Source organism: Bacillus rossius, chromosome 8, assembly GCF_032445375.1.
Source record: "Bacillus rossius redtenbacheri isolate Brsri chromosome 8, Brsri_v3, whole genome shotgun sequence".
Lineage (NCBI taxonomy): Eukaryota > Metazoa > Arthropoda > Insecta > Phasmatodea > Bacillidae > Bacillus > Bacillus rossius.
Window position 1 is genome coordinate 33790603 of NC_086336.1, and position 144179 is coordinate 33934781.

Below are 144179 nucleotides of genomic sequence, written 5' to 3' on the forward strand. Positions count from 1 at the left end.
TCTCTGTAACTTGAGCATTGGAATTGATACTATGATGACTGCATTTCCTAATGTAAGAAGAAAATAGTTTCAATGCAGTAAACCCCGTGAAAAAAAAAGTGTGTGCATGGAGTCTATGCGCGACACAAGTGAAACTTCTTGCATTAGATAGAGATAGAGATAAAATATTAGTATTTTTTAGTAAATAAGATATAATAATTGAGAACAGTTAGTATGCGAGTTTGATATAAAATGGTATACATATATATAAGCAAGTATGCGACCACTAAATTGTGCTGTTGCGCAAGTATGTAAGAATACTAGTGTGAAAGTGTAAAGTATGCAAGTTTACAAGTATGTAAGTGTGCAAGTATGCTGGTATCGTAAGTGTGCAAGTGTATTAAAGTATGGAAGCGTACAAGCATGCTGCGTCATTTTGTCCTCTCCCCTGCCGTCTCATCTATCGTTTCCCCCACTACGTACCTGATTATTCCCCTCCTCCCCTGGTACCCACCCAACATATCTAACTGTTAACCTCATGCGATCGGAATTTTCGTAACGCTTGGAAATTATAGCCCTCTCAGCAAAGAAGTTTTACTTAAAAAATGGGAAATGTTTTAATTTCCTAAAACAGGTATGAATCCACGTATCAAGTCAACTTTTCTGTTTCCGCCATCGCTGGCGCTAATTTCCTGACTGTGACAATGTTGTGACAACTTGTGAAAGTAGCTTAAAAATATTCCCGAGGCTTATCGCCGACGGAAATACTGCTGCAAAACATTTCGTTGATTCGCGCGTACGGGCGATGGTTCATCTGATGTGCTTGTCATAGTCGTCCTTAAGCGCACACATTAGGCAGGCTGACTAAAACACGCAGCACAACCTGGTCGTGTTATCTACACTGCTGTTATAAAAATTGAGTGCGAGTTTGTCCGTCCATTTGTACGCAACAAACTTACAAACTGATGGATCGATTTCAATTTTTTTTTAAATTTTATAAAGCTTCATTATTCCAGATGATCATGGATGATCATACATATAATATGTCCGTAAGATAAAGCAATATTTACAACTGAAACAGTTTATAAACGACCAAACTGTCTGTGTTGTAGATTACAAGTTTTGGATAATGAGGAAATGTAAAAGTTTGTTCTCTTTAACTTTTCGTCAACATTGTGCACCAAATCTTTAGAAATGACAGAAAGTCACCTACTTCGTACCTCATCATGAACATTCGGGCGGCCATCTCAAAAAGCTCTAACCCATTTCCGTACCATTCCATCAGTCATGACGTTTTCTTCATACACTTCACTGATCTTACGATGAATTCCAGCCGTTGTCACGTCTTTAACACTAAGAAAACGAATCACAGCGCTTATTTCTCAGTCGGCTGGATTCTCGATCGACGGAGGCATTTTAAATACAAACAAACGTAAAAACGGTCGAATGTTTCCGGATTGGCGTCTGTGTCTTGCCAACAGATGTAGGGCCACAACCCGCATGCGCGGAATTCCGACGGCAGCGCTGCAGCGGCATAATTTCAAAACGGTACTGTAAAATAAGCCTCTTAGTACGCGGAACTGTTGTGAATAAACGATTTAAAATGTTCTGTTAATCAGTGTCGTGTATTTATTCTCAAATTTGGCAGCTCTCAATAGTAATTACCAGTGGTAACCCATTCCCCGGCTGTCACTTTGCAAAGAGTAACAACATGTGGTGATCGTTTTCAAACACTGGCGACTAAGTGAATTTTTGTGTGAAAACACTTTCAACAGAACATCAGTGGAAGACCATTGACACTTATTTAGAGAAATTTTAAATTTTGTGGCAAGTCACATGACTAGTGACCGGAAAACTTTGCGGATTCATTTCGCGATAGGTTAAAATTCAAACGCGTATACATTTAAGCTGCTTTTGCTATTGGCTCACTGGACGACTATGGGCCGATGAGCAGGGACTTGAAAAATCGCTGTTTCAATTACCTCTACGATAGACTCCATGATCCTATATGTATTTGAGAAAATTACATACTGCTCATTGGCTAATGACTCTTGACGCCTGTTAACTGGAATGCTTCTGATTCGATACTTCCTTGGTGCAGGATTATTCATTGGCTCAGAGTCCTTAAGAGGCCACTCCAGTGTTTCAGGGGCACTACGCAAACCGCGTTAACCTCATAATATTCAATGCTGTTTTCATTTTGCTTATAACTAATTAACTAATATAGATTTCGAAATGATGCTTGCTTGATATGTAAGACAACGATGCTCTTATCAAAGCCCCTTTCTTCAAAAACGTGCATAAATTATGGTTTAATACTAATCTTTACTAATTTGAATAAGTGTATTGTCTAGGTTTGAACCATAATTTATGCACATTTTTGAAGAAAGGGGCTTTGATAAGAGCATCGTTGTCTTACATATCAAGCAAGCATCATTTCGAAATCTATAGTAGTTATTAAGTTATAAGCAAAATGATAATAGCATTGAATCTTATGAGGTTAACGCGGGTTGCGTAGTGCCCCTGAAACACTGGAGTGGCCTCTTAAGACCGACTATGGTCCAATAACTGAAGCAGCAAAAATTTTAATGCATTTAGCTTCTAGCCTATGGGGCGAAATGAAACCGCGAATTTTTCCGGTCTCTACAGATGAGAAACTCTTAACCAAAGAAGTATCGAATAACAGGCAAACCTTTTGAGATGTCTCGCATGTCAGCAGTCAATGAACTGGCGTATTTTGCCTGAGTATACAGAGGACTGTGTAGTCTATACTGAAGGTCATCGGCACTGCGATTTTTTTGCATAACACGTAATATTCGTGAGTTCAGTGACCTCCAGGAAGACTACGATCCTCTGCATACTTGGACAAACGCCACCTGTTCATTGGCTGCTGACTTGCGAGGCGTCTCAACTGGGTAACTTCTGGTATGATATTTCTTTGAGTGAGGTTCTCTAATTGTCCCATGTTCCTCCTCATGAACAATGAACCAACAGAAGAAGCGGCACAAAGGTATACTTATTTGCATGTCAGCATATCACGAAATAAATCCGCGAATATTTATTTTTCAGTGTCTGACTACCTATGCATAGGGACGGGAAAAAATCGCGGTGTCAATTACCTCGAGGATAGACGGCACAATACTATAGGAACTCGAGCAGATTACACCTGCTCATTGGCTACCGACTCGTGACAACCGTTAAACTGGGATTCTTTTGATCAGACACTTATTTTGTTGACGGTTTTCATTGACCAAGAGTCCTTCGGATAAACTGTGACCCAATTACTGAAGCAGAAAATTGGAATCCAGCGAAATGAATCCACGAATTTTTTACTGTTTCTACCCATGCATGACACACACTATTGGCGCTGTTGGTGGCAGGTAGTGAAGTTTGGTAGATGCTACCTTGTAAACGTGTAACAAATTTGTTGCGTCGTTTGGTCAGAGCGTGCGGTGATAAAGTGGTCGCCAAGAGCCACGTCTGGGCGATCTCCGGTTGTCGGTGACTGTCGGCGGGGGAGGGGAGGGTAGCGGTGTCTGCGCAGAAAGCGGGCGTGCCGGATCGATGCACAGTGTTTGCGCCCGCGTCGCTGCCACGTCTGGAAGAACACCTTTTTGTCGAGCAGGGGGAAGCGGGAGGGAACGTCCTCCAACGTCTGACCTACATTCCTTCAATTGGGCGTGATCACCTCCCCCCCCTCCCCCCCGTCGTCGTCCCCACCCCTCTACTGTGGGTTCGACCCTGCTTAGCCCTCCTCCACTCTACCAACTAATCTGTAACTTTGACCAAAAACCCACCGCGAAACTAGGTGGACAAAATAAGTACTTAGCCGCCAGGGGGCGAATTTTTTACAGATTCGATGGACAGTAGTGGCACTAGACTTTACAGAGCCCTGGTATACTTTTTTTTTGAGGCCATCCACCGAAGAATTGGTAAAATTTTATGTTTAAAAAATTGTTAACCTAACTGGAACTTAAATTTCGACGATGGTTTGGCTATTTTATCCTATGGTTTTTTGATATTTTTTCCTGATAAATTATTCTCGAGTCAGTTTTAAAAATGCTTAAGATCAAATTCCCTGTAAAATCACATTATGCTTGGCAGTAAAATCTTTGAAAGTTTTTTTCTAAATGTAAATCATGAAATAAAATATGTATTGACCAGCGCATGAAGATACATGATAATACAAATGAAAAGCGCCGTCGCGGTGCCTAGGGCGATTACCTGGGTTGCCTTGCAGTAGAGCCGCCCCTGCCAACGGACTTAATGCATATTTCTTTAGATCACGAATCAGTTATTCAACACTTTGTTCCAATAAAATTACTTATTAACAAACAAAAAACACGAAACCTTTTTTTTTAGATTCAGTACATTGTTCAAGTATACTTCGCTTTCACGCAGAAATTTAAGAGGCCGGCTATCTTCGAGTTTTCTGATTGTTCCCGAAACCCAGTACACGGCAAGACTGGAGAACCATAACAATGCTCTCACCGTGTGTGTGTCGCGGATTGATTTGTCGTCAAAGAATGGCGTCTTGTTAAGGGCCCCGCCCATCTGGGCACACATACGGTATGAAGAGCCTCAGAAGAAAAAATTATCACTTGAATTGGTGACGGCTCAATGTATCCGAATGGTGTCTGTGTACGAAAAGCATTTAAGAATACTTTGACGGCCGATGGGTTGTTTTGTTTCCATATTTTGTTTTAAAACTGTATTTATGGATCAGTGAAAATGACTGAAACGCGTGTTTTTAGAATAATCTTTAGACATGAAACATCTGTACAGAATCTTGAAAGCAAACAAGGGACTGACATTGCACCTTTATCCGCATTTGTCCGCCATATAATGTTATGGTTTCCGAACAAATCTCAAAGTTTAATTATGCACGACGAGAAGACTGCGCGTCAATTCATAGCCTTGCGCTTAGAGGCGACACCGCGCTAGTAGCACCTGCGAGCGTCGAACTTATGTTCCCGCATCACTAACACAAATACACCCTGACTAGACGGACCCATTAAAACAGAGGCCGTAATAACTTATTCTAGTAAAGGTCTGTAAGATGCTCAGTACGAGAAATAAAATAAAGTCACAGGCACGTCTTGAGTTTTGATAATAGATGGTCCTAATCTCAGGACCCAGATCCCACCATCTTAATTCATAAAATTTAAAAAATTTATATTTTTTCCCAACTGTTTAATTTTAAGGATACGTATCCTTGATATCGGATTGGAAGCGACCTGATAAATACGCGGATTATTCACGATAGGCTAGAATCCAAATATGTGGGCTTTTTTTATTGCTTCAGTGATTGGGCCACAGTTTTTCTGTAGGACTTTAAAAGACTAAAAACCTTAAACGAAAGAAATATCCAATCAAGAACATCCAAGTTACAGGTGTGTGTGGCAGTAGCCAATGAGCAGATGTAATTTTCCCGAGTACATATGGGATCATGGAGTCACTTAATCTACGAATTTTTCTGGCCTCTGCCGATCCCATTAGTCAACGGCTGTGTCACGTGTTTGTACGCACGCTATAGACGTTGGTCCGCTCTCTACTTCTATACTGACTCTATGGAGATGAAATAAGAGTCACTTTCAGACCTGATGGGTGGCTCTGTGCATACTCGTATTTGAAAATATAAACTCTTTGGCAGATCTAGGCCAGACGGATTGACAGTGCAAGGGAACCGTTAGTTCGGGAAGGTTACGGAGGGAGAGAAAATCAATAGGTTGTAAGTTGGAAAAGGTTCTTCGTTTTATTATTAAAACATTTAAAGAAAAAATCCCTTTCGGCACAGCCTACAGGCATAGGTAGATTTCATATTACCTATTTATTCTGGAAATATTTTGGAAACTTATATAAACTTATGGAAAATTTTAAGAACTTAATGTACATAACACATTTATGTTCTCCATTATTACGAAATGATCGATTAAATATTTGCTGATTTTTCCATGCAGCGAAATATTTACGAATATTTTTAACTCAATATATCCAGCATTGAATAGTTTAGAACGCAGAATTGAATAGTTAGGAAAGCAGCATTGAATAGCTTATAGCGATATTCATATTATATGCCAAATAAGATAATTATTTAATTTTCTTGACCTTCAAACACTATTATTCATCTCTTGCACTAATAACGTGGTCGTATAAAACTTTGTTTGCACCTAGGTTTAAGATAATATTAAGATGGTTTAAAATAAATACAAACAAAATTTTTAATAGAAATGTTGATTTTTTTTTAAATATTTTACCCCGTGTTTTTACGGTAATAATTCGTTTCATCAAAAATTGTTTCAGCCAAAGTTTTATATTAAGTTTATGATTCATACAATAAATTATAACGGATATGATAGCTTATCTATTAAATAAAGTTATTATTATTTACTTTTAAACTTAATTTCCACCCCTTTCAGTAATGGTTAAGGAAAAAATCTTTTAACAGTAGTTTTAGTTAATATTTAGACAGTAAAAAAATATGAATGTATCCGATAGTGTACCGGGTAGGAAAGTTTTATTTATTTTCTCATTACAACCCCCGGATTTTTAACCCCTTGAAATAATGGTATTTGTTATCAAAAATTGTTTTAGACAAATTTTTAGAAAAAAATTATAATATTTACAAACAATTAGAACAGATTTGATAGTGTGCCTACTAAGGGAGTTATAAATTGTTTTGTTATTCAACCCCTTTTTATTCCACCTCTTGCAGTCATGGTAGGTCGTATAAAAAATTAATTAAGACAAAAGTTGTAGACAATTCAAGGTTTTATGATAAATTAGAAAGAATTTGATAGTTTACATGGTAAGGAAAAAAAATATATTTTTTTAATCTACCATTGTTTTTTTGTTTTTTTAACATCCTGCAGCAATGGTTTATTTTATCAAAAATTCCTTCAGCCAAAAGATTTAGATAAAAATTATAAGGTTTAAAACCAATTTGAACAGATTAGTTAGTGTCTTTAAAAAGGGAGTTATCAATTATTCTTTGACTTCCAACCCTTTTTTTTTCACACCTTTTAGTTATGGTTGGTCGTATGAAAAATTATTTCAGAAGAAAGTTTTAGATAATATTTATACGGTTTACAAACAATTCGAACGTTTTGTCTTTCAAACCTCTCTAATGTGTTCCACCCATTGCACCTAATGTTTTTTCATACAAAAAATAATTTCGGACGTAAGTTGTAGCTTATATTTTTAGGTTTTACAATAAAAAATAACGGATTCAACAATGTACATGGTATGTAAATTATTTTTTTTAATTATACCATTTAATTTTTTAACCCCCTGCAACATTGGTTCGTCTTATCAAAAATTGTTTCAGACATAAGTTTTAAGTAAAAATTATAAGATTTACAAAAAATTTGAACGAATTTAATAGTGTACCTATTAAGGGAGTTATATGAATATTTTTTTTAACTCTATCCCTTAATTTTTCAACCCCTTGCTGCAATGGTTCGTCTAATCAAAAATGGTTTGAGTCAAAAGTTTTGGATAAAAATTATAAGATCAACACATCATTTGTACGAATTCAATGTTGTGCCTACGAAGGGAGTTATGATTTTTTTCCCTCCAACCCTAGTTTTTTCAACCTCTTGCAGTTATTGTTGCTCGTATCAAAAACTTATTCAGAAAAATATTTTGGTATTACTCCTACGAGTTATAATACATTCAAACAGACGTGATACTTTCCATACTATGGGAGTTATAGCGATTTTTCTGTTTTTTCAAAAAACCTTACCCATTTCTAATCCTTTAGTCGGATATTGGCCATTAACGAACTTGGCCGAGATTTTCCACAACTATATTTTATGTATGAGTGAAATGATTTGTGGAAAATTGCGGCAATCATAGTGTCCACAAAATTGCAATACCTATATATAAACTTTTGAGTTTATATATATAAACATTTACGTTTATATATATATATATATATATATATATATATATAAAATGTTTAGTTGGTGGTTTTGGGATCTATGGATCTTGAAACGAAACACTACATAACAATTTTTCGAAAGTCGCTTCACGTTAACGACTACAAAAGTTAGTATTTCTTTGAAATCTACCTAAAAAAAACTTCAATTTCTTGTTGAAGATCAATTCCAGACATGTCACATATATTTACTATGCGTAATGCTAAATCTAAATTGTTGATTGCAAAAGAAATATTGATGTAGGGTTTTTGCAACTTTCACAGATCACTTAAAGGCTGCAAACATTATTTTGAACTATAGTTTTATTTGTTGGACTCATTGTTCACTTATGAGAAGGGTGATATGAATAAGAAATGTGGATTTCGTTTGCTGTCACGGGATTTCTGTACTGTGATGTATAATTTTCATATCACAGAAATCATATGTTAATATTCTTGATCGTAGAATGTACACTTCTTTACTAACTTTTATATTTAGTTTAAATAAATTATAAGTTATGAACTGCATTAACAGCCATCGATGTTAAGATTCTTAAAATTTGAAAAGCATTTAACGGTACAAAAATCTGGATATTAAAAGTTGGTTTCTCTACTACGGAGAAAACAATTTTTCTGTACTTTTACAAATGATTCCTTTGGAAAATAGTTACCAAGATAGTTTGTAATAATACCACAAAAAATATATTTAACTATGTACAACACGTGGCTGTGGTTATTTCGGCATATATGCAATACGGTTTTTTGAGACCATACTGAATATTTAGTACGATAATTGGCGCTTAATTTTATATTTTAATTGATGTTCATTCAAGCAAAATTTTTTAAAACCATGTACAAGATAATTGAGTATGAAACCTTTTTACTTTATTTTGTTGCATCACGCTTACTATATGCGCAATTAATACTGGAAAGCGATTCAGGGAACGGTTTACAAATAACTTTAACTATAGTAAGTACAATTAAGAATCCGAACGCAGTATTACGGCGAACGCTATTTTTTGGCGATACCGTTGTTGTTCGTAAATGTATAATTTACAAATATCTGTAATTTTAAGGAATATTTCTGTTCCATTTACAAAAAAACTGCAGTGTACTTTAACCACAATTTGCCTATAGAAAAAGAAAGATATGTTTGGTTTCTGCTTTCATTTTTTCCTGCACTTACTTCAACCCCTTGGCATAGATGCAGCCCACGTCGGGGCACAGGCGACAGTGTTTGCCCAGGGGTTTGATGATTGAGGGGGTGAGGGGGAAGGCTGAGAGCTTTCAGAGGATTTTCTTTACGTCTGCAGACTGCCATCTGCCACGATGCCCGACCAACATGTGCACAATTCGTTTCACAGCTCTGAAATGACACTCGTTTATGTCAACATTCCGCATAAGAATATAATAACGATGGGTTGCTAACAATCCTATCACTAAGCATCACTTCCGTTCTTAAATTTGTTGGCAATTTATAAAGACATTAAAGTGTACTAAACAATACGCTAAGAAACAATAAGTGCACAGGCGGGCATAAAATGACGGAGGAAAAGTTTTATAACGCGAAATATTCGTAATTCTTACTTATTGAGGGATTTTTTTTTTACTAGTATTAGTCTTTGTTTTTTCCGGGACAGTCGAATGGCGTTCGGCACAGCGAGTGTGTTCGGAGAGCCTATCACGTCAACAAACCACAAATTATCTGTGCCCAGGGCAGCCATAGCGTCTGCTACGAGCTTGAAACAACCCGGGGGAAGGGGGAGAGAGAGAAAAAAAAACATGAGAAAGGAAATAAAATAAATAGATGAAGATACAACTCATATAATGCCGTTTAACATTTCTGCCTCGCCCATCCCTCGTCTCTCTTTTCCTCGCTCTCGCTCTCTTTAGGTGCACAAAACACCACGTATAGCTACAGTTGGTAAGTTATGGCCCATCACCAGTTCACGCACGCACCAGTGTGCTCAAGCCGCTTCTAGCGCAGACTTCAGGTTTCCATGAACGGCCGCCTCCTTGGATTTTAGTGTCAAAATTTTCCTTTTAACCTTAAAAAATCCACAAAGTCACACACTATCCCTGTTTCGAAGGAACAATTTCCGTTTTATGGGAAAATTTCCCGTTTCGGTACCCACAAATGTAGGAGGCTTGAAATATCCGCAAAGCGTCTAAAGAATACAATGAAAAAGAAAAAAAATATATATATATAAACCACCGATTCTGGATCTTGACCTATGACCCACCCTCACACGACTGAAATCTGATTCTCCGGTATAATTTGACGCATTGATTCCAATGTAACTTGAAAATTCAAATAAAATTAATTTTTATAAAAAATTCTTTAAAAGGTTTTTCAAAACTGTGAACGAGTCTTTCAGTACTCGCCAGACAATTAGTTTGGAATACTACAATAAAGATATTGTAACTTTGTACAACACATAGTTATGGTTATTTTTGCATACATATATTAAACTCATTTTTCGAGATATTACTGAGTAAGTATTTCTTACAAAAATTGGCACATAATTTTACATTTTAATTAATGTTTCATTTAAGTATAATCATTTTAAAGAATGGAAAATATAATCTAGTTTTCAACAAATTGACTATAGTTTGTTGCATCATGCTTATTATATGCGCTATACAGAGAACGGTTTACAAATAACTTTAACTTTTTGAGGTACTGAGACAACACAAAGCATAAACGCCCAGATTAGAATCCGAACCCAGTATTACTTCGAACACTAATTTGTAGTGACACAGTTGCTTTAATGTATAAGTACAAATTTACAAATAACTGTGAATTGAAAGGAATATTTATGTTCCATTTACAAAAAATATATTACAATGTAACCCTTTTGACGAGTTGTGGGATATTTTTTTTTCATAAATTACAATCATTTTTTGAAAATTTCAAATTATTATCTAATCACTTCGCTAACGAAGATACAAGAGACGTAAACCTATTTGAAATGGAATAACTTCGGCGCTGCTTCAATTGTTTTCGGGATATAACCAAATTCCGTTTTTTAATTTTCAAAAATTCGCTTTGTATAGAAAAGTTTATAATTCAGTGGAAATTTCTGAAGTTAGTAGTAACTGGCTGCTACAGTAAAGTCACAGGAATTTATAATCGAATCAATTTATGATAATGTCTACCACTGCAACGATACTGCCAACAGACAACATCATGTCATGGTCGTTGAAAATCTCTAAATGTGTGATCCTTGCCATAACGGAGGCAAATTTTAAATATCGAAAGTTAAAAAATTGTAATGGCATTAAAAAATGTTGAACTCACATGGCGTGTTTCAGTGGAATTAAAGTAGGGCTCGCGGAAGTTGGTTATTTAAAAGAGAACTGGCTGCTGTATCAAGAACTGTATCTGTGTCTTGTATCTTGTCTAAGATCAAGTGGTGGCCACATCTGCATGATTACATGGTATAGGTATGTGAAGCCTTTTATTTTACCTTAGCTAATTGTTGCGCCATATTGGTTATAAGTCCAAAACATTGGCTTAAGTATATTGTTTGCATTGTGGAAACAGTTTTAAGTGACCTTTTTTTAAAAAAATGAAAGTGACTTTTTGACGACGGAGATTCTAATTCACACTTACTAATTTTCATAAGACATTATTAAGCACAATTTCCGCAATGTTTTGGGCGGAACAATATGGCAATGGCAAAGTTAAAAAAAGTGATTACAACTACGTCATAGCATGTCGTCTCCTAACAATTCCTGACTCCGTGGTACTAATTGTCTGCGTACAATTCTGCCAGTGTTCTGTCGATAGTGTTTGTGAACAACTTCACGTTTTTTGTCAGTGTTCGTAAACGAACATTGTGAGTGGCTTTGCAAGTGACAGTTGGGGAAACGGGTACGATTTGGCGCTAATTTTCGAGGGCTGTCTAAATTTTTGACAAGCTGCGTGACACGGTCTGTATCTGCTGGGGATGAGGTGGAGAGGGGATACGGGCGAGCAGACATTACGCTCCAGGTGACCAAGACCGTCTCGAGAGGGAAGCCTAAGATGTACATCAAGTTCTGTCCCTGCCCGAACACGCCCGAATATTCACCTTTATTTATATATATTTATATTTCTCTATTTTAATGTAGCTGTACTAACCTAACTAACCGTAACCTAACCGACAACTTTTAATATTTGAATTCATTTTTCCTGCGCAAAAATAAAACGAATCCCGAGGTTGGCCGAAGGTGAATATTCGGGCAGGGACAGAGCTTGATGTACGTCTTAGGTTTCCCGTCTCGAGAACCCGCAAAGCGAGGCGCATTTCCGCATGAGCGGTCGGACCGCCCCCTCCTGCGTGGAATGTGTGTGTGTGTGTGTGTGTCGTCTGCTAGTTACGTTCAGATCCAGTTAGCTGCTCCTTTCCCGGCCTCTAGCCCATTCTCGTTCCCTCCGTCCGAGCCAACCAACATTCCACAATACTTCAGGAAACGAAGACTTTCAGGCACAACCTCAAAACAAATCTGTCCAAAGCTGGATTTTTGCTCTGTGGTGGAGTCGACTATGCTTAACAACATACCGAAATTTGACCGCTGCAGACCTTGTGCGTATCAACTAAAACGTGCAGTTAAGACCTAGATGATAGCGACTTAACAACAGTCCATTAAAATGTTTCCCATTTATGCAGTTTTTAAAATAGACTCTCCATAAACTCATAAAAATAATCTAGATACGCATTTATGTTAAAAATAATATTCCGAGTCTTAATATTAAAAATAAAATATGAATGGATTAATTTTTTTTTTATCTTTCACACCCAGATAATACAAATACGATTTTTACACAACAGTGAAGAGCCCAATGTAAAAAATTTATTCATAACTGTTTTTTCGTATTTTTTTATCTTTAATACAATGTATTTATAAAAAGTCTAGCTAATAAGTTGGCTCGCTAGAGCGGCCCGAGCGTCACAGTGTGTGTCGTAGTGCGTAGTTCTAGGTTCTCACGGCCTGCGCAACATAGCGACACTCATTACATTTAGTATTATTCATATAATTCATATGATAAAGTATATTTAAGTTAAATCTATCAAGACACGTATTTTTTTATTGATTTTCTTATATGAACGAGTCTTTAAACGATTTCTGTTAGAAATTTGTAAATCGAAAACCCTAATTGGCCTTTAGTTTTCTATCTGTTAGTATATATTTTGTTAAAAAAATGTATTATTTAAATTAAAAATTGTTAAAATAACAAATAATAATTGTTTATAATTTTATGTATCTTTTTATTTCGATCAGAACAATGCAAAATTTTAACTAATCATTTATTCTAAATCCAGTTTACTAATACATAAAAATAAAATAAAAACGATACATCCTAAAGTACCTACTAAGTCAGAGGTTACTTTTTTACTTTTATATTATCGTTGCTAAAATAAAATTATTTTATCCAAAAATAAATAAATCAAGTGTTCTATTGTCAAATATTTAGCATGAAATGTTTAGCTTTTTTTAAGTTGATGTATTTTTGTGCTGGCTAGCAGCCTTCGTTGGATCGCTAGAGCTAGCCCAGGAAACAGAGATTTCAACCGATAAAAAAATTTGCCCAAAGTTGAATTTTTTCCACAGTGATATATTCTAATATGTTTAATAACATACCGAATGTTTACCGCTGTAGACCTTGTGTGTATCACCAGTTAAATCCTAGATAACAGCGACACAGCAGTCCATTAACATGCTTCCCATTGACGCGGATTAGACTCACCATTGACTTGACAAAATAATCTAGAAAGCTATTAACACATTCATTTTGAAAATTTTTCCATATGTTTATATTAAAGGTAAGATATAAATAATGAAATAAGTTTGTTTTATCTCAGTCAAAAACATAAAAACCCGATTCAAAGTTTAAAAAAAAAAAATGGCCCGATGTAATAAACTCCTTGACAAAAGTTGTTGCATATTTCGTAAGCTCTAAAGTAACATATTTTTCAAGAGGCTAGTGTAAATTATTGCATCGCTAGAGCGTTCCGAGCGTAGCAGTGTTGTGTACACAATGCAACAGTCGTGCATACGCAAGCGCTGGGGCAACTTTCTCTCCCACAAAATTCAAGTTTTTTAGTCTCTGGAAAACTTTACCCAAACTAAAATTCATTACAGTGTAAATTCCAACGTTTTCTAGTAACATTACTTCCGCAAATCTTGTGCGTCACACCGAAAACAAGTTTTTAAATCCTAAATAATAGCTTCTCGAACGCTCCACAATATTGCATTCCATAAACGTTATTATTATAGTAGACTTTCAGTAAACCAAACTATAATTAACTACAAACATTTTTCTACATGATAAAAAAAATAGCAAGTTTCAATGTGTTTTTCTAAATATGCAGTATATTAAATAATATTAAGGGAAAAAATAATTCAAATGTATGAAGAATGAAATTATTTATCATATAAATATGAAACGTCTTTTGTGGAAATAGGTAACTTGAATAAACGGTGTTGCATATTTCTTAAGCTTTAAATTGGTATATTTGTTGAGAGAGTGGCACAATTGCTCTGACCGCAGAAGTGTTCCGTGCGTGGTAGTGTCTACCGCACTGTGGCGGTGTAGAAGTAGATCGGCCCGGGACGATTTCCGCTCCTATAGGAAACAATGATTTTTTTATGTATTGAAAATTATTACAAATCTTGAAAATTTGTACAGTCTCAGTATAAACGTTTATTAGTAACATATTAAAAGTTTACCGCCGCAAACCTTGTGCGTCACACAAAAAGTGAATTTAAGTCCTAAATGATAATTTCTTGTAATGATCCACAATAATGCATTTCGTAAATGAAATTTATATAGTATACTCTCAGTATGGTCACAAAAGTAATCGAAAAAACGTTTCCCTACATGATGATAGAAATTTTAAATTATATAGTTTTAACATCTTATAATTTATGGACAATTTAAATCATTAAAGTTAAGAAAACAACTTTTATTCGATTTTATGGAAATGCATAAATTACATAAATATTAAGAGCCCTCCGTGAAAATCGTTTAAATAAACGTTGTTGCATATTTCTTAAGCTTGAAGTCTCTCGGGCTGCGTACACACTACGCAGCTCGGGAAGCTTCAGCGGTCAGAACAATTGTACCAATATCAACAAATATACCAATTTAAGCTTGAAAAATATGCAACAATGTTTTTTGAGCATTGTTTACGTGAGTGTCTTCAGTTTTATGTAATACCTATATATTTTCATTCCTTGTACCTAAATTTGAATGAAAACCTTTTTCCTAATTTTATTGAATATATTGCATATTTAGTCAAACATATTGAACGTTTTTCAAATTTATCATTTAGAAACATTTTCTATTTAATTATTGTTTGGTTTATTGAAGATCTTTTATAATAAAAAAAATTACGGAGTGCAATATTTGGAGCGCTCAAGAAGATATTACGAAAGGACCATATAATTCAAATAGTTTGTTTATTTGATTATCTTGCTAAATTTACAGTTTTAAGTCCATTATATTTAGAATCTATTTATGTTGTTTTTAACATTAGTTAATATTGTTATTTCTTTGTAGTTATCGTCTTTGTTTTTGGTTTTGATGGTTTTTGTTTATTATTTAGGACTTAACTGCACGTTTTTAGTGTGACGCATAAGCTTTGTGGATCTAAATTTTTCACATGTTACTAGGAAACGTAGATTTTACCACTTACTACTAAATTTTCTCTTGGACAAAATTTTCCAGAGACTAAAAAAACTCGATTTCGTTTGAGCAAAACTCGCCCCAGCGCTTGTGGCTGCACCACTGTCGCAGTGCGTACACAACACTGCTACGCTAGGAACGCTCTAGCGATGCAATATATTACGCTAGTCTCTTGAAAAATATGTTACTTTAAAGCTTTAGAAATATGCAACAATTATTGTTCAATTGATTATTACGTCGGATCATTTATTTGTTTTTAATCGGGTTTATATGTCCTTGATTGAGATAAAATAGTAAGTTCATTACTTAAACGATTTATATACCAATTTTAATATTAATGTTAGCAACTTTTTCAACATAATGGCTTAATATATAACTTTTTCAACATAGAAAAGCTATTACACAAATATATGTTGAAAAAGTTACGAATAGCTTTTCTATATTATTTTGGTATGTTTATGGAAAGTTTACGTGGAAAAATTGAATAAATCGAAATCATTTTAATAGACTGTTGTATGTCACTGTGATCTAGGACTTAACTGCGCGTTTTTGGCAATACGCAAAAGGTCTATAGCTGTAAACTTTTGTTATGTTATTAAGCATAGTAAATACTACCACTATGCAAAAATTTAGCTTGGGACAAATTTTTTCAGGGTTGAAACGTTTTGTTTCCTGGGCTACAAGCTCTGAGCTTTTCTACGTTCGTCCTTGTCACTGCTGCGTGTAAAACTTTTAAAATAATCGTTCATTTACACGGAAAATGTATTTTTTTTACCAATGTTGAGGTTCTAGAATATCAGCCTTTGAAGTGTGATCAGAAAATGCTGTGAATTATTTTAAAACAAACAATGTAATAAACTCACATAAAATATGGACTAATCACCTTAAAAATACTCTCCTCGGGTAGCGATTCGCACTTATTCTAATGTTGAGTCCACGATTGTGAACCTAATGCCACGCATAGGTTCAATCATTGACAAAAACTCATAATTAAATTAATTCTTAAGTGTCCTATTGTGTTTGTGTATTAATAAAGCGCCATAAACATTAACCAAACGACCAGTCTAAAAAATTAAATCGTAAATTATTAGTTGCAGGCAACAACAAAAATATCCTGACGTTAATATAGGATTAAAGATATTATTGTTTACATTAAAAATACACATGTATTTTTACCAGAGAATGGTTTACATATAGATCCGTAATTGTCTATATAGATCCGTGTTTGCTTATTATCTAGTATCATCATGAAAATAACTTATGTTTCAGCCAGTTACGCTCAAATACCAATTCCATAATACTATGGCTTTCAAACAGAAATTCACAATACTAAGCCTTGTAAAAAATGGCTCACCATGTATCTAGCGCAAACATTTTAGATACGATTTTATATAAGAACTTATTATAAATCACGTTAGAATACAATTTCTATCCTTACAAAAGGTTCATGTTACCAGCTGCAGCGAAATCTTAGAACGACTTGCGAAACTGCGAAACACGACGTTGCTTGTACACTCAACATCTTTTGTCACGAACTGCAAACGTGACGTGGCAAAATATAACAAGCTCTACTAGCAAATCTAATTTGTTAAAGCAGGACATTCAAAATAACTCTAAAAATATTGCTTAGCTATCAATCTCAAGTTATGCAATTACCATTAAAGAGGCAAATTACTTCCAAACGTTACAACGCATGACAAATTGTGTAGTGTACATTCTAACTGCCTCAACGGACCGTGAGCGGTGACGCAACATGGTTACACAAGAAGGGGGGTGGTCCAAATCATCCGTAGTAATTTCAAATTTTAAATTTGCGTTATCATAAGTCTTCGTAGACCCAACTGAGATTAAGCAGTGCCAATAAAAACTTCTGTAGCAAAAGGCAATCTTAAACATACAAACACCTGCATCTTATAAATCATGCGTCGCTCAAATAGGCCAGTGTTCTATTTAGTGAAACTTGTAGAGAGCTTAACAGGTTAAAATACTTAAGGCTATCAAAATTGCTAGCATCCGAAACGTCCGTTTCACTGAATTACAATCCTTCATAACCAAGGTGCAAAGCAAATCAAAACCATTATCTTGCAAGTTAATTTCTAACGGCCAAACGAATCATTTCCTAACAACGTTAAAGTTACACGATTGTGAGATCAGGTACTTACAAAGTGCTGCACAGACACCTGAACCATAAAGGCTCTGACCAAGACCTAGCCCTAAGAGAACATGCTTCGTTGGAAACAACTAGCAGAAGTGCTTAAACAGTAACTAATCACGTCAATTGACCTCCGCATCAAGTGCACATGCGTGGAGGGGTAAAGAGGAAATAAGGGGAAAGGAGGGGAGGAAGTTCAAACCAAATGGGAAGGAGAAAAGCATAGTATCCACCCGGCAGCTACGTCAGGCAGCGGCGGCACATTCAAGTGTGTCATGTCTTCCCAATTACCGCCAGTTTAATTGGAAGCATTTATGGAAAGTTTTTAGGAAGGGCCTTCATTTGCTCCGTCGTGACCCTCTTTATGTCTGGAATGGTGCCTAAACGTTTTCATTATAGCACGTCCCATTTTTTGGTCTCATCGCAAACAAAATTTAATGTTAACGCGTTGTAAGGAACCCTTGATTACGTAGAGACCTGTAAAATTCGCGGATTCATTTCGCGATAGGATAGAGTCCAAATACTTTTGACATTATTTTGCTTCAGTGATCGGGCCAAAGTTTATCTGAAGGACTCTGGGCCAATTAAAAATCTTTAACAGAAGAATTAGCGAATCACGATCATTCCAGTCAACAGGTGTTACGAGTCGGTAACCAATCAGCAGATGTAATTTGCACGAGTGCATAGAGAATCATGAAGTCTATCCTTTAGGGATTTGAAATCGCGGAATTTTGCAGGTCTCTAGTTATTAGATATACGAAAATTTCGCGCATTCGTTTCATCGCAAGTTAGAATGCAAACGTTCTCACTCTCACACTCATTGGACCGCAGTTATTTGGACACGCCCCTCTACGACTGTGAGCCAACGATGCCCAGCTATGAGAGAAGTAAGCGAATCAGGCAGTGCCAATTCACCAGGATAGAAATGTTCTCGCCAAGAAATCAAGCAATGGGAAAGCAAACATGGGTTGAGCACAGCAGTGACTTTGAATTCTAAGGTGGCCAGACGAATCCGCGATGCGAGACAGACAAGTCATAACTTGTTCAAACTTGACACTGACTGTCTTGACTGATCAGGCTTTCGGGATTATTGTATTGCTGCAAAAATATGTAGCATCAGCAGTTGCTGCTATAAAAATTAATTTACTGTATTATTTATAAAACCTCGTACATTTGGTGTCAAGCTACACGATGTGATAATTTTGCACAAGAAATGTTTTCTGGTAGTCACAAAGAGAGATAGAAGTGAGTAAATTTACAATTGTAAATAGTGCTTTAGAATGGTTAATATTTGCGTAGAATAACACACACCCCGTTGGTATATGTTATATTTTTATTTATATTAGTGTAATTTTACTTGGACATTGTGGGTGTAAAACTGTCAGATAAATCATTAATTTACACACCAACTGAGTATTTTTACACCAATGTTAATTTTTTTTTAGTATATCAACCAACGTTTGGTGTAAAATTACACTTTTCAATAGTTATTGTGCAGAAGGAATGTTTAAATACAAACAAACTTTATGTTTCTTTAATCCGAATTATACGACAAAAATGTAAAAATGTGCAAAACTTACACTAATATTGTGCAGTAGGTATTCGGGTCCAGTCGTCTTGTTGTCGTCTGTTTCTAGTGTTCGCGCGTATCAGTGGCGCAGGGTTTTGTAAGTGCAAACTCGTCCACTTCGCCTTAAGGCTCGGTTTTACACAACATGATATTTTAGTAATGCGTGTAAATATATATATATATACACACACGCCTCTCTTTAATTTTCACCCACGACGGAACGGAGAAGGTGTATGCGTTTAAGGTAAGAGGTTGTTTATGTGCGCAAAAAAACGAATGTTTGTCCATTTATCTCCAAAACGGTTTGACCGATTTAGACACGGTTTTCTGTAAAAGGTTTGTGATTCATCGGCGGTCGTTCTTGGATAGGTTTTATGGTGTTAACTCGCCAGAGGGCGCTGTAATAAACATTTTTCTTCTTGCTTCTATATATGAACTGCTGAGGGTCTGATGATGGAGCAGAAGAACTTCGTCGGAAACTATGAGGAGACGCGTAGCTAGTAAACCATGTTTCAGATCTTCTTTTTTCATAAAAATCAAGTACTTAATAAAATAAAATCAATAAAAAATTTACTTTAATAAATACATACTCTTTATTATTAGTTATATAAGAACAAAAACTTGCTTCATTTAGAGCATACAACGGAAAATACCAACTGCTTGTACTGAAAAAAATGTTAATAATATCGTGATGGAGACAAATTTTAATTAACTTACTTGAATTTATTAAAAGTGAATAAAAATAATAGCCAAATAATAAAGGACTTCACATAACGTAAATTACTTTTACTGTTTCACATGCAAAGTGACCACATGAAACGCATTTCCTTATAAATGTTTGGTAGCGTAAATTTTCACCACCGCACGCATTAAGATAGTATTGGAATAGTTCTTGAATAGTGAACATGTGCAAAACTTCGTTGCGCATTTTAAATTCATTTTGTTAAACTTAGTATTTTGTTAATCAATATAAATCCTAGATATCTATTATTAAATAATCTCATTTCATATAATTACGTATTAAAAACTAAATTTTCCAGCCACCATGAGTAAATTCATGTTTAAATAAGCAAATTATGGTCACGAACAAATAAAGGAAAAGAAATTAAAAATAAGAGTTAAAAACGAAACGTAAACGAAAATCAATGTGTACTTGCATTGAATACTTTACTTAGAATGATATATTTAGGGTAATCTAGTAAAATTATAAAATATTTTTAACGAAATGTGTTTTCTACTGTATTGGTTCGGAATTTGTGAATCGACAACAGTTGTATCAGCATATCGGCTTATCGGTATATCGGCAAAGTTTTGTGAATCTGTACAGTTTTATTACTAACCGTTATAACGTTGCTCCTTCAATTATTTATTTTTACACGAAAATACAAAATAGTTGCAGTTTGCGATGTCTTAAAAGATACTGAAATTAAAACATCACTCTCAACAAAACGGTGTTGGCCGCACGGGGATATAATAAATAAAAAACGATAAAATTAAGCAGTATGTGTGTAAAATGTAGGTCTATAATATTTTGTAAGACACCAAACGTACAAATAGACATATATTTATACAGTGTCCTAAGAATTCTCTAAAAAGTTTAAAATATAAAACAAAATTAAAAATTTTGAAAAAACCCACTACCGATGTAAACGTTGTAATCATAAAAGAATTAAATACATTTTTTTGAAAATTTCCCGATTAAAATGTATTAAGTAACGAAAGATAGAAATAAAAAGTATTTTATAAAGGGTTGAATTTTTGAGAAGTCTGTCATATAAACAACTAATTATGACTTTTCTTAGTGCTTCCTACATTTATATACCTATTTGTTTATCGTAGAGATAGACACAGCAATAATTTCAAATATATGTACTACACATATTCACCTACTTATTAATATAATGAAAAACCGAATAAAATCCAACGGGGATGCCATTGCCATCTCTATTCCCAATTTAATTTAAAATATTAAAATATAGAAATGCTATTATGTGTCTCGTAGAGATGCAACAATTTATATCAATTAAAGACTACATTTATATACGTACCCAACGCAATTTCAGTTAGTCACGAACTCATAAAACTGCACAATTTTATTTCATATTGGGGCAGAATGGTAGTCCTTACGGAATTTTCTTGGGTTTTTCATTATATTAATAGGTAGGTGAATATGTGTAGTACCTATATTTGATTTATTTCTGTGTCTAAGAAAAGTCGCAGTTAGTTATTTATATGACAGATTTCGCAACAAATCAAACCTTTAAAAAAATATATTTTTGACGTGACAACGCCTAATAAATCGATCAACGCCGGCTGCAAGCACGAAAAAGTGTCCCGTTACGCACATTGTCCCATTACGCTGTGTCCCGTTACGCTCATTGTACACTTGCGCCTCATCTATCTCTCTTCCACTCGATTGGAACAACCATCGATTTGACTTTTTCGAGGCACATTTAACTTGAAACACTCCCATTCGTTTCCTACTTTTCCTATCATCGTCCTATCCTTAACAGAATAACACAGATTGGAAGAAGTTAAATAGCAAACATGTATAAAAGTTTTAGTTAAAATAATCTCTTCGTTAAAGTAATAAACATATTTGAATTAAAGAGTGCAAATAAAAGTAAATTTATAATTAAATTCTAGATTTCATTTCACTCCTTCTTTGTATCCATACAAAATAGTGATAATTCAATAAAAAATATTCAATTTTATTCATAAAAGTATGCAATCATTTCATCAATGTTTTGCTATGACGTTGTCACGTTAAACTATCGTCCGTAAACCGACTTTACAGACAACCAATTTGTTATCCTTTGTTACTTACTTCCTTTTATTCAGGGCTTTTACAAAACTTGTACTTAATATTTTTTTTTTCGATTTCAACATTGGCATTTGTCGTGAATTTTTCAAAATTTTTAATTTTGCTTTTATTGTTCTGTCGCAAATACTTTCAACATATATTCACCTAGTGTTAATATATTGGGAGTACAATTTCGTGTAGGTTTCGTAATTATTATCACTTGCGCGACTTTTCACAATTTTTATATTACACTAAGTGAATATTTGTTGCGAATATTTCTCATAGAACAACAAATGCGAGAGAGGTTTAAAGTGTAAATTTTAAAAATAGTACTTAAACAAAATTAATTACAAAAAAATTGAAGGAAAAAAAACCAACATGGAGAGTGAGAACAAGCCGTAAACCTCTTTAATTACAAGTGCATGTTTATAAAATAGTGCTTGTATACGATTTTTTTTTCTATTGTGAAGGATATTATTTAGTGTTATTAGAAGAGCAAATGATTTATGGTTTAGCTAATGATCTATGCATGGTTTAGCTAATATAAATGGATAATTAATACTTTATCGGTTTTAGTAGTGACAGAAATGTTCACACTATAATTAAGTTTCGTACAAATATCTTTATTTTTTCAATTTTTTTTCACTCCCGTTCTAAGCAAATATAGATTAATTACCTAGACAAGGTTTCCTTTACAGGGCTGGAAGATACGTAAGACCAGAAAAAGAAAAAGAAATTTTAAGTGATCAAGAAAAATATCTAGGAAGTAATGGAATTATCGTTGGAAACAATAACATACTGGACATTAAAATACGCAATACAGTGTAAAACAGGGTGCCTACCTGTTAACGAAATTCATGATAAAGTAACAAAAATTAATAACTGGCGTAAATCATGAACAAGGTCCGAAATTAACAATAACGGTGCTCGAAGTTACAAAACATAAATTTCCTGCACTTATTTTTATAATTAGAATATTTTTCAATGCCTCACTTCAGTCCACAGTTTCATATCAGATACTAATAGTTAGATAGTTTTCACTTAAATTATATAGAAACTATTTATGATTTTTTTTTGCTTTCTACCGTAATACAATTTTATTAAAAGTTCTTGAAAACGTCTTGAAGCCTGTTACCTGGTTATTTAAAGACATTCTGTATAATTATTGTAATTTTATTTACAGTTGTATATTTTTTATATGAAAAAAAGAATCTGAGTATATAAAATACTGTTTGGGTGTTAAAATATAATACTAACAATTACATGTATACATAACTTTGTAACTGTAAACAAATTTTGCCACTGCTCACTATAATTTCAGTGTTTAGTCTCACCTTTGAATATATATACTGTATAGAAGTCGCGAGTGGATAGGATTTACTCTACGTTTTTCAGAAGCGTATGATGAGCAGCTTGGGAACTTCACCGCTGCAGTGCGCTGCCGTAACGCCCTGTATCGTCTTAGTTGTTATTTACACGTTAGAGCGCAGCGCTGTCGCCCGCTGTCATTCCCCGCACCCCTCATCCATCATTCACTGCAGCTCAACGTCGTTCAACGGGAGGGGGAAGGGGTGTTTGAAGAGTTCGAGACTTGTCCGCTAGGGACCACCACAAGTCGATGCCCTAGAGATGGTGGCGATTGCGGCGGTGAATCAACCTACTACCTCAAAACCGTATTAGAAATTTTAACCTGGGCTGGCGACTTCTATACAGTATATATATTCAAAGGTCTCACGCGCCTTTGATCTAGCACACACTTTTGTTGTTGTTGGCATCAATTCGATCCGTAAAAAAAAGTAAATTCCTTCTTCTTTGTCTCGAATACTGTACAAGTTAAGTGAAAACGATCCTTAAATTGTGCCGTTATCGTTATCCAAGTCCATGTGTTTGTCACATACAATTAAATAATTAACGTTAAAGATCTGCGTTAGCACTACCTTAATATCGTTTGGTATCTAGAAATTCATTATTTAATATTTAAGTGAAGCAATGCTCTACTTGAAGATTTTTGTTTTGTTTTTTAATTTAAGTCAATAATAATATATCGGTTGCATTTTTATTTTCACTTTTAACACATCGTCTACAAAATGGATTGCATGATTGAAATTTTTCCGGGTTCAAACTCAGCACTACTGAGTACTAAATTATGTTATTTAAATATTGTGAAATATATACATTAGTGTAAATATATTTCTGGGTCATTTTTTCACATATGTTTATAATTTTTACACTTTAAGCTTGTTAGATAAATTAATATATATGATAAACATTAATTAGTTATGTCATGAATTAGCCATTACCGTTTAATTTTTTTACTGGAAAGTTAAAAGGGTATTTGCCAGCCAATTATGCAAAAAATATGCGATGGGTTTACTTTTTTTATCTTAGAGAATATAAAGTTTGTTAAAAAAAGATCTATAAGTAAATCAATGTTTCATCAAAATATGAAATAATAGGCTGCCAGGTGCCAAATATCTTTATTCTCTTGAATAGTTTAGAAACTCCAATGTTTAGGACTGGACATTGCTCATTGGCCTGATTTGTGAATAAATATCTTTGTGGTTACGTCATATGTAGAGGCGTGTGTTATTCGCGAAGAGATTTCGAGGCTAGTCTTGGGTCAATACACTGCAGGATCGTCTGTGGTTTTTTTTTTTATTAGTCGAGTTTCTCTCAGGTATACGTCTACTGTCAGCACACGAATCGCAATTGAAGGACGTGTTCGAATTCACCTGAAGTATGTAATTATACGTACTTTCCCTGAGAGTCGTATCACAAGGGTTGTGCGAACTGTAAGTGAAGCATCCCAGTATGCAAATAAACGAATATGAGTATCTGCTTGCCGCGTACTTCAAGTTGCAAAAAAAAAAATTGCATTTTTGGAAGAAAAAAATTATGTAGTATATATTTCACGTAAGTATTCAGTTATTTGAAGACTCGTAAAATCAATTTTACTTATAATTTTACTGTTGTTAGTATAATGAAAAACTATATTTTTTAACATGTTTATAATGAAGTTTCAACAAATACATACTAATCGGAATTACGAAACAAAGAATCATAAAGTAAATTTACGTAAATTTATGTGACACTAATGAAGTGTTAAAAATAACTTATTTAAGTTAAAAAAAATTTCAATAAAATTAATTTTTTAAACTACATGTCATAGATTGAACGTATCCGGATTCGTCAAGTACGCAACAAGGACAGGTTAGGTATGCAAGGACGCAAGTACATAACTGCGTACGTAATTGAATTCGGAAACGGCCTTGTGTGCATACACATTTTTTTTCACGAAAAATATTTGCCCCTGAGTCACGGGTTCCATTCCAACCTCAGGCTTGTTCGTGAGCATCGAGCTTGTATTCAAGTGCTGTTCGGACCCTGTGGAGTGAAAAGCTATATTTACATTGCTAACCTTCTGCTATTTTTGTTACAGATTTATCTGTCACTGATATTTGAGACCTTTTTTTTTTAAAAAAAATATCAATTCCACGCGCATTTATAAGAGTCCGGTAAAAAGAGAAGGGCGACTTCCATTGGAGTATCACGTGCTCACCCGGCTCTATGAAACCGACGACCAATGTGGGTTTTCGTTTTTTTTTTTTTTAATATAATTTATAAGCGATGACCTTCCTTTTTGGTGTAATAATATACTAACGTCAGTAGTGGCACTGCTGCCAAATACGTGAAATATACAATTACACCTTTAAATGTTTTACAGTGCAGCTGGTCGGGTTGCATCCCGCCATCTCTGGAGAGAAAAGAGAGAGAGAGTAGGTGTGTAGGTGTGTGTGTGGCACCTATGCTATAACCGCTTCACGAGGCTGGCAACCTTCGCACGAGTGATGGACCGAAAAAGGTAAAAATATTGGTGTTAAAAGGAGGAGTGTTGGGGGGGGGGGGGGGAAGGTAAATCCGCCCGGCTTGCCGGTGGTTTAACACCCCGACGCTCCGAGCAATCCGGCCGACGATAATTCGCCGCAGATGAACGGCCCTTTATTAATTACTCTCCCCTTCCCCCACCTCTTGCAAAGTCCTGCTGTGTACCGCCCCCCACCAACACGCGGACGCAAGACTGCGTGTGGCGCATCCTGTGTGCTGAATAACTCAGAGTATATATATAAAGAGTTCTTTTCAAGGCCATGATACACCTTACAAGTTGGAGCTGAACAACTATTTTATTTCAAATAATAGAGAAGTGTTATAATTTGGGGTTGGGGAGGTATAAGTACGTCAGAAAAATGTATGGAATTAATGTTGTTACCCAAATTTATTTCAATTAAATTCTTTTTATGACTGACAGAGAGTTTTGTAGTGGTCGTAAAAACTTTGTTTAGTTAAACGTTGTTGTAGACGTGACTGTGTCCGCAACTGTGACGTCTTGTGTTAACGCCTGATCGTCTACGAATACTACCTGCAACGCACCAAACCTGTAGTCCCTCGGTCATCGTCAACCCTGTTAGTTATACTTGCCCGCAGCTGTGGTGAGGCTAGCTTGGGATAGTCTCGGTTTTTTTCGAACCATCACGTGGCCGTCGTTTAGTGTTCCGTGTTAAATACTCTAATGTTTGCTATAAAATATTGTTCAGCTCCATCCTTAGAGGCGTAAGCTAGGCCTGATAGCTATTTACACCGTAAGTTAATTATATGTTTTCAGTTTATTTTTTTCGGTTTCCCTCACTATATAGTGCATTCCAGCTGAACAGAATACTTAAGAATTACAGCTAGACGATTTCTTTTATTCGAGGAAGAGATTAATCTAAAACAAATTGTCTTATGTTGTCAGATGAAACAGTTTAAGTTGAATTTCGTGAAAATGTTGACAGGAATTTATATGCCAGAAGTCGATTAAAAAATGCTCAGTATACCTGGAATGCTGTACAGATGAGCTTTATCCCTGTCTCGCGCACGCACGCCCTTCTTCGTCCCTCCCGCCCCTCATTCAACAAATGTCCGCTCACTTTTTGCGTAAAAACGTGGAAAACAAAAACGAAGCGAAAAACAAGTAACGCGGTATGAAATTCGCTGTTCCGCGTGGGCATGTTCACCGCCATTATTTCATCACTTTAATCACGAGGGCGAGAATCATTAGTTAGGCGAAAACTAATACAGTACTTTTTTTCTTTCTTTCACACAAAACCTTTTTTTTTATCTTTGCGTTTATTGCAAACCATAAAGCTATGTACGGCTTTAATTCAATCTGCTAACGAGTAATAAACTTCCTCTTTCTTGCTTTTGTTCTGTTCTGGTCCAGATGGCATGGTTAAATAGTTATTTGTCACAGCAAATTCTTAGTCGAAAAATAAAACAGTTTAACACAAAACGATATTAATTTTTTCCAGCCATTTGAATGTTGTTTACATAGTTCAGTGTTACTGAATATAGACCATGAAGTAATAAGTATTTTAACAACTTTTTCTCATTCTTATTTACGAGGAGGTGGTAGGGAAGTGAATAGCTGTCGTAGAAACGATTTATTTAGTAGTATGGAAGTCTATGATTCCAACAAATATTTTATTATAACTCCATCTTAAACCAAAATTTATTATATCCCAATTTCTGAATGTTCAACGCAATAATTTATCAGAGGCGAATTTTTTTTTTTTTTTTTTTTTTTTGCTACATGAAAAGTGTGAACTCCATTTTAATTATTTTTGTGTGTTTAAAATGCCGTACTTCGAAGCCTTTTTTATATTTTCATTCTATGCCTTACCATAATTGCGTGTGTATAGTAATTTATTTATTTATTTATTTCTGCAGCTCACATTTGTTTTCACATGTGTTCTTTTGTCTTCGTTGTCGTGTGATGTACTCTTGTTGGCTTACGTGCCCGAGACGATATCTTGCAGCTGTATTAAAAACGAGGCAGGCGACACGATCAAGCTAGGGCAGCGAGTACTTTTAGTCGTGATACTACCATTTTTTTTTAGTTATAAATTTAAAAAATATATAGTAATCATTGTGATCAGATAAACGTACGTAGAGTTTTTGACGTGTAAACGTCTACACTCTCTGTACACGGCATTTGGTGGGAGTAATTTCGTGAATGGAACGGAAGTTGCTTGGAACGGAAATGTGCAACCACGGTGCTGCCATCTGTGGCGGGTGACGCGAACCAAAAATCATAGTGACAAAAGGAAACGTTATAGTATTAGCTGTTTAATGAATTTTAACAAGATGGGCAATATTTTAACAAAATACATTGTCGAAAATCAGTTCCAAAGCCGGGGTTAAGTATTTCTTCAAGTCTTTTTCTCTTTTATTGGTGGTGTTTCTTTATATAGTTTAAAATGTCGATCTGCGAATGGAATTATTCAACAGTCGACAACGAATTCTAACGCCAGGTGAGGGAACTACGTGTAATTCGCGTCCAGAAATGTAGTTGAAAAACACAATTTACCACGCTCGGCATTGTTATTAATAATTATACGTTAAATGTTGTGTCCGAGTTTCGTATTATAAGTGTATTTGCAACATGATAACACATGAATGAATGTACTCGTTACCAAGGTTTGTTGTTATACACCTCTGGCTAGTACTGAAAGAATAGCTTACTTGTTTTTTGTTATTAAAATCACGGTTCGTGTTTTAACAATTGTTGGCTTCTGCGTTGAGACAACGTCCGTAGTGTTTTGACGTTTATAACTATTCAAGTTCAACCAGTGGTGCACACGTCTTCTGATTATATGTAAAGGATATCAAGAGAGGGTATAGGCTGGTATGGAATTACCTCCCCTCCCCATCCATAGGTTAAATGGGGATTCCAAACGGCAAAAAATAAAAGTTCAATAGTTTCGGACGTCTTAAAAATTCATTATCAAACTACTGTGTTTATCAGTATTTTAAGAGTTAAAAAAAACTACAATCATTACAGTAGCACTAAAAGTTAGAATGAAATACATTTTTAATTTTTTTCTTTAATTTTTTTTAATTATAGGATATTGTTGAGTTGGAAAAGGTCTGGGAGGGGGGAGGTTTAAGACCTAATACATATTCCATAGAACCGCCACTGAATCTAACGGCATTTATATTATCGAATGCTGTAGATACTATTTGGTTAGGGGACAATATATTTTAAAGTGGTAATTATAATTAATTCCTCTTCATATCAGTGTGAAATTTCTTCTACGCATAAAACTGTATAAATTAATGTTTTATTGTTATGAAATATATAATAATGCAAAAATATTATTTTTTGACTTTTACTAAAGATTACTATGAAAATCAGTTGCTAATAAAAGGTTATAATACTACAAGAAAACTATTATAAATTTGTACAACATATTGCTATGGTTTTTTTTCTCATATATGAAATACGTTGTTCGAAACAATACTGAATATTTTTGTCGCTCTTACGAAAATTAGCGTATAAGTTTAAATTTTTAACCATGTTTTATACAAGCATAAATTGTTTTTAACCATGGAATGTATAATCTAATAATCAACTACTGGACAATTCTTTTGTTTTGCTATGCTTATTAATGTGCGCAGTCAATACTGGAAAGAAATTTCCGGGAAAGGTTTACAAATAACTTCTACTAATATAAGTACTGGGACAACACAAAGTAGGTATTAATGTCCGCGCAAGGATCAGAATACATTACCACTGCAATTTTTTTTTGTGGTCATATCTGTGTTTTCATGTAAATGTAAAAATATAGGGATATCTGTAAAAATTTTTTCAGTTTCAATTACAAATCAAAAAAGGTTTAAAGTATGTACAAAATTATTAGCATTTCGGTCGCCGTTGTCGTGTTCGCTGGAAGGCACTCATAAAGAACCTTCGGGGTAGTTTGCAGCAGGACGTTATGCGGCGTGCGTTAAAGCTGTATCCATGTTGTCGTGCAGCTAGCGCAGAGTGCTGCCGGCGTCGCTCGCCGCCGCGTCGCCGTCCAGGGCGTTCAGGTCGTCGGCCTCGTCGTAGGAGAGGGAGCCTCCGGCGTCCTGCTGCTCGGGCGCCGCCTCCAGAGGGGCGGGGGCGGGGGCGGCGGGAGGGGTGACCCGCGCCAGCAGGTCGAAGCGCCCGGACGAGAGCGTGGTGGTGACGACGGCGACGTTGGTGGTCAGCGCGAGGAGCACGCCCCTGTCCGTCGTCCGGCAGATCCTGCGGGACACCCGGAGGAACACACTCTCCTTGCCGGAACAGCCCTCAGCACAGTTCCCCACGACCGCAACCCCAACACTTCCGAGTAGAGACCTGAAAAACTCGCGGGTTAATTTCGTGTCGTGCTGAAAATTCAAATAATTTTTTACCTAAGGTGCTGCTTCTTCCGTCGGTTCACTGTTAATCTGGATGACCGAGGGCCAATTAGAGACCCTTGCTCACAGAAGCGTCGAATCACAAGGCCCACCCGGTCGAGACGACTCACACAAGTCTAACAGTCAATGAACAGTTGGCATTCGCCAGGGTGTGCATGAGGATATTGGAGTCCATCCTGGAGGTCACAAAACCCGCGAATTTTTTCCGGTCTCTTACTTCCGAGGTTTACCGAACTAGGAGCCTATGTCAGGTTGGGGGTCTTTTAATCCCTACTAAAAAAATATTACAAATGCGTTGTGACAGGAAAAATTCGTGGATTCATTTCGCGATAGGTTGAAATTAAAATACAATATAACGGTGCGATATTTCTGCTATTGGCTGACGGTTTACCTGGAGGAATCTGGGCCGATGATAGACGCTCACCCAAAGAAGTGTCGAATCACGAGGAACCCAGTTGAGACGTCTCACAAGTTAGCATTCAATGAAAAAGTGAAATTTGATCTAGAATGCATACAACAATTGAGTTTATCCTAGAGGTAATTGAAACCGCGAATTTGTCTGGTCCCTACAAATGCGAAAGCGTGTTTGTCTGTTTGCCCTTTCATGCAGCAGCGAAGAACGGATCGACAATTTGTTTGTTGCATGTAGATAATTTATTGGTCGGAGAGTGACACAGACTCTATATGATAATGAAATTCTATCCCCAAGGGTGTGAAAAATGGGTAAATTCAGTTTTATAACAGAAAGTCATACGAAGAAGGTCATAGACACTCAAACAGTGAGTTTGTGTCATTTCTCTATGTCCGCCACACGGTCATATAGTAAGGTCTGGGAACGTCCTGTCCTCCTTGGCGAAACCCATCCGCTTGGTAAAGCTCGAGGCCGCTAGTGAACTAAAGGCGCTAATAACCGTTTAGTTTAGAACTTCGTCAATATATGGCGTTGCATTGACTTTGTATCGCGCTATCGTTTGGTGCGTCCGTCACGTTTTGCCCAGGTGTTACCTGCCTTCCCACAAAATTAAACTGATGATTGGTGTCCCGGTTTTGCTGATGCGTAGCCTTGATGCACCGAGATTGTGCAATCAATGAGACTTTAAAAATCAAAATTTCCCGATTCTCAAGTGTATGTCCTACAGACTTGAAACTCGGTTGTATGTCCCTTATATTAGGATGTGTTTAGCCCGGGCAACGCCTGGTACTTCAGCTAGTAAGTACCTAGTAGTTTTTTTTTATTTTTGTGTGTAACCTCTTAGCTTTCGGTATGTCAATTAGTAGAAATAATTTCGTAATTGGAACAGAAGTCGATTGGAACGGAAATGTGTAACCACGGTGCTGTCATCTGCGGAAGTATCAGAAATCTCGAAAAATGTGGCAGAGCCGCGTGATTCATCAGTATATATTACTTTCGTGAACATCGTAGAATTTACAAAGCGCATAGGTATTAAAAAATAAAACGTTATAATAATACAACTGTATTTTAATACTTTAAGTTATAAATTTTAGTCATAATAAAAGACAACTTTTATAATACGTTTCAATCTTGTCATTATAATTTGGACAACCCTTATTTAACATTGAAATGTAGAGATAGTGCAGCGTTCATTATACTGTAGAGACACAACAAGTTGTTAGCCTACATATATACGACGCCATGATAAATAAAAGTATTTCGTGATGAATTATTTTATTTCTAAATCTTAAATGTTGAATCAGCCCAATGAGGTTAATTAAGGTTTGTTTGTAGGAAGTATTTACAGACTGATTTCAGTCGTTTGGGCAAAAACAAATAACATATATATACTTAGAGTTACAATGTGTTTTGACATGTTTCAAGTAAATATTTCAGTAATGACATATGTGTATAACTTCTAACGTGTGTATCAAATTACACACTCTCTTTTTTCGGGAAGGGTAAGATAGTTTATGTTATGTAACTAAAATGTTATCTTTATTTAAAATACTCTATGAGATACAACTTATAAGTCTTTCCTATTTTTCTCGAGCGATCGACAAAATTCGGAGAACTTTGGAACTGTTCGGGTGTGACTCTTATCCCTTCGAATTGTAGGCTTGCATCCAACCCCAGAACATAGTGATCGCAGTATTGTGCAAGAGTGTACTCCAGCTCAAAACGGTAGGACGAGAAGGTGGGGGTGGGTGGTGGCACTTTTCGAAACTGCTGTAATCTTATATAAAATCCTACAGGTTATATTTCTTATGACTTACCACAGATAACGCTATGTCTCTTGTCTCTATGCATCCGTATTTAGTTTCTTTCAAAGTGATAAAATACCAACACCCTACCTGTTAGTAAAATTTTCAGAAATTAGTTGTTTATAATTTTTTCTTATTTTAATTCACCTTACGTATTTAGACTGACTAGGCATCGTTCAGTAAAAAAAGGCATAGGTTCATTTATTATTTCTACATTCAATTTAGTGAGAACGCATTTTCCCAAGTTATATAGCAGTTAACTTTCCCGGCAGAATTTTTTTCCACTTTTTGTGATAAAGTGCCTTTTTGTTCATCTTTTTATTACCCGCCTCTGCTCTTAAGTCGTAACGACTAACCCGGAGGACATTGAGGTCCTACATGCTTAACACGGCGTTAAGTCACGTCCATAGATGTCGTGCATTACCACATTTTACCCGGATTTTGATTACAGTACTTTCAAGTTTTTTTTATCCTACTTCCCAATTTTAGGACGTAATACTCTATGTACAGAGCTTTTAGTGATAGTAGCAAATATAACTAACAGTTAATATGAACTTTCTTTAGTTCAGTTTTTTTTTTCAGGAGAGACGATACTCAAGAATTGATTTAATACGACACACACACAAAGTTTATGAATATTAACTATTGCACAGCTTTCGTAGTGGTCACTGCGCATAACGATTCATTTTGTGAAAATACCATCGAAATCAAAAAGCAGTGTCCAAATTTATTTACAAATACGATATTCCCCCACAGCTTTTGTGTGTCACAAAAAGCATGCCAAAATCGAATTTTTGTCAGGCTAGTATCCACAAACGCATGAAAAATCAAGTCTTGTCTGGTAACACATTTCTCTTTCTCTCCTAGCCGCATGTGACTCGGTAACATGATTTTTAGATGTTTGTTATTGGATTTCAGTCATTTAAGTCTTATGAAGACAGCTTGTGAGCCAAAGACACTGTTAATTCGGTGTACACATATTTACAATTTAGTCCAACAACAAGTTCTCTAGTTATCACGTGAAAGTGCGTATATTTTTATTTAATTGGCAGAGCCTCGATTATTTCGCTTATTCATCTTATAGAAAAATATAAATTAAAGCACATATTTATCTGCTTCGCGTTGATTATTGGACTACAGTGCTCTTGTCACACATTTTAAAACCCTGAGCCTATAAACATAATCGAATGAAACCCGCCAAATGATATGACCTTGTAATCGAATGAGAAGGGACCTGAAAAAATCGTGGTTTCGATGACATTCAGTATAATTTACACAGTCCTCTGTGCACTCGGGCAAATTACGCCAGTTCATTGGCTGCTGACTTGTGAGTCGTCTCAGCTGGTTTGCTTCTGATTCGACACTACATTGTCGAGGGTTTCTCATAGACCCATAGTCGTCCATATGAACAGCGAGTCAATAGTGTGTATTTGAATTTTTGGACTATCGCGAAATGAATCCGCGAATTTTTTCCTGATCTAGGTGAGGATAGCCTGGAGTGAAAGTAAACCGCAAAATAATCGTGCCTCTATTAATTGGTAATCAACAGAACCACTACAAATAGTTTTTTTTCTCTATGGATAACACACCCTCATTTTCTCTTTCCTTCTCTCTCTCTCTCTCTCTCTCTCTTTTGCAATCACGTGGTCGTCTTTTTTTCTATTAGCTTAACTGCCGCGGTATTTCAGCCGCAGCGCGAGAGCCAACAAACAACAAATCAAATTACTTTATCTGTCCCCTGTTGCTAAGTGGTCGGCGGAGGGGCGGGCGAGGCGATATTAACCGCCATTGATGGGGGATCATGTAGGGTGAGAAGCAGTGGGGGTGATCAGACCATTGTGCGCGGAGGGGGTCGCACCCCCGGGGTCGAGGGGATGCGGAAGAAGGGAGAAATGGGCAGGATTTCTGGTGATTGCAGTCCTCCCTTGTTCCCGCTACCCCGGGCTTTGACTCTGAGCACGCACTGGCGATGATGCACCCTCTACAGGCACAAAGTAAAATAACTCACATGGACGAAGAACTCAGGCACGTTTGCTGTTTGAGGCTCGTGAACCAGCTTTATATGATCCCAAACAAGGAGCAGAAATAATGAAACTACTTGCTCCGTTTGTTTGTCTCACAAGACTACCAAATTCACATTTTTATTGTCCTTAATCAATTGGAGTACTTAAATACTCCAATTTATTACTTATATTTTGAATGTTATGTAGGTTTATCCCATTGATTTTGGATTCGAGGAAAGTTATTCAGACTGTAACGAATGTTTTATTTCTAGTGGTGGCTAGTGAAATATTTTAGATCATGAGTGCACGAATTCAAGTACACGCAAGTAGAAAAAGACGGAAGTTGTCTACAGCATGAATACTTTTTTTTTCACCGGTGGTAATATTCCAAACAATCCGGAAAAGCAGCGTCAGCAGTTATGACGGGTACCTAACGACTATGGAAATGTGGAAATTAGGCATATTTACTGATTGAATAATGTGTATTGCGTACTGTTCGAACTTACAGTAAATTTGCGGATTCTTCAAGGAAGAATTCGCCTCAAATAAACGAATAGTAGGCCTACTTCGTAATTTTCAAATAACTGTGTCATAGTAGAAACTACGTCGTATTTCGACTTTCGAGTTACGTGTACGGTAATATTAAGGGTAAACAGACATATGGAAGGATAAGAGTGTTAATCATTGTAAACGTAGCAAGTTTTTTAATGTCTGGTTAATTTATCAAGATTATCCTTACTACTCTTAATTTACGAATATATCGGTATATTTCCGCAGGTTCCTAGATAATTTGTAACCAGTATTCTTCTTAAATTTGCGGTTAAAATTTTTTAACAGTGCAGGTACTTCAAGGGCGCTGTTTGGTCGAGATGTATGTGTGTTAGGCGGGATGATAAAGCGCGACGCTCGCTGGTATTTCTAGCGCAGTCTCACCTCTAAGCGCAAGGCTTTGAGCTGGCGCACAGTCTTCTCGTTGTCACAGGAAAACTGTAACATTATATGGCTAGAAAAAGAAGATAAAGGTGTAATGCAAGATCCTTAAGTGCTTTCAAAAATCTGTACAGGTTGTTTTACGCTTAAAAATTACTCCGAAAACACGCCTTTTAGCCATTTTCACTCTTCTAAAAACACAGTTTAAAAATATAATCCGATATCATAAGTACATTTCTGCCCTCAGAAAATTCTTAATTGCTTTTCGCAAACAGACCACAATCGAATATCTTGAGTAGTTTTGAAATCGCGTTGTTTTCCCTGAAGCTCTGCGCACCGTGTGTGTGCCCGGACAGACGGCGCCCTTAAGGACTTCTGAGAAGTTATCACTAGGGGCAGGCATTTTTCGCGAATATATCTGAACGCCTATTAGACTCCAACCAAGTATACTCTAACCAGCGGTTTCTTCCTTGTGATTGGCGTTAATATGTGAGAAAAGTCTTTGCCTTATTTGACCGAGCCACTCAGGATGCGTTTGCTCCCCTGCTGAATACTCTGTGATTGGTGTAGTAACAGTCGAAATGCACCTGGAAGAAACTCACCCAATAACGAAACACAAAGACGATCCTAGAGTGTTTTAATTTTCAACTAGTCTTCGAATATTTTCGCGAAATATGCATGGCCCTAGTTATCACTAGGGGCATGCATATTTCGCGAAATATTCCGAAACTTGGTAAGAGTTATAACACTGTAGCATCGTCTGTGTTTAGTGTTTGGGTGGGTTTCTCTCAGGTGCATGTCGACTAGTACAACACCAAACACAATGGTTCAGCGCGGAAACAAACTCGTTATGAGTGGCTCGGTCAAACAATGCGATGGCTTCTCCCACAGACGGCCGCCAATCACAAGGGAGAAACAGCTTGTGCGGGTGTACCTAGTTGCGGTCTAATAGGCGTTCAGATTTTATCGCGGAAAATGTCTGCACATAGTTATAACTAGGGACACCTGTATTTCGCGATTTCATTTCATGTAAAGGTATTTCACAAAACACTGTAGCTTTTTTCTAAGAGTCATGGCTAGGGACACCTGTATTTCGCGAATACATTTCGTATCAAGGTATTTCACAAAATACTGTAGCTTTTTCTAAGATTCATGACTAGAGACCCGGAAAATTCGCGGGTTCAGTGACCTCCAGAATAGACTCCAATATCCTCTACACACTCGGGCAAATTCCAACTGTTCATTGGCTGCTGACTTGTGAGTCGTCTTGACTGGGTGGCCTGTGATTCGACATTTCTATGAGTGAGGGTCTCTAATTGGCCCTCAGTCCTCCAGATTAACAGTGAACCAATGACAGAAGCAGCACTAAGGTATACTAATTTGAATTTTAGCATAACACGAAATAAATCCGCGAATTTTCCGGGTCTCTATGCATGACTAGAGACCTGCAAAATTCGCGGATTCATTCGGTGATAGGCTAGAATTCAAACACATATACCTCTTAGATAATTTTGCTATTGGCTTACTGTTCATCTGGAAGAATCTCAAACAGTTATAAACCCTCAACCAGCAAAGAAGGATAGAATCACAGACAAACCAGCTGAGACGACTTACAAGTCAGCAGCCAATGAACTTGCGTTATTTGCCCGAGTGTTCAGGGATATGTGCAGTCTATCCTGAAGGCCATCGAAACCACGAATTTTGCAAGTCTCTAGTCATGGCAAATTGTGAGGGTGCAGCAGAGTAGTATAGGAAAGTATTAACTGGGACTGGGTTCTGGGTGTGGATTGTGATTGTCTGTCCGCCATATTGGATTGTGACGTCACGGCGGCCATCTTGGATGAGTGTAACGGGACATAGCGTAACGGGACAAGTTTGACCTTGACCCCGGCGGCCATTTTGGATCCGCCATCTTGGATCCGCCATTTTGGATGACGTCATTGTGTTCTCGAAAATTCCGGCATTGTGTTTTCCGCCATATTGGATGATGACGTCACCGTTGCATTTTCCGTTACGGCCGCCATCTTTAACTTTTTTATTTATTATCCGATTTTAATGAAATTTTTTTTAAAATTTATAAAAAAAATTCAATTAATAAAAAATATTTAAAAATCATACATTAACGACACGGAGCTCGGAGTCCTCAGTTCGAACCCGACGAACGCAAAAAAAAAATAAAAATGGCGACCGATCCTTCCTCCGTGGTGACTTTTGGCAGACTAACTCCCACCACTTTTCTTAAAGCATATATATCGTCACCTAGTATGACGTCATGTCCGCCATCTTGTCTTCGTTGCTGGAGACCACCATCTTGTTTTCGTCGGCGAGAGTGCGCTGACGCCATGTTAGTTTAGTTCTTATCCGCTAGAGTGCAGTAATCATTTATTATTACTGAGGTTCCCGCCATCTTGAAATTTGGACGCCATCTTGAAAATCTTTATTTACTATCCGATTTTAATGAAAAAAATTCCAAAATTTATCAAAAAATTAACGTATTTGAATTCCGTTTGATTATATCGTTGTATGTCCTCGGTTCGATTCCCGGCGAGAGTAAATTGTCGATCCTTCCTCCATGAAAGCTACCTAGACTGATCTACCACCACCAGTACAAGGTATATATCATCAACTGGTATGACATCATGTCCGCCATCTTGTCTTCATCCGCTGGAGAGCACCATCTTGTTTTCGTCTGCTAGAGTGTGTCGATACCATGTAGTATAATTATCTGGTTACCAAACCTTTGACCTTGACCTTGAACTTTGACTGTGACCTTGAACTTTGACATTGACCTTGAAATTTGACCTTGACCTTGAAATTTGACCTTGACCTTGAAATTTGACATTGACCTTGAAATTTGACCTTGACCTTGAAATTTGACCTTGACCTTGAAATTTGACCTTGACCTTGAAATTGGACTTTGTCCTTGAAATTTGACTTTGTCCTTGTCGACCATCATGGATCCGACATTTTATGTTCAGTACATGCTACCAGGAGCGACCACCTGCTGGAGTACACCATCTTGCGCGTGTACTCATATTATAGAGTACATTTCCATCTGGTTAATTTTATTCTAACCCGCTACAGTGCAGTAATCATTTATTACCGAGGTGCCCCCGCCATCTTGAAATTCGGCCGCCATCTTGAAATCATGTAATAATGTAGCTAGAAAAGCGGGAAAAAATCCAAAATTCATAAAAAAAATCACTCATTAACTTACATATCGATTCGATCCGCTCCAGTCCTTGGTTCGATCCGAGATCGATGCAATAATGTTTAATTTTATGTAAAAAAATAATAATTTCCATAAACCATGTTCAAAATTCATTAAATAAATTTGTAATCCATATAATGATTGATTGGATCGACTTAGGTCCTTGGTTCGATCCCTGGCCGATACAAAACAACTTTAATTTAAAAAAAAAATACTAAAAAAGTGCTAGGTGTGAGAAAATAAAAACACCACAAGTTCTTTTAAAAAAATTTTATTACATAAATTCAATACACTACTACAAGTACAAAAAAAACACTGACAAATTAACAAAGCCTTTTGGATTCCTCGATTCAAACAGTCTTCTTATTGTACGGACTAAGCCTTTTACATGACTTTAAATGTCTATCCGATCCGGTCATCACCGCAGCCAGAGACGGACTGAAGTTCAAATCACTTATATAGTCTCATTAGCCGGTACAACACATGAGTCAAATCAATAACCATGTTCATTATACGTCTCGGAGCATTTTTTATAATGACGATGTAAGCTATCGATACGTGAAATTAGTTTATTGCACTTATTGCACTGAAATTGTATTCTTTGAACATTTTTAGAACAACCGCTTCTTTCATGTCTGCGAGCATTTGGGGTGATAGTAAATGATGCACCACAGTATTTGCACTGATGCGAAGTACGCTCTTCATTAATTGAAGTATACAATGTTGATGAAACTTCAGCTGATGGTGGAACAGCACATATCGAAGTCTCCTCCAGTGTTGTCAGAGGCGTTGCCAACGGGATCTGCTCCAACATCGTCGGCGCTGACGTCATGGTTCCCGTAGTCGATGATACATCCTCCATCGAGTACGACGTTAAAGTCGGTAAAGATGCCATCGAAGTCTCAAGAACAGGCAATTACACGACTTATGCACCAGAAGAAACAAACTAGGTGATCCCTACACCACCGTCGCCAGTAACAAACTGAGCGTCCTGCTGTCTAGGACTCGCTTATATACATGCACCGTATGGAATAATACGCTAGTCAAATCAAGAACCATCTACAATAATACTAGAGTCAAAACAACGTTAAAAATAGAAGCACCGACTACGAAAAGGCAGCACATTTGGCAGCACCGACAACGAAGAAGGCAGCACATTTGGAAGCACCGACTACGAAAAGGCAGCACATTTGGAAGCACCGACAACGAAAAGGCAGCACATTTGGAAGCACCGACAACGAAAAGGCAGCACATTTGGAAGCACCGACAACGAAAATGGCAGCACATTTGGAAGCACCGACAACGAAAAGGCAGCACATTCGGAAGCACCGACAACGAAAAGGCAGCACATTCGGAAGCACCGACAACGAAAAGGCAGCACATTCGGAAGCACCGACAACGAAAAGGCAGCACATTTGGAAGCACCGACAACGAAAAGGCAGCACATTCGGAAGCACCGACAACGAAAAGGCAGCACATTTGGAAGCACCGACAACGAAAAGGCAGCACATTTGGAAGCACCGACAACGAAAAGGCAGCACATTCGGAAGCACCGACAACGAAAAGGCAGCACATTTGGAATCACCGACAACGAAAAGGCAGCACATTCGGAAGCACCGACAACGAAAAGGCAGCACATTTGGAAGCACCGCCAACGAAAAGGCAATGCATTTTGGATGCACCATCATAAAGACAGCGCATTTTGGAAGCACCATCGAATAAGGAAGCACATTTTGGAAGCACCATCGAATAAGGAATCACACTTGGAAGCTCCATCGAATAAGGAAGCACACTTGGAAGCTCCATCAACAAAAAAAAAAGGCAAAAAGGAAGCACAAGTTACGAGATCTAAGTCTTAGTTAGAAATCAGAATACACGAAATAAAAACCTTAAATTTTTATAATTTAAATTATTTATTTCTTTACATTATACAAATGCAAGTAAAACAAGCCATTATTGTATGTAGCCAGCTTTCCTCAGTTCCTTGAGTATGAAGGATATTTCTTTGATGCACAAATAGTTTCCTGCACAAAGCGAACCATGTAGAAGTCTTAGCCGGTCAACCAATATGTTTGGATCTTTCCATGATGTGTAATCATTCTCTTCTACCACCATCTTCCTTGCACCTTTATAATAAATATTATGATCTATGGTGTCTTCCGTTTTACCACCAACCTCAGGGTAACTTTCATGTTTGAGACGGTGATCATCACAAGCTTGATCAGATTTATTTAATATATCACGACGTTTCCACCGTTTCGGTCTCAGGACACCTCCACATTCTTCGATCTTGGCAGCTTTAGGTGTTTCATCATAGTCTATGTCTTTGTCAACAGCCTCAGAGTCACTGTAACAATCACTGTAGAAGGAATCGTCTTCACCCAATTTACCGTAATAATTCGATGTTGATGATGTCGAAGTGTCTTCATCGTCTTCATGCTTCCTTTTTAGGAGTCCATCATTTTTACAAAGTAGGAAAGATCTACTTGAATTCGGCTGGAATATATTCTCACTTTTCACGTTAAGGATTCTTCCATTGTCTTCATTCTTCCGTAAATCATCAACCTCCTTCAATTTAAGTTCTTTGTCGAGATCGAAAGAGCCAAGAAGATTATTGTGATAATGCAGATCACTCTTCCTTAGGCTAGTAGATTCATCGTTGTCCTCTTGCTTGTACGCAGGCTTGGCGCTACAAGTTCTGCCATGTCTTTTTAGGCTCTCTCTCCGCGTAAACGACTTGCTACATCGAACACAACTTATCATATTGCGCAGAGGATTTTTAACACAGTCATTCTTCTCGTGTTGTCTTTTATTCATTCTCAAGATAAACTCTTTACTGCAAAACTTACACCTATGTTCTTTCGATACAGCGTCAGATCCCAAATCGGAATTCATATTAGTTACTGAGACTAATGCCAGATACCAATTGAGTGTTTTAAATTAAATCCAATACTTAAATAGAAATTTTTTCATATTTCATCAGCGAGAATTAATATATCTCATGCAAAAGTACTTTATGCATGTAGTTCTGCTTTTCAACAACAGATGTCGCCACATGTTGCTTGCAGGTAAATAATATTTAGTTATTTTATGCGGGATGCGGGATGCTCACTAACGATCGCAAAAGAAGGATGGCTTCGCTAGACTCCAAGGAAAAGGAAGTTCGTCTTGCATGTTGGTGCTCCACAGATGTCTCATGGTGTAATATTAATTTGACTGAGTAATGATATTTTTTTTAATTCCACCTGATAAAAATATTGCAAGTTTTGATTTAGTAGCAGAAATTATCGAATTAAATGTAACTCCAAATAAAATGACATGTCTCATTAGACAAAAAAAATCCATGCAGAGATAGATCTCTCACAAATAATCAGGAGCACTCGGTGAAAACCATCAGATGTATAGTCAGGAATAATCAGAAAAACTTGGAGAAAGCCATCAATATAATAACAAGAATAATCAGGAGCACACGGAGAAAACTACCATAATATTGTCAAGAATAATCAGGAGCACACGGATAAATCCACCATAATACTGTCAAGAATAAACGGGAGCACACGGAGAAAACCACCATAATATTGACAAGAATAATCAGGAGCACACGGAGAAAACCGCCACAAGTTTTCTTTGATATCATAAAATTTCAGAAAAAAAAATAATAAAAATAAATAAATAAAAAATTTAAAAAAATGAAATAAAAAAATGCATAAATAGATTCTGCTAGCTTGTGAACTTCTCATTGTTGAGCAAAGATATAGTTCTAGTACAAGCCAGAATTTTATGTATTTTTTTATTTCATTTTTTTAAATTTTTTATTTATTTATTTTTATTATTTATTTTTTTCTGAAATTTTATGATATCATAGAAAACTTGTGGCGGTTTTCTCCGTGTGCTCCTGATTATTCTTGTCAATATTATGGTGGTTTTCTCCGTGTGCTCCCGTTTATTCTTGACAGTATTATGGTGGATTTATCCGTGTGCTCCTGATTATTCTTGACAATATTATGGTAGTTTTCTCCGTGTGCTCCTGATTATTCTTGTTATTATATTGATGGCTTTCTCCAAGTTTTTCTGATTATTCCTGACTATACATCTGATGGTTTTCACCGAGTGCTCCTGATTATTTGTGAGAGATCTATCTCTGCATGGATTTTTTTTGTCTAATGAGACATGTCATTTTATTTGGAGTTACATTTAATTCGATAATTTCTGCTACTAAATCAAAACTTGCAATATTTTTATCAGGTGGAATTAAAAAAAATATCATTACTCAGTCAAATTAATATTACACCATGAGACATCTGTGGAGCACCAACATGCAAGACGAACTTCCTTTTCCTTGGAGTCTAGCGAAGCCATCCTTCTTTTGCGATCGTTAGTGAGCATCCCGCATCCCGCATAAAATAACTAAATATTATTTAACTGCAAGCAACATGTGGCGACATCTGTTGTTGAAAAGCAGAACTACATGCATAAAGTACTTTTGCATGAGATATATTAATTCTCGCTGATGAAATATGAAAAAATTTCTATTTAAGTATTGGATTTAATTTAAAACACTCAATTGGTATCTGGCATTAGTCTCAGTAACTAATATGAATTCCGATTTGGGATCTGACGCTGTATCGAAAGAACATAGGTGTAAGTTTTGCAGTAAAGAGTTTATCTTGAGAAAGAATAAAAGACAACACGAGAAGAATGACTGTGTTAAAAATCCTCTGCGCAATATGATAAGTTGTGTTCGATGTAGCAAGTCGTTTACGCGGAGAGAGAGCCTAAAAAGACATGGCAGAACTTGTAGCGCCAAGCCTGCGTACAAGCAAGAGGACAACGATGAATCTACTAGCCTAAGGAAGAGTGATCTGCATTATCACAATAATCTTCTTGGCTCTTCCGATCTCGACAAAGAACTTAAATTGAAGGAGGTTGATGATTTACGGAAGAATGAAGACAATGGAAGAATCCTTAACGTGAAAAGTGAGAATATATTCCAGCCGAATTCAAGTAGATCTTTCCTACTTTGTAAAAATGATGGACTCCTAAAAAGGAAGCATGAAGACGATGAAGACACTTCGACATCATCAACATCGAATTATTACGGTAAATTGGGTGAAGACGATTCCTTCTACAGTGATTGTTACAGTGACTCTGAGGCTGTTGACAAAGACATAGACTATGATGAAACACCTAAAGCTGCCAAGATCGAAGAATGTGGAGGTGTCCTGAGACCGAAACGGTGGAAACGTCGTGATATATTAAATAAATCTGATCAAGCTTGTGATGATCACCGTCTCAAACATGAAAGTTACCCTGAGGTTGGTGGTAAAACGGAAGACACCATAGATCATAATATTTATTATAAAGGTGCAAGGAAGATGGTGGTAGAAGAGAATGATTACACATCATGGAAAGATCCAAACATATTGGTTGACCGGCTAAGACTTCTACATGGTTTGCTTTGTGCAGGAAACTATTTGTGCATCAAAGAAATATCCTTCATACTCAAGGAACTGAGGAAAGCTGGCTACATACAATAATGGCTTGTTTTACTTGCATTTGTATAATGTAAAGAAATAAATAATTTAAATTATAAAAATTTAAGGTTTTTATTTCGTGTATTCTGATTTCTAACTAAGACTTAGATCTCGTAACTTGTGCTTCCTTTTTGCCTTTTTTTTTTTTGTTGATGGAGCTTCCAAGTGTGCTTCCTTATTCGATGGAGCTTCCAAGTGTGATTCCTTATTCGATGGTGCTTCCAAAATGTGCTTCCTTATTCGATGGTGCTTCCAAAATGCGCTGTCTTTATGATGGTGCATCCAAAATGCATTGCCTTTTCGTTGGCGGTGCTTCCAAATGTGCTGCCTTTTCGTTGTCGGTGCTTCCGAATGTGCTGCCTTTTCGTTGTCGGTGCTTCCGAATGTGCTGCCTTTTCGTTGTCGGTGCTTCCAAATGTGCTGCCTTTTCGTTGTCGGTGCTTCCGAATGTGCTGCCTTTTCGTTGTCGGTGCTTCCAAATGTGCTGCCTTTTCGTTGTCGGTGCTTCCGAATGTGCTGCCTTTTCGTTGTCGGTGCTTCCGAATGTGCTGCCTTTTCGTTGTCGGTGCTTCCGAATGTGCTGCCTTTTCGTTGTCGGTGCTTCCAAATGTGCTGCCATTTTCGTTGTCGGTGCTTCCAAATGTGCTGCCTTTTCGTTGTCGGTGCTTCCAAATGTGCTGCCTTTTCGTTGTCGGTGCTTCCAAATGTGCTGCCTTTTCGTAGTCGGTGCTTCCAAATGTGCTGCCTTTTCGTTGTCGGTGCTGCCAAATGTGCTGCCTTTTCGTTGTCGGTGCTTCCAAATGTGCTGCCTTTTCGTAGTCGGTGCTTCCAAATGTGCTGCCTTTTCGTAGTCGGTGCTTCTATTTTTAACGTTGTTTTGACTCTAGTATTATTGTAGATGGTTCTTGATTTGACTAGCGTATTATTCCATACGGTGCATGTATATAAGCGAGTCCTAGACAGCAGGACGCTCAGTTTGTTACTGGCGACGGTGGTGTAGGGATCACCTAGTTTGTTTCTTCTGGTGCATAAGTCGTGTAATTGCCTGTTCTTGAGACTTCGATGGCATCTTTACCGACTTTAACGTCGTACTCGATGGAGGATGTATCATCGACTACGGGAACCATGACGTCAGCGCCGACGATGTTGGAGCAGATCCCGTTGGCAACGCCTCTGACAACACTGGAGGAGACTTCGATATGTGCTGTTCCACCATCAGCTGAAGTTTCATCAACATTGTATACTTCAATTAATGAAGAGCGTACTTCGCATCAGTGCAAATACTGTGGTGCATCATTTACTATCACCTCAAATGCTCGCAGACATGAAAGAAGCGGTTGTTCTAATAATGTTCAAAGAATACAATTTCAGTGCAATAAGTGCAATAAACTAATTTCACGTATCGATAGCTTACATCGTCATTATAAAAAATGCTCCGAGACGTATAATGAACATGGTTATTGATTTGACTCATGTGTTGTACCGGCTAATGAGACTATATAAGTGATTTGAACTTCAGTCCGTCTCTGGCTGCGGTGATGACCGGATCGGATAGACATTTAAAGTCATGTAAAAGGCTTAGTCCGTACAATAAGAAGACTGTTTGAATCGAGGAATCCAAAAGGCTTTGTTAATTTGTCAGTGTTTTTTTTTTTGTACTTGTAGTAGTGTATTGAATTTATGTAATAAAATTTTTTTAAAAGAACTTGTGGTGTTTTTATTTTCTCACACCTAGCACTTTTTTAGTATTTTTTTTTAAATTAAAGTTGTTTTGTATCGGCCAGGGATCGAACCAAGGACCTAAGTCGATCCAATCAATCATTATATGGATTACAAATTTATTTAATGAATTTTGAACATGGTTTATGGAAATTATTATTTTTTTTACATAAAATTAAACATTATTGCATCGATCTCGGATCGAACCAAGGACTGGAGCGGATCGAATCGATATGTAAGTTAATGAGTGATTTTTTTTATGAATTTTGGATTTTTTCCCGCTTTTCTAGCTACATTATTACATGATTTCAAGATGGCGGCCGAATTTCAAGATGGCGGGGGCACCTCGGTAATAAATGATTACTGCACTGTAGCGGGTTAGAATAAAATTAACCAGATGGAAATGTACTCTATAATATGAGTACACGCGCAAGATGGTGTACTCCAGCAGGTGGTCGCTCCTGGTAGCATGTACTGAACATAAAATGTCGGATCCATGATGGTCGACAAGGACAAAGTCAAATTTCAAGGACAAAGTCCAATTTCAAGGTCAAGGTCAAATTTCAAGGTCAATGTCAAATTTCAAGGTTAAGGTCAAATTTCAAGGTCAAGGTCAAATTTCAAGGTCAAGGTCAAAGTTCAAGGTCACAGTCAAAGTTCAAGGTCAAGGTCAAAGGTTTGGTAACCAGATAATTATACTACATGGTATCGACACACTCTAGCAGACGAAAACAAGATGGTGCTCTCCAGCGGATGAAGACAAGATGGCGGACATGATGTCATACCAGTTGATGATATATAGGGGAGAGTTGGGTAAAACAGGGTAGTTGGGTAGAACGGGGTACCACTGTTATTTTCCGTACACGTGCTGCTATCTGTGTGTACGTTTGGTAAGTTACTCCTCTACACGTCGTCACTAGAGTGAGGTAGTATGAAGTGTCGCACAGTATTCTTTCGTGCGTAATAATGGAAATTACAAATTTATGATGTTTCACTAAAATGTTTAGCGTGTATTGGCTATACAATATTTAATCAGTGGTTGCAGATATATTTTATGGTAAGTTGTATTCAAGTAAAGTATTATATTTGCTATGTTGTGCCATAGTAACCGATGTAATTGACTGGTGTTAAGATTTTCTGTTTTCGTTTTTGCTTGAGAACCTGCATGTAGGGTAAAACAGGGTACACAGGTAATGGGTAAAACGGGGTAGTACCCCGTTCTGCCCAACCAGTTTCCTGTTTTAACCATATTTTCGATCAATTGTGCAAATGACTTTTAAAATTAAAAATAGTATTTTTATGCACACTAAATGTTATACAGAGTTACCTACAGTACATTTATACAATCACCCAAAAGACAACAACTGACCGAGCTAACTCCAGGCCTTCAGAACCGAGTGGAAATGACACTGTCCGTGATATTCCATTGACTGCTGCAACAACTGACCGAGCTAACTCCAGGCCTTCAGAACCGAGTGGAAATGACACTGTCGGTGATATTCCACTGACTGCTGCAACAACTGACCCAGCTAACTCCAGGCCTTCAGAACCGAGTGGAAATGACACTGTCCGTGATATTCCACTGACTGCTGCAACAACTGACCGAGCTAACTCCATGCCTTCAGAACCGAGTGAAAATGACAGTGTAGGTGATATTCCAGTGACTGCTGCAACAACTGACCGAGCTTACACAAGGCCTTCAGAGTCCCATGGAAATGTCAGTGTTGGTAATATTCCTGGGACATCTGGTTTGGTATCTTCACCAACTGAATCTCGTTTAGGCCTATCTGATAAAAACAATCGAAGTGCTTCATCAAACGGTAGCTTCACAATTCCACCGACTACAGTGATGCCGATTCCCCATGCCAAAAGAAACCTGCAGAAGGAAGAGGACGACGACGGGGCAAGGCAGCTGTGCTAACCGACTCGCCATATAAGAACGAACTAATTATTATTCAGTCAGCTTTACCAAAATCTTTAAAAAGGAAAAATCCTGGTGTGTCTAAATCACAAAACAGTTCTAAAAAACATAAGAATAAAGAAGACAGCAACAAATCCATACCAACAGTAACTTTGCGTGTGTCTGATGATGATGACGTTCCTTGCATGTATTGCACTGAACAGTTAGTTCTCCACTTCAAAATCAGATGAAAGTTGGGTGCAATGCTTAAAGTGTCATTCTTGGAGCCATGAAGGATGTGCTGGTGTAGACACAGATGACTGTAGGCCATTTGAATGTGATTTCTGCCAGTTTGGAATATAGACTCTGGCCTTATTTTGTGTTCTGACGGGCCTACTAAGCCATATTAGGCTAATTAAACAATCATATGTTTTGTCAGATATTTGGGTTAACCGCATATGCAAGGTTGTATTATACATAACTAGATTATGCTATTAGACTAACCACTTCCTCAAAATTAACAGTGTTGTGTTATTGTTGTTCAAACAATGTTTGTGATTTTCCGCAAACCAATGTTTTTGTGAAGTTTTACTGTAAATACAGAGGGACATGTAAGGTGAAGGCTTATAATTGAATTTTTTTTTAATTCTCATATTTTTACTGACAATTGTATTTATTTGTCATACTACATGTTGTTCAGAATTTTTTATAATGCACATATTTAATCATTTAAAAATCTGCTTTCTGTACCCCGTTTTACCCAACCAGTTGGGTAAAACAGGGTAGTGTGCATACATTCAAATAATGAAAAATCTCTGCAATAATAATATTTCAGAAGACACAGTACTAGTTGCAGAATTAAACTCACATTATAATCTACGCATGCTGATGGTTTCATACATATACCGCAATATTAAAACAATAAATTTAAGCGATTTATACTAAGTACCCCGTTATACCCTACTCTCCCCTACCTTGTACTGGTGGTGGTAGATCAGTCTAGGTAGCTTTCATGGAGGAAGGATCGACAATTTACTCTCGCCGGGAATCGAACCGAGGACATACAACGATATAATCAAACGGAATTCAAATACGTTAATTTTTTGATAAATTTTGGAATTTTTTTCATTAAAATCGGATAGTAAATAAAGATTTTCAAGATGGCGTCCAAATTTCAAGATGGCGGGAACCTCAGTAATAATAAATGATTACTGCACTCTAGCGGATAAGAACTAAACTAACATGGCGTCAGCGCACTCTCGCCGACGAAAACAAGATGGTGGTCTCCAGCAACGAAGACAAGATGGCGGACATGACGTCATACTAGGTGACGATATATATGCTTTAAGAAAAGAGGTGGGAGTTAGTCTGCCAAAAGTCACCACGGAGGAAGGATCGGTCGCCATTTTAATTTTTTTTTGTGTTCGTCGGGTTCGAACTGAGGACTCCGAGCTCCGTGTCGTTAATGTATGATTTTTAAATATTTTTTATTAATTGAATTTTTTTTATAAATTTTAAAAAAAATTTCATTAAAATCGGATAATAAATAAAAAAGTTAAAGATGGCGGCCGTAACGGAAAATGCAACGGTGACGTCATCATCCAATATGGCGGAAAACACAATGCCGGAATTTTCGAGAACACAATGACGTCATCCAAAATGGCGGATCCAAGATGGCGGATCCAAAATGGCCGCCGGGGTCAAGGTCAAACTTGTCCCGTTATGCTATGTCCCGTTACACTCATCCAAGATGGCCGCCGTGACGTCACAATCCAATATGGCGGACAGACAATCACAATCCACACCCAGAACCCAGTCCCAGTTAATACTTTCCTATACTACTCAGCAGTACGGTGACCACATTCTCATTGGCCCCGTCAAGAGCGGGACGACACCTCTCACCGATCTCAGCCAATAAATAACCACAGGAGAAAAGCTACAGTATTTTGTGAAATACCTTGACATGAAATGTATTCGCGAAATACAGGTGTCCCTAGTTATAACCGATTCATACCCCCCCCCCCTCCCCGATTTTTTCCTCCGCCATGTACTCACTCGTCGGCCAGGCTCAGCTCGCCCAGGCTGGTGTAGTTGTACACGCGGACGGCAGGGGCGTCGCTGCAGTTGGCGGTCGCTCCTGGTTGGTCCTGCGGCACGCTGACGTCATGCAGCTGCAGGGTCAGGCGGTGATTGGCCGGGGCTTCCAGCACGAACACGCACTCGGCCGCTTCGTCTGCGCCTGCGGACAACCGCAGCACACGGTCAATCCGTCGAGCTACCTCTCTGCATACGAGCATTCGGGCAAATGTCATCTGTTCACTGGCTGCCGGCTGGTAGCCTGTTATTTGGTAATTCTTTAGTTGGGGGTATCTCATTGGCCAGGAGTTTTACCTTCAAACTTAATTTTCCTTTCACGAAATGAATACGCAAACGGACCATAAGGATATGTTGCCCTCAGGCCGATTCACATCGGCATTGCCGACAACCGATACGTAATATGCAGGTATGTAAAACAATGCAGAACATTCTCGGATGCGATCCGTGTCATTCGTTCCGTTCGTGCGCCTGCCTTCAGGGTTCCCGCGTTACCTGCCGCGGTGCTCCCGAACTGACGTCATGACTTGGCGAAGGGGAAGGAAGGAACACCCCTTCCCTCCCCTCCCTCCAGCGTGACCCCTCCTTCACAGTTCATATTACCTTTGAATATGTATACTGTATAGAAGTCGCCAGCCCAGCTTAAAATTTCTAATACGGTTTTGAGGTAGTTGGTTAATTCACCGCCGCAATCGCCACCATCTCTAGGGCATCGACTTGTGGTGGTCCCTAGCGGACAAGTCTCGAACTCTTCAAACACCCCTTCCCCCTCCCGTTGAACGACGTTGAGCTGCAGTGAATGATGGATGAGGGGTGCGGGGAATGACAGCGGGCGACAGTGCTGCGCTCTAACGTGTAAATAACAACTAAGACGATACAGGGCGTTACGGCAGCGCACTGCAGCGGTGAAGTTCCCAAGCTGCTCATCATACGCTTCTGATAAACGTAGAGTAAATCCTATCCGCTCGCAACTTCTATACAGTATATATATATTCAAAGATATTACACAGCCACAATGAGTGCTAACTGGCAGCACGACGGGAAACGGCATAAGCCGCCCTTAAAAGACCAGACCTGACCGAACCAATGCGGACTTAAAGTCCAAGTGCCCCAATCCTTGCATAGTAGAACTTCTACCACGCCCCACTCTTCTTTCAGGACCATCCCTCTATTCCTGTAATCCACCTGCTTGTAATAATGCATGACCTTTGCATCCCGCATGTATGTGCCCAGGGTTTTCCCTCTGTCTATGGAGGTTTTACCTGGGCCCAACTTACCTAGTTTTAGTCTAGAATTAAGAGTGAGGGGAGTTAGTCATGGCGAAAACGTCTGCCATGGCTGGCCAATCCCCTCCTAGCACATGATGCACGTGACCTTTTCTGCATGGTTAAAAACCCGCATGTTTAGAGCGTATAGGGCTTGCCCTGAGACGCACTTAGAGTCTTCCCTACCTAGACCCCTCCCTTACACACTTAGTTTTAACTTAGGTTAGGAAAAAAAACGTCCTTCACAGTTCCATCACTATATGTAGTATGATCACTGATCAGCTCTTCGTGAAGTCAGCGTGAGTTGACATTAAAACTCCCCCCGCTTTAAATAGGAGCGTGTTCCAAAGCAGTTAAATGCGCAGTCATTTATATATTTTTTACATTGCGATCAGTTTTTTTATGTTCTTTTTTTTCTTTTCGTCCCCCTTGTTTGTGGTAGTCCACGCTAAAAATTTTTTTAACGAAATGTGCTCTGAGTGGCGGAGAAGCTACGTCGTGAGGTTAAAATGTAGCAGTTCATCGCGGGTATAAAAATGTCGGACGTGAAAATTGTTACAAGATTTCCGAACGTGCTTCCAAAACAAATAAACCACCTCCGAGGAATTTTATCGTCCTTTTCTTACCCCCCTTTTCTTTTCAGTCCTCTCTCACCCCTCCACCAAGGCAACATTCTGTGGTATTTTAAAACTATCTGTCCACAACATCTAATTGGGCTACATTTTGTGGAGCGAGAGAGCTTGTCCCCGACTCTCCCCCCTCCCCGCCTCCCTTTTCCATTGCCGTCCACTATGGGCGGGATGTTTATGCGTTATCGTTAGTGGCGCCCTACGCGTGGGAGGAAGAAAGTGGTAGGTTCGAGCGCAAAAAAAGGAGGAAAAAGGGGGGGGGGAATTTCGGGATGATTGCCAGAGGATCTCGGATAGATGCGCTGGTAAAGAGCGGTGGCGAGGCCAAAAGGGGGGCGGGGGTGCAGATGGGGGGTTAAAAGGGAGCGAGAGAAGCTGGTTCCCAACATTTTCTCTAAGGGCGACGGTGCGGCGGGCGATGGCAAACAGAGTAAGTTATCTCGCGCCATTGAAAGCGCGCGCTGTCCTACAGCTCATCTAAAAAAAAAATCCCGAAAACAGCGCGTTTTGCGTAAGCACGGGTTTTGGGAGACTCGCAAGTTCTTCACAGCCTTTATTTATTATTGAAATCATTCGCACGAAGATAAACTCCTCGGGAGATCACCAAATTAGGTACTATGGAATAGTGATTTCACCGCGGAAAATTGAGACCGACGTTAAGGCTTCAATACGCTTTGTTTATGTTTGCGAAATTTATTACTTCACTGGCTCGGTCCGGCGAAAGAAGACTTTTGGATGGAGTAATGATAACGCAACTGTTGCATTACAGAATGTCTGTTATCTGTATGCAAATAACTACGTCTTGTCAAGTCTTCCAACCATAATAGTTCACAGGATTTAAGAACAGAGGTTTGTTTAATATATTGCAAAAAAAAAATACTTTTCTGTGATAAATGTATTTATTTTTTTACAGATTACCAAAAACTAAGGTACACCTAAACATATCGTGGTAAATTTTACCACCAAGTTGCCCTTCAAACGTATGTTTATTATTTATCATAGTGTACCTTCGCACCAATGGCATACGTTCTTGGATGAGTTAAGTATACCTTTTTAAGTAATAAATATATTTGGCAGCCATGTAGTAGTAAGGCCCACTAATATATGAGCTTATGAAAGCACGATGGGCACTACGCTGAAACTCACGACAGCATCAGACAAGATGGGACGTGGCACGGCGCGACACTATCTTCTCGCGACAGCTTAACACCAAATTTCCATTATGTTGTTTCTTCGCTTTCTCAAACTCAAATTCTTGTCGAGATACTCTTTAGAAAGTGGATTACGTAAAACAGTTATTTCCTGCACTAAACATAGAAATAGCTGCGGTTCAGCTCCATACTGAAGAAAAAAAATAATTAAAATACTTTACACACTCAAAATTAAATAACGAAAACCAGTCTTTAATTCAAGGCAGCCAGAAACAAACTGAGGCATGCCTTTGTTGATCAAATTTGTATACACTCGCGCATGCGCAGAACACTGCAGCCACCACCAGACTTTCTGTCCGCGACGAAGTCGGGGGAGTCGTTCGAAGAATGTCTGATCACGACAGTTTTGTGGCGTCCGATTCCTGGCGGATTGCTTTAATGTGAAGACTTGTCGTGCCGTGCTTGAACGAGTGTTCTCAGCCGTGCGTGTGTCGGCGTGTCGTGCGGCTGGAACGCGGACATGTGGCGTCGAACACGTGCGTGTCACGGCCTGGCAGCTTCGACGGGTGGGCGGGTGGGGTCCCTGGGTCCCTGTTCAATACATTTCCTCGCCGTGCATCCACGCGGAATTGAGAGACGTGAAAACTGTATACTTTTTTGAGGTGACAACGTCTAATAAATCGATGAACTCCGGCTGCACGCACGAAAAAGTGTCCCGTAACGCACATTGTCCCGTTACGCTGTGTCCCGTTACGCTCATTGTACGCTTTCGCCGCATCCATCTCTCTTCCACTCGATTGGAACAACCATCGATTTGACTTTTTCGAGGCACATTAAACTTGAAACACTCCCATTCGTTTCCTACTTTTCCTATCATCGTCCTATCCTTAACAGAATAACACAGATTGGAAGGAGTTAAATAGCAAACATGTATAAAAGTTATAGTTAAAATAATCTCTTCGTTAAAGTAATAAACATATTTTAATTAATGAGTGCAAATAAATGTAAGTTTATCAATTAAATTGTAGATTTCATTTCACTCCTTTGTATTCATACAAAATAGTGATAATTCAATAAAAATTATTCAATTTTGTTCATCAAAGTATGCAATCATTTCATCAATTTTTTGTTAGACGTCGTCACGTTAAACTATCGTCCGTTAACCGACTTTACAGACAAACAATTTTTTTTGTGATAAATGTATTAATAATTTACAGATTACCAAAAAAAACCTTAGCTACACCTAATCAGCTCGCGGTATATTTTACAACCAAATCGCCCTTCAAACGTATGTTCATTTCTTATCATAGGTGTACTTAATAGAGCCGTCGGTAAATTTTACACGGCGTAGAATGGCGAACGTTCTTGTAAAAAAAAACTATGATGTGGATACTGGCCGTAATCAATGCGTTTTAAATGGGAAATACTACTAGACAGTCTGGTCGATAGTGGCGCAGTGGCGCTCCCAGGTTAACATTATGAGGAGGGCGAATGACCGGAGGCAAAAGCGTTCTCAGAGGAGGAGATAGGAGGATATATCCCACCCCCCCTTTCCAAAATCATAAGAAATTTTTTTTGGAAAATATATACCATTTCCACCATCAAAAAGAAAGAAAATCGAAAGCATAACTACCTAATGAAGTTTTGCGTATTCTCCTAACCGAAGTTTTTTCAAATGCTATGGAATATTCGTACGTCCTAGATTAATTGGATGTCCAAATTTTTCGAAAAAAACAACAGCTTCTTAAAAGGTTATTTCAATTTATTTTTGAGAGAGAAGTAACAAAAATGTCTGCAAATGGTACAAGTTAAAATAGTTTAATTCTATTTTTTTAAATTTCAAAATAGCACAATATTATAGGCTAATTATTTCACAAAACAAAACTTTTTTCAATAAATACAAACGATTAATATAAACAGTAAAAAGATTTAAGACTCGACGCTTAAATTAAAAAAATAAATAAAATCATCACAATTTGTTTGCGTTTGTCTATTTAAAATTTAAAATTATTTAATATAACAAAAAAGTATTTAAGTACTTATTTTAGTACTTTTTCGACTTTCATAAGATTCCCAGAAGGCTCTCTCTCTATACATATTCCGTATGTTAGCTTACCAGATGAAGGAAAAAAAAAATTCATGGGAGTTAAAGAGACGGGGAACTCGTCCTTCCCGTAGGAGCACCACTGTAATCACGAAGAATTCCTTCTTTTTTTTCCAAAGTGTTCTTCAAACAAAGCACAACTAGGTGAGGTCTGGACGGCATGCATCGGGTCGTTACCACAACGCCGAAATACCACAACGCCGAAGGTACAATAATGCAATAATAAATGTTGCAGGGTGAGGGGGGGTGGGGGGGTCACAAGAGCAAAATTCAAAAAAAAAAAAAAAACTGAATGAATTTGTGTGCTAACCTTACCTAACCTAACCTTTGTGGCAGTCCTGAAATGACATTTTTCGGCGTTAATGTAATTCGGCGTTGTGGTACACAGCAGTTTTCTAGCTGTCGGCGTTGCAGTCAATTTGGCATTCGGCGTTATGGTTTTCGGCGTTATTGTACGTTCGGCGTTGTGGTGCGTCCCCGCATGCATCTCGCGACTGGCCCGCGCAGTCCACACGGCTGGCTTCTCCGCCCTGTGTGTTCTCACGTCTCGAGGGACAGGCCGTCCGTCGGCCGCTAGGAGGGCAGAGCTCCGGGTGCTACCGCGCCGTTCACAAACAGCTCCATGTTTCACGCGTGAACATCCCAACACTCGGTGCACGGCTTTGGGCAGGAGCGATTTCCCGAAAAATGGAACGGAATTCGATGGACGAAAACACATAACGACAGTGGAAGTCACAGAAATCTCGAAAATATGGCGGACCCACATGATTCGGGAAGCCTAAGATGTACATCAAGTTCTGTCCCTGCCCGATCACGCTCAAATATTCACCTTAGGCCAACCTCGGGTTCATTTATATATATTTATAGTAGTATATAATAGGGCAAGCTGGGACAGGCGTCAGGCGCGAGGATTGAAGATTGTTTACATTGTGACGTCACGGCGGCCATCTTGGAGGAGTGTAACGGGACACAGCGTAACGGGACAAGTTTGACCTTGACCTTTGACCCTCAAAATCCGCCAAAATTGGGCAAAAATTGCCCAAAATTCCACAAAATTCGTCAAAATTTACATTTCTGTGAAAAAAATTCCGCCAAAAATTCTCAAAAAATTCCACAATTTAAAAATCAGGATTTCGAAAATCCTCAAAAGTCGTTTTGTCCTAGAAAGAACCCAAATTCCTAAAAGCGGCTTAAAACTCCTAAGAGCTAGCCGCTCTAAGCCGCAGAGGTCATGACCTTGAAAATTAGGATGCCATGACAGCCATTTTGAATGATGACGTCACCGTTACAATTTCCGTTACGGCCGCCATCTTTAACTTTTTTATTTATTATCCGATTTAAACGAATTTTTTTTTTTAAATTTATAAAAAAATTCACTTAATAAAAATTTAATAAAATAATAATAAAAAAATTACTTTTACGACACGGAGCTCGGAGCCCTCGGTTCGAACCCGGTGAGGGCAAAAAAATAAAAATGGCGACCGATCCTTCCCCTCGTGGTGACTTTTGGCAGACTGACTCCCACCACTTTTTTTCAAAGCATATATATCGTCACCTAGTATGACATCATGTTCGCCATCTTGTCTTCGTTGCTGGAGACCACCATCTTGTTTTCGTCGGCGAGAGTGCACTGACGCCATGTTAGTTTAGTTCTTATCCGCTAGAGTGCAGTAATCATTTAGTACTGTGACACCCACCATCTTGAAATTTGGCCGCCATCTTGGAATCGTGTAATTATTTAGCTAGAAATTCGGGAAAAGTTCCAAAATTCATTAAATAAATCACTCATTAACTTACATATTGATTCGATCGATTCCTGTCCTCGGTTCGATACCCGATCGATGCAATAATGTTTAATTTTATGTAAAAAATAATAATTTCAATAAACCATGTTCAACATTCGTAAAGAGACTTTAAATCATCTACTACCATCATCCTATCAGACAACAAGACCACCATATTGGAAATTCGTAATTGTAATGCTAGAGATTCGGGAAAAAGTTCAAAAATCATTAAATAAATTTGTAATCCATATAATGATTGATTGGATCGACTTAGGTCCTTGGTTCAATCCCTGGCCGATACAAAACAACTTTAATTTAAAAAAATACTAAAAAAGTGTTAGGTTTGAGAAAATAAAAACACCACAAGTTCTTTTAAAAAAATTTTATTACATAAATTCAATACACTACTACAAGTACAAAAAAAACACTGACAAATTACTAAAGCCTTTTGGATTCCTCGATTCAAACAGTCTTCTTATTGTACGGACTAAGCCTTTTACATGACTTTAAATGTCTATCCGATCCGGTCATCACCGCAGCCAGAGACGGACTGAAGTTCATATCACTTATATAGTCTCATTAGCCGGTACAACACATGAGTCAAATCAATAACCATGTTCATTATACGTCTCGGAGCATTTTTTATAATGACGATGTAAGCTATCGAGACGTGAAATTAGTTTATTGCACTTATTGCACTGAAATTGTATTCTTTGAACATTATAAGAACAACCGCTTCTTTCATGTCTGCGAGCATTTGAGGTGATAGTAAATGATACACCACAGTATTTGCACTGATGCGAAGTACGCTCTTCATTAATTGAAGTATTCAATGCTGATGAAACTTCAGCTAATGGTGGAACAGCACATATCGAAGTCTCCTCCAGTGTTGTCAGAGGCGTTGCCAACGGGATCTGCTCCAACATCGTCGGCGCCGACGTCATGGTTCCCGTAGTCGATGGTACATCCTCCATCGAGTACGACGTTAAAGTCGGCAAAGATGCCATCGAAGTCTCAAGAACAAGCAATTACACGTCTTATGCACCAGAAGAAACAAACTAGGTGATCCGTACACCGTCGACGTCAGTAACAAAACTGAGCGTCCTGCTGTCTAGGACTCGCTTATATACATACACCGTATGGAATAATACGCTAGTCAAACCAAGAACATTTTACTAAAATACTAGAGTCAAAACAACATTAAAAAAATAGAAGCACCATCAAAAAAAAAAGGAAGCACACTTGGAAGCACCTTCAAAAAAGGAAAAAAAAAATTGGAAGCACCATCAAAAAAAGGAAGCACACTTGGAAGCACCTTCAAAAAAGGAAAAAAAAATTGGAAGCGCCGACTACGAAAAGGCAGCACATTTGGAAGCACCGACTACTTAAAGGCAGCACATTTGGCAGCACCGACAACGAAAAGGCAGCACATTTGGCAGCACCGACAACGAAATGGCAGCACATTTGGAAGCACCGACAACGCAAAGGCAGCACATTTGGAAGCACCGACTACGAAAAGGCAGCACATTTGGAAGCACCGCCTACGAAAAGGCAGCACATTTGGAAGCACCGACAACGAAAAGGCAGCACATTTGGAAGCACCGACAACGAAAAGGCAGCACATTTGGAAGCACCGACTACGAAAAGGCAGCACATTTGGAAGCACCGACAACGAAAAGGCAGCACATTTGGCAGCACCGACAACGAAAAGACAGCACATTTGGCAGCACCGACAACGAAAAGGCAGCACATTTGGAAGCACCGACAACGCAAAGGCAGCACATTTGGAAGCACCGACTACGAAAAGGCAGCACATTTGGAAGCACCGCCTACGAAAAGGCAGCACATTTGGAAGCACCGACAACGAAAAGGCAGCACATTTGGAAGCACCGACAACGAAAAGGCAGCACATTTGGAAGCACCGACTACGAAAAGGCAGCACATTTGGAAGCACCGACAACGAAAAGGCAGCACATTTGGAAGCACCATCATCGAAAAGGCAGCACATTTGGAAGCACCGACTACGAAAAGGCAGCACATTTGGAAGCACCGACTACGAAAAGACAGCACATTTGGAAGCACCGACAACGAAAAGGCAGCACATTTGGAAGCACCGACAACGAAAAGGCAGCACATTTGGAAGCACCATCATCGAAAAGGCAGCACATTTGGAAGCTCCATCAACAAAAAAAAAAAGGCAACAAGGAAGCACAAGTTACGAGATCTAAGTCTTAGAAATCAGAATACAAGAAATAAAAACATTAAATTCTTATAATTTAAATTGTTTATTTTATTGCTTTACATTATACAAATGCAAGTAAAACAAGCCATTATTGTATGTAGCCAGCATTCCTTAGTTCCTTGAGTATGAAGGATATTTCTTTGATGCACGAATAGTTTCCTGCACAAAGCGAACCATGTAGAAGTCTTAACCGGTCAACCAATATGTTTGGATCTTTCCATGATGTGTAATCAATCTCTTCTACCACCATCTTCCTTGCACCTTTATAAATATTATGATCTCTGGTGTCTTCCGTTTTACCACCAACCTCAGGGTAACTTTCATGTTTGAGACGGTGATCATCACAAGCTTGATCAGATTTATTTAATATATCACGTCGTTTCCACCGTTTCGGTCTCAGGACACCGCCACATTCTTCGATCTTGGCAGCTTTAGGTGCTTCATCATAGTCTATGTCTTTGTCAACAGCCTCAGAGTCACTGTAACAATCACCGTAGAAGGAATCGTCTTCACCCAATTTTCCGTAATATTTCGATGTTGATGATGTTGAAGCGTCTTCATCGTCTTTATGCTTCCTTTTTAGGAGTCCATCATTTTTACAAAGTAGGAAAGATCTACTTGAATTCGGCTGGAATATATTCTCACTTTTCACGTTAAGGATTCTTCCATTGTCTTCATTCTTCCGTAAATCATCAACCTCCTTCAATTTAAGTTCTTTGTCGAGATCGGAAGAGCCAAGAAAATTATTGTGGTAATGCAGATCACTCTTCCTTAGGATGGTAGATTCATCGTTGTCCCCTAGCTTGTACGCAGGCTTGGCGCTACAAGTTCTTCCATGTCTTTTTAGGCTCTCTCTCCGCGTAAACGACTTGCTACATCGTACACAACTTATCATATTGCGCAGTGGATTTTTAACACAGTCATTCTTCTCGTGTTGTCTTTTATTCTTTCTCAAGATAAAATCTTTACTGCAAAACTTACACCTATGTTCTTTCGATACAGCGTCAGATCCCAAATCAGAATTCATATTAGTTACTGAGACTAATACCAGATACCAATTGAGTGTTTTAAATTAGATTCAATACTTAAATAGAAATTTTTTCATATTTCATCAGTGAGAATTAATATATCTCCTGCAAAAGTACTTTATGCATGTAGTTCTGCTTTTCAACAACAGATGTCGCCACATGTTGCTTGCAGGTAAATAATATTTAGTTATTTTATGCGGGATGCGGGATGCTCACTAACGATCGCAAAAGAAGGATGGCTTCGCTAGACTCCAAGGAAAAGGAAGTTCGTCTTGCATGTTGGTGCTCCACAGATGTCTCATGGCATAATATTAATTTGACTGAGTAATGATATGTGTTAATTCCACCTTATAAAAATATTGCAAGTTTTGATTTAGTAGCAGAAATTATCGAATTAAATGTAACTCCAAATAAAATGACATGTCTCATTAGACAAAAAAAATCCATGCAGAGAGCGGTTTCTCATAATAGTCAGAAACACTTGAAGAAACCACAGGAATGATTGCAAGAACACGAGAAAACCATCAAATGTGCTGCCTTTTCGTAGTCGGTGCTTCCAAATGTGCTGCCTTTGCGTTGTCGGTGCTTCCAAATGTGCTGCCTTTTCGTTGTCGGTGCTGCCAAATGTGCTGTCTTTTCGTTGTCGGTGCTGCCAAATGTGCTGCCTTTTCGTTGTCGGTGCTTCCAAATGTGCTGCCTTTTCGTAGTCGGTGCTTCCAAATGTGCTGCCTTTTCGTTGTCGGTGCTTCCAAATGTGCTGCCTTTTCGTTGTCGGTGCTTCCAAATGTGCTGCCTTTTCGTAGGCGGTGCTTCCAAATGTGCTGCCTTTTCGTAGTCGGTGCTTCCAAATGTGCTGCCTTTGCGTTGTCGGTGCTTCCAAATGTGCTGCCATTTCGTTGTCGGTGCTGCCAAATGTGCTGCCTTTTCGTTGTCGGTGCTGCCAAATGTGCTGCCTTTAAGTAGTCGGTGCTTCCAAATGTGCTGCCTTTTCGTAGTCGGTGCTTCCAATTTTTTTTTCCTTTTTTGAAGGTGCTTCCAAGTGTGCTTCCTTTTTTTGATGGTGCTTCCAATTTTTTTTTTCCTTTTTTGAAGGTGCTTCCAAGTGTGCTTCCTTTTTTTTGATGGTGCTTCTATTTTTTTAATGTTGTTTTGACTCTAGTATTTTAGTAAAATGTTCTTGGTTTGACTAGCGTATTATTCCATACGGTGCATGTATATAAGCGAGTCCTAGACAGCAGGACGCTCAGTTTTGTTACTGACGTCGACGGTGTACGGATCACCTAGTTTGTTTCTTCTGGTGCATAAGACGTGTAATTGCTTGTTCTTGAGACTTCGATGGCATCTTTGCCGACTTTAACGTCGTACTCGATGGAGGATGTACCATCGACTACGGGAACCATGACGTCGGCGCCGACGATGTTGGAGCAGATCCCGTTGGCAACGCCTCTGACAACACTGGAGGAGACTTCGATATGTGCTGTTCCACCATTAGCTGAAGTTTCATCAGCATTGAATACTTCAATTAATGAAGAGCGTACTTCGCATCAGTGCAAATACTGTGGTGTATCATTTACTATCACCTCAAATGCTCGCAGACATGAAAGAAGCGGTTGTTCTTATAATGTTCAAAGAATACAATTTCAGTGCAATAAGTGCAATAAACTAATTTCACGTCTCGATAGCTTACATCGTCAATATAAAAAATGCTCCGAGACGTATAATGAACATGGTTATTGATTTGACTCGTGTGTTGTACCGGCTAATGAGACTATATAAGTGATATGAACTTCAGTCCGTCTCTGGCTGCGGTGATGACCGGATCGGATAGACATTTAAAGTCATGTAAAAGGCTTAGTCCGTACAATAAGAAGACTGTTTGAATCGAGGAATCCAAAAGGCTTTAGTAATTTGTCAGTGTTTTTTTTTTGTACTTGTAGTAGTGTATTGAATTTATGTAATAAAATTTTTTTAAAAGAACTTGTGGTGTTTTTATTTTCTCAAACCTAACACTTTTTTAGTATTTTTTTAAATTAAAGTTGTTTTGTATCGGCCAGGGATTGAACCAAGGACCTAAGTCGATCCAATCAATCATTATATGGATTACAAATTTATTTAATGATTTTTGAACTTTTTCCCGAATCTCTAGCATTACAATTACGAATTTCCAATATGGTGGTCTTGTTGTCTGATAGGATGATGGTAGTAGATGATTTAAAGTCTCTTTACGAATGTTGAACATGGTTTATTGAAATTATTATTTTTTACATAAAATTAAACATTATTGCATCGATCGGGTATCGAACCGAGGACAGGAATCGATCGAATCAATATGTAAGTTAATGAGTGATTTATTTAATGAATTTTGGAACTTTTCCCGAATTTCTAGCTAAATAATTACACGATTCCAAGATGGCGGCCAAATTTCAAGATGGTGGGTGTCACAGTACTAAATGATTACTGCACTCTAGCGGATAAGAACTAAACTAACATGGCGTCAGTGCACTCTCGCCGACGAAAACAAGATGGTGGTCTCCAGCAACGAAGACAAGATGGCGAACATGATGTCATACTAGGTGACGATATATATGCTTTGAAAAAAAGTGGTGGGAGTCAGTCTGCCAAAAGTCACCACGAGGGGAAGGATCGGTCGCCATTTTTATTTTTTTGCCCTCACCGGGTTTGAACCGAGGGCTCCGAGCTCCGTGTCGTAAAAGTAATTTTATTATTAATATTTTATTAAATTTTTATTAAGTGAATTTTTTTATAAATTTAAAAAAAAATTCGTTTAAATCGGATAATAAATAAAAAAGTTAAAGATGGCGGCCGTAACGGAAATTGTAACGGTGACGTCATCATTCAAAATGGCTGTCATGGCATCCTAATTTTCAAGGTCATGACCTCTGCGGCTTAGAGCGGCTAGCTCTTAGGAGTTTTAAGCCGCTTTTAGGAATTTGGGTTCTTTCTAGGACAAAACGACTTTTGAGGATTTTCGAAATCCTGATTTTTAAATTGTGGAATTTTTTGAGAATTTTTGGCGGAATTTTTTTCACAGAAATGTAAATTTTGACGAATTTTGTGGAATTTTGGGCAATTTTTGCCCAATTTTGGCGGATTTTGAGGGTCAAAGGTCAAGGTCAAACTTGTCCCGTTACGCTGTGTCCCGTTACACTCCTCCAAGATGGCCGCCGTGACGTCACAATGTAAACAATCTTCAATCCTCGCGCCTGACCCCTGTCCCAGCTTGCCCTATTATATACTACTATTTATATTTCTGTTTATTTTAATGTAGCTATACTAACCTAACGAACCGCCCATAGTATTTTAAAGTGTTTTAATGTAGCTAACCTAACCGACCACTTTTAATATTTGAATTAATTTTTCCTGCGCAAAAATAAAACAAATCCCGAGGTTGGGCGAAGGTGAATATTCGGGCGTGTTCGGGCAGGGACAGAACTTGATGTACATCTTAAGCTTCTCACATGATTCATCGGTGTATATGTGTGTGTGTGTGTGCCAGCTGTTTCGAAATTCCGTGTTTCTTGTCTCCTTGTGTCGCGATTAATTTATTATTTATCATTACTGCGTGTTTTCCCTCGTGTATTGTTAACAACGATGCTGTTTCGTGTATATTACCAAGACTTACAAGGTAACCTACATTCAAATATATTATTCCTTTATTCTATATTTGTCACGAGTCAATTTTATTTTTCGATTCTGACATTTTATTTAATGTATTTGTTACTTATTCTTTCTTACTTGTAATTTTTTTTTTTTTGCTTTCTACATCTTCGCAATTTTTAGCGACCTCTGCTTCGTAGCTGTTCCTAAACTAGCCGAAGCGCATTAAATGCACAATCTTTTATTTTTGTTATTTAACTCACAATGCCTAAACCACGCACACGAACTACTATGTTACTATTGTTCCAAAATCACCCGAAGCGTATCAAATGTACCGACTTTGAGAAAACGTATAGGGAATAAATTGGATTGGGTTGGTTTGGGTTGGTATTCGGTTCGGTTAGGTAAGGTTAGGTTATTACCATCTTGTTAAACAGAATTATAGTAAGGTTTTAAAAAGGGGAAACATTTTTGCAGTCTTTTTTTCCCCTTGAATGAATACTTTTCGTATATTTATCACGAGAATTCCACATTAAATTTTGTATTCGAGTTACGTATTATAAGTTTATTTCCAATATGAGAACACATAAATTTGTGCATTGCCGAGGATAGAAGTTTACACGCCACTTGCGAATACTAAAAGACCCGCTCATTTTTTTTTTTATTAAAAATGTCACTTGTATCAAAAAGGTTTGTTCAATGGTCTCGTCTATAACTTGTTCTTTTTGGTCAGTGAAAAAGGCAGAAACGGGTATTTTCACGGACTTTCTAGGTATCAAAAATTATACACACATCATAAGTGGCATGGGGAAGTGTAAGAAACCTTTACCTTTAAAATAATTACAGCATAAAACTGAAGAGTGGCCGTTTAAAGTCTCATAGAGGCTCGTTACCGACGAGATGTCTGCACGCCAGTTCGGTGCCTGGCGCGTAGAGGCTAATAGGCGTGTGATTTGTTAGCCAGTATCGCCCTTAGCGCCCCTGTGATTAAATAGCTCGTGCGCCTGACGAGGCGGCCATCTCAAACATGTTAAAAGACTTAGGACTCAGTCACATGATTTTAAAATGTACATGACAAAATATTTGCGTTTGTATAGTTAAATTTTAAAAGTATAAGTTTAGTTACTTGTTTTTGAGTTTATTTTTCGACTGAAATAAGATCCCTATAAAAGCTTCATTAATATTTCATATATTATCTTACCAGATGAAAAATATGGCTGCTATATGATACGGTAAATTTCTTTCAAAAAGAATGTATGTTCAACATAAGTAAATAGAATTTTCTAAAAAAATTTTAAACTAGGCCTACACCACAGATTACCTTTGAGCATTGCCTTTAAAAACTTTTTTTTTTCAATTTATTTATTCCATTTGGTTCTCCATATCCATACTGCACAGAAATGTTAAAAATTCAGCTTTGCCAGCTAATCATGCAAAAAAAATTAATGTACTACATACATACATGCAGTTGGAGACTGCTGAGAAAGTTTACAAATCTAGCCGTGTGTAACGTGAACATGGAACATTGAGCTCACCCGGGTAGTCCCACCAGCCGCTGGTGCCGTGGCCCCAGCTAGCCGCCACGTGTCGGAACTCGGTGGACAGCGTGTCGGCGGACAGCTTGAACACGGAGAAGCAGGGCTGCAGGGGGCTGCGGGGCTCCAGGGCCGGCGCGGGCCGGGGCTGCTGCTGCTGCAGCCACTCCTGGTGCCACTGCTGTTGCTGCAGCCACTGCTGGTGGTAGCCCGGGGCGCTCGCCGACGTCACCGCGAACAAGCTGGCGAGCACACCTGCCGTGCTTACACCCTCGCCCGCTCCCAACAACACACGCGCATACCTACACAAACACGAGGTGTGATCGAAAAAAAAAATTTGTTGTCTGTAAAGTCGGTTTACGGACGATAGTTTAACGTGACGTAATAACAAAGCATTGATGAAATTATTGCATACTTTTATGAATAAAATTATATCATTTTATTGAATTATCACTATTTTGAATGGATGCAATGAATGAGTGAAATGAAATCTACAATTTAATTGATAAATTTACTTTTATTTGCACTCATTAATTCAAATATGTTTATTACTTTAACGAAGATTTTATTTTAACTATAACTTTTATACATGTTTGCTATTTAACTTCTTCCAAAGTATGTTATTCTGTTAAGGATAGGACGATGATAGGAAAAGTGGGAAACGAATGGGAGTGTTTCAAGTTTAATGTGCCTCGAAAAAGTCAAATCGATGGATGTTCCAATCGAGTGGAAGAGAGATAGATGCGGCGCAAGCGTACAATGAACGTAACGGGACACAGCGTAACGGTACAATGTGCGTAACGGGACACTTTTTCGTGCATACAGCCGGCGTTCATCTATTTATTAGACGTTGTCACGTCAAAAATACTGGTAGTAAATTTTTATACCCAGCAACTTTTGACGCTATGTCTATTTTGAAGTACCAACCTCTGATAGCCTGATCCGTTGAGATAGTCAGTGTCAAGTATGAACAAGTTGTGACCTGTCAGTCGGCTTACAGAACCGGAAGAGTGAGGTCTAGCCGCCATCATGGATAGAGCAGACCCGGAAATTTCGTGGATTCGTCTGGTCTCGGGGGCGGAATTCAAAGTAATAGGTGTGCTCAACCCAAATTTTGCTCTCCCATTAGCGAGAACAATAATTTCATCCTTGACTTCCTGGATGGCTTACTTCTCTCCTAGCTGGGCATCGTTGTCTCGCGGTCGTAGATGGGCGTGTCCAAATAACTGCGGTCCAATCGTATACACAGTGTGAGAGTGTGAATGTTTGCATTCTACACTTGCGTCTGAATGAACGCGCGAAATTTCCGTATCCCTAATCATGGATGTCGAACAACGCGTTAACAATAAATTTTGTTTGCGAAACGGAGACCAGATAAATGTGTCTTCCTGAAAGTATTATCTTCTGACGCTATTCCTGACTTCGAAAGGTCCATGGCAGAGCAGCTGAAGGCCTTCCAGGAATACTTCCAGTCGTGGAATCAACACTGGGACGAGTGCACATCGCTAGCCAAGGAGAGTATTTTGAAGGAGATCAGCTGAAATTTTATGTAAGTAATTACTTTGTTCGTAACATAATTATTAACCTTATTTTTAGATCACACCTCGTAAGCAATATGACGGGACAGTCCAATCTGTATTATGTATCTTTGTGTTTTACGAAGTCCTCTATTTTATCATGATCTGAATGTCAGCTAATGCTTAATCAGAGTTGGTTGCAGCTAGATGTGCGGTCTGAACACTACTATGTTTGGAAGTTAAGAATTTAGTGGACAAGATGAATGGTTTTTTTTTTTTTTCCAGTAAAAACCCGAAATTAAATACTAAGACACGTTCTGAAATTTCAGACAGTAATTGAGCATTTTAAGCCAAACGTAAACGACTACAATGTTTTTTTTTGTAAATGAAACAGTTATATGCATGTAAAGTTAGTTGAATATATTTGTACATGTGTACATTTACTGTATCACTACAAAATAGAGTTGTCAGTAATACTGGGTTCATATTCTTACCCAGGCATTTATGCTCTGTGTTGTCCCAGTACAATCCAATATCTAAATTTATTTCTAAACCGTTCCCTAAAGAGTTTTCCAGTATTAACTACGCAGATTAATACACATAAAAACAATTACTGAATATTCTATAATTTTTCCAATGGTTTAAAAAATTATGCTTTAAGGAAACATTAATTAAAATATAAAATCATGTGTCAATTTTCGCAATAATCACTATTATCTCGAAAAACAATATTTGCAAAAATAACCATATTCATGTGTTGTAAAAATTTACAATACCTTTCTTGCAGTATTAGAAAATATTTCATTTCAACTGGTTTCCATAGCAACATTTTGTAGAAGTACAGAAAAAAAATTGCTGTGTACTTTATAATGCCTGTTTGCGTCGACTGCTCGAGAACTGATTATTAAGAACGACAAAACATTAGGAATGCGATTCAAACGCTACATATAATATTTGACCACGCTTCTTGTTAACTGGAGATTCGTTTGCAATCTTACATTAAACAAAACTTAACACTCTCGTGTGGTGAGTTTGGTAACGATACTCAACAATTATTAAAGAAACGTTTACAGTGTTCATATTTATAACACAAATCTTCCATTTTTTAAGGTGAGGGCTGAAGACCGTCTCTTGGCGAAACGAGCCCCTGATTCGATCATTGTATCAATTTTGGATACATAAACTTGTAGTAGAACTCTAGTTTCAAAAACCAATCATGATGCTGAGCTTGATAAAGACGCGCTGAACCGAAACAAGTGTAAAAAAGGCTTTACAGAATGTTTCTGTTTTACTTCCCCTGCTCATTATTCTGGGAGTGGGGTGGCCCTTTGAATAATCACGCATGAACACAGAGAAACATTTTGGCTCCGTCACACTAAGTGAAAAAAAAAGAGCTAAATTTAGCATACGGGACACGCAAGGGCGTGCAAGTAAAGAGTTGGGAGGGGGGGGGGAATCACTATGACCGATGAACGTGATAGTTGATGAGGCGATTCGCTGAAGAAAATAGACACGGAGATAACACCACGCGCGACGCGGAGTGACGAATACAAGAATACAAGCCTCACCGAGACTGAGGGATCGGCAATTGTCAGCTGCGATGACAGACAATCACAATCAAAAGCGATAATTTTTTATTTAAAAAAACTTTCTTTTGAAATGTAAGGGTATGCAAGTAAAGGGTAAAGTTAATAATAATTTAGTGTTAGATTTTTAACCTTTTTCGTATATAAATATTGTGTAAGTCTCAAACAATATGTTTATTTTTATATTTTTATATTAATATTTAAGTCATTTAATTATGTTGCAATTCATACGTTACAAATGTATTTTATTTTTATTTGTAAGTAATTTGTATATTTAGTATCTTCTAGGTTTTTGTTTTTATCTAGTTTATCTTAGTTATATTTACATTGTGTTTTCTAATGTATATATATATTGTAAACTTTCTAAAGAAGACGAACAAAATTCGAGTCAGTGCGTTAATTTGCGCTCGGCTAGCCAGCGAGGGAATCTAACCCGTTCGCAGTGCTACTGTTTCGTTAGCTGCGGGGCGATACACATCTCTCTCTCCCTTTCTCCTGTTTTTCGGCGGGCGGCAGACAGGCTTCCACGAGCGGAAGGCTACGTCCAGGTCCTGTCGGGGAATCCATTCGCATGGCGGGTGATGCGCGTGACGAACCCTGCGATGATACGTCGCTATAAAGACTGGGTATGATCGCCCGTCATCTCCGGTCTCGCACTAGCCCTAATAGCGCAGCAGTACGCCGCTGGTAAAACTCGGCACTGTTTATTACCAACCTCCCTAATTACACAACAATGAGGCGGGTCCGCCTCATCATTTCCTTCATTTTTATTTAATAATTTTTTGTAAGCTGCATTTCATAATTTTTGCTTATATTTAATTTTTAAATTTTCGTTTTATAAGTTTTTTTTTTTTTTTGCTGCATTTTCACGCCCAACAGACGTCTTGTACTTGGGCTCTCGGTGCGTACCGTAATCACGGTAGAACGTAATGTTTTGCCTGCACGCCGCAACGAGGCGCTGCTGTCTAACTGGAGTTGTGCGTCGCCAGCCGGCATTGCAATCGCGCCGCGCCGCTCATTGTGCTGTTGGCTCTTCGTGTGGCATGGGCGGAACAGACATCGACTCGGGCGAGACCTTTTGCGCGAGGGGATCGCACAGACAACTTCCCTGTGCTGTAGCAGCGAGGCGTCACGGGAGGACTGCAGCACGCGAATTCGTTGGTAAGGAGTCGTCCCACTAATATCGGGTCATGTTGCGGGCACCAAATTATAAACTAACTTTAACTTTCTTTATTGTAACAGTGCTAAGTCAGTCACGGAAGTGATTACCAAATGTTCGATGATTACCATAATTGTGCTGACCGCAACAACCCATTTGTATCCAGCCATTAACGACTATTGTGCTAATTCAACGCCCATTTCGTCAGTCAATAAACCTTGCTCAATGACTAACGCATCTTTTGGGTGTGGCTGTGCCTACGCGAAGTAAGATTGAACACAGCTTACACGTACCGAACTCTCGCTGAAATCTATAGGTCAGGCACATTTCTCAAGTGTTGGAAGTTTTAACGAGCACTTCTAACTCCTTTTTAGCTAATGTTAAATCTTAGGGAAGTTTACAAAGTCCCATTTACTTAGAACTACTGTATGCTGTTTGTAGTCGTCAGTATTGTGATTATTTAAATAACTGAATGTTGCACCTGCGGTCTAGGGGTTTGTAGACGAACTATAGTTTAGACACTACTGCTGGTGGTGTCTACAAGCAGACGTCCGTCTCCGAGACTAGCAGCAAATTGCAAGAGAATTTAGCGTGTCTTTATACACGCGCATAAGCGCCATGAACTTTATTGAGAAATTATTTAAATTTTTTCATGATATTTTTTTAATTAAATTACTTAAACATATACTTTCCCGTCGATAAGAACTTTGTTGTTCTATTTGGTGGAAGTTACGCATTTCGGTGTAACGAACTATCTTTTTTCAGAATTTTCTGGTAAAATGTTTTAAGTAGGGCTGATTTTACTGGTAGTGTGGTGCACCACAGCATTTAGGACTTGCTATAAATTTGCCAGTGTAAGCACGTGTAAAACCATAATTATGTATCTAAAACCCCTTTTGAAGATTTTAGTGGAATAATAATTTTTATTCATTTTGCTGCTTTTACTTCAACATCCTGTCTTCTTATAAGTTTGTTGCCCTGCGCCTGCCGTATTTTACCGAAGCTCTACATATGATATTACTTGAACCATTTAGGCGAGTCTCGATTGTTCAGGTTAAATTTTTTTTATGGACAAACGTCATCCCTGGTTACACTGTATGATATAGGAACCTCAATAACGGACACAAAGGAGGAATCCGCAAATCCACTCATAAAACAAGCCAAGTTCAGCTGATATCAACAGTTAAATTAATTGATAGCACAGAATTATACAGAAAAAAAAGAGAGTCTTTCAGTACCCTCCAGTTATTTGTAAAAATCTAACTTGGTATCGAGCAAATCCATGTGTTCTCTTGTTGTAAATTAACTCTCGCGTAATACAAAACTCGGACACGAAATTTAACGTAAAAATCTTTAAAATAATGCCGAGCGTTATTATATATATAATTGTGTTTTCAATTCAATTTCTTGACGCGAATCACACTTAGTTGCCCCACCCGCCATTAGAATTTGTTGCCGAAGCAGCTTCCTCAAAAGCTGGATCACAATGCCCCGACGGGTCCGACACGACAGGCCCGACAAACTGTCGTGCAGCATCTCCGCACGACAGATTTAAAAGTGTAGGGTCACAATACCGCGTCAAATTTAACCCGACGATTTTCAATTTGGCCTTCGACAAATCGCGCCAAGATAAATACTTCAATTAAAATGCATTATAGAATGCGCTAAAAACAAAGTAGGCTATTTTATTTATTATTGACTGTTGAAGTGCAAAAAAAAACATTTAGTCGTATGTGATACGAAGTAAGGTTAAGTTGATTCGTAAAACAAAGAGTATTTTATTATAGTTACAAGGAAACAAGATAAAGATATGTCAGTGAGGGACAGAAAAATACTCCTGATGTTAGCTGTGCGAAGAATTAAAAAGAAACGAAATGAGCTTGGACTTAATTAATTAGAAGTTCTTCGCTGAACTCGTCTATTCTTAAATCCAATCTTCACGATAATAATGTCTAACCATAAATACGATGATATCTGTTTATGTTTATACAAACAGACTAAGGCAAGCTACAAATCTTCAATTCACCCACACGTAAAACGAGTTTTCACTTTTCAGCAAAAAGATTTACCAAGTAGGTAAATATTTTTGAAATTTAGTTCTGTACTGTTTCCATTCCGTTGACATTTTATTTTCTGTCGGGCAACCTGACACGACGAAATTAGAAATAGAATCTATTCCTTGCTGGCCCTCGGGGTGCGTATTTTTTCGGGGTGACGTCACGGCGAGCTTGTATTTCATTGGCTATTGAACTTGTCGGGCCTGTTTAGTCGGGGCATTGTGATTTCAGCATAATATCGAATCATTCGATTCGCAGAGCAAAAGGTTAAACTATATAATGAAAGGACTCCGATAAAAGAGAAAAAAATACATGGAAAAATATTAAACCCCTGACTTCAGACCTGATTTTCAACAAGAAATTTTTATTATAATACTGCACCATGTAGTTAAAATTCATCAACAACCAAATACTATCAAGTTTCCCCTTTGGCTTTGTGAACTGTCTTTTGTGCCACAGATGGCATCACCGTGGTTACGCATTTTCGTTTGATTCGACTTCTGTGAAATTTCAAGAAATTACTCTTATACGAATGCCGTATCCCGAGAACATAAACCCAGACAAATATAGTGCCACTGAGAGAAAGAACTGTTTGCCTCAACAAAATATCTGTTTATATAAGGCGAAATAAATATAATTTGTTAATTCAAGCAAATATTTTGTAGTAGGAAAGATTCTCTTGACCCAACAAAAATGTTGTTTTCAACTCAACTGTATATTTGGTTAGGTGTAACAAATCATTTTTGTTACTTACCAAGTTTGGTTAAGCTAACAAAGTATTTTGTTACAGCAATTAGATATTTGTTTCGCCATATACAAACAAATATTTGTTTGATTCAAACAAACCTTTTTCTCTGTGTGGGATGACTAAAATTAGACAGTTGTGACAAGAACGGTAAATAAAGAAGAAAATAAACAACCAAACTTTGACAACACCACGACAAAAAAAAAACACGAACCATACGAAGATACTAAACAGATAATCCGGACAACGCGACGATTGCGATAATCAATCGAAGAACGTAAGAATTTCGTGTTCTGTTCAGTTCAGTTTGGAACACTAGTAGTGCTCCGATGTGGCGGCAGATGTGTGATGATTAGAGACCTGTAAAATTTGCGATTTCAAATCCCTAAAGGACAGACTCCATGATCATCTATGCACTCGTGCGAATTACATCTGCTGATTGGTTACCGACTCGTAACACCTGTTGACTGGAATGATCGTGATTCGCTAATTCTTCTGTTAAAGATTTTTCATTGGCCCAGAGTCCTTCAGATGAACTGTGGCCCAATCACTGAAGCAAAATAATGTCAAAAGTATTTGGACTCTATCCTATCGCGAAATGAATGCGGTAATTTTACAGGTCTCTAGCTGATGATGCTCCGACTCACCAGCTGAGGAAGAGCAGCATGTCGGTCGGACGAGGTGCGGGCGGGGACTGCGGGGTCGCGCGCTCCCGCCAGCCGTCGGTCGGCGTCCATGGGGGCGTCGCGACGCCCGCTATCGCCGCTGCGTTGCGCCAGCGTAAAAGGGAAAGTTCCGGCGCGCCCTTATGGGGCGTCATTGTGAGGGCATCGCCAAGTTACGTAACGCAATGTTTGCAACTCACAAACATACCCGCTCTCTTTCATCAACGGCCTTTACATTAACGTGTTTTTATAGGCATTTTCGTGCGTCACATCTCTTCCGTACGAAACCATGAGTATAGACCCAAAAATTTCGCGGATTTGTCTGGCCTCAGGGCAGAATTTAAAAAAGTCATAGGTAGAGTTCTGAAAAATTCGTGTAATAATGAGACTGGTTTGCATACCATTATACACATGAACTGTGCCCTTATTGGACCACACGTAGTTTTTACCCGCCTCCAAAAAAAAAGAGCCAAATGACATCATTTCGAAATTATAATGATCCAATCACATGCAATCCGTCGGGAAGTTAAAATGTGACAGCAAATAATGGACAATAGACATTCACTTATTTGTGAACGATAGCGTGGAGTTTATCCTGGTACCAGAAAATAACGCGAATTTTTCATGTCTCTAGTCATAGGTGTGCTCAACTCATGTTTTATTTCTCATTGTTAATTGGCACTGTCTGATTCGCTTACTTATCTACTAGCTGGACATTGTTTGCTCACGATTGTAGAAAGGCGTATCCAATCATGATCGCAGTGCTAGAGTGTAAAGGTTTGTATTGTAACTTGCGACTAAATGAATGCGCGAAATTTCCGTATCTCTTCCTATGAGTACAGATTGAAAAAATTCGCCTTATGTTACCTCTATGATGGACTACACAGTTCTACGTCTACTCGGGCTGATGTATTGTGAGAGGTCCCAAAATAGTAGCCTGTGATTCGATACAGATTTTTGAATGTTTTTTTTTTATTTTCCTAGGAGTCCTTCGGATGAGTTGTGAACCAATAGCAGAAGCAACTGTAAGGTATACCTTTTTTTAATTTTTTTCCTATCGCTAGATGAATCCTCGAAATCATCCGGTCTCTACATATGAGTAGGTACAGCCACGATTGTTTAACAGATTCATTGAAAGGCAAAGTATAATTGAATCACATACTTCAGTGCTCTTGACTCGCCCGTCACGACTCTGTGCCTGTTATAAACGAAGAGAAGAAGTTATTAACATGTCACAATCACGTGTGAACCGTCAAAGGTGAACTTGTGATACTTAGAAAAATTAGCACTGTAATAAGGTTGGACTATTTGAAGGCAACCTGGAGTGAAATTAATCCGTCAAATAATCGTTGTTCTGCCCATGAGTCAGAAGTGCTGTGTATTACCGTGTGTAAGTCTGCTATAGCCGACTGGAAGCTCTATCCGTGGAGTAAGGAATTGACAGGCGATGGCATGCTGGGACATATGTTGCGACACCAATACATTGCGGAGATGGTACTCGACCACGTCTGATGTCGGTTAGTGAATATAGTGAAGTGAATAAACGGGCCCCTCCTATACCCGCGCATACGTACATTCGGTGGGCAGAGCTTCAGAAAAAGCTACGCTATTTGAAAAACAAAACTGCTCAAAATATCGAAGTAGTGTAGGTTTACGAAAAGCATTCAATAACACTCTTAAGGGCTGAAGAGTAGTTCCGTTTCTGTGTTTCGTTTTAAAAACTGCATTTTCAGAAGAGTGAAATATCTCTAAAAACGCGTGTGTTTCGGAGCACTTTTCAGGCGTGAAACATCCGGTACATTTTCTTGAACGCACTCGAGTATACTTGCGTTACGCCATTTTCATTTCTCCGCGATATGATGTTATGGTTATCGAACAAGTCACGTAGTTGCCCTGTGCACGCATGGCCACCCCTTGGTTCTATCGTCTTTATTCCTGGGGTGGCGATGTGTCGCTGTCTTCGAGTCACGGTGATGGCGGACAAGCCTTCTGTCGCGCCGAAGCGGCACTGAATGAAGTGTTTGTCCAAGCAGCGCTGCGCCGTGTTTGAGGGAGCCGACCGAAAGGTAGCGCTAGAGTCTGGCGGGGGGGAGGAAGGGTGGAGGGTGATGCCACGTGTTGCAGTAGGTGTCAGGCGTGTGATGGCAGCTGTTCGTTCGAATCTGCCGGCGAGCTGCAGCTTGGCTTCTTGCACGACCAAGTCTTTGACCCAAAGCCGCCCGCCTGCCCGACGCCTGCGACACGAACAGGGTTTAGGGGGGGAAGGCCCGTCACAAGTAGTACATGCAGTCCCCCTCCACACTTTCTCCCGTCACGCCAGAAGTACGGACCTTACAGAGCGACAGGCGGTGTCTCTGTTCTCGTGGTTTTTACGACTCAGAGCTGTCTGCAGACCGTCTTCAGACTTATCCTCGCACATTGTCGTGCCTGTTCACAGTAGCCATGTTCCAAGTTGAGCTCACGAAAATTGACGCAATAATTCAGTTAATTAACCCCTCAATTTTATATTTTTTTTCAACTTAGCTTTCAGCAGTGTGGCACTGATTTATTTTTTCATCCCGTAAACAATTTGTGCAAATATTTTAACTGACACTGCTAAACTTCTACCGTTAGTGTTAAATTATTTCGGCTCAAAAATAGTTTTTTAAGAAGCCAAAATGTATGACGAGTAAAATTTTTCACGATTTTCCTAAGCATTGTAAGCATTGATATAATCGTTAAAAATTTAAAATCGGATACGTTAGAGCCACAACACCTGCGTTTGTTCGTGATTTTCTCATGCAGAGAAAAAGTTTCCAACGTTATAATCATGCTTATCTAATTAAAATGTTAAGTCAGTGTTTTAGACCAATACATGTTTTTCGTGTGACGGAGCTTATATATGCTTGTGAAGGGAGGGAAGAAAAGTGGCAGGAAAAAAGGAGGAGAAGTGGTGTTGGAATAAAGAAGATCACAGACGCTGGATAAAGGTTTCAGACTTGTATATCCATGTTTGTTCCTTACACTCCACTTTAATAAATTTAACATCATAAAAATTCGTATTTAACATCAGGGTCGTACACAAAGGGATATAAACCCCGCCTAAACCCAAATCCTAAAAAATTTTGAAAGCAAACAGCGGGCTAAATGGTTCTCCGCCCCCATTTTTTTACTTCCGAAATAAAATTCTGCGTACATCCTGCTTGTTAGTTAATATTCTTCTTCTAGATGGTAATTTTTTTCGCGAGCTCTATTTTTATGATCACCAATATTCAATAACATATATCATATGTAATTCAAGGCTCATGAGTGAAATAAATACGCGCGTACAGCTTCGTGAACCATTTCTCAAATTTCTCAGGAGGCAATTTCAAACTATTGTACTTTTTTGAATAAAATTGTGTTCGCTGAATTTGGAGGTTTTGAAAATACCCGCTAGTGTGTCTGTAAAATGCATGAACGTTTTTGTTGTGATAATTTAATAATGTGTGTGAAGTAAACTAACAAATTTATTTTTGGCTAGCAAATAACCCGTATCAATGCCAGTGAAAATTTCAGGATATCGCTGATATTCTACAATCGTAAGAAAAATGTGTGATTAATTACAAACGTTGAAGATCTAATTTAGATTATTTATACTTTAATTTCTCTTTCATTTAATTCGTTTATCTGCACAGTAAAATTCAAATAAAATTTCCCCTGTTTCACCTCATTTGAGATAACTAAGATATTTGAAACAGTTTTTTAAATGCAGTATACATGTATCAAATTTACTATATTAGTATCAGTATATTAGTAGTTAATCTATATCCGTATCTGTAGGGATATCTATCTGATAATTCATAATTAAAAATGTAGAAAATACAGTACAGTGATGTTGTTAACCAAAAAATCCAAAACTCATCCCATTTTTACTACTTCAGGTATAAAATCCAATATGTATAAAGATTCACATTCATATTTAATTTTAATTCATCTTGCCAAATGTGCCTATCATTATTCAAAAGATTCCATCAGTTTGATTAAATAATTAAATATAAATTATTTATAATAAAAACAAGTTACATCCTCTCCACCTCCAAAGGATGGAATTTCAGAAACTGGAAAACATAGTTGGTAGGTTTGGTATTTTTATAAATCATACAAAATACTATACTTCACATTGGATTAGCATCAGAGATAGAATTTTTATATTAAAACAAAAAATCTCCTAATAAAACCATTAATTTTACTATCTAGTATATAATAGTTCCTCCGAGATCCTGTGGTTTCGGTCAAAGGTTAAGGTCACACCCATCCAAGATGGCCGTCGTGACGTCACAATCCAAGATGGCAGACCGTGAGAAACCTGAAAAGCACTAACAGGAAGGACGAATTTCTTTCTCCTTGGAGACTAGCGAAGCCATCCTTCTTTTGCGATCGATAGTGAGCATCACGCATCCGGCATAAAATAAATAAATATTATTTACCTGCAAGCAACACGTGGCGTCATCTGTTGTTGAAAAGCTGAACTACTTGCAACAAGTACCTTTGCATGAGATAAATTAACTCTCACCACTGAATTGTGCTATTTTAGTCAGTTAGAGACATGAAGTTTCGTAGCCACGCGGCTAATTAGTCAAGCAGTCTCGTAACCATGCGTTCTGTAAGCTTCATAGTCCTATAGCTTCACGATCACGTAACCTTGAAGATTGGCAATCGCATAGTCTCGTAACCTCATGGCTCGTAGTCTCGTAGTCATGATGCATTGGATCCCCGTAGACTTGAAGCTACGTAAGCAAGTAGCCTGGTAATCTTATAACATAAAACTGATGGTGCAGTTGGAGCAAAAGAGAAAATTCCGTCGAAGACAGATACGGTAATTGGAGCCTTGTAGACGAGTAGCTTCGTAATCAAGAACTCATGCAGACTTGAAGTCCTGTATCCTCGCAGTCACGTAAACTTGTGTTCTAGAAGCTTCGTAGCTCTGTAGCCTTGCAGTCTCGTAAACTTGAAGATTCGTAATCGCGTAGTCTCGTAACCTCATGGCTCGTAGTCGCGTAGTCATGATGTATTGAGACCTCGTGGAATTTTAGCTATGTAGCCAAGTAGCCTCGTAGACTTGTAGCTACGTAAACAAGCAGTCATGCAATATAATAACATAATGCTGCTGGAGTATTTGGAGCCGAGTAGACTTGTATTCTTGTAGCTTCAAAGACATGTAGTTTCGTAGCCACGCGGTCTTTTAGCTATGCAGTCTCGTAGCCATGAATAACTCGTAACCAGCTAGATTTTTTAAGACTCGTAGCCTTGTGGCCTCATAGTCTCTTAGACTCGTAGAATTTTAGCCAAATATATTTGGAGTTGATGAGACAAAAGACAGTTGGAGCCAATGAATATTGGAGCCAATGACAAATGTGCTGCCTTCTCGTTGTCTGTGCATCCAAATGTGCTGTCTTTTCGTTGTCGGTGCTTCCAAATGTTCTGCCTTTTCGTTGTCGGTGCTTCCAAATGTGCTGCCTTGTCGTTGGTGGTGCTTCCAAATGTGCTGCCTTTTCGTTGATGGTGCTTCCAAATGAGCTGCCTTTTCGTTTCGGTGCTTCCAAATGTGCTGCTTTTCGTTGTCGGTGCTTCCTTTTTGTTGACGGTGCTTCAAATTGTGCTTCCTTTTTTGATGGTGCTTCCAAATGTGCTGCCTTTTTGATTATGGTGATTCCAAATGTGCTGCCTTTTTGTTGTCGGTGCTTCCAAATGTGCTGCCTTTTCGTTGTCGGTGCTTCCAAATGTGCTGCCTTTTCGTTGACGGTGCTTCCAAATGTGCTGCCTTTTCGTTGACGGTGCTTCCAAATGTGCTGCCTTTTCGTTGATGGCGCTTCCAAATGTTTTTCCTTTTTTGATGGTGCTTCCAAATGTGCTTCCCTTTTTTGACGGTGCTTCCAAATGTGCTGCCTTTTCGTTGTCGGTGCTTCCAAATGTGCTGCCTTTTCGTTGATGGTGCTTCCAAATGTGCTGCCTTTTCGTTGTCGGTGCTTCCAAATGTGCTGCCTTTTCGTTGACGGTGCTTCCAAATGTGCTGCCTTTTCGTTGACGGTGCTTCCAAATGTGCTGCCTTTTCGTTGATGGTGCTTCCAAATGTTTTTCCTTTTTTGATGGTGCTTCCCTTTTTTGATGGTGCTTCCAAATGTGCTGCCTTTTTGTTGATGTTGCTTCCAAAATGTGCTTACTTTTTGTTAATGGCGCTGCCTTTTTGATTGGATTCTTGGTCCTCTTGTAAGCATAAAAAACATGATCTGTTGGTTTAATTGAATATAATTAGCTGACGATGAGGAAGGTCGTGAGGTTCGGAAATAACTGGTCTATACGTCTGACATTGATTATGACCCGGTCTCTCGGTCCGAAGATGCTTGGTCTATATGTATGTATGGCTTTGCACATGAACGGTTTAGAGGTTATTCAGATTATCGAAAAACTAGACTTTCATGTTAGGCTTATCGACAACGTATTTAATTGGTCGAACATTGTCGTACATTAACTTGTGTTTTATTTTTGAAGAGAGAATGATTTATTAACTCCGCGAAAGGTAATGGAAAAACAGAATATTAAATTTATTTTATATTTAGTTACACTTGTCACTGTTCAAGTATCGAATCGAGGGCAGGAATCCAGCAATTCAGTATGTAAATTAACGAGTAATTTTTTTGATGAATTTTGGATTTTTTCCCGAATTTCTAGCTAAATAATTACACGATTTCAAGATGGCGTCCAAATTTCAATATGGCGGGAGCACCTCGGTAATAAATGTTTACTGCACTGTAGCGGGTTGGAATAAAATTATCCAGATGGAAATGTACTCTATAAGACGAGTACACACACAAGTTGGTGTACTCCAGCAGGTGGTAGCTCTTGGTAGCATGTACTGAACATAAAATGTTGGGTCCATGATGGTCGACAAGAACAAAGTCAAATTTCAAGGTCAAGGTCAAATTTCAAGGTCAAGGTCAAATTTCAAGGTCAATGTCAATGTTCAAAGTCAATGTCAAAGTTCAAGGTCAAGGTCAAAGTTCAAAGTCAAGGTCAAAGTTCAATGTTAACAGTTGAGGACAAAGGTATGGTGACCAGATAATTATACTAACATAGTATCGGCACACTCTAGCGGACGAAAACAAGATGGTGGTCTCCAGCGGATGAAGACAAGATGGCGGACATGTCATACCAGCTGATGATATATGTACCTTGGTATTGGTGGTGGTAGATCAGTCTGTAGGTGGCTTCTGTGGAGGAAGGATCTGTTGTTTTTTTTTGCTCTTAGCGGTTTAGAACCAAGGAAGGGTATCGAACTAATCAATCGGTATATTGCTTACAAATTTATTTGATGAATTTTTGAATTTTTCTCGAATCTCTAGCATTAAAATTACGGATTTTCAAGATGGTGGTCGTAACGAAAAGTGCAACGGTATTTCTAAAGATTTTTATTTTTTAATTCGATTGATTAATTTTTTAATGATTTTTAAATTTTTTCCTGTTTTTCTAACACAAAAATTACGGTTTTTCAAGATGGGGGACATGACGTCATGCTAACTGATGATAATTGCTTTGGAAAAAAAAGTGGTGGGAGTCAGTTTTCCTGCAGCCACTGTGAGGGAAGGATCGGTCGCCATTTTTATTTTTTTGCCCTCACCGGGTTCGAACCGAGGACTCAGAGCTCCGTGTCGTAAAAGTTTGTTTTTTAAAAATTTTTATAAAATTTTTATTAATTGAATTTTATTATAAATTTTAATATTTTTTTCATTAAAATCGGATAATAAATTTAAAGATGGCGGGCGTAACGGAAACTGCAACGGTGACGTCATTATCCATGATGACGTCTGAGGCTTATCGTAGGCTGTAGACATGGATGCTTAAGCCTACATATTGACATTTCTAGACGCTGGGATTTTTAAGGACTAAAACGGGAAATTTTCCCTCGAAACGGGAATTTTTGAGTCATATTGAGTCATTTTTGAGGAATTTTGAGGAATTTTTTGAGTCCAAGATGGCGGACGACAACGCCGGCCGCACACCACACTCCTACTCCTGATCTCGGAGGAACTATTATATACTACTTTATATTAGTAGTTAATCTGTATCTATATATGTAGGGGTATCTATCTGATAATTCATAATTAAAAATGTAGAAAATACAGTACAGTGATGTTGTTAACCAAAAAATCCAAAACTCATCCCATTTTTACTACTTCAGGTATAAAATCCAATATGTATAAATATTTACATTCATATTTAATTTTAATTTATCTTGCCAAATGTACCTATAATGATTCAAAGGATTCCATCAGTTTGATTAAATAATTAAATATAAATTATTTATAATAAAAACAAGTTATATCCTCTCCACCTTCAAAGGATGGAATTTCAGTAACTGGAAAACATAGTTGGTAGGTTTGGTATTTTTATAAATCATACAAAATACTATACTTCACGCTGGATTAGCATCAGAGATATGATTTTTATATTAAAACAAAAAATCTCCTAATAACCCCATTTAGTTTTACTATCTAAAAAAATGGCAAAAACATGCTATGAAACTCATTCATTGCGTAGGTTAATCTGGCTCAGTTTCTTATCGCTTGTCTGATTTGTTTCAGATTTATGATCTATTATTACAAAACCAACTTACCCCCTTAACAACCCCTTCGCCGTCTAATTACCCAAACTGGTAACAACATGCACGTCATTGTGTAGGTTATTCTTGCCCCTCCCCGAACTTCTTTTTCTACGGAGATATTTAATTTATTATTGTTTTTAATAAAACCGTACCTACCGCTTTTTCACCCATTTAATAGACGAATTTTGAAAAATGAAAATAAATACGTAACTCTATATACATTATGTTTATTCTTAATTTCTGGTCGCTAGTTATATAAGATTAGGATGAATACATTTTTTTTAACTTAATGGGGTTTATTTCCGCAAAAATGTAAAAAAATGGGTTGATAGTTCTGGTATTATTATTATTATTATTATTATTATTATTGATAAGCAATATATTTTCTTATGTTTGTTTAACTTAGGAGATGTATTTTTTTTACTTTAAAACTATATGTAACTTTTTTTTAAACCCGTTAGGGGTGGAAATCTGTAAATATATATAGTCTAGTTCTTAAGTAAGTGAAAGACCTTACTATTAAAAAAGTTAAAACACTCAAGTTGTTTTCGATTGATGCCGGAACAAACAGACAAACAAACAGACAGACAAACAAACGAACAGATGAAAATTTTAAAAGTTATATTTTTGCGTTGTAAATATTTCAAATAACCATTTCCAAAAGTTTTTGTGTATAATTTCATCCAATGTATAACTTTTTTTATCTCTATATTTATTATTATTAATAGGGCACATTATAATACACGTGAAATGCGCACATTGCATATAAATAATTAACGTATAATTCTTTGCTGAAAAAAGGTGTTTTTGTTTCTACAGAATTTTTTTTCCTACCATGGACTTGTGATAGTTTGCGGTTTGATGAGGTAAATCTGTTGAGATAGCTACGGGAAATTTGGTGGTATATAAGTGGCAATTTCTGTAATGTCATTTATTGTCACATGAAAATATATGTTTATTGCATGATTATTGCAGTGGGGAAGATTGATTTGATATATTTTAATGGACATACACAATTGATGCTATTGTGTATGTCCACAAATATGTTTTCAATAAATGATTTTTCTGTCTGGCAGCAGATAATTTCAATAAGTTCACACAAGCATACCAGAGTCTGTTCGGGAAAAACAACCAGTAGGTATAAGAACACACACTGTTAATTATACAATAACATCATTTCCCGAAAAGATAGTCGTAGAAATTTGAATATCAAATACATCCTATAATAATGCAAAGAAGGAAAAAACAGAACATATTTTGATGATCTTACGTACGTACTGAACTAAAACAGTTCGATACATGACATATAACTAAAAGCGTAAATTTGAAGCTCTTTTTTTATTTCAGTTGAAATTGTACAGTGAATTAAAATTGAAATATTTTTTGTCTTCCTGAATCTTTCAGTTTGTTACATTTGATATCGCTTTTGAATAGAAAATTTCTAGTTTTAAAAAAAATATACCAGTCCACACTATTGTGATAATTGCGAAAGGAGTACAAAGTAATTAATTATTTTAAGTTTGTGTTGAACCTAAACGTTGGTGTTACTCTAGGTTAAATAATAACGGAAGCAATTCATTTGTGTGATTTGAATTACGAATCATTTCGAAGTAAAATGTAATGCAGATTTCGAAACAAATTAGTTGTATAATTTACTTCTTTTTTTTTTCACTGATTTAAAAAAGCAGGTTTTTTACTGATTTATTTAAAACACAAACGTTTTTTAACTTCTTAACAAACAACTTAATTTTTTATATATTTTTTTACTGTAGTTACTGGCGAACCGTGTGAAGAGGAATGCGAAAATTAACGAGATACACTTGTGTATATGTATATGTATGTGTTCTGTTGAGCGAGCGGAACAGGTTGCGCTAGGGTCGGGTCCTGCACCGTGGAATCCACGCAGTTGAGGGCTTCGCCGACAGAGCGTGCTGGCTGTTAGTAAAGAACGACACGGTATCTCTTTGCCACGCGCATCATCGGCGAAACACATTGATTAGGTACTCGCGTGTGTGAGCATAGCAAGATTATGACAGCTAATGTGGTAAGCCGTGTTAAAAGGAGGGGAAAGAGTTGGTAGAAATTTTTTTGTGGGGTTTGTGAGAGTTTGTCGGTAAAATAAAAGTGGTATTATTACTTTCGTTTTATTCCTTATTATTACTGTCAAGAATTTATTTTTATGTGCAAATATTAAATTTTAAAGAACAGAAATTAAAAAAAAACTATTTTCTACTATTTACTATTTGCGAGGCAAAATAATAACGTATTGTTTATTGTAAAAATCCGTCCACACAATACTTCGTTTGCTGGTACGATGAAAACCATTTTAATAAATTAAATAAAGGCCTAAACTATTTCTTGTTCAACTCGTTCATTTATAATTAAGAAACTGATATAATTTTGCTTTTGAGCAAGAATTTATGAAAATTGCTACTTTTCAAAATAAATGTATACACTTATTGCATTAAACTTGATTTAAAATTCCAATTTTAGTGTGGATATCAAATTTTAGTGTGGATATCAAATTTTAGTGTAGTTATCGAATACATTCTATCTAAATACTAGGTACTAAGAATTCAAAATATATAACAAGTGTAATTAAACTATCTACCTCGTTACGAAGTGAAAATTAATCGTCAGATTCAAACTCAAACTGTGACAATTTGAGTTATTTACTGATATATTTAGAGAACGATTCACTTTTTTTTGCTTTTTTTTAAATCTGGAAACAGAAATATCTGGGGGTATTTGTGACTTGAAACCACACGAAATTCATTCTTTAAAAATAATTGTGTACATATTATTAGTAATATTGAGTTTGGATAGATAATTACAGTAATTTTTAACCAGGGAATTTGAATAAAAATACTGATCAGCTCTTCATGGACTTTCTTACGGGCGCTGATGTTAATCTAGCTAGATCAGCTTGGCCCCACCAGTTCAGTTTTTTTATCTCAATTCATTGCTAGCTGCACAAAGCAGCGAACAGAAGGGTTTACTCCGATATAAAATTACGTTAACGTGACGGAGTGAGCGAGACCTAACCCAGCAGCTTGATTGCTTCACTGTTAGGTATTAATAAAAAAAAAACGAAATAACAGTCTAGAAAGTATTATCAGAGATCCTGCAAGAGCGAGATAGCTAAAACTTATTTGTTTCATTTAACAGGATGTAAGGGTATTCACATTGTGCTAGAGGATACGTCTTCAGGAACTAATGAATTACCAATGCCCGAGAAGGAATTTGATCCCTTGACCACAGAGGCAAAAGGTTTATACGCTTACCACTAAGCCTTTGGATCCGGGAGCAGCAATATGCAAGTGCTTTATTTATGGGCCATTGTTTAGTCTTATCACTAGATATCAAAAAAATTACGCGGCTTCAATGACCTATAGGATACACTCCATGATCCTCTAAGCCTTTGGGCGAATTACATCAGCTCACTGGATACTGACTCGTGACACCTGTTAACTGGAATGCGTTTGATTTGATACTTCTTTTGTTGGAGGTATTTCAATGGCCCAGAGTCCTTCAGATAAACTGTGGCACAAACACTGAAGCAGTAAAAAAAGCAAACGCATTTGGATTCTGGCATATCGCGAAATAAATCGGCATTTTTTTACGGATCACTACAAAAAAAAGTAGGCTGAAGGCAACGTCCACCCCGTTTCCCACTTGCGGCAAGCACCGGGTTTGACCTCACAAAGTATCGAATTAGTATCGCTTTGGTGGGAGATGAGTGGTCTGACTTTTTCTTTATTCCTTTATTAACTTATTATATTTGAATTAATTAACATATTCGCTGACTTGTGACATTTGTAAGCAAAATTTGCCAGAAAATTTCCACTTGCCTTACACGGGACTTGTACTCATGAGTACCCTTTCAAACGAGGCGGTTTGGTTGATTCATCAATGTTACCTGGTTGACTGCTGCGTGAAGACTCTTTTTGGGCTGGTTTAACACCAGGCAAATTGTGGGATCAACTTCTCTTCCCGACGAGAGCACTACTTGTGCTTGCTCACGTCCAAGAAGAGAGGGGAAAAAAAACTTTTTTTTCCGCAGTTTTTATGCTGTTAAAGTCAGCATAGCATTTTCGTACCACTTCCCTCCAAGCTTCTCTCCATTTAATGTTATCACTGTGTTCCTCACACCTCATATCTAGAGCCACGGAATTTTCGCGGATTCATTTAGTCGCAAGCTAGAAAGCAAACCTCCACACTGTCGCACTGTGTTCATGATTAGACCGCAGTTAACTGGACACGCCCCTCTACGACCGTGAGCCAACGATGTCCAGCTAGGAGAGAAGTAAGCGAATCAGGTAGTGCCGATTAACAAGGATAAAACTGTTCTCGCTAAGAAATCAACCAATGGGAAAGTAAACATGGGTCGAGCACACCTATAACTTTGATTTCTATCCTGAGGCCAGAGGAATTCGCGAAATTTTCGGGACTCTACTCATACCCCATATCGCGGGACAACTGCTCCTCACTGAAACCGAGAGGTGGTACTCCCTCGCTGAACTCCACTAGGCGACTGTGTGAAGGACGAATGCCAGTGTTGTCTCTTGTGTCGAGTCTACTGGTGAGTGGCACAGGCGCCGGTTGGCCGCCCGCCAGAGCTGTCGAGCTGTCTGCGTGTGAAGGGGTTCGCTACATCACTACACTCCTTCACACCCGTCCGTTCAACCAGCGCAGGGGTCGGCAGTCTTTCCAGTGAGATGAGCCAAATATTAAGTAAACAGTTTCCCTAATTATTTTAGAGAGCCGCAAATTGTATTTTCTCTGTATCTGCATGGAATTTTACGACGATAAATATAACGAGATAACATATTGTATTCAATAATTAAACATAAAGTCTTAAAAATAATGACTACTTCGGAAATAAACACATAAATGTAAAAAAAAAAATATGTGGTGGTCATTAGTGGAGCTCTATTGATGAAACAAGTAAACCAATATTATTGTAATAATTAATTATTAAATTATAAAAGCAACAGGGTGATGCTGGTGGGTGGTGAGATGGCAGGGGTGGGAGCACGCAGACTGAGGACATGCGATGTGATTGGGCCGTTTTGTTTTGTTCAGCCTTTTTTGTTGAGCTGTGGCAACGCAGTGAGTTGTTGAGCCGTAACATCCTATGAAAGCGCGAGCCGCGGTCTGCCGACCTCTGGTCTAGTAGAATCAACTATTCGCCTCGGTTGAAAGGGGCCTAACTCGTCGCACTGTACAATATCGGAGGCATCGTGATAACAAAACCCACAACAAATTAATTAATTTAGCCACGCACTCGAAAGTGTTTCTTAACACACGTATTCACAAGACGAAATTAACACTAGTAACAAGAATTATAAGACAACGTGTTTTCAAGTCCGGACCGATTACAGTAAAACAATTTTTAATATAAATAAATCACAACACCAAAAGCACATAATGTAGCGAATTCAGATGACTCTAAGCGCAAACAAAATTGGACAGTCCAATCTGGCTGAATCCTGCACAGAAACTCCAGAAAAAGGTTTACATTTTCTGGTCCGATAGAATGAGCCTAACCCAAGCGCTCTGCGCATGCGCTCCAAGAGCCTGCTTGCCCTGGTCGTAACGGTCACTCAGGCTTCTAGATATAATGCGCCTACCGTAAGCTGGCGAGCTACCGACTGCAATGCGGAGGTCGGTTCGCATGACCACCGTTGCGCTGCTCTGTTCGAAGCTGAACTGAACGACTTTTCAACGAAGAACGCGTTCCAGATATGACTGGATCTACTTAGAAACCACACAGTAGTACGACTTTTGAACTTCGAGTTTCTTGGTGAACAGTAAACACGCGCAAATGGGATGGAGGAACAGTATATTTTGCTGTAAACTTGACAAGTTTTTGAAGGTTTCGTTAACACTTCAAGACTTGTCTAGCAATTTTATGTTGACATTTATTAAAATAAAAGCCCGTAAATCTGCTCATCCATCCATAAATTCACGAATATTACCTACTGGGTAATTTGTGTTGTTCGTAAATATAAGTTATATTTATTAATTACAGTATATTAAATGTGTTAATCTGCCATAAATTAAATTTGTAGATGCAAATTTATTCTGTTAAGATTTGGGATTTCTGTTAATTTTGTTGATGTGCACATCTTTAATGTCAAACACATTTCATTGGGTTTTAAAAAAATGACTTATACGTGTATTATAAAGAATGAGTTGAAATTCGACCGCCAAATATCGGCTACAGGTTCATCATAAGTAAATAGAAAGTGGAAAACATATATATGACTTGTGGGTTAAAGTCTTATGTGCTTCTGAAAGCCTGAACAACATTTGTATTGTAAATAATAAAGTATATAATATACATCACTGGGCGTCTAGATTATTATTAATTGAATATATTTCTTAAACCACAGCGAATCTGTAGCAAAATTATTTTATTGAAATAACTTTGGGTAACACCTTTATTTTTCACATTTTTTTTGATGAGTTAATCACCCCTAACTATTTATGTGAAATTATTTTACGACAGCGACAAATTTGGCGTTAGTGTATATCATCGTTTTATTAAACAATATCCAGACGCTAAATGTTCTAACTTAAAACTTTATCTATCATTTACAATAAAACCGCTGTTCAAAGACGTTGGGAATCACTTTAGAATTTAGTGGTATGTATGTATGTATGTATGTTTTCAACTTGTTTCGTCGTGATTAACCTGCAGCAGAAATTTTTGATCGAATTCCCCACTCACTCTGTATGTAACTTATTAAGTTGACTTGTTCTAAATCTCAGAGCCTATGCTCACGTGGGATCAACAGATTGTAAATAAAGTGAATAAATGAATGTAAACGTTTGAAACAGCGAGGCAGAACTGGGGAGCTGGTGGTCGGACAGTGTGCACTCAGCGAGCATGCTCGACGGTGCTATTTCATTTCTACGATCTAGGCAGCTCACAACCGTTTTTTTTTCTCTCTCCCCACTCTGGTAGTGGGCTGTGGGGGCTGTGAGGGGAAGTTAAAACAAAATGGCGCGCACTGAAATGCTCGAGCCAATAAGGAAATGTTAAAGAAAAAAGAAAAATATCAACAAAAGTTATATAGTAAAGCGTATTTTCGAGTAGTTCCATATGAGAAAGTATCCGGGGACCAGAAGTCCCAGAGCCTCATGTGGGATCAACAGATTGTAAATAAAATGAATAATTGAATGTAAACGTTTGAAACAGTGAGGCCTTTGAATACATATATACTATATAGAAGTCGCCAGCCCAGGTTAAAATTTCTAATACGGTTTTGAGGTAGTAGGTTGATTCACCGCCGCAATCGCCACCATCTCTAGGGCATCGACTTGTGGTGGTCCCTAGCGGACAAGTGTCGAACTCTTCAAACACCCCTTCCCCCTCCCGTTGAACGACCTCGAGCTGAAGGGAATGATGGGTGGGGGGAGCGGGGAATGACAGCGGGCGACATTGCTGCGCTCTAACGTGTAAATAACAACTAAGACGATACAGGGCGTTACGGCAGCGCACTGCAGCGGTGAAGTTCCCAAGCTGATCATCATACGCTCCTGAAAAACGTGGAGTGAATCCTATCCACTCGCGACTTCTATACAGTATATATATTCAAAGGTGAGGCAGAACTGGGGAGCTGGTGGTCAGCGAGCATGCCCGACACGACGAGGTGAGGCACCGGTCTGACCCCCTGGGGTGTGAAGGGGTCGAAGTGCAAGGGGCGAGGGAGACACACACCGCCCGTCCAGGATGAGGCCACTGTTCCTGGTGTGAAAGTCTGTGCTCGCAGACGCCGCGCCGCACCTTTCTCCCCGTTCCCCGGGTGAAAGCACCCGGGTCCCTGACGGTGGGGGTCGCCGCTGACCCGCGACCTGTCCACTCTCGCCCCGGTCGAGTGTCTCTCCCCTCTACCCCCCTCTCCCAGCCGGCAAACCTACTACTCACCGACCCCTAGTCAGACGCTCCGCATGTACATACAGGATCAGTCTGAATTCGACCGACAAATTTCCGCTTCAGGTACGTCACGAAGAAATAAGTTGAAAACCTGTGCACGACAAATGGTCTAGAATTTTTATTGTAACTAGTAGATAAAGTTTTTAAGATATGACACCAAGCGTCGGGTTTATGTTTCATTAATCGAAGTTCAACAACCACAGCAAATCATGTCGCTGTCTTAAATGATATCATTGCAATAATTATCCGTGGCACCTTTATTTTTCACATTTTTTTTTTTTTATGTTTGTTCCTCCCACGGGCGCAAATCTGTAGTATTCGCGATGGAGGCCGGCACGGCCCGGGAGTTTTGCACGCGGGGTTAACCGACACATTTCACCTCTGGATAGGACGCTTGTATGATGTATACTGCCCATATTTTGGCTTATATGCATGCAACACGCAGAAAACTTTAAAATATACTGAAATTTTTTCCATGAAACATAGTTTTGATATCAAAAGTGTTTCACATTCACGCTTTTGCTTCTTAATTCCAGGGGTCTCGGACACCCCCCCCCCCCATGCCACGTTCCCTCTTCCAGGGATCTACGCCCATTCTTACCCCAATTAATTATATGAAAATATTTTACGGCAACGTCTTAATTTGGGTTGTTTTTTTGTAGAATTTCGTTTAGTTAAACATTAACAAGGAAAAAGGTGGTACATCTAAAAAAAAAATATCTCAATTGTTTACAATGATTTCAACTTCAAAGACGAATGCCAGTCTTGGGAAGCACTTTAGACACTAAGTCGTAAATATTTTTTAAAAATGGTTTTGTTGTGATGAACCTGTAGACAAGGTTTGTCTGTCGAATTCAGGCTCATTCTGTATACTAGCTGATGCACCCGTGTTTCGCTACGGCAGTCTGCAGGCAGAACTCTCTCGCATTGCTCACTGTACATTCCCCTCCTTGTTGTCAAGCCACTGCCGCGCCTGGAACGGAAAAAAAAACTTATTCGAATTTTTAAAATCATGAACGGGAAGAAAAATTAACCGGTTTTAAAAGCCTAAAAATGTACGTACATTTAACTAACACTGTGTAAATATTATGGCGAAGATGATTACAAAAAGACTGGATGAAGGATCCGAAAGTCAATGATCATCACCAATGCAATTAGCCGTTGCCAGGAGACGAAGAAAGCATCAACAATGCAATAGCCGTTGCTAGGACATGAAAGAATCATCAACGTTGCCATGGAGATCATTGGAAAAATTGAGTATAAAATCGCTAAAACAAAAATTAAAAATTAAAACGTGCATACGGACCTCTCCTGGAGAATCCACTTACCAAATCTCACGACTCTAGGCACACCGTTCCACGCTGCATGAGCTACAGACAGACAGACAAACTCTCTCTTTCATAAATATACAATTTTTTGCTGTTGTACGTATAAGAAAACGGTTGTATATACGGAGAAGCTATGATAAGCATTAAAATTCTCGCAAATATTTGTTCCTCATTTCTACCGAAGGGTAGGTATTCACACGTCTAGGTGACCGTAAAGCCGCACTCGCCTCCGTCCGTTCTTCATACGTCCGACAGTAACGTGAACTGCAGTCAATCAAGAAGGCCCAGGAAACTTAATCCTTCCTAATTTTCTTCCTTCCATCCGACAAAAATTCGGTGTCTTCATTCTTTTGAAGGACCGAGGGAAATGAGAACCTCGAAATGTCTGCAAGAATTTTTGCGTGTCAAATCTTGTAACATTAGAAGGTTTCGAGGTTTCGACGTTTGATTGACGGATGAACGGATGACCGGATGACTTACGGACGGGCGATCGACGGACTCCACGGGCTATTGTGATTCCGGCCTAACTTAAAGTTAATGTTGGCTGGTTGGTTGGGTTAGTTCAGAGACATTTGAGTATTTTAAAACCTGAAGGGTGCTGGGTTCGATAACCAGCAACCTCCGTATCTGCCGACGAAGAGATTTTACCGGGGAGGGGGTTGCTCTACGCTTAATTAGAGATGTCTCGTTTCAGTGTGTTGATGAAGTACGCCATCATAGTTTTCCTCAATGAGTACAACCATATCAACATTTATTATTGTCGCCAATATAATTACAGATACAAATATAAAAACATTTACAGTCTGTATAACAGGTACAATAATTAATCATGAGAATTTATAATATTTATTATACGCAGGCTAACAGTGCACATGAACTAACAACCGTTACACAAGAAGTAGAAGCTCTACACAAAACATATTACAAATAAGCAAGCCTCGCGCGACCTGAACAAGGTAAACGGGCGGTTGAATGGCTACCGGCGAAGTTTGATACGCGTGACTTGAAAGAAAGCGAAAACCGCCACGAAGACACGTTTAACCATAAGGACATTAGGTAGCATCGGCCAAAAACTAACTAAATGTTGGCATAATGAAGGAAGAGACCAGGATTGCCAGGGCTTAGATACTAGTCGCGAAGGGCGTGCCGCGCATGCGCCTAAACGCAGGAAGGGAACTAGAGCAAGCGAAGGGAAGGGATGAATGCACTAAAAGGGAAGGAGGGGAAACGGTGAATGAGGGAGGGGGGAGGGGACAGCCACGCCGCGCCGATTCACGCCGATGACGATGAAACTCCTTTCAAATCTTAAAATAATTAATGGTATTTTGAATTGCACATTAAAAACATTTATAAATTAAATATGAATGTTTGATTCCTAATTTTCTTTTGACTTCTGTACGCCTATTATTATTATCATCATCATTATAGTAGCAATTCGAGTAGAGTATCTAAGCCCTATTAACTAAGAAATATTCTTAAGGGAAAAAGTTATTAAAAATGCTAAAACAAAATTCAAAAATAATAAATTTAGTTTTAGTGTATGATATTACGTCTGAAATCAAGCAATGTACACCCACGCCTCTACTGTGAGTTTTGCATATAATAGAAACTAATTAATCAAGTGCTTAATAGGTAAGTTTGTCTACTTTTCTTTCTTCTCTAGTTCTACGTGCTGACTGTCAGCGGAGTGAGTGGCCAGTGTAGCCACTCACCGCCAGGGGTGCGAGCTCCCCTGGTCATAGATCCAGCAGTGGATACAAACATGAAAGCGGACTATGCGTCCAAGTGCCCAACCCCCGCACGATAGACTCTCTTCCACTCTGTCCTACTCTTCATTCGGACCATCCTCTGTAGCCTGTATTCTCCTACGCAATTAATGCATTCCCTTGCATCCCGCTTGTCTGTGCCCAGGGTTTTCCCTGAGTCCATGCAGGTTTTTCCTGGGCCCAACATAGCATAGTTTTAAGCTATTTTTAAGTTACGGAAGTTAGTAATGGCGCCAATATATGGCATGGCTGGCCAATCCCCACACAATGCACACGATGCATGCGACCCTCTCCCTGCATGGCTAATACCATAGGCTTCGACCTGAGACGCGCCTGGGTCCCTCCCTAACCGAAACCCCCTCCTACGATGACACTTAGTTTTTAGTTATGTTAGGAAAAAAAATCGCCTTCTCTCCCAATCCTCCCCCGCCACACTCCATTTTGTTAGAAGGTCCTCGATGGCCGTGATCGCTGACGCGTTACGCTCATCTGGCGAGGGTCATTGGTCCGATACCAACATCCTAGCGTGACTCATATTTATGAGCTCTGAGTTGGTATCGAATTTTTTTCGGAACCCCACTATAAACATGGAGGTCCCGCTGTGCATAACCGTCGTAAAAAAAATTCTAAATTTACTTTAACGTTCAGAATTGTACATAAAAGGTTGTGAGCCAACTCCAAGAGGTTACGAGGGAAAAAAAAGAACATTTTATGGACCATGACCTCCGGTTTATATTAGTCGTCTAACTCATTGCAAGAGCCTTCGTGCTGCGAAAGACAAAGCGAAAACCACTGCAGAACTACTTATTTGCGATTTTCCATTACCGCGGCGTTGTCTTGTGCATAAACCTACTTTCGGGCTGCCACTAGTGTAGCTTCCGCAGCCGTTGTTGCATAACGAAACGCATGCCATTGAATTGTCAAAAATTGGAATTTATGCTAAGTTATCTTGTTTACCATAATCAGTTTAAATAATTATAGTCTTGAAATTCTTATCAAAGATTTTTATCTGTCGATTGTAGTGAGTTTCATTCTGAAATTCGTAATAGAAATTACGTTCATATTAAATTCTTACTGCAGGCGAGACAGGTGTAAGTGAAATAACACAAGGCGTTCCTGCGACTTCAGAAAAATTCTGGTGTGAAGACTAAAAAAAATGTCAGTAAATAACTTTCGGGAATGTTCATAGCACCAATGTTAAGCCCAGAGGAAAGTATCTCGATGCGGAAGAAACTTGATACGTATTACCTTTGTATGATCAACTAAAGCCGGGTTTAGAGGGACACCAACGATGTTTAATTCCCTTGTTGACTAAACAGTCACTATCTCTTGTAACTAGTCTAAAAAAATTTCTAGATTTAAAAAATAGTATCAATTGTCTAAGTATCCATCTGCTACTGTTGTTCAGTCAGCAGTTGTTTGTTAACAACTTCATGCGGTTGTCAGTGTTCGTAAATAAACAAGTGATGCCTTGCGAGTGACAATTGGGAAATGGGCGACAATGATTATACTTTTGAGACCTGTCAAATTTGAGACAACTTAGTTTACAGAGGTTATGTATGTTATCGCTTTGCTTTCAACTTGGATATGAGTATTTGCCTAATACATTTCATTGGTACTTTTTTACGTTACAGCGGCAAATGCGTGTTTGTGCCAACAGCACGTAAACATACACTGTTGCGGGGCAGAGAAAAAAATGCACCGTGGTAGTCGGGCGACGAATCAATTCCCGTAAGTTCAAACAACAGTCAGCATGATTCATTACAAAATATTTTTTTGGACCACCGCCATTGCAGATTTGCACTGTTTGTAATGTAAAAAAATTCAAAAATGCAAAACAAGTAATAAAAATAAAAATTTTAATTCACAGAGAGCAAGTCTAAATCAGCTGAAGTTGAACAAACGGAAACAAAGATAAAACTAAACATGTATTATAGACAACACAATGACGACAGCACAGGTGAAAACAATCAATATCAGACAGCACAAGTATTCCCGTGGAATGAATTTAGTCATAAAAAATTAACAGGACATACGAACAAAGTGGGAATAGCAACTAATAGTATTAAGTTAAAATTCCCAATTGCGTGAATCATTTAAATAACGTAACAGTCAACATGGCCGGACCGAGATTCGAACTCAGAGTCCACCTAATTCAGCGGCACCTCGCTCCGTGAGAGAGAACGTAATGGTTTATTTTTTTCCGATGTCTTTAAGGCTCATTTTCACACACCATGTTGGTTGTTTCACTGTCTGATCATTACTATTAATTAAAGGATATTCTTGTAAATTGATCTCTATAGCTACCTATTTAGGATTTTTTTTTGGTCGCAAATTTTGAAACCAGATATTTACTAAAGGTTATTTTCAAGATGTAAATTGTCCTACAATTGATTGTAATTGTGAACACCCACTAGACTTTTCACAGCTGTTAGTACTTAGTAAATATGAGTTGAAAACATTTGCGAGAAAATATAGAATGCAAGAGATCTAGCGCGATAATTTTACACGAAGGTTTCATAAATAATTAAAGGGTTTGCATTTAAAAAAATGTATTTATATCCATTTTTAAAGATTTTAGGAACACAAGGAGGAAAAAAGTTTGTAAAATGCATGTATATTAGTCTGAAGTTTGTAAAATAGTGTAAGAAAGGATATGAGTTAAAGTGAGATCTGGCATACTCCAAACGATAGAGCGATTTTTTTTAATAGGAATCAATAAATAAAACACTGAAAATCTTTTTTTTTCTGAACTAGATCCTTTTTGACGCAGCTTCAGTTATAATGAGAAGAAAATGTCCAACATGGAGGTGAGACAGAGTGTAGCAGGAGGATAGCTGAACCAGCACTGGTGTCGCCTTGACAGTAGCAAGCGGACGAAGAGCAGACGACACTTCTAGTCTGCCCGCCGCCTTGCTTCTTTTTTTCCTTCTTCTCGCCCCCTTCATCAGCTCTCGTCCCGTATTCCCTCCCCCTTCCCTCCCCCGTCATAGCACCATCACCCAGTCACGCGGCCGGAAGGGTATGCCGAGACGGTTATTACGCACATAAAACGCACCCACGCGTGACCACGCATGTCATCCCGTCCGACTTCCCCCACCTCTCCTCCCCCCCCCCCTCCTACTCAAACTCGTCAGTTCTTTATCCCCCTCCTCCTACTGCTCCTTTCCGGAACACCCTCCCTTATCCCGGAAGGAAGGGGAGGGATGTGCCACTTACAAAACGGCTGTAATGGGATCGGGAGAAGGACTTTGTTCGCAACCCCTTTCTGTTTCGACCAATTCCCCCCCCCCCCCCTTCTCTTGTCGAGCGATGAAAATGAGAATTTTAATCAGTCGCTCCCAAATGAGAGATCTTTTTTTTTTGGGACACGTGTGAAGCATGTACTTTCTTTGTAAGCTTCTGAGTTTGATGTTGTTCCTTAAAAGTGTCAATGTGCTTCGGGACCGTTACGATGATGATGTTACCAGCGTGCCTATTTTACTTGTTTGTCAAAAAGGCAGTGTTAGAGAACATACATCGAATAATCACATAAATGTTAGAATACTTTCTTTCTTTACTAAAAAAAAGCAAAATAAATTGTTATTGCTTTCTATAGTTTCACATAGATAAATCTGCATTTATGTGTTACCTAACTAATAACCCACGGCTTCGTTTGCGCAATTTCAGGGCACTGCACACATTTCACAATTGTTAAAAAAGTATTTGATTGATTCAAAAAATTTTTTACTTTAAAATGTCAGGTACATAAAATATTGTATTCATTACAAAACCATTTAAGATTTAAATTTATAAAGCTGCAATTCGTAAGCCTGTTTAATTTTTAGAAAAGATTAAGTATGCCAATTTTATAACCCTTGTTTTATTGTATTCGAGTATATGTTTTATTGTAAAATCACATCTCTTTTCATTTATTGAGGTGGTCGATCAAAAAAATCTTAAACACGCGCCCATTTCATTTTAATAAAGGTTATGCCATCGTTTACACTTTAATTTTTATTTATTTTGGTTACAACTATGATCAGAATAATCAAATAATTTTAACCTATTACAGATGCCTACATTATTTTAAGATTTTTTTTTTAACAATTATAATTTCTTTTTACATGTAAAATGCAGTTATCAAATACTCCTCTTACGTATTAGTTGATTAGTATTTATACTTAGTATTAATAAAAAAAATTCCCAAAATATTCACCCCTATTCTCTTTTCCCACAAGAATGACCATGTGAAAATTCAGAACAACAGGTTTAATAAATATGGCGATACCTGTTAACCAATTACAACCAAACTTGTCCCGTTTTCATTAATGCAGTTGTGAAATCCAAATTTTTATAATGAACCTATATTTATATTTAATTTAAATTTATCTTGCCAACTGTACTATAAACTGATTTAGTGGATTCCACACATATATATATTTCTTTTTAAAATAATATTCACCCCTGTACCATCTTAAGAAATTAAGTTTCGGAAATCGATGAATGAAGGAAGGTAGTTTGAATTTGTCACTATCTTGAACAAACTTTGATTGGACAAGTACATTTTTTTATGAAAAATTCATGTTTACAAACTTTTCACCTCTTTAGGGGTACAATTTCAGCAAGCGGTAAGTAAAATCTAGTTCATAGTTTGTGTATGTTTATAAATCACACTGAATACCTAGCCTCCCTCTGATTATCTGCAGAGATATTATATATATAATAAAAAAATCTACTAACATTTCATTCGCTTTGCGAATATCGAAAATTGGTACAATCATGTTATGAAATCACTAGCTGCCCGACCCGGCTTCGCACGGCTATACTAATGGAAAAAAATTAAGCCACATCTCCCATTTACAGTAATGGTAAACTAAAAAAAATTCAGTGAAAATTTATTACAATGCTGTATAATGTACCGGAGAGAAAATGAATAGCACCGATGGTTTCCCGACTCGTGCACGCAACGTACAACTGATGTACCCGTACTTCGCTACGGCAGTCTACAGGCAGATCACTCTTGCGCCGCTCTTTATACATGCCCCTCCTTGTGGGTACGCCACTTCCGCGCGATGCCCGTTGCCATGGAGACGCAGAAGGCATGAACAATGCAAAATCCGGTTCTCATGCAGACAAAGTACTCATTGTTGCCTGGTTTTAACCACCTATGGGATCTACCTAATATTCAGACAATGTCATCCTGCGTAACATAAGGAACATTACTGTGAAGTTTCAAATCTGTAAACTATATATACTTAAAAAAAGGGCATTTTTTGATATTTAAAGTACCTGCAAAATTTCAACGGTGATGAGGACTGCACTAACAATGAAATAGTCGTTAACTTCTAGCGCCTGCGGCATCGCCAACACACACTTCGTACGTGTACTGCATGTTGTATCTAACCCCCTCCAACACATTTTATTCTAAATTAGACTTTTAGTAAGGATCCCTAATGTTATTGATAATATAATATAGCCTATAGCCTTCCTCGATAAATGTACTATCCAACACTGAAGGATTTTTCAAATCGGACTAGTGGTTCCTGAGATTAGCGCGTTCAAACAAACTCTTCAGCTTTATAATATTAATTATAATATTAGTATAGATATAATGTAGGTTATTTCTGCTTAGTTTCTTACCTCCCACATAATTTGCTTGGATATATGATTTATTACTATAAAAAATAACCTATCCCATTTCACTACCTTTGCCGATGAATTTCGAAAACTGGTAAAACCAACACCACTTAACTAATTATTTAAGTTATTCATTCTAAGTTTCTTACCTTCTGCTTGACTTGTTTCGTAGATCTGATAATTTTTTGTCATAAAACCAAACATACCCTTTTCCACTCAGTCAAAAGTCGAATTTTGAGAACTGTAAAAATAGGATTTGTAACTTTATATGCATTTTGTTCATTTTAAGTTTCTTAACTAAAACTATACTTTTAACTTTTACACCTCCTTAGGGGTTGAATTTAAAAAAAAATTGTAAAAATTTGGTTAGTAAATTTCGGTATTTTTATTATTAATATACAATATCTTTTCGCAAGCTTGATTTCCTTACGAGATATAATTAATTATTTTAAGAACATATTCATCCCATTAATTTCCTTAAGAGTAAATTCCCTAATTATATCATAGCCTACTGTTTCAGTTGGCCAAAGATATATATATATATAATAATAAAAAAGTTAAAAATATCCGTCAAGTAGTTTTCGATTGCTGCCGGAACAGACAAACAAATATGAAAACAAGCAGAAATAAAACAGCTATATTTTTTTGTTCTAAATAATATTATTAGTCATTTAGAATAGTTATTTCATCATTTCATTATTGTACATATTTGTTTACCTAGAAAAGTTTGGTGATTTATGTACAGAAAGTCCATAAAATAATATCCCAGTTATAAATTATAATAGTATCAACTATAAGAGTTGTAGAATTTTAGTTCAAGGTCACAATTAAAAAGTAACTCAACAGTTTTAGATAAGCGCATTCGCGAGTAGTGCTTTGTTGTTTTCTCGCTTGCAGCGCCCCCTACGTACAATGACAATTGGTAGAGGGTGAACCTGTTAACTTTATTTTACAACAGGATAAAGCACCTCCCTTTTTTAATCTCTTTGTACGATAATGATTAAACGTCGAAGTCCCTGATTGTTGGATCGGTCGTAATGGTAGAGACGGCAGAGCTCTTTTTCGCTGGCCTCTACGGGACTTTATTAAAGATTGTTGTTACGTTTCCGCCCAAACCTAATTATTTGCCAAAGTTGAGACACAGAATTGAAGACGAGTTGACCAAAGTGTGGGAAGAATTGGTCTTTAGGTTGGATGTATGCCGTTCAACTAAAGGTGAACATATTGGACATTTGTAAGAAAATGTATATTAGTTTACCTTCAATTTGATTTATAATTTGTTGTAAATACCTAGTCTAAGTTAAACTTTTATAATATACCATGGCATCCTGTAGATGTCTCGGCGCCGAAATGTTGGTATGTTGGTCCTCTGGCTTCACGCCAATGATCGGGAGGTGCTACACTTGTCAGCCTGTTTTCATTTACACGCGAACGAAAGCACGCATCCCACGAGACACATAATATGCGCTACGTTTTTGTAAAGGTTTATTGTGTTTATGTGTAACATCCTAGCTCTCTGTACACGGCATGTGGTGCTGACATCTGTGGTGGATGGCCTGAACAATGTCATAGTTAGTATTAACTGTATAATGAACTTTAACATGATGGACAGTATTTTGATAAAATTCCTAGTCGAAAATCGTGTCCAGTCGGGGTTTAGTATTTTTTCAAGTCTTTTTCACTTTAATCGGAGCCGTTTCATTATATATTTAATAAATCTCGGTCTGCTGTTCAAATGATTCGATAGACGACGTAGCTGCTCCGGCAGCGCATTCTAGCGGCGGGTGCGGAAACTACGGATTCGCGTTCAGAAATGTAGTTGAAAACATAGTTTGCGTATATTTATCACGCTCGGCATTAGTTTGAAGAGTTCTAAGTTAAGTTTCGTTGTAAACCGTATTTTCACCACGAAAACACGCGCATTTTCTCGTTACCGAGGCTAGATGTTACACATCTCTGGCGAGTAGGCCCTACTGATAGACTCGCTCGCATTTTTTGATAAGGGCACACGAACCATTATTTTAAAACCTTAACTAAATAATTAATAATCAATATTAACCAGAAGTTTATAACTAAAACATCATCATATACTGGTGGTCTTAAACTTTTGGTGGTAACTGTATACATCCTCATCGGAGCCAAATTTCTTCTAGGGTTTTTTACGCCATGGGCTCATGCACAGATCCTTAAGGCTTTTGCAAACGATTCCTTCGGAAACAAGTTGCCAAGAAATGGTTTGTAATAATTACATCAAGAAAATTATTGTAAATTTGTGCAACTCATTGCAATGATTATTTTTGCATATGTGAAATACTTTTCTTTTTTTTTGAACGGTAGTTACTTAATATTTATTTTCGTGCTTACGAAAATTATCTCATAATTTTAAATTTTGATTGTAATTTTATACAAACACAAATTTTTTAACCGTGGAAATAACTAATGTTTAACCATTGAATTTTATTTTCTTTTATGTTGCTCAATAGTGTTCATACTGCAGAGCTATTTTTAAAGTACGGTTTACAAATAACTTTAATTAATGTAGGTAATGGAACCACACAAAACTTAAATTCCAGGGTAAGAATCCTAACCCAGTATTACTGTGAACATTTCTGTAATTTTACATGAATATTCCATTTACAATTATTTTTTGCAGTGTTTAGAGACGTCACGTGCACGTGTACATGTCGATATGCCTGTGGTTTTATTTGGCAGTCGTATTGGGGAGACGTTTCACATTCTACCGCCAGCGTTATTGATTATGCATGTTCGTGGTGAGAGTGCGATAGTTATTCAAATGACAATCATCGACGTAGTTGGGAGCGTGGTAATATGAATTTTCCCGCAATCGACAGATGCGATGCTTTGATTTGTTTCGTGATATTTGTTTTGTCCGCTAATTGTTTTATTGCCAATACAACGGCTCAGTGTGTGTGTGCTACGAAGTTCGGAATGCAGTTAAAAACTTTCATCGAACGTAAAATCATGACAGCCATTGGTAACTCATTGCTTTGTTCTTGGTTCAATACTGGCTGATTTAAGTTGAAGTAAGCATTATTCGGAAATGTTTTGTTTTCTCTTTCTTTTCATATAGCCTATAATATTTATTATCTCGCATTTTAATATATTCGGTTATAATTTATAAATATTACCTTCGTATAACATCGAATTAAAACGACGGTAGTATTAAACACAGCAGCAACAGTAAAGGGGCCTAGAAGTGTAAAATGTAGCCAGTTCAAATACAGAGTGACCATAAATGTATGTCCAATTCAATGCTATATTGTAACAATGTAGTTTGTACTATATATCAAAATGAAGGTAAACTAACCTAATTTTTCTTACAAATCTTCAGTATGTGCACCTGTAGTTACATGACACACATCCAACCTAAAGTCCAACAGTTTGGTTAACACGTCCGGAGTAATGGAAGCAATACCCTCTTCAATTCTGTGTCTCAACTCTGGCAAATCATTAGGTAGTGGCGGAACGTAGAAACAATCTTTTATAAAGAACGCAAAGGAACTAATTGCATGGCGTTGTGTCAGGTGAACGTGGAGGCCAGCGAGAAAGAGCTTTATTGTCTCGACCATTACGACCGATCCAACGGTCAGGTTTTTTTGACTTTCAACACTCTCGTACGAAGAGATTCCAAAAGGTAGGGCTGAAATGACAGATTCACTCTTAGCAAATTGCAGAACACAAAATGCTCTACGCTCGGGAGTCGCCATTTTGCATAGGTGGTGCTGCAAGCGAGAAAACAACAAAGCAGTACTCGCGCATGTGTTTATCTAAAATCGTTTAGTTACTCTTTAATTGTGAACCTGGAACAACACTATACAACGCTTACAGTTGATACTATTAAATTTTATAATAACTGGTACATTCTTTTATATACATAATGTATTGCATAATCGCCCTTGAGGATGGCCACAACAAGGCATACACTAGAGTACCCGATTACGTTGGTGATGCGAAATATTTTTTTAAAATATTTATTTTATATATATTCACTAATTAATATTACTCATTTAGAAAAAAAAAAGTGTATCTTTCTGTATCAGGATAATATTTATTTACGGAGAAACGAATACATAGTTGTTACGACAAAATATTTTTTTTTGTGAAGGATTAACGATATTTAACATGGCATTGTATTCTCCTGGCAGTTTCCAGATTGGATCTTGTTAGTAAATATCAGATTCTTAAAAGGTACAAAAATGTTTGCGAAGGTATGGTTTAGTCCTTGTCATACTAAATATTTTCGGATGAATAGCTGGAAAATAGAAGTTACAGCATAAATGTAAAGACTTCAGAGCCGTTCTGTAGGTCTCAGGGCGCGGTCACCAGGGGGGTTTAATTACGTTTCTGAACTGTTTTTAATGCGTGAATATACCCAGTTTTAATTGAATCGTTGAGTTTTAAAGACTTTTTTTAAATATTTCTTCAAAATGTATAGTCGAATGAAAATTATGTTTTCTTTTGAGAACCATCGGGAAAAAAAATTAATTTAAAAAGTTGTTACAATTTACGCGGTATTGCCCTTATTCAAAAGCAATATAACCTTTATAGGTTTACAGTCTATAGGATTTTTTTTTTAAACTGTTAGTGGTTTGAACTATTGTGTACTGCGTAATACAGGGACCCGACAAAATTGTTTGTCTTAGAGCCCTTAGTTTCTCCCAACAGTCAGTCGTGGCTACCTTGACCTTGAAAAATATGTTGAACTCTCGCCACTTTTCTCGATCACCCCTCCCGCGTCTCTGGCCAAAACACTTCAGTTATCCCGTGGTTCTTCAGCGACACGTGTCTCTCGAGGAAGTGAAGTGGTAATCGCGGAACCGATGCCCGTGGATCGGGGAGGGGAGGGATTGGCAAGTCTCCCACCCCTCCTTTTCCCCTCTTACACCCTAGTGGGAGGGGAGAAGTGTTTCCTTCCCATTCCTGCCCGATGCGTCGCCGCACGCGTCCTCTTATTCCATCTGAAAGCCACGAAGGAGAGATGGCAGTTCCATCCTGGGGAGAAAAACGCAGAAAACAATACAAAAATACTCACACATTAAATTATGAATAATTCCTGCACTGCACAGGAGAAAAAAAAAATATTTCCTTTGGAAAACAATTGCCAATAAATAGTAGAATATTGTAACTTTGTATAACACATGATTATGGTTATTTTTGCACATGTGAAATACGTTTTTTTTTTGAGACAATACCGAGAATTTCTTAAGAAAATTGACGGATAATTTTATATTTTAATTAATTAAGGTTTCATTCAAGCAAAAAAAAATTATACCTGGAAAATATAATTCGATATTCAAAATTTTGGTCATACTTATTATGTGCGGAGTTAAAATTGGAAAGCTATCCAGGGAACGGTTTGCAAATAACTTTTAACTATTGGAGGCACTAGGACACACAACGCATAAATGCCCGGTTAAGAATCTGAATCCAGTATTACTGCGAACACTATTTTGTAGTGATACAGTTGTTTTTTATGTAAATGTAAATATTTACAAATAGCTGTAATTTTACATAATTATTATTTTCCATTAAAAAAAAAATACAACGAGCTTTAGCACAGCCCAACTGCGCGGGAAACAATTGATTAATTCCCATCCCAATAATGAATACTACTATTTAAATTCCCATAATTATTTTTTTATGTTGCATATATGTGACTTTCAAACGTGTTCAACATGTTGCATTACACTTTTAGGTTTATAAATGAAATTATCCATCCATTCGGTGTTTAATTAATCAGTTTCCTTTTATTTTGTCAGTACACAGTACTTGTAGGTACTCAAATAAGTCATTGTTAAACTGCAAAATATTTGTCAGAGTAAATTTTATACTACCAAGGAACTACTAAAAATATATAATTCATTTTGAAATTTATGCTGTCAAAACCCCATTTCTTTTACATTAGGTTACTCAAGTGGCATTCCTATTGTCAGAATTTATTATACATACTAACAACCCAAAGTTCCTGAGCTTGGTACTCCGCTGTTGTATTTAGATTTTTAGAAGCGTGTAATTGAGCATCCAAACTCGCTCGAAAATATACATGGTTCGTTCACAGCTATAAGCTACAAAAAAAATATTTTTGGACGTAGTACAAATTAACATGTTTAAGTTAACTTACAAGTTTTGGCCGTGGCAAATTAATTCATCTTTCAATGCCATTCATGTGTTGAATTTCTCTGAATAGTCTGTGTTGTGTGGCGCGTCTCGACACATCTCAAAAGTAGAAGCGGTGGTCTACGTAACCTCGTGCCGCTGTTCCGTGAGGAAGTGTTTGTGAACAACCGCGTGTGGTTCGTCAGTGTTACTAAACAAGCATCACGCGTTTCTTTGCCAAGTGACAGTCGGGGAAACGGGTAGCACTGGTGCACTCTGCTTTTGAGAACTGTCGACACTGAGACAAGTTACATGTCGCAGATTTTACCCATGTGTATTTCTTTTTTTGTACTCGTTAGAGCAGATACGTAGTTCTTTTCGACGGTTCCCTTTGCTCCGGCCTTTCTTCGACGCGTCCGTCTCTTCCCTTTCCCTTCCTCATCCCTTTGGGCGTCCTGGCAGCGAGCGACGCCGACGGAACCGAAAACGAGTTTACTCCGGGATACAATGGCCCTTCCACTTGTGTCGGTGACCCGGCCGTATTAGCCCCCTCCCCTTCCCCTCCTTGCTCGCCGTCTCTCCTCCCAAACCAACTATCCCTCATCGCTACCCCTTCTCTCACTCTCTCTCTCTCGCTCTCTCTCTCGCTCTCTCTCCCATGGGGCTTTATCGTCTATCCATATTGATACCGAGGCCGCAGCGCGAGATAAACGGATTGCCGAGCCGCCCCCCCCCCCCCTCCTCTTGGTCGGACCCTTTATTTCTCCTTTACCATTCCCCTGTCTAACCCTTTCCGGCGGCAGCCAGCGATATAGGCGGCCACGAGAATAAACCTAGTTATACCTCTCTTCCTGAATAGATTGCTCTCACTGTCTCTCTCTATACCTTCCGCATTCTCGCTCTCTCTCTCTCTCTCTTTCTCTCTCCATGCGGATGGTCTCGTGTAAACAACTTATTCTCTTGTTCCTACTGCTTTCCCGAGAGATGATGGACCGTGTATAAAACGTGGGTGATTTCGTGTTTGCGATCCGGAATGAAACACGTGGTCTTTTTGCGCGACAGCTTTGGACAGGATGTGGCCGTCGATGAAGTTCAGATTTTACGTCTTTCAACCTTTCCGATTCTGCGTGTGTCAGAAGGGAGGTACACTCAAAGTTGCTTTCTTTTTTGATAAACTCTCTCTTAGATAACTTAAGGAGGAGAGTTAGGATCCGAAATGCGATATCTTTGTTTCAATCAATGTTTTTGGTCATAACTATTTTCTATAATTTTATTCTCAAAAAGCGGGTCTTCATTAAAGCATGGCATGTAATTTATTGGAATGCCAGATCGAAAAGTGACTGACTGCTACAAATAGCGTTTAGCATTATATTCAGTTTTATGAACGACTACACCTGTAATAATTCTGTTAATATACAGAATGTCCAAAAAAAGATGTCGCAATTTCAGCGGTATAAAATAACTGTTCAGTTAGACTATTTAATTCAAATATTAAATCAAATTGAAGGTAAATTGACCTTGTTTTTCCCACAAATGTTCAATATGTGCACCTATAGTTATACGGCACACATTCAATCTAAAGTCCAATTCTTCCCACACTTTGTTTAACATGTGGGGAGTAATGGAAGCAATAGCCCCTTCAATTCTGTTTCTCAACTCTGGCAAATAATTAGCTAGCGGCGGGATATAGACACGATATTTTATAAAGCCCTTATATTTTATAAAATTTAAAAAAAAATCGCCTGACGTTATGTCAGGTGAACTTGGAGGCCAGCGAAAAAGAGCTCTGTCATCTTGACCATTACGACCAATCCAAACGGTCAGGGACTTCGAAAAGTAAACTTTAAACGAAACGCACGTTGAAATGAAATTACAGATTCATGCTTAGGAAATCACAGAAAACAAAGCAGTAGGTATTCGCGCATGCGCTTATCTAAACTGTTTGAGTTACTCTTTAATTGTGACCTTAAATCAAAAAGCTACAACGCTTACAGCCGATACTATTATAATTTATAACTGGGACGTACTTTTATGGACATACTGTACACTATTATATGGTCTTAGAAAATCTCATTGTGTAATTCTGCCTTTACGAAGGAAATGTACACTATTAAGCATCCAAAATGTTTTATGGCATTAAAACCGTCGAAACTTATGTGACGTGTTTCGATTTATATCCGTCCCCCTTAATAATATCAATCGTCTCGTTCAAAAGGAAAGATAATGTCGCATAGTACATGAATGGCGAGAATACAAAAACAATAATAGAATCTGAACGACTTGACTAAATTCGATGCTGTTGGTTTTGTCAGCTAGGTATTTTCATTACATATATCTGAATGTACAGAAATACTCAATACATTGTTTGGTTTAAAAGAAATGCAAACAGTTGTTCATAAATTAAATACTTGAAAACAAAAACAAAAATTTAAAAAAAAAAATTGGAAACAATTTGTGTCTAAAAATATTAAAATCATATAATAAACGTCTCTACGGTTACTAAATCATAGAACGAAATATATTTCATTGATTTACTTTTATAATTGCATAATAGAATGTTTAAATAAGTTCAAATAAGCTTTTTAAAATTTCAATATATTTCGTTTCTAATATTTCGTTGTCAGAAAAGTTTTTCTTTTGCGATTTTAATAATTTTACTGCAAATTTTTTTTTCATTATTGTTTATTTTATTTTATATCAAGACTCTTGTTGGGTTAAAAACAGTTTGCAATTTTTTTTTAACTCTACACTGTAGTGACCATTTCTGTACATTCAATTCTTTGACTCGAAAATACCTAGCCGACAAAACCAACCCCATACAATTCTGTCAAGTCATTCATATTCTATTATTATTTTTATTTTCTCGTCATCCATGCACCATGCGACCTTTCCCATCCTCTTAACAGAGAGATAGCATACAACTGTACAGAATAGGATTTGGTGGAGGGAGGCGTGTTTCGGGGGAAAATGTTAAACCAAAATCAGGACGAACGAACTGATTAGAAACCATCAAAACGCGAGTTATTTGCATCTCACGCCTTAATCTTAAAATACATTTAACTAGGTTTGTAAATGGCTGACTTGATCCACACTAGAATATGTTCAGAAATCTAATCCATCGTACAAACCCAAGCTCAGTAGAACCTATTGAATGAGCTGCCTGGTCGTTAATATTGTTATATTTTAATAAAAATAATAACGGGATCGGATTTTTACTAGCAGATTGTTTCTTCAGTTTGTATTCCTTCTGTCGAGTACCCCAAGTAATGATTTCCAAACTACGCAGTTTGAACAACACAATTCAATAAGTATTTGTTTTGAATTCAATAACTGCTGAATGGTTAAAAAAATGTATTGGTGTTTATTTTCTGTAAGGTAATATCCTCCAAAATAAAAAATAATAATGTACTACATAATATCTGACAACTTGATAGGTTGATTTTGGTCTCTAAAGTGTCAGCACAAAAATATAAGTTTAATATTTACTTTAGATAAGGGTGATTATCTGTTATGAATGTGATGTGTACTGTTAAAAATGTTCACCTCATAATTAAAAAGATCGCTGGTTACAAATTATACAGTTATCTTCGTAAATCTATCGTTACCTTCATAAATTTACGGATGCAAAGTTCACGTCATTTGAAAATGAACCACCAAAATTGAACTTGATATAGGCTACTTATATAAGAAAAATATTCTAAAACTGACTAATACACTACCACCAGTGCAATTACCCTGTTTATGTCAAAAAAACATAATTCAAATGTTAATATAGAGTATTTTCCACGGAGAGCCAGTTATCTGAAATTACGAAGAACTCCTTGTTTATTCGAGGCGCAATTTTTGATGAAAATTCCGTGTATTTACTGTTATTTCTAACAGTGTAACCTACAGGCTGATAAAATTCGGTGATGCAAACAAAGTAAAAAAATAACACGAACATTTTTTCGGCTTATTGCAAATTACACCGAAAACCGTTTGTGACAAAGCTTTAATCTCGTTGTTGGTTTCGAGAGAGAGAGAGAGAGTACGTACAGGCAACACGACAGGGAAAGGCAGCAAGCTACTATTGATTTTTTTTTATGTAGAACGCAAATTCGCGGCAGGTATTTTTTTAATTGTTTTTGCGTCACCAATCTGTGCCGTCCCTGTATGTGCGTTTTACCGCGTACGGGAATATGAATGCAGTGAATCCCCGACAAGAATTTTAACCCACGATAGGATTGATGACGACAAGTCGTTTTACCCATTACTGGACGTCGTGACGCCGCCGTGACGTCACTATGCTTGCCGAGGCAGGATGATTATTCGATGGCTTGCCGTTGCCTTCCGCGGAATGAAGGTGAAATTGACATCAGCCGGGAATCGAACCTGGACTCTTTGGCCCACCAGTCAGACACGCTAGCCACCAGACCACGTGGGCAGACACGATGTGAATACGTGGATAAAAATTAGCAGAGAAAGGATGTCATAAGAGTTCTGTAGCAGGTGCCATCTTTCCATTCTAGAAAAATAAAAGTCCTTATTTATAAGGGTCCTGTCACACTGTCAAATTCCCGTCTCCATATTTGACAACAGAGTTGGAGGGGAAATATTAGAATAAATATTGCTTGTGCTAGAACTCTATCCTTGCTGAACAAAGGAGAAGTTCACAAGCTGGCAGATGCTTTTTTTTTAATTCGCTTATCCTGATGTAGGAAACTGTGCGTTAGTTTTCTCAATGTGCTCCTGATTATTCCTGCCAATATTTTGATGGTTTTCTCTGTGTGGTCCTGATTATTCATGTCAATATTTTGTTGGTTTTCTCCATGCGCTCCTGATTATTCCTGCCAATATTTTTTTGGTTTCTACAAGTTATTCGGGGCATTCATAGCTACACTTCTGTGGGTTTTCTCCGGGTGCTTATGGTTATTTCTAAGAAATCAATCTCTGCCTGAAATTTTATTTAAGATAATGACACATGCAATTTTATTCAGAGTTACATTTAATTAGTGAATTTCTGTTACAAAATCAGCACTTACAATATTTTTAACAGGTGAAATTCAAACAAAATATCATTACTCAGTCGAATAATATGTCTTAATACAGAGAATCACTATCATGCAAGACGAACATCCTTCTTCTTGATGTCTAGCGAAGCCCTCTTCTCTTGTGATCCCACATGAAAGAGCGACTGCCTGTACAACACAGCATGTGGCGCCAACTGTTGCAAGAATCGGGACTACTTGCAACAAGTTATTTGCATTAGATAAATTAACTCTCGCTGTTGATTGGAGCTTTTGTAACCAGTTGGAGCATTGAAGACTCATAGCCTTGTAGCCTCGTAGCCTTATAGCCAAATGTCGTTGGAGCTGTTGGAGCCAAAGAAGTTGGAGCCTTGAATACTTATAGCCTCATAACCCTGCAACATTATTTGACCAAATATATATTGGAAGGTAATAGAATCGAAAGTTTGACAGAGTGGCAGGTCCTAAACAGTCTAAATCACTGTCTATAACAGTTCTTTGTGTTGTATTAACAGTTGTTTCGCTTCGACCCCTTCTTTAAGAACAGTCTGTACGGGTTATGGCTTGGGTATCGGTAAATGGCTGCTACCACCCAAAATTAACGCAAATTAAATAGCAAAAAAAAAATTTTTTTGACAATTTACAATCATTTTGGTGTGCCATTCTTTTGAGTTTCTCGCACCATGACGGGACGCTGTAGGCCTAGCCCGTTTGGTTGGTGGTGAGGGGAACAAATCGCACGGAGAGAAAGAGAAGAAGAAAGAGACGAGGACCAGGAAAGGCAATAAGGGATGCTGCGGATGTAAAGGGTGCAAAGGCGCACGCGCGGTCCCTACAGCAGCAGTTTTATTCCGGCTGCATTAAGGTTTGGAAAAGGGAGGGTAGGGGGGGAGAGACTTGGTATTGGGATTGCCTTGCCCTTCTCCTTCGCCAGAAGCTTTCATCTCCCAACTTCCCGAAGCCCCACGCCTCTTCTACCCCCCCCCCCCTTCCCTTCCTCCACCTCCTCTTCAGTTCCAATCGCGCGGGATGTCCCGAGAAAATTCCTGAAATCCCAAGGAGGTATTTTCGTTTTAACTGCTTCCCGGGACTCGGCTCCGGCGCTGGATTTCGGCTTCCGTAAATAAGTTATTACAGTGATCGCTCGGCCCGTTACCCGGCGAGACCTCTTCGCAGCAAGTGGATTTATGAACTGCGCTTGTTCTGGACTTTTCCAGAACCTGGGGAGGTGCCGTTAAAACCTCGTCACTTACAGCTACTACTGTAGGCCCATGTATCAGTGTGTTAGTGTCGGCAGTAATGTGATTTGTTTTAATGCACGTGTTCAAACTTTATTCTATTTTATTTTTCGAATCCTCCTCCCGGAAAAAAAAAATTCCTTTACCCACCACTGCGGCGGAGCAGCTAGCCACTTCTAGTCTCGCTTCCACGACTGTGGATGAAATCCAAATAGTGTTGCTGAGTGTGTTCTCAAGGGCCCCATTCGCGCTCAGTTCATCTGTTAGTTTTCACGTGTGAAATCATGTCTGAACGATTAACTTAATCAACTACGCAGTTATGTCTGATGAAACCTCCGGTATCTGGCCACAGTTCCTTCCAGTTTTATTGACAGTTCGCTCTGGTTATCGTTTAGTCAGTCCCGTCAGTTTCTCGGGACATTTCTCGATGGCCGCACGGAAATGGGTGAAAAAACTCCCTTTAATTTATTTAAATGCACAAATACGTTCCAGAGTTGTGGGATTTGGGGAATACTAAGTACAGTTACAAGTTTTAAAAAGCTTCCACGAAAGGCTTAAGCTTGGGAAAGTAAAAATTATTATTTAATCACGTGCTAATCGTGAAGTGGTAGAAAAAATATGTAAGCGAGGCTTTCAGTACTCACCAGAGAATGTGTAGCATCTAACCTCGGTAACGAGCAAATTCATGTGTTCTCATTTTGAAAATACACTTATAATACGAAACTCTGACACGACATTTACGCAGAATTATTCAAAACATGCTGAGCGTGATAAATATACGCAAATGGTGGTTCAAACTACATTTCTAGGCGCGAATCACACGTAGTTACCCAACCTACCGCTAGATTTCATTGCCGGAGCAGCTACGTCGAATATCGAATAATTCGATTTGTAGAGCGAAATTTTAAACTGTCTAATGAATTGAAATCATGAATGAAAATCATTTGTGGATACAAAATCCCACTTCACTTTCATACTTCCGATCTGGATTCAGATTAACTGACAGATAAAATGATCCTGTATGGGGCCATTTTGAATTCATATCGACATTAGCCAGCAGTGCGCTCGTTTTCCACGCCTAGACATGTACCTAACCAATACATTCATTGTTAAGGGCATATAGAGCCTCGTACATATTGAATTAGCCTATTAATTATAAACACCTACGAATTTATTGCTGTCTATTTGTCTTTGTCTACATATGGAAAAATTCTGTTTCATTGAAATCTCGAGATTTTGTTTTAATGCTGGACACTTCATTTATACTATATGTAAGATATTGAATAATTCATATTAATTTGGCTTTTAGTGATGAGAGAATTTTAAAATGCAGTCATCTTCAAACGAATTTAAAGAAAACACATTTAAACCACCGGCTTGCTCAGAGTGTGCAATGTCTGATGAAACGTCTGTTTATTTCAAGAGTGAAAGCAGAATTTTATTTCGACGAAGAGTTGGGGGGGGGGGGATAGCAATTTTTTTCCTTCTGTTTTCTTTAATAATTCTTTCCTTTTGTTGGTGGGAATGATAGATTTTCTAGAAATTCTTAGAATTTCCTACACCCCTTGTTTATTTTACAACTTGTTTGCAGCTTCCAAAAACAAAGCGCATACGGTAATCGCCACACGAACCTGTTCACTTCACCATCGCACAAAACCTTTTCACGTGATGCATGACCAAGGGGCTAACTTTCGTGTCTTCTTTATCATTCCATCGACTCTTCAGAAGACATGAGATAACGTGTGCGTCTACCGCCCCAAAACTGGATCATTTAAAATAATTTTTTGTCGAATTTTTCTCTAAATTAGTAAAATGAAGTATATAGTAATAACACGCAGATTACCGCCCATTGAAATAATGTTTCGCAGCTATCGTAGCAACAAGCTATTTTGAAGAACACGTCATCATCCTTACGGTTGGTTGGCTCATTGAAGTATTAATTTCTGGTTAAATTTACTCCACAGATATTTTTTTTTTTCACTCTGTTTAGTGTAACTCTTAAAATTCTCCTTTTCGTGAATAACGTTTGAAATTCAATGGAAATATTATTTTTGTTTTTATTTTTTTTTTCCTCAGGTTCACAGTTACCAATGCATTTAATGTATGCACGTTTGAACTATCAAAATATCTAGCATGTGTTCCCAAAAATAAATAACAATAATGGTATTAATTCGCAAAATTTTTAATAGCAAATCTAACTAAAATCAAAAATTCCCAGGAGTCATTTTTGAATTGTTAATTTTATAGCAGTTAAATAACTATTTTCCATATATTATTTTTATTTCATTAGTTAAAATTAATTTTTTTAAAATGATTCTATATTTCTGTTTCCTTTGATTTGGTTATTTTATTGTCTTTGTCAATGTTTGTCTTTATCAGAATTTATGTTTGTGTAGTCCTATGTTCATTATTGTGACTGACTCTGTATTATATGTGATTGTCTCGTACTTTATGTAACATGTATTAAGTGCCTACCTATGACTGTTGGCAATCACTCAAATAATAAATAAATGATTATTGCGATTTTTGACCACATTTTCCCGATAATCTCCTGGCAACGACTATTGCATTGTTGATAAAGATTTCTTGTCCCCTGACAACGGCAAGTTGCATTGTAGATGCTATTTTCTTTTTTGGTTATTAATTATCGTTCTGTAATTATTTTTGCCATTATATTGACACAGTTTGATTAAATAAATGTTAAATGTGATCTTGAAGGCACTTAAAAACTGTTTAATCCAGTCTGGCGTGTGTGGTTTCTAATCCTTACTGTTATCTTATTGCCAAAGATTTATTATAATAATTATTTTTCAAAATTTAATTTACTTTTTTTTATTGGGGGTTCTGCAGTGGCGTACACACGAGGAAGGGCATGTGTAACGAGCATTGCGAGAGTGTTCGGCCAGCAGACTGCCGTAGCGAAGCGCGGTTACGTCAGCTAGTGTCACGTATAGGCATGCATTCGTCGGTTATTTCCTAAAATAACTCTCATTTCGGTTAGTAGGGCCCACACGCACTTCGGCTGAGGGGGACTGACTTCAGCGTGGAGGGGCTGTTTTCCAAAAAAAAATGAGTCATAAGAGTCAGTATAATAATTGCCCTTGTACTCTCATGACATGTTATTGCATTTTTTTTTTTTTTTTAGATTTTGATTTAGATTTTTAAATTCGTTTATTAATACCGCATCAGCATACGGGGTGCGTGAACATAAAGGACAAGAACGATTACAAATACATTACACGGTTGCATACTAGCAAAGTCTCTTCCCGTGTAGAGGTAGTTTGAATGTTCATTTGGTCCTTGTTCTCAAGGCACGGGGCATAGTGTTTTGAAACCCGGGGGGGGGGGGGGGAGGGGGGTGGAATTTGTAAAAGGAAAAAAAAAACCGAATGGATTGATTACAATGATTGTAGAAAATTCCGTTATGTTAAACACCGACTGAGATGTATGAACATGAAAACAAGGAGAATTTGAAAATGACATTGCATTAATTACAGAAAAGAGATGACAATGACACGAGAGGATTCAAGACCACACTGCACTGAACCAATTGAGGGTCCGTGCAGGACTGTTCGCGGGACCGCCGATGACCCTGCCGGGGGGGGGGGGGGGGGGCACACGTGTCTTCTGCAGAAGGACCTGCGCACTTGCACCGACTGGTGGTGTTGTGTCACGAGCAGGGGAGGGGAGTGTTGGCCTGGTAGTCCAGGAGTGTAGCGGACAGGAAGAGGACGGGTCAGACCTCGCGATGGAAGTGACAAAAGAGTCAGACGGGAGCGGCGAAGGGACTTGACAAGCATGAAAGTGCCCAGGATTTTCCCTGTGTCTATGCAGGTTTTACCTGGGCCCAACTTAACTAGTAGTTTATGTAGACTAGAGACAAGAGTGAGGGGAGTTAGTCATGACGACAATCGCTGCCATGGCTGGCCAATCCCCTCCTAGCACATGATGCATGCGACCCTCTCCCTGCATGGCTAATCCCAGCATGACTAAGGCGTGATAGGCTTCGGCCTGAGACGCACTTAGGTCCCTCCCTAACTCGGACCCCTCCGAAACACACTTAGTTTTTAGTTAGGTTAGGAAAAAAAATAAAAATAAAAAATCGACTTGACAAACCGGTCGGCTCGGGAAACGATTAGCTGTCGGATGGGAGGGAGAAAGGTGTCGGCCAGGAGCTCGGGACGTTATATATTGTTCATTGAATTTTAAATCTCTTTTTATCACAATACATATCATATGTTAAAAGTTAATTCGTGAACTGCACCCATCTTTAAGAGCAGGAGGGGGGGGGGGGGTAAATGACGCGCTAACTCTAGATTTATAGGTTTTATTCTCTTTTGAATTCATTATTCCAAAAATTAATTGCGTGGAATGTTTGCGAACACTCTAAATGAAAGCAGAAAATTTTCCAGACTGCCGTTGGTGGGCGGGACACTAAAACAGTAAATAACTCCGTGACAGTAAGAATCGTGACAGCTTGTTTCGGCAAAAGCAGATGAAAACAGATGATACGCGTAAATCCTGTTTTTATTATTATTATTATTATTGTAGAGTGATCAAACGATGCGAATCGTCTCTTTCAGTACGCCTGGCCAGGCCAGGAGGGCTTGGGGGGGGGGGGGGGAAGAGAGAGTTGGGTACTACACTGTGTTGACACGTGCCATGTATCGGTGTGATTAATGCCTCCTCCCCTCCCCCCCTCCCAAAATGACTCTTTCAACTTCTTTCCGTACTCGGACAATTGAAATACCGATGTCGATGCTGCCGAACAACCAGGCTGCAGGTGTATACATAGATGTATAGATATATATCGTGGGTATGCTGCAAAAAAAAAACCAAGTCAATAGATGCAGAAACTAAGTTGACAGTCAATTTTATGAAGAAAAAAAAAATTACGTATTGAGACTCCGTCAGAATAGCAATGTTTTAGTTCCCAGTCTACTAATTTAATTATTGACTTTTTTTAAAGGTATAACCCTGGGCTTTGTTAGGTAGATGGTAATTTAATCTCATTTAGCCACTTTTTTTTTACTTGTTCACTTTTTTGCAGTGGACCCACGGTATACAGCGGAATTCCAGCTCGGCCAATGAACTGCCCCATCGCCTCGTGGGAATATGTTCCCCTCCCACACCCGCCTCCCTTCGCAATCGCGAACCATTCAACCGCGGCTTTGCGTCTGCTCTCCTGCAACACCCGCGCATTATCGACGTCGCGCGCGCGTCCGTTACGTACGTCCCGCGCGTCGACGCACGCGGCCAGATTTACGGTCGTCGTTGTTTTGCCGGCTGTCCGCAGGCGAGCGCAGCTGCCACTGCCTCCACGGGGGTTCGAACCCATGCTCCCGAATATCGTTCATTCAAGGCCTCCGCCTACCCGGGCCCACACACGGAATGCAGAGTTTAAGAATAAAAAAATTGGTTGTCTGTAAAGTCGGTTTACGGATGATAGTTTAACGTGACAACGTTATAACAAAACATTGATGAAATGATTGCATACTTTTATGAATAAAATTGAATCATTTTTATTGAATTATCACTATTTCGTATGGATACAAAGAAGGAGTGAAATGAAATCTACAATTTAATTGATGAATTTACTTTTATTTGCACTCATTAATTTAAGTTTAATGTGCCTCGAAAAAGTCAAATCGATGGTTGTTCCAATCGAGTGGAAGAGAGATAGATGCGGTGCAAGCGTACAATGAGCGTAACAGGGCACAGCGTAACGGGACAATGTGCGTAACGGGATACTTTTTCGTGCGTGCAGCCGGCGTTCATCGATTTATTAGACGTTGCCACGTCAAAAACAATGCGATTTATAAACTGGTTAAGATATCCGAGTGGATTCTAAGAATACACTGAGGGCGGATGGGTTGTTGTGTTTCCATGGTTATTTTTTGAAGTAAAACTTCTTTGCTGAAGGGTCTACAATTTTCGAGCGTTACTAAAATTCCGATCGAATAAGGGGAATAGTTAGGAATGTGGAGAGGAAACCGGTAGAGGAGAAGAGTGCGTCAGCGGCGACGCCACTCCAACGCATGCGCTAGCGGTTTATGGGAAGATGGAAAAAAAAGGGGGGGGGGGGGGTAGGTAGGTAGCGTAGCATGCTGTATATGTTAATTATAACGGCCTGCAAGGGAGACGGCAGGGGAGAGGTATAAATGACGCAGCAATGATGATGCTACGGAATTATCGTAACGCTGCTTGTGTTGGTCTACTCAATTTTTTTTTAATAGCTAACGATTGACGCTATTATATTAATTTTATTCAAAGTATATACAATTTAAATTGTTATTGATTCGTGTGATTAACTTTTTATTAACTTCATTCATTTTTACATGAATAGTGTGATTGAAAATGTAAAAACTGTTTTTTGTGCTTAAGACGTTAGCTTTATAAGTATCAGGGGCGTAGGGAAGGGGGGGGGGATCATAGGGATCCATCCCCCCCCGAAATGTGTGGAAGGTTTTTTTTTTTACCTGAGTTGAGTTTGTAATTTGTGTTATTTTAATATTCAAAAGCAATAATGTTTACAGCAGAACAATATTCAATGTTATATTATGAAAACTGCTAAAATAGCACCATTTTTCACGTAAAAATCCAATTTTTTCCGGGGAGGGCCCCCGGACCCCCCCGCTTCGTAAAGGGGGGTGGGTGAATAACCAAATGTTTAATCCCCCCCCCCCAAAATAAAATCCTGGCTACGCCCCTGATAAGTATATTTATTTTATAGTGTATTTATTTTGTAAGTGTATTTATTTTATAGTGTAATTTTATTATTTATTATTTACACTATGAATTTAAATGTCAAAATGACTTAAATAGACTTGTGAGATAGGCTTGATAAGTATAATTACGTTTGATTCGAGGATTTTTTATTTGTTCTTTCATTTTATTCAGCTGGAGAGAGTGATTTAAAATCATACCTAAAAATAATAAACAAGCGGAAGCAAATTTTGCCACATTGCCTTTGATACCTCTTATCTGCTTCTGTCTTTTTATTATCTTTATGCATGATCTTAAATCAGATCCCTAGCTAAATAAAATGAAAACAAAAAAAAAACACTCCAATCAAACGTAAATTACTATCTCACCAATATATAAGTTCTTTTGAAATTTAAAATCACAGTGTTCACATACCAAATATAAATACATTTATAAAGCTAACCTCTTAAGTGTATAAATCTTTTTTACATTTTTAATCACATTATTCACATAAAAATGAATGATTCTTATAAAGTTAATAGCACAACTCAATAACTCTTTTCCACACGAATAAATAAATTGTAGCTAATTTAAATTAAATAAAAGAAATAAGGTAGCAACAATCGTTGGCTGTTAAAAAAAACTGAGTAGACAAGCACAAGCAGCGTTACGAGAATTCCGTAGCATCTCTGCTACGTCATTTATATCTCTCCCCTGCCGTCTCCCCTTCCGGTCGTTATAATTAGTATGTAGAGTGATAATTTCGTTACGTACCTATCTCCTCCACCCCTATTTGGTCTTCCCATTCGATCGCTAGCGAATGCGTTAGAGTGGCATCGCCGCTGACGCACTCTCTTCCTCTACAGTTTTCCCCACCTTGTACCTATCCCGCCCATGCGATCCGAATTTTCGTGACGCTCGAAAATTGAAGTTCTCTCTACAGAGAAATTTCACTTCAAAACATGTGCAAAAACACGAACTATTAAAAGCAAAATAATTAAGGATACTCCCTCATTAATTTCGAAACAATATTTTTTTAAAGCTCTAGAATACCTGTGATAGTAGAACAAAAATTACACGTCTGTTGCTTATACAATTTTTTGATAATCTTGCAAGTTGAGCAATAGCCTCAGATCATGGTTACAATCGTGGTCATTGTAATATTTATGGTTTACCTGGACGACACAGCTTGTTTAATCATTATGAAATCACCACACGTATAAATAAGGTTCGTGGAATAAAGCAGGACGCGCTCTTGTTTGTCTTGGCTCGGCTCGGCTCGGAACCGGCCGTTTCGGAACAGTCCACGCCTGAATCGCCGCACTTGATCGGCATTGCTCGAGCCGTTCCTTCAGTCGCCACACGGCTGTCAAACAGGTCGTCATAAACTCTAAGTAGTGGTAACATAATGTTAAAGTGAGCAAGTTCTTGTGACGAAGAAGTTATTGTGATCGTGCTTCCGTGTGATGAGTTGGTTACTATACGTTTACCAATATTCTGTTATTTTCCCAAAATTTAAAAAGAACCGAGCACGGTGAATTTATCAGCTGCTTCCAGATTTCCCCCAGAATAAGAAAACTTTTTTTTTTTTTTTTTCAGAATATTATGTCATGGGACAAGTTTTTTGAACTAATTCGAAAAATACTATTGCGAAATAAGGAACACATTGTTTTAAAAAAAATGTGATAGCACTGAAGACAGTTTAGGTGTTTGCGCTTGAGTAGTTACATGTAAATATGTGTGGGTAAAATTAAGTGCGGTGTATTTTAAAATTTATTCATAGTGATGCTACAATGATTACGTGTGTAAAATATGTGAAAATATTCATTTAAAAAAGTACACGTAGTCTCGAAAGATACAATCATATATAATGTCGTCTTGTAGGCTGGTCGAAACTTCGGAACTAGTCGCTCGAAAGGCAATACAGGTCAGATGCCGGAGCGTGCCGATAGCAAAATGCCGAGAAGAGCAAAGTCGTTCTGATCAAGTACGCGGCCTTCAATTCGAAAGCATTGCCGACTGGTCCGAGCTGAGCCGAGCCGAGTCTAAGAAATGAGCGTGCTGCTCAAGCAGTGCTTCGCTCGCCGAACAAGTCCCCGCCAGTTAACGGCACGGCCGCGGGAATGCGGAAGCAACTGACGAGCGATCGACACGAGATCGCGCGCTGGGTCACGTATTGTTTTATCGCTTATCGCCGCCGGATTTTCCCGCGCCGCGTTGCCGCTGGAATCGGGACTACTTGCAACAAGTTATTTTGCATGAGATGAATTTACTCTCGCCGCTGAATGGAGCCATAGACAGTTAAGAGCTATGTAGCCTCGTAGACATGTAGCCTTGTATTCATTTGAAGCCTTGTAGTCTTTTAGTCCTTTAGTCTCGTAGCTTCGTAGCCTTCTAGACTAGTAGTCAAATAGCAGTTAGTATAAAGACTTTTCGGAGCCAAATTCTTTTGGCGCCATTGACTTATGGAGCGAATACTGTTGGAGTCAATCACTGCTGGATTCAATGCCTGTTGGAGCCAAGATACCTTTAGGATCTAATGACTGTTGAAGCGTATGACTGTTGGAGCCAATGACTTTTGGAACCAAAAGACTGTTGGAGCCATAGACTGTTCAAGGAATTATATCCTACCGTAAATTGGTGATCTCATCCTAATGATTTGAATGATCATGATCATGTACGTCTGTCTCGTTAAATGTGCTTCCCTTCAGTAGAATTTTCGTCCAAATGTTCGTCCTTACCGTTACTTGTGCTTCCTTTTTGTCGAATTTTCATCCAAATGTACGTCCTATTCGTTAAATGCGTGTTCTGTGTCTACATTATGTGTTCGGTGTGTACATTACGTGTTCAATACGTGTTCTCTGTGTACATTGCGTGCTCGTTACATGTTCGGTGTATACATTTCGAGTTCATATGTGTTCTGCGTGTACATTGCATGTTCATTACCTGTTCGGTGTGTTCATTGCGTATTTGGCGTTGCATTGCGAAGTCATTGCGTGGTTATTGCGTGTACATTACGTGTCCACGTGTGTGTAATTGTGTGTACATGGCATGTCCAGTGTTTGTGTAATTGTGTGTACATTGCATGTCCTGTGAGTGTAATTGTGTGTACACTTTGTGTCCTGTGAGTGTAATTGTGTGTACACTTTCGTGTCCTCTGTGTGTATTGTGAGTCCTTTGAGTGTCCAGTGTGTGTATTGAGTGCCCATTTATTTTGTCGTATTTGCTTCCAAATATGTGTTTCCTTTTTTTGAGTGAGCTTTCTTTTTTGAATGTTGTTTTGACTCGTGTATTATAGTAAATGATTCTTGTTTTGACTAGCAAATTAATCGATCGGTTGCGGGTATATAAGCTAGTCCCAGACAAAGGTCGTGCTGCACGGCAAAAAAATGAAGGTTTTCTGCAACGACGATGCATCGATGTGTATTAGAGTACACCGAGATTTGGTACAACTGCAGCAACATCATCATTTGGTTCTGGTCTGAAAGGTTCGTCTTCATCAACTAGACATCCTTGCAGCTACTGTGATATTTCATTCGCATTACTGATGAACTACCTGCAGACATTTCGACTTCTCGCTTTAGATTGGAGACTCGTATGCGTACAAGCACAAAAACATATGTTCAGCAACCGAATGTCATGAGGCCTGGACATGAAGCTAAGCCTCAGACTGTGCTCGGTGAATTACAGGTAAATGATAACTACTATTATCTAAATACATCTAGTGAGTCGAAAGACATGTGTAATTTTCTTGAAGAACATTATCAATCAGTTTAATGATGAAGTAGCTACATACGCACCTTTAAAATATAACTTGTTTTTGGACTGTGTATATGGCAAACCATATCCGTTTGAGGAAAAGTGAAGAAGTGTGCATTCAAGACAGTGAATACTTCCATTTACAATTCCGACGATGTGAAGCAGACTTTTAAACATAGTATCGAGAAACTCTGTCGAGAAGAAAGAAAGACCATTTAGGCAAAGGATCTGGATGGTCTCTGTCTTCAGTAAACCGAATGGAGCTAAGACTTAGTCAGTTTAAGCCAATGGAGAATTAAATGTTTATAAGATTGCTAACCTTCGCAAGTGTTTCTGTAGAAGAGAAGGTATTATGAAATAAATTGTATTTGTAAAAATAGTGTTTTTTTTTTCAAACCTGTCACTTTTATGTTAAATTAATATGATATTTTAATAAATTTTTTTTGTATTGACCAAAGATTGAACCGTGGAAGGATATCGATCGAATAAATTAGTAAATTAATGACATTGTTTGATGATTTTTGGAATTTTTTCCGATTTTATACGTTAATTATTTTGAATTTCCGGGATGGTGGTCAATATGTCCTCATCTGCTTACCAGAGGCTGGTAATAGAGGAGTAAAAGCTTCTTTTAGGACTTGCCACCATATTTATTGAATAAAAGTTTTTTTTTACCTAAAATTACCTTTTTTGCATCTGTCAAGTATCGAATGAAGAACAGAAATCTATCGAATCAATCAGTAAATTAATGAGTGATTTTTTCATTAATTTTGAAATTTTCTCCAAATTTATAGCTAAATAATTACGAATTTTAATGATGGCATCCAATTTTCAAGATGGCAGATGCCACAATATTATAAATAGTTACCTACTGCATTCTAGTGGGTAAATATTAAATTAACATGAATGCAGACCACTCTAGCAGATGAAAACAAGATGGTGGCCTCCAGCAGTCTAAAAAAGGATGGCGGACATGACATCATACTAGCTGGCGATATATATACCTTGGCATTAGTGGTGGGCGGTCAGTCTGTTGTTGGCTTCCGTGGAGGAAGGATCGGTCGCTTTTTTTTGCCTTCACTGGGTTTTAACCGAGGAATCCATGATGTAAGTGCGTTATTTAAATAATAATTTATTAAAATTTGATTAATTATATTTTTATAAACTGTAAATCTTTTCACATTAAAATATGACAATTATTATGAATTTTCAATATGGCAGTCGTGACAACATAATCCAATATGGCGGCTATAACTAAACGTAAAACGATGACATCATACATATCTAAGATAGTGACCGTAACAAAATGTGCGGCAGTGTTTTTAAATAATATTTTATTAATGTTTGTTTAATTAATTTCTTTCATGGATTTTAAACATTTCATATTTTCTAACATTAAAATTATGGATTTTCAAGATGAATGCCATAACGAAAATTGCAACATTAAGGAGTGAGGCATTCGATTCCAAGATTGCGGAATGTTCTATAAATCAAAATGGCGGAATTCAGAATGGTGATCGTAACGATAATTGCAGTGGTCAGGTATAAATTGAAAATGGCAGGTGTGACGTAATTTTTTTAAAATTATTTTTAAAAATTTTAAGTATTTTTTAGTATTTTATTATAAATTACATGTTTACTCTCTCCGGGAATCGAACCGAGGGCCGAAATCGAATAAGTAACTAAACAATTGATGTAAGCTGTTTTTTTTAAGTATTTAGGAATTGTTTTGGTTGAAAATTAAATAATTTTTTATTTAATAATAAAGGTCAAGGTCAACATACTGATATAAGCGGCTTATGGTGGCATGCTTTTAGGAGTCTTAAGCCATTTTTAGGAATTTGGGTTCTGTCAAAGGCAATAAGTAGTCTTTTGAGGTTTTTCGAATTTCGAATTTTTGAATTTTCGAGGAATCGAACGGGAAATTTCCCCTCAAAACGAGAATTTTCCCCTTGAAATAAGGACATTTCTAGGAATTTTGGCAAATTTTGAGTTATTATTGAGGAATTTTGAGAAAATTTGACACCCAAAATGGCCGCAGTGACGTCACAATCCAAGATGGTTATTGGCACCTCGGCACCTCAGCCAGAAGCCAGTCCCAGAAAATACTTGATGAATCTAAAAGTTGGACCAGTGACATAAATCACGGCACTGTGCAGCAACTGGAGTAGGTACATCAAGAACTCCCACCAACTCGTGGCAACTTACGCCACTTTTCCCACTTAAATAAAATCTCGATCCAAGCGTTCTGTGATTTAAATTTGGCTCTGTACCACTGGAGATATTTTAGTGTGGTAAATATCAGCTTTATTCTGCGCTGGTGGTCCCTTGTATCAAAATATGTTGCACGCATTTCAAACTTTGTTGGCAACCGGAATGAATTCATGACTAATTCAGTGACTTGAACTTGCTACATTTTTAATAACATGTTATCGTTCAGCGATTCAGCCCAAGGTATTACTTTATTTCTACCAGTATCCGCCAAATAACTGAATTTATTACTAATGATTTTTTGTTTATAGTACCTACATAGCTTACACACATCTATATGTGTGTGTGTTCGTGTGTGTGTGTGTCATCTTTTGAAGTTTTGCGTTCCAGAGGTGGTTTACATGTTACGTCATAACAATATTTCGGCAAGCTAGTACATATTGTTTGAATGAGTACGGAATGACTCCCTCCCCATCAACCCATAACATAACATCACTTTCCTAATTTGGATTCATCATGCATATGTGACTGAAACAAATTTTTATGAGATAATATTGTAGGATTTGTATTAATAATACACAGTTGAATGAAACTGTTTTATGTATTTCCCATTGTAACCTTTTTGAAGTTATAATTATTTAAGCACGTTATGAAAAAAATTATGAGAGTGAATTTTTACGATGCCCGCACACCATGCAACCAAATTTATATAGGAAAAAATATTCTACATACCAAAAAAAAGTTACATAGAAATAAAAATTTTATATGTGCTTTAAAAACATTATTTAGTGAATGATATTGAATACTGGTCCATATAATAAAAAAAAACATTTATGTATCGCTAATGTTAGTAATAAAAATTATGTTTATAAACTTTTTCAACTGTATTTTCAAGTTTATTTATATAAGTTATTATTTCAATACTATTTAATTAATATTAACATAGAATAAAAATTAATCATATTTATTGATTTTCATTACTCATTAAAATTTATCTCGATTGATTTACTAAATTAAACAATTAATTTTATACATTATGTTTGTGTTAATATTAAATACTGAGTAATTATTATAAATTTTTTAAATATATATTGATTTTCTGCTGTATCAACCGTATTTATAATATCACTATTTATTGTACTAATTTATTAATTATTTGCATGCAAATTTTAATTTATTATTTTAATACGTCAAGTAGTAAAACTCGTACAAGTGCACGCACCCCTTTATTATTGCTTTGACCTCTGAGTCATGTTTTAAAACTTAAATACTCTAAGAAATAAGGTGAAACCATAATTTTATATTGGTTTTTAAAGAATCAGTTCAAAAAGCCTTTTAAAGGGGTAATTTTTTTCCTTCAAAGAATCGTACTTGACATTTAACTGGGAGGTATTCCATACCTCACAAACCCTCCGTTTATCAGCTCCCCCCCCCCCCCGGGCCTAAAATAAACACTTAGAAAAACGTAACGGTTGTTTTTGCATTGTGCGGTTGGTAAAATTAATTTACGCGTGATACCAACAGGATGGGGGGTACACAAGATAAATGTCATGTCCGGAAGGCACATTTCAAACCGTCCTTCGGCGCTTATTTCTATTCTTAAGTGCTACGCACAAACGATGGCTTCAATCGTACACGTGTGTCTTTCAGTGGCGAATGCAGTGGGAGAGGGATAAAGAGAGAGATATGGGGATATTCGCTCCCCCTCCCCCCGCCAGAGTTTGGAAAAAAAATTGCAAATTATCAGTGAATGCAAAATGTTATTTTGGGCGTTGCAGAAGCCGCGTTGGCTACGGTGATATACAGGTATGTCAGAGTGTTAGTGTCAAAGGTAATGTAATTTTTTTTCAACGCACGTTTCAATTTTTTGGTCTATCCCCGAAATAATTCTTGTATCAACCACTGTGTCTTTCATGTACTACGCTACAAGAGAAAACGCAGGCGACACTCTTAATTGCAAGCACGAACAACAGTCACGCGCTGCTTCATGGAGCTATGAAATCGTTATAGTTAATTAGCGCCACAGTTCAGCGTCAAACGAACAAATGATCTGTTTCAATTTGATTACGATCAAGGGTGAAGAGGGAACAGTGTCTGTGTCTTTCTTTTCTTTCTATCTATCTTTCTCTTTCCCCCGCCCAAAAGGGAACTTTTATGCGCCTCGTGATAAGTGTGATTGATCCTTTCATCCACTGGGTGCGGGTAAAAGGGTGGGGGAGGGTCAGGATTAGGGAGGGAAGGATGGGTTGGGTTGAAGAAGAGGAGGGGAGGGTCCCGCAAATCTCTTCTCCTCCTGCCGTCCACCGCCTCCCCTCTCCCACCAACCCACACCCAGCATGTTTCCCATTCAGTGGCTCCCAGAGTCACGGCGCGCGTTTGTGGAGGAAGGGGGGGGGGGGAAAGGGGTGGAGGTACGATGCCCATTGTCGGCGTAATGGGATCACCTCCAACACGTCCGTGGCTGTGGCGGAGGGGTCGGCCTCGCATCTCCTCGTATCTGCCTCGCCGGCTGATGCATATGGAAGACCGGAGCCGTGGCACATCGCAGCCGCGAAAGGAGTTTACGACCCGCGTCCGCCTTCTCGACTCGGCGTCGACGGAACGAGCTGCGTTTTGTTCCACTTGTTCACCTCGGCACGCTTCATCGACTGGATGAAATAGTTGTGTGTGACGAAGCGGTATATTTTATGAGAATCTGCTAAATATCACAACTGCAATGTAAATATTTTGGGAATAAATCAAATAGGTGAATTACTTATGTTACAAATAATTACATATTAAAATTATATTTAAACTAGCTGCCCGACCCGGCTTCGCACGGCTATACTAATGGGAATAAATTAAGCCACATCTCCCATTTACAGTAATAGTAAATAAAAAAAATTCAGTGAAAATTTATTACAATGCTGTATAATGTACCGGAGAGAAAATTAATAGCATCGGTGGTTTCCCGACTCGTGCACGCAACGTACAACTGATGTACCCGTACTTCGCTACGGCAGTCTACAGGCAGATCACTCTAGCGCCGCTCATTATACATGCCCCTCCTTGTGGGTACGCCACTGCCGCGCGATGCCCGTTGCCATGGAGACGCAGAAGGCATGAACAATGCAAAATCCTGTTCTCATGCAGACAAAGTACCCACTGTTGCCTGGTTTTAACCACCCATGGGATCTAATTTTCGGAACATGTCATCCTGCGTAACATAAGGAACATTACTGTGAATTTCAAGTCTGTAAAATATATATACTTGAAAAAAGGGCAATAATAAAACAAATTAAACACAGAGAGAGGAAAAAAAACAATAGTTTAGGTTTGCGATTTAAAGTGATAAAAAGTATTTAAATACTAATTGAACTCTTATGAGGGTACTGATTGCTTCGTTGTTAATATCACACGGGTGTTTTTTACTTGTATGGGAAAAGTAAAAATGATAAGGAATCTAGTGCGTGGCAACAATGTTAATAGGCAATAGGAAATAAACTTCTATGCGCCTGCGGCATTGTCAACACACACCTCGTACGTGTAATGCATGTTGTATCTAACCCCTCCAACGCATTTGATTCTAAATTGGACTTTTAGTAAAGATCCCTAATGTTATTGATAATATAATATAGCCTATAGCCTTCCTCGATAAATTTACTATCCAACACTGAAATAATTTTTCAAATCGGACCAGTGGTTCCTGAGATTAGCGCGTTCAAACAAACAAACAAACTCCTCAGCTTTATAATATTAGTATAGATGTGTTATCAACAAAACCAACCAAATAAAACCATTTGATGTCAGAAATTACATTATTTCTTTAAAAAAAAAAACTAGTTTAGGGGAAGAAATTTGAGAAATCTCTGGGATTGCAAACAAACAGAAATATTAGTATTATTGGAAAACATACGCCTCCGTATTTAGGGAAACGTTGGAATATTCAATAGGGAAGACTAATATTAAAGGTACAAAGATTTAATAAAGAAAAAATCATAATCATTTTGGAAACAAAAACAAATTTTACTCTAACAGATAACAAACACGTACATTCACATACCGTTTCAGTTAGTTGTTACCTCCAATGTACCTGACATTACAAACCGTTCTGGTCGGGAGACTTTCTTCAGATAACACATCTCTCTGGACTCAAACGGACCTGACCCTACACGTGTGAAGCTGGCAGCATAAGGGGGTGCCTCCCATTTCTGGTCAAGATTTTATATGTACAGTAATACAGATAAACTTGTAGACTTTTTCAATTTTTTAACTTTCACGAAATGAAAAATACATACAGCGCAATCTTTTTGCATAATAGCTGCCAAAGTTTTTTTAACGTTTTTAGGTTGTACAAATAAGGAGAATTTAATTTATTGCAGAACTGACTCTTTTTAGTTTTAACTGCAATGCCACTGGCTACTTCAAGAAAAGGTTTTAATTTCTTTCAGAAAATATTAATTAATTCTACCTGAAATTTCAAAATTATCAAATTTTTTACGTTTTTGACATGAGTTTTTTGTTATAGAAATGCAAACCATATCATTCTCTAAGAGGACACCGTAAATAGGAAAAAAAAAATGTGAACGAGTCTTTCAGTACTCGCCAATGATGTGTAAACATCTAACCTCGGTTGTTTATGCTGCAAATAAGAAACTCGGACAAGAAATTTAACGTAGAATTCTTTTAAATAATGCCGAGCGTGATAAATAAATAGTCTGGATGCGAATCACACACACGCACATACTTTCTGCGGCCCGCCGCTAGAATTCGCTGCCTCAATCGTAAACGTTGCTTGCCACCAGCAAACGGAGATAGAAATTAACAGCACGAAACATGCGGTAATTTAAAACTATTAAAAACGTCTCCAATAAAACCTTTGTCTTTGTTTTCGAAGAGGAATGTTATTAAAATACTGCCAATCTTGTTAGTTATTACTATAAAGTTTCCGCACATGATAGAAGTTGTACTGCTATGGCATTACACAGACGGAGAGCAACTGCTCCAGCAGGTTCAGCGCTGGAGGGTTGGAGGGTTGGAGGGTTAGAACGTGGATTGGTTATCCTGGCCGTGCGTCACCTCGACTCGGCGGCGGAGTGGGGGGGGGGGGGACTACCTTCCGCCCCTCCGGCATTCCGGCCTGGTCTGTCCGCCGCGCAAGATTGCGGTGTTCCGTACCCTCCATCACTCTGCCCTTGAGTCTCGTAGTGGCGCGGTGTCGCGCACGTCAGTACTTGGCGTTATGTTGCCCGCATTCCCACCACACCCGCCATTCTCTCCCCTGAAGCGAGCCCTTACCGAGCTCAACCCGTGGCCAAGTTGTTCACGCCAGAAATATCTATTGGCTGGAGTGTTATATTTATGTGTACGTATTTTGGTAATTTCTTAAAAATGGAACGGAAGTCGATGGCGGACCCACGTGTAGTCACTTTCGTAAATATTAGTGAACCTATCAAAAGTATTGGCGTGGAAAATGAATCCTAATGATAATGAAACTACCCTGGAATTTATAACTAAAATGGTCATAGTAAAAAGGAATCACAAGTTATAAAATCCCTGAGAAAACTGGTATTACAATGATTATAATAAATATTACCCTTCAAAATTCCCAATAGGGTTAGTAGCACAGCAGTAGCGTGCACGCTTGGTAACCTCATGAGTCATGTTTCAAATCTCGTCATTGGAAATAAAATTATTAGTTTTCGTTTTTCTTTTACATAATAACGTTAAATCAGCTCAATAAATTTAAGATTTTTTTCGTAGGAAGTATTTACATACTGATTACAGTATTGTAAGAAAAAGCTAGCATTCAGTCATATTCTTAGTCTTATAATATGTTTTTTAATGTTTCAGATTAATATTTTGAAATTAAATTTAAAGTGTTAACTGTTTAGTGAATTTTAACAAGATGGGCCGTATTTTAAAAAAATTCCTCTTCGAAAATCAGGTCCAAGCCGGAGTTTTATCTGAGCCATTTCTAATAGTTCAACATTTACGAGTGTTTCGTGCTGCTGCGTTTGCTGGTGGCAAGCAACGTTTACGATTCAGGCAGCGAATTATAGTGGCGCGGCGGGCACATAAAATGTATGTGTGATTCGCGTTCTGAAATTTTGGTATTTAAAACGCGTCTATTTTGTTTATCACGCTCGACGTTATTTCTTTTAAAATTCTACATTAAATTTTGTGCCTGAGATTCGTATTATAACATATTGTATTTGCAACATGAACAACATGAGAACACATGAGTTAGTACATTATGTGCCAACACACAGTACGCGCACGCGGACACATGCACATTTCCTTACTTGGAAATTTTTAGTTTGTAGGTTTAAACCTCCTCGCCGGCTAAGAAACTTATTTTTTTCTTTCATTTATTTTTAATAATTAAGTTGAAACGAAAGTTTATCGAATTACTGCTATCTTAATGTACTTGAGTCTGGATCTCCTTCACGTTGTGTGCTATTACGTGTCCGCCAACCACAAAGTGTTGTGAATACCGCCTAATAAAGAAGAATATTTCCATACTTTCAATTTCATTCAATGTAAGTTAAGGTCAGAAGAAAGAGGGGCGGGGCTTGAGGTCTTCAAGCCTTACGAAAAAATATTATCACACAACAAATTGGTTTTATCACGTTAGTAAAATAACTCCTCAATTATTATCCTTGAAAGATTTGTGCAATGGGAGTGCATGACTTGATGTAAGCTTTTGGACATACGCCATTGCATTGTTTTGGAAAACTATTGTGTTTGTTTCGTCTTTTCGTTTTGTCGTGTTTTTGTCTCGTTTTATCTGTAGTGCTGAATTTTTTTGGGTTCAATATTTTTGTGTTGTCATCATTTGTGGTTTTTTTTTCGTTCTCTTAGTCCATTTTTCTTTGTTTTTCTTTGTTTGTTGACCATATTCCTGTTATGGAATATTATGTGGTGTTTATATCCTGTTGACAACAGCAATTTTTTGCTTAATTTGTGTTTTTGTCTTTTGGTTTTTTGTAGTTTTCTTCTACAGACATACATGTGCTTAGCAATGGCGTATGTCCAAAAGCTTACATCAAGTGAACTCCTATATTACTATAAAAATACGCATTGCATAGTAATTGTAGGTATTTTAAAAATAATGATGTACTAAATTTTTAGGTTATATTGCTACAAAGTCTCCGTTTTCCTCACAAAATCGAGGATATTAAAAATAATAGTTTAAAAACTAAAAAAACACGCTTTTATAGAAAATCCACTAAAAAAATAGAAAATAATTTTTAATAAATTTGAATTATGAATAGTGTAAATAAGAAAAAATGTATTTTATTATAAAAAAGCGTGGGGTGCTTTTTAAGATATTATCAAAATGATAATCCTTCTACTCATATCTGTCAATAAAATATTTATAACTTTTGTCACCATGCAGCCCACGCTTTTTTTTCAGTAAAATACGTTTTTTTCTTATTAACAATATTCTTAATTCATATTTATTTTCTATTTCCAGTTGGATTTTCCATAAAAGCGTGTTTTTTAGTTTTTTAAACTATTACTTATTTATATTTAATTTTTTAGTTGGGTTTTATTTATTACATCAATTTACTATTAAAGTGAGTTTGAGTAGATATTGGCTGCTTTTAAAATATATATTCGATATAGCATGTTGAAGAACTATAGTACACACAATATTTTCAATATCCTATTATGAAAATCAATGATTTTCAATAAATTGGGAAGTCATTGATGTTTATTCTAAGTCAGTCACTTATCCTAGAAATGAGCAATTTGGGCGCCTGCTGCCTCCCTTGGATGAGATAGCCGGTTCTCAGTTTCCCTCTCCGAATATTTAATCTTATTCAGAGTCGGTATAACTTATCCGAGAAATAGGTGATCGGCGCGCCTGGTAGTTTCCCTTCTTGGTCTTGGCGCAAAGACCCTAGGCACCAGTTTTAGGAACACAAAAAATCGCTAATCCTGATTATCCTAATAAGGATAACGGTTTTAACTGTTTAAAATATTGAATTGTCATCGTTCCTTGATAAGTATGCCAAATTTCGAGTTAATCGTACGTTTTGAAGGGGGTCAAAATCATGTTCAAAGTTTCCGTTACATACTAACATACATAGTATGAAGCTAATAAAAGCGTGTTCAAATAGATATTTAGAGAGAATAACTATATAATGTACACAACATTTTTTCCTTAACTTCAAATGATAGAATTAATTAATAATAATAGAAGTAACCATTATTAATATTTATAATAGAATTGAGACAATACAAATATAATTTGAAATAAGAAATACTAACTGTGTACAATTTAATTGTGTAACATAAGAAAATATTTTTTGATAAAAATCAGAGACTTTTTCGCAATTTTTACGAAAAAATATTATCCCACAACAAATTTGTTTCATCACGTTAGTAAAATAACTCCTAAATTACTATAAAATACGCATTTAATAGTAATTGTAGGTATTAAAAACTAAATAATGATGTTCTTAGTTTTTAGGTTATATTGCTACAAAGACTCCGATTTCTTCGTTATTCAAACTATATATCTATATGAGAATATTAGGCTAATATATTTTATACTTACTTTTTACTGCACAGTAATCGTATACTTAATATTTAAAATAAAAATTGAACAAAAACACAATTTGAACACTGTATACACACATTCGATTCACATATGCACAGCACTGATGTACAGGGACTGAAGAATTACCTGAATTTACTCCCTATCCAAACCTTTCTATATAAGTTTTCACTTCAAAAATTGATTGGTAAGGATGCTTCGTGTCAAAATACATCTTGAGTCTTGCACACGGTCATATTATTTTTATACCTTGTCATGTGTTTAGATTGTTTATAATTTATAATTGAAATATATGTATGCATTCCTTTCCAATAACTGTCCAGAAAAATAATACTTTATTTATCTGTTCAAATTAATTTTGGCTTTTTTGAAAAAAATTAAATAATTAATTAATGTGTGATGTACAATTATGTATTCTTTAATCAAATGGAATTAAATTTAAGCACATGTACACACCACATGGGCAAAAACATATGAGTTCATGAATATAGTTAAGTACAATTAGATACATACAACTTACATTGAAGCGTTATTTAACAGCACATACAGTGTATATTTTGTTAAATAATATTGTAACATCGCAACCAATACTTTAAGAAAAAAATACATATTTACGTCCCTGGTTTTTAAGAAGTTGCGTTACAGAAGGCACGTTCGAAATATCGGAGGTATAAACAATGCTGCCAACTAAGGTCACGCAGCTTGTAAATGTACGTCTACGACAAAATTCCCCTAAATTCGAAGCCGTTAGTATTTTTCTACGTGTTTCAAGCCATTTTCCGCTTCCTGTCTGGAGAATCGTGTCTCTCTCTAACTGTCGACGCTCTTCTTGTGCGTGTTCCTGAAATGTTTCTGGGTCCATGTCAGGCTGTTGACATTGAGGACCACAATATTTGTCTACATAGGTTTTGCACATGTTTTTATTATTTATTTATTTATTTTCTAATTCCCGCCTTATAATCTCTCTCTTTCTTTAATTTTTTTTTTCGGGAGTGCTTTTGTGCAACATACATTGTGGTGTTTGCTGTTACACCACCAGTAATCTCCCTTTTGGGATCGTTTTGTTGCAATTTTTTTCCTCCTATTGAATTGAAGTTTTCGACTTTTTTGCTATCTCCATCATGTACGAGGCTTCAAGAATTCTTTGTGAATATGAGACAACAAACCACTTTTTTTTCCAACTCTGGGACAAGGTTTGGCTCACCGTCTTTTTGACCATCGCAGAACCTTACGAACTGAAATTTTCCTGCTCACCATAAACGTTGCTTGAACCATTTTCAATGTTGCATTTTAACTGTGAAACTTTAACTAGAAAATCGGTGTGCTGTGACTTTCTGCAAGCGATTGATTTTTATACTTTTTTTTTACCATAACCTATTCTTAAGAGTTGTATTTTCACTCACAGAAATAACTTTTTTTTCCTGTAATGGTGGAGCAGATGATTCTTACGTTCCATCTTCTCAACAGTAAGATCGTCTATGGTCTAGCTTCCAGAATTTTCTTGTATACACTACTGTCGCCGTTGGCTATAAATTTGGCATACATTATATTTATAAAGTATATTGTGCATATATAACGTATATAGTGTATATATCAAGTATATAGTAGAAGAGTATATATATATATATAGAGAGATAGCTACACCCTTCTACTATTACTTTGTCTTCCATGCTACTAGCCTACCTTCGTGGTTTATAGCAGTCATGTGATGTGATACATTCGCTGTCTTTCGCCCGAGCGCTAACATAGTATTACTTGTTTGCAACTGCTATAAATAAAACCTGATTAGCAACTAACCTGAGTGCATCGTATTTAAATTTGTAGGAGCATTTGCATCAACAGCCATATACAACAAAAGTAATGAGGGGAATATTATTCTCGTCAACTTCACCGGTGACTCGCTAATTCAGCTTCTTCGCATGCAACCTCTCAGCCATTACAGATAAAATCGTGGTATTTGGAATAAGTTGCTGGTACCATGCAAGGCACACCAACCGCTGAAAATAATCGCAACTCCAGCAAAGGCCCTTGAATTTACATCTACAACTGAATTATCTTCTATATTATGCATAGGAACATCGATAGTCATGTTGCAAATACTACAATAAATGCTATAATATATTAAAAAATACTTTTCACCATTATTTTTTTAAACACATGTTTCCAAGTGTAAGCTTCATTATTCTGACGTGCTTCGTTGAGTTTTCGTAATACGCACGACGTGTCCACAGATCTCACACCATAAACACTTATCAGCTTTCTCTTAATCATTTTAAAATACTTTTCAACCATGTTGTCATTTACTTGGAGTAATGAATATTTTATGTGGCTGAAATCATACATAAAACATTTTTTTTTGAATAACTGATATCTTGATATGCAACTTAACCAGTTAGTTTCTATGTACATGATAAATATGTACATGTGTTATTTTTCACCTGGTTACGAATAAAAAGTATTAGTAACGGTACTAATAGTTTTATTGCCACTGACTATGAAAGTCACACTATGGTATATATTTTTAGTGCTTAAGTTTGTGTACTTATGAATGCTGTTGGTTTATCCTGTTTCTGTTTTACGCTGGGGAAGATATATTACTGTTATAAAATGTGCAAACATGTTGCAGTCTATTGTCACTAAATGGCGATTATAAGATTTTTACTGTCTTTATTTTTTACCAACTTTTCTTGTCAAATATCTTATTTAAAAAAAACATTACAGTTCGTATGTATAATTATCCAACTTAATTATATTCGTAAAGTTATATAAAATGTATCTTAATTTTTGTAGCAGGTACAATTGAATTAAAACCAATATCATTGTCATAAGGCTAACCTGATTGCTCACTGATAAATTGTTCATAGGCCTACATCTGCTGTCTGCAGTTCGCTCTTTCCTTGTCCACTAGCTCATCTGGAATATAAATTGCATTTGTGTTTTCTATTTTTGAAGTGAAACTTCTTTGCTGAGGGGGCTGCAATTTTTGAGCGTTACGAAATTTCCTATCGCATGAGGGGAATAGTAAGGTACATGGTGGGGGAACCGGTAGAGTAGGAGAGTGCGTCAGGGGTGACTACACTCCAACGCCTGCACTACCGGTCGAAAAAGAAGCCTGCATACTATGTGCTAGTAATAACTGCCGGAAAAGAAGACGTCAGGGGAGAGGTAGAAATGACGCAGCAGTGATGCTACAGAATTCTCGTAGCGCTGCTTGTGTACTCCTGGTATTATTTTATTAATTTGAGTTGATACCGGCATCCTTACTATTCTCAAATATTATCTCTTGTTCAAATAAAAATACTAATAATCTATCTTTTTGCCTAATAAGCAAGAAGTTTCACTTTTGTCGTACGTGTTCTACACGCATACGATTTTTTTAAGAGTTTGCTATATGTTTAAACTTTTTTTTTCAGGTAAGAAGCTCTCAGAACCTGTTTGAGTTTTACCAAAATGGCCTTGGGAAGGTGTTTTGTCGCTGTGCTCGGAGTAAGTACACACATACGTATCTTTATATATATATTTCTTGTGTGCGTGTGGATGTCACTGAACTCCTCCTAGACGGCTGTACCGATTTTGATGAAATTTTTTGTGTGAGTTCACGGGGATTCGAGGATGGTTTCGATTCACAATTGGATATTTTATCTCGATTCTGAGTTAATAAAAAACTAAAAAATGTAATGTGTGTCATAGATATACAAACTGTTAGTGTCATTCCTCTATGTCTGCCGAGCAATAGCTTTCAAGCCATTACGTTACGTTTTGCTATTGTAAGGAACTAAGTAAAGAGTAAAAAAAAAAAAGCTCTTGACAGTTTGTAGTGTCGCCATATTTGTTTCAATTTTGAATACCGTTTTTGTATATAACAATTTAAATTGCAGAAAAAAATCATGTTTCATAGACACATAAATAGTGAGTGTGTCATTTCTCTATGTCCACGAGGTCTCGCCGCGTTATTTTCTCCTTGGGGCGAACCCGTCCGCTTGATTAAATAAACAGGTTTTATCGTTGAATGATTTCATGATATATTTCATGAAAATCTGCTCTCATAAAAACGTTAGTTTTATAGACATTGAATAGGTGTCCTCTCTCTCTCTCTCTCTCTCTCTCTCTCTCTCTCTCTCTGAAGATCAATCTATGAATCGTTACAAATTTATTTCCTTTATTTTTTTAGTTTTATTTGATACAATATGATTTCACTAAAAATCAATTTCTACCCCTTCCTATTTTCATTTCCACATTACGAAGTTTCACTTCTTCCACGCGGAGGGACTCCACGCAATATTTTTGCATGCAATTAAAAACTATTTTTTAATGATGCCAAAGAAGTATAAGTTCACATGCGCGTACCTAAGTACACGCACCCATTTTTTAAATTTAATTTCTTCTATATATTTTTTTCCTCCCTACCTAGGGCACTCATAATTCTTTTAAATTTCACGTGTATGTTTTCAATGTCATTCGAGTTGTAAAATTTTTTTTTTTTGTCAAATTGGTCATTATTTATACTTTGTTTCATTTTGGAAACATACGTATTTGAGGTATTATGACAAATAAAAAAAATTAGTTTCACTAACATTCTTAGGTTTTTATTGTGTGGATAGTTTCAAGTTTAATATTATGTAGGTACATAAATTCTGAAACTTATAAATTTCTTCGAAATTTATTCATAGGTAGGCAGGGCCTACTAATATTTTCTATTTGTCATATTGTTATTTTTTTTTACATTACCTACTTATTTGCAAGGAGTTTGGTTTAGTGTTTATAATTTATCTGCTGAGCGTCAAGAGTCTTAGGGCTGCTGAGACCGAAGACCAGAAATATTTATCAATTATGTAATATATTGTTGAAAAATTTGAATTTAACTATTTCAGGAAAGTTGATTTTTTTTATTAATTAGAATAGTTACGTGTAATTGCCATCTTCCTTTATTTCATATTAAACATTATGTTTGGTTGAGTGTGAGATAATTTTATTTATGTATGTTTTAATTTAATTTAATTTCTTATATATATATATATATATATTCTTACCTACCTACTTCTTTTAAATTTCAGGCGGATGTTAACATTGTCATTCCAGTTGTATAATTTTATTGTCAAATTAGTTGTTATTTATACTTTTTGTTTCATTTTGGACTATGTTTTTTTATACTTAATTCAAAGATTTGTGGTGTGTACAGGGAGTGATGTCTCTATTAATTTCTATACTCCTTTGGATAAGCGGAATATTGCCACCACAGTTTTACATATAAAGAAATCCTACAAGTGTTTTAAACATTATGACAAATAAATATAGTTTCACAAAATTCCTTAGTTTTTTTTTTTGGTGTGTATAGTTTGAAGTTTAATATTATGTATGTACGTAAATTCTTAAACATACAGTTATTTATTAATTTATTTATATAATTATTAATAGGTAGGTAATAAGCTTTCTATTTGTCAATATTGTTATTATGGTAGATAGGAGTACAGTAAATGCCTACATTCTTATATTCCTTTATATCTCTTTCGATTTGGAGTGTTTCCGAGCCATTCAGGGTCCTCGAACCCCCCGCCCCCCTCTGGGAACAAAGCCCCAAAATTTCGACAGTTTCAGGAATTTCAAATATCTATTCTTTCGAGATGGAGTGTTCCAAACCATTCTAGGTCCTGAACATCCACTTTCCGCAAAAGTGAAAGCCCCAAAATTTCGAAATATAAGAATATGTATAAATTGGATGTTGGCATGTATGTCGTCGATAAACTCTTACACCGTTTGACCGATCGCCATGAAAGTTGGCACATTGAAGTGTTTTTATCATGGAGAAGGTTTTTATGCTAACAATTTTTTTTTAACTCGCCGCTAGATGGCGCTGTAGTGCATCAACTTCTAAACCTTTCAACCGATCGCCATGGGTAAACAGAAAACCATAGGTCACAGATACACAAACAGTAATTATGTGTCATTTCTTAATGTCCACCACACTGGACATATCGCTATCCATTTTGCTGTAACTCGCGGACAATATATCACCCGGTGTTCAGCCCGGGCAAAGCCGGGTACTGCAGCTAGTATACATATAAAGAGTGAATATGTGGAAAATAGGTTTCCTTTTTCTTACATTCGAAAATCCGTTAGTTTTACTTTCGCTGAAACTGTTTTCCAGAGTTGTTTAAATTTTCTGTTACATTCCCAATTTCCCTGCCAAAATAGTAACTTTTGTTCTTATGTAGAGATTGGCACATATTTTTAATTAAAATGTAAAAAATAACAAAATATTTCTGAAAATTCCCAGAGATTAAAATTTTATAGTTTTTTTTTAATTAAGTATATTTAAACTTATATAGTAGTGATCTGTGCATCCATTGCCTCTGTTGTTCTGTCAACAGTGTTTGTTAACAACTTCATTTGGTTTTTAGTGTTCGTGAAAAAAAAAAACATCACGTGATGCTTTGCAAGTGAAAGTCAGGAAATTGTAGCACTTGAGATGTGGAATTCGAAACGAGTAAAATTGGGTATAATTTGTTGCCCCTTTACCGTAACCAGAACGTGCGTGTGCGGACGGTACTCGTTGCAGCGTTGCGAGTCAAAACTCGACGCGAAGATACGCAACGGTCTCGATCCGTCATTTGTCGGTCTTTCGTCGTCACATCCTAGGAAGACTTGGCTCGACGTAAGAATCAGCGTGGACGAGTGTCGTGTCATTTTGCTTCATTTCTCGGTTCAATTGAACACAGAAACAAATTAGAATTCCATTGGATCCATTCTTGTAAAGTTATTGTGCAGTCGACTCACTGCCTGAAACTTCACATCAGCCAACAAACTCGATCCACAATACAACTCCCTTCTTGTAAATACGTTTTGACATACATCAACGAGGTGACTCTCTTTTTTTCTTTTAAGCGAGAGGTGTATAAAAATGAAGAGGCCATTGCTAGAGACCGGAAAAATTCGCGAATTCATTTCGCGATAGACTAAAATACAAATAGTTATACCTCAGTGCTGCCTCTGCTATTGGCTCACAACTCACCTGTATGACTCTGGGCCAATGAGAAACGCCCCACCAAAGCTTTATCGAATCACAGGCTGCTACGTTGGGACGTCTCACAAGACAGCAGCCAATGAGAGGGTGATATTTGTTCGAGTGTACGTAGAACTATGGAGTTCATCCTGCAGGTCATTGAACCCGCGAATTTTTCCGGTCCCTAGCCATTGCAAGTTGGCCTGCGCTCATGGCTACTTATAAACTGCCGTTTTGTTGTGTCTACGTTGCGTAACATTTGTTTTTGATACGGATACGCTGTAATGGATGAATGACACGGTGAGATTCCAACATCTTTGCACCGTGTCGTGCCTCTCAACGGATAACATGCAACATATGTGTACCCACCTGTACATGACACGCACTTAACGAACAAACACCCCGAAGAAACGACCTCTCTCGTTCGTATGGCATGCATGGTATGGACGCCTGCAAGTGAGCGACACCTGGGCTATTTCCAAGTACATTGGGATGCGTCCATGCAGTATTGACCGATAGCATAGCCTGGCTCATCCATAGTTTGCAGTGTGTATTTTAAAGGGCATTGACGCTATCTAGCACGATGCACGCATATCTGCTAGCACGATATATGCTATTTGAACTTTCCTTGTTTTGGTGCGCTCTATTGCTAGATATACGCAAAGAACACAAAATATTTAGACACAACTTTGTATTGTAAGTACATATATTTTAATTTGACCTTACAAATTTTATTTTTAAAGGAAAATTCGGGAATGAGATTTTTGTAAATACATTTACTGTGTTTCATCAAGGGCATTATCTGATAATAACCAATTTTTTCTTCTAAGGAAACGTAACTGAAAGACGCCATTTTTGTTTCAACCTTTTTTATCATAATTTTTTCTGCCATTTTATATTAAAAATCATGGCTCTGTTTGACCATAGAACCTAGTTATTAATGGAATGTCTTGTTATTAATAGTGATCGCCTGCTACAAAGAGTTTATCCGGTGAATAAATTATTGATGTTTAGTAGTAATGTATACATCTGTAATAATACTGTCAAAAGATACTATTTTATGGTCTTATAAAAATCCATAATTAGTATAAACATATACATATACAGTATTAAAACTTATTTTAATTATCGATGGTATACAAAATAATAATTTTATGTTAACACGCAGGGTAGTATGGATCACACAACTGTGGGCGCCATTTTCTCTGCACTCCAAACTAAGTGTGAGACAGGCTTTAATCGCGCTTAGTTCACGTGCGTGCGGCAGTTTTCATTGCCTCCGAATATGGTGTATTTGAAGATCCACCATGAAGGTGGGCAACAATTTAAATAACGTCAATCATCAAATGCTAGGTTCATTCCAATGCGTCACTTATCGCCTTGTGTGCACTGCATGGGGGAGAAACTCCAATTTCTGAGATTGAGACCTAGTTTCTTGAAGTAGTTTTGGGCCCATCCGCTAGATAGTAGCCTTCCCAATATATTGCTAACATACTAGCTGCATTGATTGTGAGAAGTAATGCATAAGCTGTTATCTGGCAAAAAAAAACCAGTGGAAATTAATTCACTATATTTTGGTAGCCCATATTTTGTGGTGTGGTCTACCAGAAATTGTTGCATCTCTTAGTCATTTATATACAACATGGCCTTTTTTTAATTACAATACAGAATTAAGTGTTTTTCGTGCATTTGAAATCACTTTTATTAAACAATTAGTCATCAAGTAGATAAATTAACATTATTAACCTAAAACTTTGTATTAGAACCTCCATCCTGGTTTTTTTGCTAGTAGTTATGGGCCCACCCAACAGATAGCGCCACGTGTCGCGTGAAACGTCATTTCAGTTTCCACTGTAAGAGTCGCACTTCTATATATTCCTTGTTCTGTGGTGTACTGCGCAGCTGTGGCTCCGGGAGACCTAAGATGCACATAAAGTTCTGCCATTCCCGATTGCACCCGAACAATTCACCTTCGGCCAACTTCGGGATTTGTTTTATTTTTGCTCAGGAAAAATTAATTCAAATATTAAAAGTGGTCGGTTAGGTTAGCTACATTAAAACACTTTAAAACACTATGGACGGTTAGTTAGGTTAGTATAGCTACATTAAAATAAACAAATAAATAACAAATATATATAAATAAACCCGAGGTTGGCCGAAGGTGAATTGTTCGGGTGCAATCGGGAATGGCAGAACTTTATGTGCATCTTAGGCTTCCCTCTGGCTCCCGACCGGCGCCCGCTGCGACGTCTGGCGGTGACCTGCCGCACTACGAGCTCCCGGCGATGTCGCCCGCCTCGCGATGCTATCGCCGCCGCTGGAAGAAGGGGAGGTCGTGAAAGAGAGAGAGAGATAGAGGGGAAGATAAAGAGACACGTTGGCCAGCTGCGGAAAAATAAGAAGAAATATAACAAAACACCCTGATGCCGCTCCAACGCTGTGCGCGAGCCGGAAATATAGTCCGTGTCAAGTAACTTGTCCTAAAGTTAATAAGGACCATAGCCTTTCGTGGCTGCTGTCTAGAGGTTACTTGGCTTGTGGGTTGAAGCCGCGTCGAATTAGAGGAGTTAATTATTTTTTTCACAGGAAGAATTTTAAAAGTGGATGGTGAGGAGATATGATGCTTGGGAGATATGATTACCTACATAGATCTATAGTCCGTTTGTGTCAACATAAAAACTTTTCATTTAAGTTAAAAACAAATAAAATTTATGTGAGCGAGTCTTTTACATAGTACTCGCCAGTGATGTGTTAACATCTAACCTTGGTATTACAGTTGGTATTGCAGTCGCCATCTTCAGGGTAACAGTTACCTACAGAGGTTCTTGGAAATTATCCTGCCTTTAAATTTTCTCATCTGAACGGGTGTAGGCCAATCAGAGCCTTCCTTTCTTCTGTTTGGCTGGTTGATTTGGCCAATTAGATTCGGGTCTCTGTGATTGGTTAGGGTTGCTGGCCAATCAGTGACCCCCTTCTCTTCTGATTGGCCAGACAGAGGCGATTTGTCTTTTGTTGGATGCAGAGCTGGGTTTTGGGGATTTCTGAGGAGTGTTTTCCATATCCTGCTTTAATATGATTGAGCACGCCCTCCCTATTTATGTTTGATGGGTGTTTTAATATTTCTACTGCTTCTCGGATGTATATTTTCCTGTATTGGGGTTCTAACTAAGGTGTTAAGTTGAGCTAATTAAATCTTGTGGCTGGTTTCCATGGAGTGTTCTGCTATGTATGATCGGTTGGCCCCGATTTACAAACGGGAAAACCGGACATTTGCCCGGAGTTCACCAGTTTCTGAGATGCGGGAGGATTTGAGATGCGAGAAAAATTGGACAAAAAATTTGAGGTAGTGGAGAAATAAGTTTTTTTACGTACGTTAATTATTTGACTTTCCAAAAACAGCGTGTTAATTCTAGCATTTAAAGCACAACAGAAAGACCTATAATATCCCCGCCATACCATAGAGTACTGCCATGGACAGAGTCAACGAGAATTTTTATTTTATACTAACTACTGCAGGGCACTTAAAAATATTAGGCCTGAAACCAAGTACTTTTGAAATTGATTTAATACCCGTTAACTATATACAGTAGGTACACTATTATTATAGTAGTTATATAACAGCCGTATAAAACTGCATCAGCCATTTATTAATTTTAAACTTATTATAAATAAGTTTGAATTTGTAAAATGTTTTAATGTTTGGGAAAGACTGGAAAAGTGAGGGGTGCTGCTGATCGTAGATTTTCATGTTCTAAATTTGACAGTTCTAAAAACGTTCTACATATTCTTTTGCCAACATCGTTTGTAGACAACTTCATTTGTTTGCCAGAGTTCCTAAACAAACATCATACGGTGCTTTGCTGCTATTTCGATAGCTGTAAAAAATTTTTACAATTCACGTGACACGGATTCAGATAATCATAACCATCCCTTGGTACTCATTTAATGATATTCCTCATTGTGATAGTGCCAGCGTATCGTAATATAAACTGCTCTCACCAACGCTTTTAATAAAACTTTGTAAATATTTATGAATGCGTGTATCTAGTCGTGAGTCACATGGTCACATTCAGATATGAATGCTGTGGCATCGGCAATCTCAGTGCCATTTGGGGTTAGTCGTGATCCTATGTGTTATGAAGTGTGCAACTATCAAGTCTGAGACAGTTTGTATACGTTAGTTGTTTGTATCATGGAGGTGATAGTCTATGGCGTGGGTGTTTGTTATAAAGTTGAAGTCACTCTGTCTAGCAATTAGTTAGCAAAACAAAATGTAGTTCTATTATGGCTAATTAATGCTAGAAGTTCATTTAAAAACTTGAAAAGAACTTACAAATAAGCCAACATTAATTGCGTATTACTAACCAAAAATGTTAACAACACATCGGCAAGAATTTTTCGTTAAATAGTTAATAGCTTTAAAAATAAAAAAAATAAAAAAATAAAAACATGTTTTGCTATCCAGACAGTAAGGGGATAAGTAGTTGACTTCAATCATTAACTTTCAAATATTGCACACATCCACTCCACAACTTCTTACTTCAATGATTCCAACATCCAAGTAAGATATCACTGTTCCTAGTGCAGTAGTATTATTCACGATAAAAAAACATATCTCTGGGGTAAATATATTATTACTTTATTTACTGTAAAAACATTTTTATTTATTTTTTATGGAAAGAGAAAAGTTCAGTTGGAGATAATATTCGCGGAATGGAGATTAAAATTGCTAACAACGAGCTATGTTAACTTAATTAATCACGCAAAATAATTCCAACATTCTCTAGCAAGTTTTCTCTGGCCGGTGCGATCTAGTTAAATATTGATGTTTCCCGTGACGTGTTCTTTCACAAATTGACGTGTCGGTAGCAATCAAGTGGCGAAAATAATTAAAAATCACGTATCTGTCCACTCTAAATGCTAATATATGTACACTGAGGCTATTAATAAAAAAAATTCAATCTTACGAGTATTGTGAACTTTAATTTCCCTCTCTACTTTCTTCCCCCCCCCCCCGCCACCACCCCCTTCCCCGGGACGATATATATACACACACACACACACACACACACTACAGATGACAGCATGGTCAATGTATAAATTTTACCGTGACTATTGGAAGAGATTTCACGTTGAAAACATAAAATGGAAAAATCTTTGATTTTAATAAGTGGTTTTGCAGGTTATTAAAACGTAAACGTTACCGCGGATGTTTACATGCGAACTTTCTATCATAGATATAACTCAACTTTTTTTAAAACATTA

The 144179-nt window shown here is 37.7% G+C and overlaps 1 protein-coding gene across 1 annotated transcript; it reads right to left on the bottom strand.

The window, feature by feature from the left end:
- Positions 1-29947: 29947 nt before the first annotated feature.
- Positions 29948-73207, bottom strand: LOC134535353 (uncharacterized). The gene is made up of 4 exons (XM_063374424.1): positions 73035-73207; positions 65324-65565; positions 49929-50106; positions 29948-30204 (listed from the first exon to the last, which is right to left on the bottom strand). The coding sequence occupies exons 1-4, from the start codon at positions 73205-73207 to the stop codon at positions 29949-29951; spliced, it is 849 nt and encodes a 282-aa protein (XP_063230494.1). The 3' UTR covers position 29948.
- Between the last annotated feature and the right edge of the window lie 70972 nt (positions 73208-144179).

Excerpts from the sequence above, each read along its gene's own strand:
- LOC134535353 (XM_063374424.1), bottom strand. The coding sequence starts at position 73,207 with ATGACGCCCCATAAGGGCGCGCCGGAACTTTCCCTTTTACGCTGGCGC. Across the intron at positions 65,566-73,034 it reads ATGCTGCTCTTCCTCAGCTG|CTTGTTCGCGGTGACGTCGG; the intron begins GTGAGTCGGAGC and ends TGTGCTCGCCAG. Across the intron at positions 50,107-65,323 it reads CGGCTGGTGGGACTACCCGG|ACGAAGCGGCCGAGTGCGTG; the intron begins GTGAGCTCAATG and ends CCGCAGGCGCAG.